The sequence below is a fragment of the Gallinula chloropus genome (genome assembly GCF_964237585.1).
Source record: "Gallinula chloropus genome assembly, chromosome: 24".
Lineage (NCBI taxonomy): Eukaryota > Metazoa > Chordata > Aves > Gruiformes > Rallidae > Gallinula > Gallinula chloropus.
This window is the reverse complement of record NC_140109.1, coordinates 352,971-460,862: the sequence shown is the minus strand read 5'-3', so window position 1 is coordinate 460,862 and position 107,892 is coordinate 352,971. Positions and strand designations below refer to the sequence as shown.

General features: G+C 44.4%; 3 protein-coding genes across 3 annotated transcripts; 2 read left to right on the top strand and 1 right to left on the bottom strand.

Moving 5' to 3' along the window:
• Positions 1–29,500: 29,500 nt before the first annotated feature.
• BTG4 (BTG anti-proliferation factor 4) lies at positions 29,501–31,036 on the bottom strand (the record flags this gene model as incomplete). Its single annotated transcript, XM_084274864.1, has 4 exons — positions 29,501–29,674; positions 29,823–30,018; positions 30,187–30,324; positions 30,864–31,036. 4 exons carry the CDS (start codon positions 31,034–31,036, stop codon positions 29,501–29,503), a joined length of 681 nt encoding a protein of 226 aa, XP_084130990.1.
• Positions 31,037–45,857: 14,821 nt separating this feature from the next.
• On the top strand, positions 45,858–51,616 carry LAYN (layilin; the record flags this gene model as incomplete). Its single annotated transcript, XM_084275071.1, has 7 exons — positions 45,858–45,924; positions 48,343–48,640; positions 49,117–49,274; positions 49,640–49,678; positions 50,029–50,112; positions 50,799–50,901; positions 51,259–51,616. 7 exons carry the CDS (start codon positions 45,858–45,860, stop codon positions 51,614–51,616), a joined length of 1,107 nt encoding a protein of 368 aa, XP_084131197.1.
• A 5,526-nt stretch (positions 51,617–57,142) lies between these two features.
• On the top strand, positions 57,143–94,029 carry SIK2 (salt inducible kinase 2; the record flags this gene model as incomplete). The annotated part of the gene is made up of 15 exons (XM_084274877.1): positions 57,143–57,292; positions 66,296–66,412; positions 67,314–67,377; positions 75,715–75,876; positions 81,886–82,010; positions 83,967–84,090; positions 85,291–85,511; positions 86,377–86,529; positions 88,816–88,980; positions 89,625–89,847; positions 90,555–90,839; positions 91,001–91,164; positions 92,181–92,297; positions 92,935–93,026; positions 93,447–94,029. 15 exons carry the CDS (start codon positions 57,143–57,145, stop codon positions 94,027–94,029), a joined length of 2,745 nt encoding a protein of 914 aa, XP_084131003.1.
• Between the last annotated feature and the right edge of the window lie 13,863 nt (positions 94,030–107,892).

Genomic DNA, 107,892 nt, shown 5'->3' with positions numbered 1-107,892 from the left:
TATGTGGAGAATAGAAAAAAAAAAACAGGTATAACTGTGGAGCAAGTTGGTCAAATGTTTGCAGAAGATCATACAGCACCTGTGGCTGTGTGGACACAGCCTTCCCTTTGTTTAGAAACTTCAACTTTACAGAGAAGTAAGACCAAAGCTCTGCTTGTCTGGCTTAGTAACCTTGGGTCTTACAAAGATAGTTACCCACTTCCTCAGATGCCATGTAATTAAAGTAATGAAATTCTCAAAGCCCAATGGGGAGGAAGAAAATGAGCTAACAGTAACACAGAATTTGTAACATGAATCCAGTGTAGCACAGAGTGAACACACCAGTGAGCAGGAAAAGTAGCACTCCTACCAAAAACACATACATTAGTTAAAAACCTGTATGTGCATCAGGGATACAAGCCCCATACCAGAGAAGAACAGCAAAAGAGCTATTTGAGAAGGTATGAGAACCCCCAATTTATGTGTTAAATAATATGGTGCTTTTCAAAGCTATTTGTCTAATTGCTTGCTCATCTTTGCAGTTAAATAGCAAAACTGGGGTTCGTTTTCCTTGGCCTCCCCCTCTTTTTTCCTGTCCTTTTGCTGGACTGCAAAGTTCAGTAATGCCTAAAAGGTCACCATGTCAGACAGGCCTTTGAGAATTACTCAAGCACTAATTCTTGGTGTCAATTACAATCACAAGACATTTTATGGAGATATTCAGCTCCAGTACCTCCCATCGTGTATCAGTTCTGTGGAAAACGGAAGTCATCTCTGCTCAGAACAGCCAGCAGTCACCAACCCAGGACTCAACAGGGAAAACGCTAAGGCAAGCCATTTCCTTATTCTAAACCAATTGCCACTGGTTTCAGACATAGCAGCCAGGTACCTGGCTATAAAATGCTTCCTATACAAAGGAAAGCTACTAACTTCCCCTCGTATTCTCTGTCTATGAAACACAGTGCCTCAGGGAACCCCTGAGCCTGTTACCACAATGCTATGCATGTTGCGTTCCCAGAGGCAGGAATCTATCAGGCCCAGGGCTAGGAGGCTTGACCAACCTAATCTTCCCTGGGGTAAAAACAAACCCCAAGCCCAACCAACCAAAAAGAAAACACCAACAAAAATCCAGCACCAGAACTTCCAGGCTCACGCCAGAATCCAGAGCCTCGTAGCAGCTGGCTGAAATATAGGTGCACTGCTGGAGGCAAAGCTGAACAACCATGGAACTACTCACTGCTTTCTCTAAACTGAGACATTAATTAGCAGCTGCACAGCTCCAGTTGAACAGAGTGACTAGATTAGGCAGTTATTCCTCTGTGGTTTTGTCCCTGTGCTCACAGATACTGACTGGTGGCAAGGCACTAGATTATGGGGTAAAATATGTGGATTGAAAGTTTCCTGGGAAAGAAGAGGACTGAAAGTACATTTCTGTGTGAGTGTGCCATGGGTGATGGCTTGTAGATGGCTCTGGCTTTCTGTTACTAAAAAAAAAAAGAAAAAGAACAAAACCCTCCAAAAATAGGAAGAAGAAACAGCTGCACTTACTTTTGCAATTACCAGATTTTACTAGGTGTACTCTGAGCCTAGACACCAGAGCAAAGCGCTGCAGGGGACAAGAGAATAGTTCCTGCATTCCAACCTGTTTTCAGCAGGACCTATGCACGGAATTTCTCCACTAGGGCAGTTCCAGGCATGCTCAAAGACAGATCCCTGCGCTTGGGAATGTAAACTCAAACAAGGAGGTGAGTTTGGGCACCTCCGCAGCATTAGGCAGCCACTGAGTGGGAATGTTTTGGATTGCAACTTAAAGCACAGGCAAGTCACATCTAAGTAAATCTTCCTTTAGGAGTCAAACCGTTGTAATGGATGCTCTATCGCACACTCCCTTCAGCTGAGGGAAGGGGGGGAAGGGGTCTCCAGCCCTTACTGCGTACTAAAAACTGCACATTAACTAACCCTTCCCTGCAAAACCAGAGATTTACCAAAGGGCTGCCGATTTGTGGCAACCGGCATATTGTCAGTCAAGATGCAACCCCAGCTCTCGCACCGAGATGAGCATTTCCTCTCTCCAACGCTCCTCTCCCGCTTCCCATTGCCTCCCAGGCTGACTAGCCAGGGGAACGACTGCCACTGAGTACAGCTAGAAACGAACCATTGTGTCCCTAGAAAGCCCACCCAGCTCCAGCTCTCCGAGCCAGCAGGCGGGTAAAAGGTCCTTAAGAAACTGAACACACGTTCACTCACACCGCAGGAGGCACAAGCAGAGGATGGCAAGAGAAATCGTCATCCAGACACGCTCTGGGGCATTTCCAGTACGTGCCGCGCAAGGGAACAGAAGGGTCGGTTGGGTACGTGACTCCTCCTCGGTAGGGGACGCGCGGGGGCTGGGGGACCTGTGTCTTATCACAAGGGCAGAAGCTTCACAAGCACCTCAAGCGCCTGTCAGCGCAAGAGGGGACAAACGACCCCGTCTTCCTACATCTCCTGGCACTGGCGAGAACTGTTTCTTTAAGGGCCCTCGCGCAGCCGAAGGGGCTGGAGGCACCGCAGCTGCTGCCCGTGCGGGCAGAGCGGGGCAGCGGCTGCCGCCGCCGGGCACCCGGAGCGCGGGGCCGCCCCCTGCCGGGCACCCGGAGCGCGGGGCCCGGCCCGGCTCTGCCCGCGGCGCACCCAGCAGCGGGACACCCGCTGCACGCCCGGTTCTCCGCAGGGCCACGGGCAACCGCAGCCTCTGTAGGCAACGCCGGCAAGACACCGGGTGCTTCACGGCTGCGCAGCCTATCCCAGACACAAAACCCAGCGTGGCTGCGCTAACCAGCGATGCCGGTAGTGAACGGGGGTTCAGAGTCTCGGAAGAACCCCGGGCGACCGAGGGACGCTGAAAACCTCGGATTGCCAAGTACAGGTGCAAATAAGCACTTGAATTCTTCAGCCAGGGCAGCGTACAGCTCCCATTACGTGACCCGTGAGGGACTGCAGTAGGCTCAAACAGCTCCCATGAATATTTTACTGATTCATTGCGTGTCTTCACTTTCCCTGACCATTAAATATTCAGTGGCTGAAAGGACAGCTCCGCTTACATCCCTCTGTTACTCACATTTGCCAGTGCAAGAGACCTGCAAGAAACAAATGGCCCTCTCCCTCTTCATTCTCTCTATTTTTGCAAGCTTACCTTGTGACAGCGGGGACCTACAGCTTCAAAACAAAGGCTGTCCGAGTGGAATTTACTGCAGGAGAAGAGAAGATAATCAGCCAATTTGTCCAGCAGGTATTTGTAGATAATTTACCAGACTATCATCATCTTCAGAAAGCTTCTCCGTCACATGCTGCTCAATGAAAAGGCAGTCAGACATCCATTTTGCTGAATGCTACAGGAGCTCTTTAGATAATCAATTGAGCTTGCTGAAATTCAGATTGTAAGAGGCAGACAAGCTTAAACAAGAAGTACAGAGTATTTAGATGGGGCCCTGGGAAACCTTGTGTAGCTCTAGGCCTGGAGGTTGGTGGCCCTGCCTGTGACAGGGGGTTGGAGCTCTGTGATCCTTGGGGTCCCTTCCAACCCTGACCAGTCTATGATTTGATTTTATTGTAATAGTTTCACATACAGGAAGACTTCCTTTCTGTACTGCATAGCAAGCCCATATTGAAACTGGGGGATGGTTTTCATTGAGGCAGGATTCCTTTAAATTATTTAGGTGTTATGACATCAATAAGCTACTAACTCGTCTATCTATGTAATACAGCTGCATTATATGAGAAAAGTTTACAAGAATTGTTATTGTTGTTGTTCAAAGGCTTTTTCTGCCCTGAAGGAAGCATCACACCAGTTCCATGTCCCCCAGGAACTTTTCGTTCAGAAGGAGCAGCACCAGTATCACACAGCTGCTTGGCATGCCCAGTGGATTTCTTTAATCCCACGCCTGGCCAAAAGGCGTGCCTTCCCTGTGGCTCAGAGGCAGTGCAGCCTGCAGAAGGGCAAGAGACATGCATCTGCCTTGGGAAAGGTCAGGTGTTTCAGGTACAGAGGCAGTGCTGTGAAACCTTTTGGTCTGAACACACATCAGTACTACTTCATGCTTTGTTCTTCATTCTCTTTACCTCACCTGCACTGCCCTACTCAGTCTCTCATTCCCAATTACATCTCATTCCCAATTACATAGACCCACAGGGAGGGGGACAGGGGCAACAGAGACCCTTCAGGGCTACATCAATCCTCCTCTCTTCACTAGAGGATAAAGGGTACGTGCATGGACTTGAGTTTCATCAGACATGGGTCAGAGAAGGTGCAATGCTCAATACATCAAGGTACAGAACAGTGTATGCACGAGACAGCACGTTGCTAAACAAATATGTTGTTTTTTTCTTTCCTCCAGCCCCATGATGCTCACTGCACGTGCCCTCCAGGTTCTTGGAGGTCCTTAGGGGATGGAAAACACTGTGTCAGACATGCATATGATATCTGTCGAGATTCAGCCTCCCGAAATCAGGAAGGACAGTGTTTGACCAAGAAAGGATGGGTTCATTATTGCTCAGAGAAGGTATTTCAGTTTTTGCATTAGTTAAATCCAAAGGCAATGCAGAAACTCCTTTACAGCCAAGTGTCAAGCTCTTACTTCAGAAGGCACAGCAACCAAGTCTCAATAGCATTTTCATAGGAGGTTTTACCTCTTCTTCAGCCTCAACCAGGAAGCCCAGATTTCCCTCATCATTTGAGGAACACATGGACATCACTTGTACTGCTATTTTAATGACTTCATTTTCCTCCTGCAGGTCTGTACTGCCCCCAGAGATTATCAAGGTTATGACAAGGTTCTTGGCCTCTGCATTTGTCAAACTGACAGTCTGGAGAGCGTGTGTAACTCTCAGTGCAGGAGACAACAAAGAGATGCCCTGCAGATCACTTGTACAGAGAAAAGCGCCCAGCTTATTATCACTTACAGGAACAGGAGCAAGGTAAAAGCTGCTGTTATTTCCACAATCTGCCTATTTTTGCAAGGCTTTCTTGCCTGTTAGTAATCTTTTAACCAAAAAAGATTCCCTTATTACTTTTTGCTTAGAAAGTTGTAGAAAGCAACAACTAACACCCCCTGCACTATTCTAGGATAGGAACAGCACAGTTTTGTATTTGGTCTATACTGCAACTACATGAAAAAATAGTGTAAAATTCCTGAATTCTTTTTCTATTAGATTTCTGTTCTTTTAGAAGAATTAAGAACAGTTCTACTGAGACCATATTCCTCATTAAAGGGTGCCTGCACTTCAGAACAAAGTCAATCTACTCATCCAACATACGTCGTGAAAATGAGTGGTAAGGGAAAGAACAGCAAGAACTATAGTGCATATCTGGGTACTGAATGCCTTCTATACATAATAAGCATTTCTGTGACATTTATAATAGAAGCAGTATGAAACCTTGATGTTTATATCCTGATAACATGCAGCAATACAAATTCATCACTCCATGCAAAACTCATCCCACAAAATCCCAGGCCATTCATCTGAAATCTGTATATATTAAATATTACAAAAAAAGGACAGATATTCAGAGATTTCCTCCCATTCTCTTTGCCTGCCAGAGGACTCCCTTTTTCAGGGCCTTTACCTATGCAAATTTTCTCATGGGCTTCAGATTTTAATGTGCTTTTACCAAGTAGAATCAGAAGCAGCCAAACATTTTCCCCCAGGATTCCAGAACCAAGAGACAGGACAAAAGGACTGTTTATAAGCCATGTGGAAAACGAGTAAGAGCAATAGATAGAATCATTTGCCTGTGGTACTTTTGCACAGTTTCATTGACTTCAGCCACTTTAAACCAGTTGTTATTTTAATAACAGGTCCTACAACACCAAACAAAGTCTAAAGGCTTTGAGTAAGCCCCAAGAATTTTGAATCACTGCATTAGTACAAGAGGAATGTACCAAGAAGTACACCCTTTGGCTTTAGATTTCTGAAGTCTTACCTGGGGTCTTTGGCAATCTGATACCCTTATCAACTAGAAGGGAAAGCTAAGTCCAACACATCAAAACCCAGAAGTGACCAATGCTTTTTATACCACTTCAGGGCAAGGATTTTTAGGGGTGTATAATCCTGACCCACAGCAATTTCACAACTTCATTCTGCTAAATGAGGCTTCACCACATCACAAAAATAGCCTTTCTCCAGTAACAGCTCCAGGTAAGTTCTCCTGTAAAGCTCCAAAGCATGTAATTTATTTAGCTTCTTTAAGATCTAATTGTGCAGTATCTTGCCATCCTTAAATCCCCAGAGAAGCTGTTCATTCACAATAACATAGCAAAGTCAAACAAAAAGCTTTACCTTCTCTGCACCACAAGCCAGAACCTCTGCAACCACACCTCAAGCCCACTGGTCAGCACACTGCTTCCCTCCTGCCCCTCACCTTTATCCCAGGCAACGAGGAACAACTGTGTGGGCAACTGCCAAGTGTTTCCACCTGTGGATACACAGGACCCATGCAGCCCCATACCACTGCTACAACAGGCTGTAGGTGTGCAGGACAGAGCACAGGAGCAACTCCCAGAGCTGAGCTTCTCTCATCTCCTCCCACATTTCTCTGTTGGCTTAGTAGTCCTCATGCACTGTTTAGCTCCTTTTCTCAGTTCTATTCTATGCCACCCTCCCAGATCACTTCCTTATTATTCCTTCCACTTGCATTTCTCTAGGAGAGCAGGACCCTTCTCTGTCTGCAGAGATATTCCCCAAATCTATAGGCAAGCCAAATCTGACTAAACAGATTTGGACAGATCACTTGTAGAGGCTGCTGATTTAGCAGCAGGTGCTGCTGCTTTACCAGATCCACTTCAGCAGAGCTGCTACAAAAAGAGATAATGTGGTGCACAATTATCCAATTTCAGGAAAAAAACCCAACCCAGTGGCTTAGTTGCATTCTGTCTGGACAATAAACTTTATTCTGGAAACCAAGTTAGCATCTATAAAGCCTAGTCATAAAAATGAAAAGGAAATGCTATGTTCTGTAGGCATAAAATGATCAGTAATGATGCTAACCTCACAAGGCCTGTGCTTTTACAGAGGAGTTTGGCCAGGAAGAACACAGGTCTTCATGGGTACAGAACCTGAGACTTTCAAACTCCACATCAAAAATCATATTTACTGGCATCTTAAATCCTACCACATGCATTAATGTTAATGTTACCATCGTGTTCATTGTCTCCAAGGAGCATTATCCAGTTTATGATATGTAAGTACAAATGCTGAACATAGAATTTAGTCGATGCACTAAAGCAATAGAGAATAAGGCTGAAGTTTTAACTTTTTTCAACATGGAATTAAGAGAAAACATGACTAGGAAGAGTACTACACTGAAAAATGGGTAGTGACGAGACCTGACTTTTGTACTTTTGCTCCTAGAAACAACCTGTTCAACACAAATGCTGAATTTGACTGGGGAGATCTTCGAAGCCTCAGAGAGGAAGTAAGACAGGCCTCCCAAAAATTCCTCCTCTTCCCTTTCTGGTTCCAGTTCCCTGGTACCTACGTGCTACAGCTGAGTAGCAACCGTCACAAAAAAATGGTTGGTATCAAGGAATCCCCAGTGTCCCTCTGAGCAAAGCATTCCATGTGAATTTTTGAAAACACAGGCAATTTTAAAAACAATGGCACCTTTTCAGTTCTGTGCAACAGGCTGGACAGGCAAGTGCAGCACTGAGTGTATGATCTGCATGTGTGCAGAGTACGGACACCAGTGCAACACGGGGCTACTGGTACAAAGCTTTCACTGAAACCAGCATGTTTTTAAACCAGATGCAATGACAGGTGACTGTCCCTTTTCTTTAAGTACGTTAGGGTCATGCCTCTTGGAGGACAGTGTTATGAAGAGGGTCCCTTCTTCCCCACAACACCCAGATATGCAGTGCAGGTGGGCATTGCAAGAAAACGAGACCTCCTACTGAAACCTGACTGGGCAGCAATCACTGGAATAATCACAGGACTGCTCATCTTGCTTGTTACCTCTGTGGTATTGACAGTAAGTAATAGTTACACAGACTGGTCTTTAGAGGATAGTACAAGATTTAGTGTGACGAAGCAGCAAGCTATCTGTTTCTTTAAGTTGAAAGTCAGAATAAATTATAATTTCACCTTATGTTTTATATATGGGGCAAAATTAACCCCTATGAATTGATCCAACACCACCAAAGCCCCAGAATTTACCTGTTATGTAGGCCACTTAGAGGCAACTCAAGGTATAAGTAAATTTCATTGCTGTTTTCTAATTCATTAAATCAAACCATAATAAAATCCTTCACAACTCACAGCTCTTCAGAAAGGAATGAGAACATCAATGAGATTATTTTTTCTTTAGTATCTGACCAATAAACTATGTTTTCTTTAACATCTGCCTCACAATAAAAAGACACAGATAAATCCTGGAAAGCCACTATAAGAAACTATTGGTAATGAATAACTTTTTCCAGTGGTCATTCATGGGGCACCCAGCTTTGCACCCTTTATTCATAGAAAAGGTCCAGTGGTCACAGCGTACCTGCGATCAAATATTCTGTTTCACACTTTAAACCCAAGATAGCCCTGCAGTCCATTAATCCCCCAGACAGCCATTCCTTTATGTTCCTAGTGTGTTCTGAAATCTGCAGCCAGACTACTGAGGTGATGATAGAAAATGTCATTTATTCACCCAGCAGATCCAAACAACAGATAACTGAACTTTCTTCCCCTTGTCAGCCTCATCTGATGGGATTACTAATTCTTGTTTAGAACAGATTAATGGTGTATTAAGAAAGTAGAATCTCAGGATCCTTTCCTAACAAGTGATGACACATCCTGCTTGCTGAGTGACTAACGTGTGAATGACATTAACAGAACGTGTCAGAATAAGAAAAGGAATTTACTTAATGTTGTTGTGTTTTGCAGCTTCTTTGTCAGGCACATGGGTGGTCACAGAAAGACACTACCTGCCCTGCATTTCGAAGGCAGCAGCTGAAGTATAATCTGGATAGCTATTCTTCCAGTGTGTCAACTGTCTTTTCCATTAAAAAATGTCACCCCTCCCTGCAGAACAAAGGTAGTATGGATGGTGACTCTTGCAGCACTGATGGAACAGGTCAGATAACAAAAAGGCTAAAGAACTGTTGGTCTACAGCCTGAATCCTGTGTTGTGCAGTGTGCAGTAGCTGCTAAATTCAGTGATTTACACACATTATTTGCTAAAAAACCAGTCTTAAATGAAAACAAAACATTCTAATAATTTAATATCCATGTTTCAGCCTGCCCCCTGAAAAGAGGTGATGTTTGGGAGCCTGAAGAACAGCTAGACCTCGAGGCATTTAATACGGATGTTTTCTTTGAACTTTTGCTGAGACAGTCACTATCTGTCACAACCAAACTGGGTCATTTCAAAGAGGAGGTAAATCATATTTTGGGGCTACTCAAACTTATGCAGAAAGAGCCTAAAACAAGTAATTTTGATACCATTGTTTCATTAGACTGTTAGGTACATGGGTTATTTCAACTTTCTTCTTTTGAGAAGATGAAACACAAATATGTACCCATATTCTTAAGCATGTTGTTTATTCCATGCAATATATTGGGAGGAGTAGTGACCTTAGGGATGAGCAGTTTGGTTTTCTTATGGTTTAAGCACTGAGCTGATACTCTTTTTGGAAAGTGACTTTCTTCCAGCTTCCAGTTTTCATATGTAAAATGAAAATACTACAGATTTCCTAGTCAAACGCTTGGAGGCTGCAGATTAAGGGCAGTAGAGGGAGCTGGCATGACAGCGTGCAGGTAACAGATGAGTAGTGTGGAGAAATCTTCGTACCCTAATCTGAGACAAGTTAGCACGGGTGTGTTTTGTACTGAAAACTCAGACACCAGTAGGTTTCAATTTCATAGTGAGACATCTATTTTGAAGAGAGACTTTGCCACCTCCAAATCATCTCTTATAGTCCAAATGGAATCCTTTACCTTCTTTTCCTCAGGTAAAAGCGATGTATCACGAGCTCACGAGTGAAATATCATCGCTGAAGAACCTTTGGATAACAACACTGAGTATCCCAGAAGAGGTGGAGGCTTCTGAGAGCACAATGACAGAGGATTACTTAAAAGCAAAACAGCAGGTAGGTCTCAGCTCTGCCACATTTACACACAGAACAACCAATCAACTCCTCGGTGCTCTCTTTTCATAATTTTAGGCCTGGTCATGTAAAACCTCTCTGTTAGCACTGCAGACATGGCATATTTCATAACCTGCAAAGCAATTAACATTTTCATGCCTGTGAACAAAGGTTACACATTAAAGCATTTAAAGTTGCTGCTCCTGCTTCGTGGTAACAGAGACATTTCTCTGAGAGGTTATTCCTTTTGCTTTCTTTTCTTTTCTTGGTCTGACACAGCCATGCATTCCATCTCTTCTTTTGGGAGCTCTTGTCTTTCTGCTGTGGTAGCAAAGGTTTCAGCTTTGTTGAAAACAGCATAAATTCATCTGCTTAACCATTGTGTGCAACTTCTTTTTCCACAATGGAACTGGACATATTGATGTTGTTGCAGAAGTTCTAAGAATGAAACGATTTCATGTCTTGAAACCAGAAATGTACTCATTGTCTCACTTGGAAATATGTGTAGGCTACACAGTAAGAACTTGTAAAAGCTAATTCCTTAAGGATTTATCACACCATTGTTAAAAGGGTACCCTAATTATTAGCTTACTTAGATCAGAATACATGTTGATCACTTAAATGCTAGATAATTGTAATTCAGCATACTAGAGCTGTCAGCATATGTATACTCAAATGCAAAGGAACACATCAAAATTATTTTAACTCTCTAGTCTTTGTTGTTTTAATAAATGGCAGAAAATTGCAATGGCTGTTTACATTTGCATTTAAAAAAGAAGAAAAAAAGATGTTTGGATTTTATATCCCACCTAGGCAGAAGAAGAGATGCAGCAGAGGAAGCAGTTGGCTGCTGAATATGAGGAAATTGTGAACAAACAGATGCACTTGCTCCAGCATGAACTGAAGTGTCAGGAAGTGCACTGGGTCACGTTCAATTCTGCCTTGCAAGAGGTGCTGAGATGGGCAGAGATACTGGCAAGCAGGGTGGCTTGTAAAGGAAACCAAACAGTGCTGTCTGAGCCAGCCCATGCAAGGTAATAAACATCCAGCAAAATTCTGCTGCAGCTTTCATTTTGCTGGCAAAATGAAAATGTTGGTGGCAAGCAATTGGGATGGCTTGTGCTTGGCAGGACATGTATCTGGAAGCTGAAAATCCAGAAGATCAAACAATGCAGGTTATAATTTCCACTTTCGTGCAAAGCAAGCCTAGAAAAATCTCAGAGACAAGCTGTGAAGAGACTCCCATCATAATCTCAGGGACAACAATATTTTGAGAATCCTTTATTGTGCTATCAACTGACCTGGCTCTGGGATGTCACACCAGATCTGGTCAGTGTGCCATCCACACTGATGGGTCTTCTCACTGTCAGAATCAGAATGGTGTAATTCTGAGTACACCAGAGAAACAGGAAAGTGGTCTTTTTCACTGCATTAGCCAAAGCAAATACTCATCAAGCTCTCTTATTGCCACAGCTTGGATACTGTTTGCATGTCCACCCAAAGTCTTCTCTTAGTGCTCCCTTTAAATCATTTAACTGACCTTCAGACATCGGGTAACCACCTGTATCCCTTGAATTCCAGGCTGTTAGCCCAGATAGAGGCTGCAAGCAGCAAGATGTCAAGCATAATAACAAAGGAGAGTCACCGCCTCAAAGCGTGGGGAGTGCTGGGCGAAGGAACGGGAGCTGATCTTCTTAACAAAGCTGAGACAAGGATACTTACCAAGCAGGAGCTCGTGGGTAACTACAACCTCTAGAAAGTAGTTTGAAAGTTATATTAGCATGTAAGGAAGCATAGGCAGGCTGGCCACAAAACTTAAATCCCAAAAATAGCTGGGTCAGGAGAGAGCCAATAGCAAAGTTGAAAGAAACTGCTATTTTTAAAACTATGTCCTCAGTGAGTTTCCACCAGCAGCTTGTGAAAAGCAAAGTCAGCAGTAGAAAGCTTCCACATTGTTTCTTAGGAAGACTGTCAGATTTGTATTCATCAAGATCTTTCACTGAATACTTGCTAATTATCTCCTAGCAACAGAGATGGAAATGAACTATTCCGTAGGCAAGTCTCAGTAAGTTCAATGACATTGCTCCTGTGTACTTGTCTGCTTTCTGTTATTGTTGTATGTGGCTTTGGTATGTAAAAGGTGCCCTGACACCAAGACACATCTTTCATTCTAAAAGGAACAGTAGTAAAAAACAACAAAAAACCCATCAATGAAACCAACCTCGGATGTTTAAAGTGATGTTGCAGTCTGAGGCCATGGCAGCTGAAATCCTGACAGGACAACCATGAAACAGCAGTCTCCTCTCTGTTATGAAACTCAGGCAGACATGGTAGAGAGATAATCAAATTGTCATGTACTATAGAATTTTCCCCACAGGCTTCTGTAACAGGCAGTAGAAAGATCAGGTTCTTTACTCTCACTCCCTCTCTGCCCCTGCATACGATTTCAGATAAAGTAGCACACCACACCACCACTTCTGCAAGGCCTACCAGCGGTTGCTTCTCTCTTTTAGACCCAAATGTCACTGCCCAAGCACCTGATGTTGTCTGTGTGGATCCTGTCACTGGATTGCTAACTCCCTACCCACACTGCACCATGCTGCTGACCAGTCAGTGCCCTGGGCCAGTACCTAGCAATCACTTCCTGCATCCCGAGACTGGAAAGGTTCTTCCTGTCGCTGGTAACGTTGGTTATGATCCCCTGAGATCTAGGCTGGTCTGTGTTGTTGATTCTGTTTCAGGTAAGTGCCACAATGCAATTATCAACTGATGCAGCTGCCTATTTGTGGAGTACAGTTCTAGCAGAAGTACTGTTAAAACCAAACAAAACCCCCAACGTGCTACATTTGCATGTACTTTTCCCATAACAAAGCCTAAAGCAATCTGGGAAAGCCTCTCATTAGCACAGCACTAGAAGATAGTGTGGTCCAGCTAGATATAAGCCGGAGTGAGAATAAGATGTATTAGATGTTACAAAGCTTGCATACAAAAAGGTGTTGAGGTTTTTGTTGTTTCTGACAGGTTTCAGGCCCTCTGTTCATGGAGTTATAAAGACCATTCCATGCTAAGAAACTCGCTCCTTTGGGGGAATGGCCAAAGCAGAAATGGCTTACCTTTATTCATTTTATAATGGACCTAAGGACAACAAATCATTACTGTCATCATTGTGTGAAACCTACAGAGCTCTACTGCTCCCTTGCCATTAGCATTAGTTCACATAACCATGTTAAATTTCTTCTGCTTCTCCACATAGGTAAGCGTCATAAGCCTGAAGTGCCAATATTTCCCTACATTCCTTACCCAGTCTGTCCCAGCACTGGCCTACCTGTGAAGACAAAGCTTCCAGTCCTGTGTCCTGGAAAAATGTTTGGGATGGGAGGACTTATGCTAGATCCAGAGACAGAAATAGAAGTCCCAGTGCTTGGGGTTACGATCCATCCTCACACTGGGCAAAAGCTGACTGTTGGTGGGACATACCTTAACCCCCTTACTGGCATGTTGTCACCTCTGGAGATTGGGGGTCCTATGACTGAGCCAGAGGAAGGCAAGATTGTTCCAATACTTGGAGTCGGTTTGGATAGTACCACTGGTAGGTGAATGCTCTTAATGATTTCTTAAGTGTGGTCAAGCCAACTGTAGAACAGTTGTGCAACTTCAGTTTTACAGAGATTAATCCTTCTCTTTTCTGTAGTTTCATTTTACAGTTTATCACTTTAAAGGTCCATAAAACTATCTAGTGAAACTATGATACACATCTGCAGTTATCATTCATTAACTATGATGCAAAGTACTGGAGTTAATTTGACTCTTAAATATGGCCCAATTGCTCTATTTTAATATATATGAAGTATCATGAAATGCATTCCTGATTTAGAAGCTGGAGTGGGGAGTGTGTGTGTATGTTTCCAGATACTTAAAAAGCATTTTCACATACCTATATCCTTTGTGCCTCACATCACAAGATACATTAAGACCCCAAAAAGGAGTGGAGACCTTAATCTTCCTCTAAAGTAGAAAACAGGAGACCTATTTGAGAACATTTTGTGAGCCAATTTCTTTTATATTCTTTATAGATATCTTTTCTACTCTTTACATATTGATATTCTTTTAGAGCTTCAACCTTACCCCTCCATCTGTCCATTACACCTATTTCTGCTTCCACTGAAGTAAATGGTCATTATGCCTTTTTCTGAATGGGAAGGGCTGGACCATCGTGACTAGTTACCAGGTGATGTTCTGAGTCTCCTTTCCTGTTCCTTGACGCAGGAGAAGTTATACCTCTAGGTGGGCTGGTGTGTCCTTCCAGAAACCTAATGCTTCTTGGAGATTCCTTCACCGATCCTCTGAGCGGGAAAAGCAGCCGGGTACAGGGAGTTCACCTCCAGCAAGACAAGGTGCTGCCCCACGGCGGAGGTTACCGGGCGGTGCTGGAGGCTGACCTGCTGGTCTCGCAAACCGGCGTGGTCAGTGCTCTGAGGCAGTTCAAGGCATCGATCTTGGAAGATACCTGTCTGGTAGCAGACAGATTAGCAGCACTGAAGGCTTCAGTAGGAGACATGAAGAAGGCTTTCACCAGTACAATTTATCACAGTATTCACAGCTTGCAAAGCCTGGAGCAAAAACAGCAAATAGCCTCAAGTCTCAAGAGTAGCGGCGGCAAACTGGGTAGGTGGAAACCCACCAGCCTGTTCTAAGGGCCAAACAGGTATCCATTACACTGAAGGCTACAGCAATGCATCCACTTTTATCACAGGATTTGGCCAAGCCATCTGCACTTTAAACTTCTAGGAAGTTTTTGTCAAAATAGCCCCTCTAGCAAATACCATGACGAACTCAGCCAGGCATTATTGGGAAGCTGTAGCAGAAATAATGGCACTGTAAGCCTCTGAAAGTGAAAGTGGAGCTTTAAATCACAGAAGTGTTTAATGGCTTATGGTTTTTATCTTTTTTTTTTAATAAACTAGGTATGATCAAATATCCTGGCACGGAGATGTTGATCCCTGCAGTGTTTGGAATGAAAATCCCAGATCCTGGTGGGTCCAGTTTGATGGTGCCTATTCTGGGAATAGAGTGTGACTGGAATACCAGGCAGCCTTCCCCACTTGCAGGAACCATGGAAGACAGGAACGGAAAAGGTAGAGCAGGAAATGGAACTGGATGATGCAGGGACATGTTATTTTCAGAGAGAGGAAATCACCCTACCACAACAGATCTGTTTCTACCTCAGCACTGAATGGTGTGTGCATTCAAAACAAGCAACAACAGGATAACAGTGAGAGAGATGGGACTGAAACCAAAGCACACTGTGCCTTTCAGCCCTTCAAAAATCTACTGCACTCTTCAGAACCATTCTGATGGTCTCAGTGATGGGGCCGTAAATAGATGCTATCTGAAGGTGAACGTCTGCAGTGCCTTTGTCTGACACTTGGTACACAGAGCTCAGGGAGATTCAGTTTGTTTTTCATTAGGCAATTTGAAAACATTGTCAGTTCCTTTTGAACTTTAATAAAAGCTGCTCACCAGGGCTGCAGTTGGAATTTGTTTCCTAATTCTAAGTATTTTACTTAGTTTTTCTTTATCCACAGGCCTTGTCCCCATCACTATTGGTGCCAGAGCCATAAATCCAATTACAGGTGAAACTGGGCCAGTTATAGGTGCTCAAACTGACCCCTGGACACACAATGTAATTCCTACTGTTCAGTCTCTTGGAGCTTTACCAAGAGGAGCTACAGATCCAGACCTGGTAATTGCAGCTCCATCAAACTACCTTTACTCACAAGTTGGACATCTCTGGGAAATTCCTTGCTGATCCATATCAATGAAGTTTATCATTTTTCTTCAGCTTCCTGCAAATCTGAGCTATTATGTCTGTCATTCCTTTACAGCTGGACTTTGTAGAAAGGGAAATTAATTCAAGGCATATATACTGGCACTGCAGAAGAAAAAAGGAAGAAGGGCTTCTTAACAAGCTGAACTCTCTATTTCTTCATGTCCTTGATACTGTGAAGGAGGGAAAGGCACAGGAGGTATGGTGCATTCTTTTTGCAGGTGGCTTCAGGGAAGTTCTTTTAAAAAATCCTTAAGAAAGTCTAGTTCCCAAATATAAAATCCAAATATTGCAGCATTAGCCTAATGTCCTTCTCCTCTTCCATTTCTTACAGATAAAATACAAGGAAAAAGTGAAAGACATTGAGGAAATGTGCCATTTTCTTAAAGGGTCCTCTCTCCAGGAAGCTAAGAGACGAACCTCCAATTATTACAGTAGCCAGCTGGCCACCAAACTATCCATGCTATTCAAAGGTACAATAGGGTAGCTACGAAGAAGAGAGGGAAGCAGGGTTGCACATCATTTTATGTGATGCTTGCTCCCTCTGACAGGTTAGCTTGAGCCTTACAAACTATTCATATCCTCCTGAAGCAAGACAATACAGAGGTAGGATCTAAAACCTGGGCTGTTCTAAGAGACAAAGAATGTAGATGGGGTGAACAACGCTGAGAAGGCATTTTATTTCAGATTTGCTCTGTGAATTTCCAGTGGGTTATCAGATGCTAATATTTGCTGTTTATAGCTGACAGAGATGAAAAAGAACAGGAAATACATGTCCTGTTGGAGATCAGAAAGGCACTGGAGAAGCTGGTGGAGTTAATTGGAAAGGTGCAACTAGAAGAAGAACGAATATACATGCAGCAGATAGAGCAAGAAAAGCAAAGGAGCCACATCTCAAGTACTGAGACAGTAAAATGTCTGAAGCTGAGAAAGGTGAGGTCACTGCTGGGTTGGGCTGAACATCCCCTGGTCTCAGTCCACAGAACACTCTAGTCTACCTTTGAGAGGCACTATAAAATATAATCTCTGAAGCCAGTATGCTTCAGAGGTTTAATAGTTCCAGGAAACAAAGGGTTTCTCCTTCCCCACCTGGCCTTCTCTCAATCCCAGAGGGGAAAAAACCCACAAAAAACCAAAACAAAACAACCCCACGAACAAACCAACCACCACCCCACAAACTGGAAAGACAAAAATCATCAATGACAAGAAACAGAAATGGTGAAAACCCCCAGTCATCCTAGATAGTCACCACTCAGGTATTTAATGGCAGACTTCTGGGAGCAGCAATGTCTCATTGAACTGAAGCTGGATGTTATTCAAGAAAGAAATCAAATGGAATTGTAGAACAGTGGTGGCTGAACTAGGAGTGGAACAGGACTTTGGAGCTAAAAAAGTTACTTGCCAGATGATGTGTAAAAATGCAAATGAAAGCCTGGATTTGCAATTCCCTTGAAGCAGGCTTATATTTTGCACCCTTTCTCCCAGGTCACAGTTGCCCTGGCCTCTGAGTCTCAGGAACATATACTGCAACAGCAAGAGAGCGTGGAGACTGCCTACATCAAGCTGGAGTATTTGAGGGAACTGTCAGATATCCTGTCGCAGCAGGCAAAGGTACCGACCTGACCTCCAGGCAAATACAAAGCAATTGTGTTGCTTTCTGACAAAAGAAGGAGCAGTTGCCATGTTCTATCTGCCCAAGAACACTGCTGCCAGAAAGCAGAGCCCTGGAAAATAGCAAGACAGACACCTGAGAACTGCAAGGGTTGATTTATCAAGTGCATATGAAAGACTCTGACACTTGGAAATTCAATCAAATTTCACTTCAAGGGCAATTTTTCAATGGCAGTGTTAGAAAAAAGTTAGAATAGAACAGTTTGCTTGGAAGGAACCAACAATGATTAGCCCAACTGCCAAGTTGTTAGCTTGTCTATTTGCAGAGAGATTTTAAACAGCTGAACACTTGAAGTTCTGCACTTCCTAGGGAAGAAGTGAGATGCTAGATATTCCACAACACCTGTGAACGTTTTTTCTTGATGCAAAATGTTTTTCAAGAGTGATTGAGTACAGAGGATCATAAGTTCCTCTCTCTTAAAGGGACCTTTCAAATCCCACAACCTACATTGTCTCAAGAACTATAGACCCAAATCTTTTAGACAGGAGAATTGGTGAATCTTTCCATTAAATCAGTGGTCTCAGCATCTGATCCTAACTCTTTGCACACTCTATTTTGAACCACTTACAGTAAAAAGATTAAAATTAATGCAATTCCCTAATCCTCTTCCCCTTTCTTCAGAGTCCTTCCCCTAAAGTTCCCTGAGAGGTCTCCTCCTGTTCTGCTCTTCCATTCCCATGAGACACACATTTTTGACTAAATTTCATCTTCCCAGTCCAAATGTGATAGAATTATCAGAGCCCAGTGTTGAGCAGACATGTGTGGCACTTGCAAATGGATTCCAGAGAAACTGAGGACATTAAATACAAGTATTGCCACTCAAATCAAATCTTACAACTTCTAGTTTCACTTAAAAGATGTGGAAGAATCTGAGTTGCAAGCTGTGGGATCATAACCATTTATCAGTGATATTTTGACAGGCATGAAACAGCCTCTGTCTGCTCTGTTCTCTCTCAGGAGCTTTTTTCTGGTTCACAACCCTGTTTTGAAAACTACCAGACAACCAGATTTTATGGCATTAGTGGGGTCTCCCATAGAACATGCAAGGTCATCCAACAAAACCTGATCCCACTGCTCAAGTCTATGGTTCAGATGCTGGAGGAAAATAGCAAAAGAAGTAGTGTATCATCTGAGACATCAGGTAAGGGAGAAGATAAAGGTACTGTCAGTTACCTTATTTTATTCTGGTCTTGAAAAATATGTTGAGGGATCCTTTCCACCTTGAAAATCTACAAAGAGATCTGATGGATGAAAATTAGACTTTGGTTCCATTTTGTAAGGATTAAAGAATTCCTGTACTTACTGAGTAAACCCATTATCGTTTGTATAGATTTGCCACGGGGTGGGAACAGCCCTGAAGTCATTTGGCTCTAGGTTTCTCTTGCCAGGCCTCACAAAAATTCATGTATATATTTTGCCAAACAATTAATGTCATTCTCCATATTTAATGTGTTCTATAAATAAAATATGCAGCTTTATTAGACGAATTTATTCTAAATTGATAGGCAGTTTGAATTCAAAGTGAAGACTATGAGAAAGGAATGGGACAGAATTTGGTATCTTGCAATTTTTGTGCATCAGAGTCAAGCTGGAATAGCTGGAAAGCTTAAGTAGGATGCTTTAATAATTGGAAATAAAAAAATACATTGTGTTTATGCACCTGAATAAATTCTGTGTTTTCAGTCCTGCAACCCCTGCAGAAAGGAAAAACTAATCTCAGCTTGATGACAGAAAAAGCAGGAAACCTCAGAACCAATAGCAGTGCTTTTGCTTGGCCTGCTGAGACTGAATTGCCTCGTGATCAGGCTTTTCGTTACACAGAGTCTGCCTGCCATATACGAGCATATAGGGGTAAAAAATGCAATCTGTTCAACTGCTGAAGAAATCTCAGTATGCAAAACGTTCAGTTATTATGAAGCATGCTTCTCTAAAATCCTAGAAACAAAAAGCACAGTGCAATTTCCAAGGATGATCCTTTAATGATGTCCCAGCAAGAAAATACACGTCCTTCTTCATTCAGAACAGACACAGTGCCTGCTGGGGCAGCTATCTGTATGGTTTGAGCTCAAATCACTAATGTTTGAAGTATCTTTTCATACAGGATATCTTCATTGCTATCAGACCTAATGATGATATTGATAAAACACACTTTTTTTTTGTTAAAATTATAAACCTGTTCTGGTAAAATATTCATTTGTGAAAACATAACTAGAACAGACTGGGAAATTACTTTTTGAAAGATCATTTGGTTTGCTTCCAGCCAGGAATGCTGCTACTTAGACTATTGAATACTGGAGTGTGAAGGGCAAAAAAAAATCATAGTAAGCAGTGTGTAATAGGGTTTGACTGTACCCATGATAAAATGATCCAGATGTAAACATATTCCCTCATGTTTCTTTTACAGGCTACTCATCAAGGAGCACTTTAAAAGCATCTGGTGCTCATTCAGAGGCACTGAGGCCTGAAGCAAGCCAGGAAACTGCTTCAGCTTCTGTAGTATCACCTGTTCTACTCACTCCATATTCAGAAAGGATCAGCCACATACAACAAGACATTCAGATGAGGTAAGAAATCCTCGTTCTGCTTTGTTTAATTGTGTCTACATTTTTAGTTACAAAAATATACTCTTTGCAAGTTTGGAAGGTTTACATTCCAGGCTTTGCATATGGCTCAACAGAAGTACCTGTTACAGTCTAGAACCTGTTCCCCAGGAAACACGTGTGTGAACGTGACACGTGCCTCACAGTAATGGCCACAGAAAGAACAGTGATCTGTTTTCAGTCCTGTCTCATCTGGTTGTAGGTTTTTCTTTGAGAAGCATGCTTGTGAACTGGCACATCTGGAACTGTCTTTATTGATGGAAGAAATAAACACTATCTTTTCCTTCTATGAATCATCCGAGGCTAAGGAAAAGGAACACCGTGAAGGAAAGAGGGTAAGGTTGGCAGTGTGTCAGCTCAGGGTTCTCAGCTGACACTTCCTCTTTTAATTACTTTCAGTTTTCCCACACCACATCAGAAAACGAAATTGAAGCAAAAAGGAGTTTATTAAAGAAAAAGAATAATCTTCTGACTATTGCAAAGCAAAACAGAAGCCAAGTTAGTTTTCCTTCCTCCACGTTCAAGGCACACAAAGCAGTGGCCCTATTTTCAGTAACACCTGGGTACTTAACCCCACAGTAATTCAGGCTAAGTTACTTAAATGAACATGGATGTGTAGCTTCTGGCTGTATGTTTTAGATCTCAGTGTCACTATGACTCAGTTCTCCTTCCTTCAGTGCTCCTGATCATGAAGTTACAGTTCGGATGCCTGTAGTTTCAGGGCATGAAGACCAGTAATGGAACAGAAGCAACTGGCACAAAGGATTCACTTGTGAAAGAACTGTCAGAACACCACCACCAAGCTGCAAAAGCCCTCCATCAGAAACAACTGGAAGAAATCAAGCATTCTGGCCTCAACCCAGATTTAATGGTGCCCAAACAGACCCGACATTCTCTGGAAGAAATGCTGTGTCAGTTGTCTATTTGTCTTCATGGCTTAAAAATCCCAGATTCTAACTTCACCAAGCAACAAGTGAGTTCAAGGCATTTTCTTTATGCTACTTCTGTTATTGTTGCTTCACTGCTTGGCAAGAATGAAGCTAATCTTCACTGGGTGATACATAGACACTAGCTTTAGGCACTTCACAGGTGGCTGTGCTATCAGGGCAGCTACAGGCATAATGTTCCAGGCCACCCTGTACTAGACTATCTATTTTACTGCTTCAATACAGCTCGTGAACCACTTTTTTATCAAAGAAAAACAGCTCTAAGCTTTAAATCATCATTACACAAGAAAAAATAAGTTGGTGACATTACTGGTTTGAAGCTCAAAAACAAAAAGATTACTTACAGCATTTACTGCCCACGTTTCTTTGCTCATGTGCCTCAATGTAGTTTTCCTTTTTTCTTCAAAACCTGTCTTTCTGATTTTGGAGCTTTAATGGGGCTCACTCTGTCCTTCAGTGCAGGAAGAATTTAAAACTATCGGGTTTTTTCCTCCAGTGTGTCCTGGGCTTTGCTAGCAGAGTAGTGCTAAGAGACAGCCATTGATACTTTGAAAGTAAAAGAGCTCTCTCTTCTAGTAATAGTTTTTCCTCAAAATAGCTCCCTCACATTCCTTCACTTTTTAGAAGGACCCGTTGCTGTTCCTGCAATCTGAGCACCCACAAGGGCAGGGCCTTTTAGCTCTTACTAGTCCACATACCCACAGACCTCATGCTACTGTCTGACAAGAAAAGACTGTTAGAGAAAGCTTAAAAGCTGTTTAGGCAACTCATAGAAAGCCCTTCTATTGTGGGTAAATTCCACCCTTGAGATAACCTTGTCAATACAGGCAGAAAGTGATTCTACATTCAGATTGTATAAATCTGTTCTGGGAGCAGATAGATGCCTGCCCACTTCTTGTTAAGGTAATGTCATTTTAATAAAACTTTAATCAATTTCACCATTTCACCTAACTTTGCAAGAGCACAGAGAACTTGGAAAATAAAGCACTCACAAATTTCATGAAAACAGGTAGAGGAGTAATAGGGACTTGGCAAAGTCCTCTGAGGAAAACCTGCAGCGTGACTCCATGCCATGCTAGGTAGGAAAAGCTTCACTTGGAGCCTCTGTAACCTAGTCCAAATAGGAATATCAGACTTCACTAGTAGTCCTGGTGGCCACAGTGTTATTTGTTGGTGTAGAAAATCCCTATCCTTTATTCTCATTTACTAACTAGAAACAGCGTTCTTGGGAAGCTGAGCGCTCGCCAGATTATCAAACCCAAATACTACAAGTTTCAGCCATGAAGATAGTAAAGCTGGAAGCTCTGAGGCAAGCATGTCTATACAGAGTCCTGGATCTCTACAGCAACCTTCAGGTAGAGGCATTTCATGCTTTTCATGCCTCATCCCTCCCTGCACGAGGTTTATAGATGCCCAGCCTGCCTAACAACCCACAGGATGCACAGGGCACATGCAAAGTGCTGTTACAGTAACCTCCAAGTTCCTCCTAGATACAAGTCAAATCAGCAGAACCCCACTATTAAGCCCCCTGCTAATTATGCCCACTACATACCCAATGCTGTAAAAACAAGTTAATCTGTATAAAGAAATTCATTTGTTTATATCACTATGTTTCCCTACTTCAGATTCTGACTTGCCCAGAAAGTGTGACAAGGATCCTGAAGAGTTTGGACTACAAAAGTAATGGTGAAGAAATAGCTCAAGAGGTTGCTCAGGCTAGAGAGAAACAGCAAGTAGCAAGAGCAGTGGCTTTTCTCCAGAAGCATCATCAGGAAGGGGATTTGCTTAAAGGTTTAACAGAAGAGTCAGAAGCTGAGCTGAGAAAGATGCAGGCACAGTTTAGACTGGAGCTTCAAACAAAGACAGAAGAAAAGGTAAGTCAGCTAACACATTGGTATTGTCATTTGCTAACAGCTATACCAGAGGGATGAAACTTTAATAACAATCCCTAGCTGTATTACTTTAGGTTCAGCAGTGCTTTGACTTGTGCTGTCAAGGGAAACTTTCAAAAGTCCCTTTTTAAATTCATAGATCCTGTCTATCTGTAGCTCATTCCCCCCCCAGATTCGTAGTTCCAAACCTGCAGTGAGAACAGGAACAGCTCCACACTTTCCCAGGTCTGCAAGTAATCTGTAAGACCATACTATTTTCTTCCCAGATGCAAGCCAAAGAAGTGCAAGTGATCCAGGAGAGCAAAGGAGAGCAGCTAGGTGATGTTGTGGCATATTTCATCCTGTCCCAGAGACACCTGCGGCAGACAGTCACCACGCTACGTGACTGCTACAAGCTCAAGAGGATTGCATTGAGGGCCCAAAAGGAGGGCACAAGCCTGGAACATCTTGTTGAAGTAAAATGCTCTTGCTGGTTCAGTTGTGGGGTTACAAAGCTTTAAAGTTTGACTTCTCAGGAATTGTGTCTGTTGATAGTGATGGAGAGAGAACTCCAGATTACAGTATGCTATAGTGCATACTTTTATGCCAAAAAGACTTGATATCTTCTGCTTAGATCAGACTTTTTAAGACTAGTTGACAATGATTTACTTAGAGGGCCTTTGAGAATCTTAACTTCTTTTGATAGGTGTATTTTTATTATTTATTCACAAACAATAAAGGATATATATGACCACAAAACACCATTACCTAGCTTGTGTTACAGTTGATGGCATTTTCAAGAGCTCTGACTATTAAAGATGTCCTCGGTGTACAGTAGAAAGTAAAATAATCAAATTCACACATTTCATGTTATATTTCACATGACCATTTTATCTTTCAGGAGTTATCAATAGATGATGACACCAGGGACATTTCACATCTCCTGAAGGACAACACAGAGTATGTGTTTTTAGTGCTGGAATTTATACAGTCTGCAAGATTATTACAACTGAGAGGGGCACAGTTTAAGGACATAGTCAGAAGCCTAAAAAGCTGCACCCAGGAGAAGGTAAAACTAAACCTATCAATCTTATTCAGAAAATGCACAATAATTTCTATTGCTATTGTTCTTGTGCAGAGGACGTTGTTCTCCAAGTGTCACCCTTTCCAGAAAAATACCAGGATCTTGTGGTTTGTTGGTGTTTGTTTTATTTTATATATTTTTTTATGATCTGTAGTTTGTGGATGAAGCCAATATCATAGCCCATGAACTGAAAAAAATCAGAGATCAGAAAATGAGAAAGCTGGAGGAACAGCTGAAACTCTTCCTGGAAAACACAAGAACAAGGAGTATTTCAAGCAATTTTGATCCACTGCAGGTTAGAAGACACCAAATCTCAAAAATTTTCCAATTGAACAGGCTGCATCACATGCACAGGACATCAGATTAATGATATATAACGCTAATGAGATCATGACTGCAGCTATATTTATGAATCTCATAGTACAGGACATAATCCACACAAATAGGTTAAGAAAATGACTGAATGTAGAGATTAGAAATATGATGCTGTAAGTAGCTGGAAGGGGACAGGAGAAGCACAGCTGTCCCCCACATGAGAGTACAAGGGAAGAAAGAGAACTTAATTTTTCTTTTTCACAGAAAAAAACCACCACCTTGAAAACAGAAGAAACAGCAAAAAGAAAAGAGGTCTGGAAGACTTTCCAAGAGAAGCATCTGGAGCTCAGAGAGTCTCACATATGGCAAATAGCAGATCAAAGAGCAAAGCTGCAGAATGATCTGCTCTGGGAGGGACAGCAGAGCACGATGGAGCCTGTGGAGTTTGGTTCCACACCATACAGTGAGCAGCATGACAGGGTACTGTGTGACCACCTCCTTTCACACAATTGACCTCCTGGGTTTTTTGTTTTGGTGTTTCGTTTGCTATTTTCTTATTTTCCAGACTTACTGAACGATTGGGAAGCCTGGTACTCCAGGAATGTCTTACCTAGTACAGAGCACAAGTTATAGAGTGAGAAAGCAAACAGCAGAAAGCACACTAGGCAGCTAGTGTCTGCACTAAAAGTGTGACCCATCAGGTAATTGCACTCCATAAGGTCACTGCCTGCTGCAGGTCTCTGTTTGCTGCTTAATATTTTTTCTGGCAACTGCCTAATGCAAGGCAGCAGAAGTTCCTGAAGTTCAGACCCTGGAGTTGATGTGAGGGGTAAAAAGGTTATGTAGGACCAAATATGAAGTTTCCATTGTGCTTTTTAAAGGTACTTACTCTTACATCTACTTACTTCTCATGTAGAACTCAACTACAGAATGCAATGAAACAAAAGCTTTCTTAGGAAAGGATTTTCATCTGGATTTGCACAAGTTGAGAACAAGACCAGAAGAAAGGAAAAAAGGAAGAGATATGCAAGAAAATAACACTCTTCTATCATCCATCACTAAATCTTGCTGGTTTCCAGGGATACATCATAAGGCAGATGACCAGCTCCAATTGTTCTTGACCAAGAGTAAGTCAGATCTGCGATAGGAAACAAGTGATTTATGAGTCTTTAATACTGATGCGTTGCCTAGGGGGCATTAATGCTTTGGAAATGGAATGAACAGGGAAGAGGTGGGGTGGAACTCAGAGTACAAGATGAAGAATGATGAATTTCTGAAATCACTTGCATTCTCCCAATTAACCATCAGCAGGAAAAGACCTAGAAACTGAGCTAACAAGCAGGAAACAAGATGAAAACATTTCTTCATGCAGCAAAACTGGAACTGAAGAGAGCAAATGCCATGTGCATTAGGCAGTTCAGTTGGCCTTGCTCTTATCACCCTGTAAGCAATTCCCAGAGTTTCCTGAATAGCAAATGGTGCAAGAGTCAAGCAATTATCAGATCAGATAAAGATTTCCCTATGTAGCCTCTTAGAGAGACTCTGCATTTTTAAACATCTTCAAGTTTAGCCAAAAAGTTCAACTCCTGCTCCTAACAGTTCATTAAGCTGATGTCTTCAGCCCAAATACTGCAGAAAAAAGGCCAAGTTAGCTTAGGAAACAAGAGGAACAGATACAAACCTCTCTGGAATTACTTGCAGTCAGTAACTAACATACACTGTCCTTACAGATATCAAGGTGCTGAAGCAGGCAGAACACCTGACAGTATTCAGAATCATCCTACTGAATCCACAGTTCACAACAACTTCTCTGTATGGTAAAAACCTCAAGTCACTTTATTAACTACGGCCCCACAGAGCTGCACAAGATGTTCTCACAAGAGGCTTCTTTTCCTGCCAACTACCTCCTTTCTGTCTGCTTAACCAGAAAATACATGAGCCACTTCTGACATCTGCATAAGTAACTTGCTTACAGCTGTGAATCAGCAATGATGTAGTCCTTGTAATAAACCAAACACTGGGCTTAGAGCACTTCTGTTGTACTCCTTATCTGGGGGAAAAAAAAATCCTATCAATTCTGGTGAGACACAGAATTTGACACAAACATCACTACTTACAGTGCTAAAGGCAGATAGAAGCCAAATAAATATGGAAGTGACAACTTCAGGAAAAATTGCAAGTACTCCAAACAGCTCGAATAAGAACTCCAGGAATGAGAAGTGTTTGGACTAAGTTTGGTTTAAAACAAAAAAATCCAATTGAACATGCCATTCTTCTTGTTTAAAGACTTCCACATACTGAGATACATGAAAGAGGAAAACTAGTGAATTGGATAATATAAAGAATTTGAGAGAAAGCTATTTGCCTCTGCTGTTGGTTGGTTTTATTGTGAAAATATTTTGCTAGACAGATGTCTGTTACTCTTCCCTTTGGAGGAAACACTCTACCAGGGAAGAAAAGACTCAGTACACAGAGTCACCCCTAACTTAGCCCATCAGCTGAGGCACACATAAATAACACCACCTTTCTAGACTTTAACTGGAAATTTCACTGGAGCAGAGTTTTGGGCATTGCCTAAGGGTATTAAGCACTTCAACTGAAAAGAGCTCTTAATGCATGAAAAACGATATGAGAAACGCAGCATTATACACTTATATTGCAGTGTTACTTCTTTGACCAACAAAATGAAAATAGATTCATCTCCATGAAACACTGCTGTTCTTGCAGAAACAGCAACTACTTCTTGCAGTACAGAGGCTGCCTTGATGACTCAAGAACAGTAGTTGACCCTGCAACCCTTCCTACAAGAGAGTTTGTCATATATCAATACAGCATCTCCATCCTACCGTTTCTCAAGATTTCCCATTTATGGAAGTTTAAAGCACTGATATTTATTAATCAGTGCTTCCAGAAGATGAGTTATAAAAAAAGCTTCTTCAGCCAACAGGCTGCAAAGCATCCACCAGCTTTAATTGAGAATGGTGAGTGTGCAAACATCAGAAATTTCATTCCAACCACAGTTTCTCTGTGCAACCAAACCAGGGCCTCACCACCCTTGCAGCAGAGAATTTCTTCCTAGTATCCAACCCAAATCTACCATCCTTTAGTTCAAAATTATTACCCCTTAGTCATATCACTGCAACAGCAAAGGACTGTTCTGAAGTAAAACCTCTGCCCCACAGAGTCCATGGTTATTTCCTAGAGTTAATGGCATCTTTCTTGAACACTTTGCTTACCTGATCCCTGCATAATATTCTGATAAAACATTTCCTTAGCAATGGAGCAAGGAATCTCTCCTTTTCTCTGCACATTTCTAAGCACACTAAGGCTTTAGTCCAGATAGTCTCCAGGGTCTTTCATAACAGTATCAAATAAATAATAACAGAAATTATGGTGACAGCCAGAGCTCCAGGGCTGGCATACACTTTAATTTACTTAATTAGAAAACTGGCAGGATGAACTACTATGATTTGCTAGTGTTTGTGTTTGGTTTTTTTTTTAAACAGCCTCCATTTTCATGGGGTATTTGTTGGCTCTGTGTTCTCACTGCAAATCAAACCTGACATTTAAATTAATTTATCCCATTAATCCCCCTTACTTTGCAGATCTACTGTACATACACACTTTTTTTACAGAAGCATTTTCAGGCTCCAGAAATTAACCTGTGTGCTGCTGCCAGCATACCTCCTAGGAACACCATGGACAATGCTTTCTGAAATTGCCATACCAAGCTCACCTCTACCAGCCTATAGGATATTTGCACATCCATTAAGTTCTGGATCTAGGAAGCAGAATGCAAAAGTGCTTTATGCTTCATTCAAATCATTAAAACATCATCAAAAGCAGTACCATGAAAAGCGTATTTGAAACCCCTACAGAGAGGTAAGCTAGGCTACAGTTTATCAAGCACCTATGGCTTGACACAGCCAGAGTAAGCTTTCCACACCCACTATGTCTTAGCTAAAAGTCTACATTAGTTTTAATTCTTCCTCTTTGGGTTCACTCATCCTGGCAGGCCTCCGACCTGAAACTGGCTTTTGTAGGATAAATAATGCTTCCTCTTCAGGGCTACTAGTCAGCAGGTTTTCTCCCCAGTGGGACTGCAGCAAGTAGAAAGAGCTGCAGTGACAAATATTTACATGAGTTGTTAAGTTTGGACAAACTAGTTTCTGTAGCATTTTGGCCAGACTAACCAGCAAGACACAAGCTATTGACATGAACTCTGCAACACTTATGACCTATCAGTTTAATTAGCAGGCAGTTACTGAGTAGGTGGCAAGCCAATAGAAAGACACTACAAGTGAACAGAACAAGGTTGTGTTGATTCTGATTGAAGCCACAATTTTCACTCAGTACTTGAAGCAATATTCCAGAGCACAGTTTTGAAACCCAATAGCTTTCTAGCAAGTTCTTTTCCAGGGAAGAGGAAGTCTTCATCTATATGGATTAGCTACAAAACAGCTTGACTCCAGTTGCCCAGGGCAAGGAGAAATAGTGCAAAGGGCAGAGATATATTAATTTATAGCTGTGGAAAGCTACAATACTGTTTATTTACCAAACTCTCGTGCCCACAAGACCTGTAGTCAACAGGCCAACTACACTTTAGAGGCAAAAGCCCAGCTAGAGCCACAAGCCAGTCTTTCACAGCTGCATGAAGCTTCACTCCAGGGGGAGCATAGAAGTGACTCTGCTTGTGATGTTTAGATGTTTTGCTCGATACAGCTGCCCTCAATACCTTTGCCAGAAGGAAGGAGACCTTAAAAACAATTTGGAAGATGTTTTTATTTTCCTTAACTTACTCGTGTTTCTCAGCAAAAAGCTTTAACTCCCTTCAGGCCCCTGACAGCAGCTCAGACAGCTTTAAAAAGCGTAAGTAAATTTATTGATATACGCATTTCCTTTTTAACTTACAAGTAGAATCTCACATTTTTCAAGCTTATGCTAACATTAATAAAACATTTAAAAAGATAAAACAGATTACACAGTAAGAGATAGGGATTAGACAGTACGTGCTTTCTATTTTTGTGAAACTCCAGTGCCAGCATTCATCCCATAACTCAGTGTTTCAACAGCCTACGACAGGTGCAGCCACAGATCTACCGTTTGGTATTGATCCAGTGGTATCTATCAACACGTGGTCCCATTAAAGCAGCTGTTGACCTGTAGAGTTTGTAACCCCTGTGCTGGGCATAGTATGAGCCATCAGTCATATAGGTCTTCCTATGAAGATACTGAGACCAGGACTGTATGGGTGCCTTGCAGTAGTCAAGCTAAACAGCAAGAAAGGAGATTAAAGTGTTTGAGAGTGTGAACATGAGACTGGCCCTCAGCTGATAACTTTATTACAGTCCCATGATGGAGCCCAGGGTGCAGGTAGCAGTTCTTACTGAAAGCCACGAACCATTACCACATGCTTACCTGATAGACACTGTTAGGATTGCTGACGGTAGGGATAGCTTTTGGCTCCTTGTGAAAGCTCTCCTCATCTGAGGAAATGCCAGAATGATAGTCTAGTGCTGCTCTGTCAACAGCATAGCTGATCTGCTGAGGGAGCTCCAGGTTCTCCTCACCTTCAAAGTGCGCAATCGTGAAGGGCCTGTTCTTCTCACCATATCTGAAAGGTATTTGTACAACACAGCTCTGCACTAACAATATGGACATATGTTAGTACTCAGCTGACACTAGTAAGTGCACCCTCAGACACTAAGTCTCCAGTAACAGGCTTGGAGTTCATCAAGTTTGTACAGGGCATTGCTATATTAGTCACAGCTTATCCACTCACCTGCAACACACCTCAAATGGATCAACCCATAGTGTCATCTCTTTTGGCAAACCAAGCTTACTGAAGTCCACATTGCTCTCCATACAAGCTTGCTCCAGCAGTGGATCTCTTGTCTGATGTCTGTTTATCCTTATACACCTAATTAAGAATAAAGTGCAGCTGAATTTCAGATTTCACTGAACTCTGCAAGTTCTGCTCAAGCAAGAATACGCTGAAGTCCACTATTTTCTCAAGACATTTGGCCTGTTGATGCAATCTCCCACTAACCCAAACTACCAAATTCACCTAAAAGGAGGTTTTCTAACCAAACAAGCCTTTCTTTAGTTTGAACACATAACAGAAACTCACTTCATCAGTAATTTAAGATAATTAAGAGTAGGTACATTTCTACAAGTCAGTTCAAGACCATTTGAATTCTGTGTTCAAGAAGTTAGAGAGTTACTCAAGACACCATGTGCATAGTGTCTTAATTTGTCCACACCAGCTCTCTAGTTACACCTGCACTTCCAAAATACACGCATCTTTACCAGCTAATAACACCTCTTCCCTCGAGCTTAATGGGTAGCTACAGGGCATTTCCAGTCCAAGGACTCCGGGCACTGGAAGGCTACTCACTCATCTTGAGTGTCACACAAAGGCTCTACTCCCCCTCCCCTTCTACTAAAGGGTCCTCTTACCTGAAGGCTTGTCCTCTGGATGGATTGTCCAAGTACCAGTGATCCTTATACTTTTCAAACAGAATTGTTGTCAGCTTAGCTGCAAACATCTCCATTTTATGCTTGCTCAGCTTGTCCTCTCTTTTCACTAGCCTTGTGATAAAGAAGACGGTGGCAGCAATTTCATCTTTCATTTTAAGTTGAAGCACAGAAGGGGCTTTAGCTGTTGGAGAGTCATCAGTAGAGATGAGACACTACACTAGAAAGATTTAATAACATTAAGGTACTATCAAGTTCCAAGGATAGATAGTGAAAAGCCTGTATATGCCATGACAGATAAAGCCTAAATAAGCCTAATGGCCAAATAATTGATAAACTTACTTCTGGGTAGTGAAAGCCATTTAATGCATTATTAGAAGACACACTAAGCAAGTTAACAGAGCATTAAAAGAGAGTTTAGAAGACAGTACCCATTATGTACCACTTCCATATTACAGTCAACAGCCAGCAGCTCTTGCTACTACATGGTTCTTTTATATACAATGAAAACCACAAACATTACCGTCCCAGCCCAGAATTATCCAAAACCTGTTTCATAAGCAGCTTCAGAAAGTCACCAAAGAAATACAGCTTATGCTCTAAACCTATGTCACTTATACTGGCTTAGGAGAAACAAAGCCCAAACCCTCCCTCACAATTCCTGTGGCCCAGCTTCTTTGGGGTTTATATAGAACAGGAATCCACGTGGCTCTGGGGAAGGTAATAATATTCAGGTGTGCACTATCATGCTAACTACCATGCAAGGTTGAAAGCTATTTCCAATCTGTTTGAGTCCTTTCCAATATCAGCTGTGTTTTCTAAGGGTATTTCATTGGCATGGTACTGTATTCTGTTGCATCCATTGGTCTATCTCATAAATATCTCTGAAATATTTAAGGGAAATATTTACCATGAAAAAAAATACTAGGCTTATTAATTAATTATTAAAATGGCACTTGGCTGCCTCTAGGAGACCTTACACAACAGTAAGTTTCCTTACAAAGCCCTCGCATTTGGCATCGCATGACTCTGTATTTATCACAGGGTTAATTTTCCTAATGAGCTAAAGAAATGCTTACATTATTAGTAGAGATTATCTTTTTTGAGACATTTCATGGAGAGCATGAATGGTTCTGTTAAAGAGTTCAGACACAATCAGTTGCTCAAACATGAGTGCTTCGTTGTTTGAAACCAGGCACTAATTAGCAGGGACACAGCTAATGTGCTGGGGCACATGTGAACAGATTGTGAGACGAGGCAGGGAATAAGAAAAATAGGGCTGCAGGCACACCTTTACAGAAGACAGAAATGTACCCTAAATCACGAATTATCACCTAATTCTGGATATCTTTTCTGCACTGCTCACAGAGTTAGTTCCTTGCTCTTTACAGGTTCTTTCTACATCACACACACACAAAAAAAAACTTAGAAAGGAATTTAGTACAAACTCTGGTGTTAAAGAATAAGTAATAAATTACACCAAAAAAAAGTGTCTTCAATTGATTTTTCTCACATATCAAAATACTTGCTTAACTAATGGGCACCTTTCAATAAGTACTCAAATAAATGAGAAATCAAAGTCTGAGGTAGGTAGATAGATAGATAAATAGACAGACAGACAGACAGACAGATAGATAGATAGATAGATAGATAGATAGATAGATAGATAGATAGATAGATAATAAATCTTCAGAAAAAGCATTCACCAGTGTCAGGAGCTTTAATATAGTGCTCTAGTGTTTGGAACACAAGAGTGTTCTTATGTGCTCTGCACTTTGTTAATCGTGATGACACATGAGGATTTTTCTCCATACACGAGCCATGAGTCATTCCTTCCCTTTCACATCCAGTGCAAGAGAGCAATGAAGCCTGTTCCATGCTATTTGGAGAATGAACTAGGACAACAGGAAACCACCACCATCCACTGCTGGTAAAAATTTCCACACAAAGCTTTTTAGGAGTGGGATAGCCTCTTTCTATGCAGCCTGTGAAGATCTTCACTCGCTGCTGCCTGTCTGCATCCGGCATGCCAAAATCAGCTCTGTGCAACAAACGAGCATTCTTGAACAGGAGAATTGGACTTCCATGCCTAAGGCCTGAATTTTATCCTAGAGATTAAACTTACTTTAAAATTGGCAGGCAGTTGATGGGTCAGTTTCCAATCTGAATGCATTCCTTCAAATACTGAGGGCTGTGTTTACAGACACATCAGTTTTAATTTGCTTTTAAACATCTGTTGCATGGTAACATGTCAAGAGCGGGAAAAAAAAGCTCTCAAGTGACTTCTGATCACATAGGTTTTGCTGAAACACATAGGGCTGCATAAAAAGTGAGTGTAATAAAAAATGAGGCTTTGTTTCTCATTTTAAGAGTGAATCCATCAACGAGGGGGGTTAGACTAACAGATACAGCTAGATGCCAGATCTCCTATAAGTAGGTCTCAATTCCTGACTCGTTGTATACCTCTGAATAGTACTGGAACAATCTTCAATCCTGAGAGGCAATGTCCCATGAATTTTTAACCCTGTGGGATTTACTAATAACTCTGCCAGAGAAGCACACCAGCATTCTCATCAAGCCCCCCCCCCCCATATAATTTCCCCAAGAGAGGACACTTCATCAACTATCTGAAATGTCTTTCTCCAACCTGTCCAGGCAGGCCCTGAGAGTCAAGAAATTCTGTGACAAAAGAATGAAGTGACTAGATTCTACAAAGGACAACCAAAGGGAAGTCTGAATCCCTGCAACACCTCCTTTTGTGGAGCTGTTTGTTCTCACAGCTAACATACAAACTGCAAGTCAGAAGTAAACAAACGCCTTGCCTGAGAAACTAGATTGCAGCAGTGCAATCAGCCATGCAAGAAGGTGCTATTCCTTGGATGTTAGGTGATAAAACTCAGGCCAAATGGCACACATTTATAATGACAGACATGAAAATTTAAGCAAAGTTCCTGGCAATTCATCCAGTTGGCTCTAATTATTAAGGCTGTCATCAATACAGAAGTTAAGTTTCTGAGAACTTTTTAACTTATTTTTAATATCAGTCAGGAGTTCAAAAGTTGATGGCACAGAAAGCAGAATAGCAGAGAGTATTCCTGGCTTCCCATTTTAGTGACAAGAACTGGCTCTTTTAAATTGATTGATCAAACTCAAATCCTTCATAATGCTGTCAGTTTTCCATGGCTTGAAGAAAATGTAGCCCTCAGTACTCTGTGTGGGTAACAATCAGCTAAGAAACAGAATTTCAGCAGGCTATCCCAATGTGAGATCCATTAAGTAGCAGTCAATAGATTGCATTCCCATCCATTCCCTGTTGCATCCAAACAGAAGCTGTAAGCAGGCCAGCAGATTTGGCAAAACACATGATGGTTAGCCAAGTGTTCTGATTGACATGATGCATGAGATAAATGAGTAAACATTTGTGCCTTTTGTTAAATGGTGCCATTGGTTATTAATCCTTATTTGGAAGAGAAAAAAACCAATCCACTAAAAAGCACTGCTTTACAGTGCCTGGATATTCATGGGGCTGATCCAGAGCTGACTGGAATCAGTGGAAATCTGTCCGTAGACTTCAGTGGGATTCAGATCAGGCCCCTAACTCAGCACAAGCATTCTTAACCCGATTAAATCATGGGTCTCCTGGGTCACCAGGCAAGCCTGGACATGAAGTACAAAGGGAAGGAGTCAGACACAGTTTCTCTAGTAACTGCAGGCCAAACCAAGAGCAAACACTGCTTCCCTAAAAACACTATGGGCAAGAATCAGCCCTGCAGAACTTTTTTCAGTTTTCTTGCTTTAAAGGATTGAGTACATTGAATTTACAAAGCAAAGTGCAGCTTGCTAGTGGCAATCTTCCTTCTACAAGCCATTTGATTTTGGGGGATGATGGAAGACAGACGATTTCTCCAGGTAAGCAGCTGAAGTTCATAACTATTGACATAAAAATCAGGTCGTAACTATTGATATAAAAACCCAGCACCAATTCAATGGACTATGCCCTTATGTCAGAGGGCATAAGAAACCTTGTATCTGGATGTTAAACACTTATCTCTTTATTTAAATCCTGTGGTCTCTGTTCAAACTGAAAAAAGAACTCTGTTCTTTGACTGACAGAAGATAGCAACTGATTCCAAAGACACAAGCTAAAACTTTAATACGGTGACTACTCACATATTTTTCCCTTTCTGCTTATATAAATAGGCACTTTCTGGGTCTGATGAAAGGGCTTAAGAATAGGTTTTTCAGAAATTAACCACATTTCAATTAAGGTTTTCATCTTTACTTGATTACTTAGTTACTCGTTAGGTGTTATGTAAAAGCCCAAGTGATCGGTACTTAAAGATAATTCTTCTGGTTAACTATTTTACCATGAGTACTGTATTTTACTATGCAAAGCACACATGACCATGCTAACTACACTAATAAGGAGGAGCCTCCTGTCCAAGGAAAACTCTCACTGGTACAAAAGGTCTTTGAAACAGGGTCACCCATATTGTGCAGGTAAGCAGGCAAACTGTGATGGTATGATGGTGTCACACAGGGCAGATGCAGGAGATATGCATGTGTCTATGTATATATACACCTGATAAGGTGTAGATATATATATGGTATTCCACAACTGCAAATGATGTCCTGGCTCACAACTTGTTCTATAACAGTTGACTTCAGGACCTGCTTCTACCTTTATTCTGTGAACTGTCATCTTCCAGAAGAGAAAAACTGCAGTTCCTGGGGCTACATCACCATGTTTAGCACCCTCTAATTCTTCTAATTTAATCCTTATTAGAGTACAGGAATTGAGAAAAGCTAAAATTCACTTGAAGAGAAACCTAAGTGTTTGAGCTCCACATAGTGCTAGAAATCAATTGAAGATCATCAATCTTCAGTGACAAAGCAATAAAATATAGGTTAAAAGAATGGTGCTGCTCTGGCATGTTCTAAAATTAGAAAAGGCTGCAAAGCTCTCTGGGCTTATTTTATGCAGTCTAAGAGCTACTGCTGTAGCCTTGTAAATTTTTCTGCTAATGTAATCAAGTGTTGATTACTTTTGTCATTTTTTTCTCCCTCCCTATTTGCATGCCATGATTTTCAGAAATGAGGAGATCTGAGCCATCCAGCTGGACACATTTTTCATGGGCCTTACAGATGCATGCAGTTCTTGAAGAGGGTGGGATGCCCAGACATTTTTAATGGACAAGCCCTTCAAAAGCATCTCAGGTCAATTAGATAACCCAGATACATACAGAAAGTCTCATTCTTATGGTGCTTGTGGATAACATCACTAGCTAAGAATCACACCTTGTCACTGTTGCTAACATAGCAAGGAAGAGCACATTGGTTTTGTCTTTCAGTTCCTTCTCCACAAAAAGGGGCAATGCAGAACACAAAAGGTCTTTTTCCTGCTCTGCCTCTGTGCTTGCATGTAACAAAGCACAGCCTAAAGTGGGGACAGTCAGCACTGTACCAATCCATATGGAGTTATCTATCCACCTTCTACTCCTCCAAACACAAGAGGCAGCAGGGTGAGGTTGTGTTGGTGCTAATTGTGAAAAATTAAATAGCAAAGGCTTACTTAAGGAAAGGAGAACAGAAATGGAAGGGAGTGAGAGGCCAGCACTGAGCAGCCTAGTACCAGAACCATTCATTCTTTTGAGCTGCCAGACTGCCTCTTTTGGGGCCTCTTCTTCTGGCAGCAAGAGTCTCGGTGTGAATAAAATCAGGCTGAAGCCACAGCATCCAGGTATCAGCCCAGAGGCACCTTCTTGAACTGCCACATGTAACCCTAAAGCCTGGGTCACCTTCAGTGCCTATGGCCCAGCCTGTAGCCATCTGCCCACAGGAGCAGGGCGGAAACCCTGTGTGTGCTCCCCATTGGCCTTGCCCATAGAAACCTCTTCCGCAACAAAACCTCCACGGCAGGAGCCATGGTTCAAAGCAACGGCCCAGTCTCCATGCGCCAGCCCCAGCGGAGTGGCCATGACAACGGCCTGTACACAAAGGTTACAGGCGTGGGGCTGACCCACAGCCCAGGCTGGGGACACTCCGACCCAGGAGTCCCGGCGGAGGAGATGGGGTGCCCAGGGGCTACCTAAGGAACCATTCCCAGAGGCATGTCTGCGCTGCAGGGTGCTCAGATCGCTGTGCCAGCCGTGGGAAAGGGAAGGAAATGAAGAGGGAAGAAGTTAGCTGGTCTTCCCTTTCCCTGAAATCTTTTAAAGCATTTTATGGTACATAAATCCTTTGCAGGATGAACACAAGGTAAGCTGCTTGCGGGTAAGTCCTGAATCACTTCATGCATTTTAACAATAAGGCATTTATGGGTGAAAGCCAGCAAAAGGTGGTTTATTTTCAGACATTGTCTTGTTCATGATTTAGGAATAGCCTGATAAATCTATATAAAAGAGTTTTATCACGTTATTAATTACATACACATGTCTTAGACATGAGGAACACTTGATTATAACTACTTGCACATACTCAGTTTTGTTCTGCAGAGCAGATTTGGCAGTTTCTTCAGCTACCAAAAATTAGTGTTAAAGATTTGAGCAGCCTGGTACCTGACTACCAGCATAATCCGTGTTTCTGTGTTTTTCTGGGGAAAAGAAAAGCTTTCTGAAGTTCAAGGAAGTAGTGAAATTCTACCTCTACTGTTCTTACTGTTACTGTTACTGTTACTGTTACTGTTACTGTTACTGTTACTGTTACTGTTACTGTTGCTGTTACTTAGTTGCATGCAATTTCTTCTGAAAACCTTCAAATGGAAATTGCATGAAACCCTCAGTGTAAGACATTAACTCAAATCGCCCAAGTAGACAACAAGGATAAGTTGTATTATTGTGACATAAGCACTGACAGCTGACATGCTGTACATCAGGTAGAATGTTATTCATGTTGAATGTTTGGGTTTGGACCAGTTTTGCAGTTATATTTGCACTTCCAGCTCTGAACACAAGTACGATGAGTCTGCGTTCATGCAGCAGGGACTGCACGCCACAGCTTATCTCCTGCCCCATTTCCATTGTGGTGCAGTATAATGATTTAAATTTTAGTGTTTCATTGCTTCGTCTTTGCTCTCCTGAAATGATCTTTGTGATGCATCCACTGCAGTTTTTAATTATTAAGAGCAATTCATTTGTGATATAAAGGATGTTACTATAACTATTGGAAGCGCTTTCCTTTTTTTCTAGGTTTCAATGCCATGACTCCATCACAAGAGTAGTGCTTGGTTTGTAGGCAGTGTAGTTAGCTGATTGTATCCATTGCTTTGCAATCACTAACTTCACTGCCATCAAAACAAGGCACAGGATTCCCTGCTACAACCTCAGTACAGAAAACTGCACTGCAGAACTTCCTCATGGCATCCTTATTCATACTGCAAAATTACTGTGAATGTTTATTGATTTACAGCTTTATTTCCAGAATTTTAGCTGTCCAACAGAAGCGTGTGCTTACCTTGGCAATGTCAAATGAAGTCTTAGATTTCTTGAAGTTGGTGCTAAAATACTTAGGAACTTTCCTGGACCAAGAATGCTGTCTTGTGTTTAAATTGTTTAACCACATGAAGACTTATTGTGTACTTAATTGTTTATGCACCGAGACTGGACTCAGACTATTTTGTCTGCACCCTTCAGTTCATGTCAAGTGTTGGGAAAATAATTTTCCTTTAGCTTTCATGTCTTATTTAACAAGTGAAGGGTGTTTTGAGCAATGATTAGATATCAAAGTCACCATATGCGATAAATGTATTTTACTCAGACCACTTGCTTAACATTTAAGACTTTTAATAATTGAGAAAATACTTAAGAATGCTAGAACCTACCCTAAGAGATTTTTCTATCAAAGTCTAAGTCTTCATCAAAGTAGGAGTCGAAAGGTTACCACCTCTTTCATCAGCCTAGTTACTAGGCAGTGTTGTTAGCTGATTGCCTAAAGCAACAATCACTAGCCACACAGCCAGGTAAAAAGGCTTGGAAGATATCTCAGTAGAAACCAGGCACATGGGAATTTTGACAAGACAGAATAACCCCTCTGCAGAAACACCCAGTAGGCAAGATGGTGAAATAAGAGAGTGAGATGTTCTGGGCTCCTTTCACCCATGCAAAAGGCATCGGTGCGTTTGTCAAGCCAACTGAACCGTACCTTGCTCTGTGATACACTTTGCAGCTGTGTGGCACACAGAACACTAAAAGCTGTGAGAATAAGTGGCAAGTTTCTTCCCAAGGCCTGCAGACATCAGCTCCCTTTCTGATTATGTGTGTGTCAGCCTGATGCATGTCAAATGCCACTGGTTTCACACTTAGCTCCATTTACTCTTGGCAACACGAGGCCACCTGCCCAGGAAGGGATCCCACCCTGTGAGGAATTCCTGCCTGCAGCCCTACACCACCTGGGGGGCTGCACAGCTATCTGCAGGGTCCTGCACCTTCCCCGGGTCCTCATGCTCCTCCTACAGCCCCTCTCCAGAGCCTCACACCTCTCCTGGTGCTCTCACACCTTTCCTGAGGCCTCACATATCCTCCTGATACCCAGCGCTTTCCCAAGGGCCTCACACCTTCCACCTAAACCCTGCACCAGACACCCCTCTTCCACACCTCTCCAGGCTCTTATGCCCTCCCTGCACCACCACCCCAAACCCTCCCAGGCACGCTGAATGTGTCTTTGCTTTCCAGAGAGAAACACTGCTCTCCATGGCCCACAACTTTCTAGAAGTAAGTATGAAGTACGGGTCGCTCCCAGCTTGCTAAACCTTTGTTGCCTAGGTTTCTCAGAGTAATTAATTCTCAGGAATAAACAATGACCTATGCTGATAAACGCTGAATGACAGAAGAGCTACAGCCCTGAGTGTGTGTCACTTGGGTATTTCGGCTGATACCTACTTTCTTGGGATGCAGACACCGGGATCTCTAACTTTCTGAGTGGCCCCAAAGTACATTACAGCTCAGCTGCCATTTGTGAAGGATGGTGCTAGTAGGAGCTCACTTGACTCCCATTTGTCTTATTTAGAAAAACAGTGAGAGAGAGACTCTTGGAAGCTCAAAGCATGGAGAAAATCAAACTAAAAGCTAACTTCCTCTGGTGAGAACCACTGATCCCAACTCATTTTTCATTAATATTTCCATTCACCACATGTCATTTGGTGGAATACTGGAACTTCAGGAATGATGTGATGAACAGGAGTGAAAATTGCCTGGATCCATCCCACTGTATGGTTTGCATGATGGATCTGATTTCTTAGGGTTAGTTTAAACTTCTTCCCAGCTAAGTCACGCTGGCTTGGGGCAGGGCTGATAGTAGTGGGCTGTGCACTTAATTTCTTCATAGTGAGCACATGTCTGTTTTGATTTAGTATCTAAGAGCAGCCAACTGAGAGTGCCCATATGCAAAAGTAGATGATTTTTTGGGGAAAAAAACACCAGTGCTGCATGCACTTCCAAACAGAAAATCCTGGTGTGAAGCACAGCTCAAAGCATGAGTTTATTTCTTAGTTGTCTTAGTTATTAATAGATCTTCTCTATTAGCCTGTGCCCAGCAGCAGCGAGTGCCAAGAGTTCATTGAATGAGAGATGCGGGAAATTTGGTAGTGGGCAGTTATTAAATCTGCTTGCATAGAAATACTTCTGCCTCAGCCTGTCACTTGAGGACAGGTTTAGGTGGTATTTTTAGAGACATATAATTCAAGAACTGCTAGGCTAAGCCATTTCAAATTTTCTAGAAACTACTCAGCTGCAGAATAAACTGTAGCTGTTAGCAAACCACATCAGAACTGAATTTATAGATGATGCTCCTTCCAAAGGAAGGCATAACCAGGATATAGCAGCATCTTTCAGACTGAATCCTTCTGGACTGCCCAGAGACTTCCGACTTAATGGAGTTTTACAAGAGCTAACATCAATCCAGCATGCAGCCACCCACTCAGCACTTCAGCCGTGTGTAACTGGTGCACAGGATCGATGCAATGTGCATGCTATGAGGGGGGTGTGTATAGAGATATATTCACATTTGTGCAGTGACTCGAGCATTACACTGGCCATGAAAAGAAGCAAAATAAGTGACGTGTGATCAGTGAGGTTCACATCCTGCATAGCAGTGGGATTGGACCAAGTAGCTTGGAATTCCTCCTGCTACTTTGTGAAGCAAAGGGAGATGCAGACAGCAGTTGTGTTTGCTGCTGAGATACTAACTTCTGCTGGAGCCCTCGTTCATCTAACTGCTGAATTAGTGTTCCACATGTATGCCATGAATACAGTTCACACAGATAATGGAAATTAAAACTAGCATTAAATACTATATTAAAATGTTCAGCCAGACTCTGTAGTTATTTTTTTTTCTCTCATTTTAGTAAAACCTTCCATATTTTTTACTGAAAACCCTGCAGCCTATGTTCGGGAAGCAGGCCAGATGGGAGCAATATGCATGAGGTGCAGGGAAGTGCTGAGCTCTGCAATCCTTTCCTGCAAGTCAGCAATCCTCCTTTTCTAATTAATAATTCCAAAATGCATCTCATCCATTATTATCAATTAGCCTTCTTTCTGAGCTCTGGCTGAAGCTAGCAACAATTCCCTGAATCCTCCATTAATTTCTTTACAAATTCAGTAACAATAGTTGATGGCAAGGTTTTTGCAGCTTTGGGCATGGGACAGCCATAAAGATGACTGATTAATTTCCATGAGTCAATTATTTTATACAACTACAGGACATGCTATAAGCCTCACTTAAGTCTAAGAAAATTAAAATTAATGCACTGAATGAAATAAGAATACTGTTCACATTATTATCAGTCACGGGTGCCATTTACTGTTTGAATCCAAATTTCAGGAGAGCAAAACCTGGGAGCTCTGTTGTGTGGATCTGAACCACACTGGTGGAGGCTGACAGGGAACAGGGCAAGTGTGGGATCTTGTAAACTAGGGACATGGGACTGAGGAGGGAAACTGAGTCACAGCAGAAGCAGCAACTATAGTGCTGTCAGAATGACAGGGAGGACTGTGGCAGCACTTAGCTGAAGGCCCTTTATTCTATACAGAGATACCCAATGAAAGGACCTCAGTTATTTAAATTGAGCCAGTTTTAATACAACTATGGGCATCTAAATTTCTCTGTTTAGTATGCCAAAGGAATCTTTACTGCCTGTCCATTGTTAGTTGCTTATTATTTTTCATTGTTGTCTCTAGTTTTTTTCTCACTGAATCACTGAAACTCTAAACAGAGTTATTGAACTGGCTGCAGGCTTCACATGCTCCGCTCCCCAAGAAGGTCTCATAAACTAAATTTGAGCAATAAAAAAGGAAGAGGTCCATTTAGACTTTTTTTTGTTGTTGTTATCAGTAATGAACTCTAGATTTACTGATTTAATGGTTTTGCTTGGCCTGGCCGGATGTTTATCAGAAGAAGAAAAATCAAGAATAAGACGTCTGTATTGTATTAAGGCACTTCTTTCCTTCAGTTGTAATTTGAAAGATACAAAGCAGAGATAGATGAGTTTTTACCCCATAGAAGGTTAAACATCTGTCCTCCTGAAGAACTACATATCCTAATTTCATTACACAACAGTAGAGAGTAGAACTGAAATTTTAAAGCTGATAAGTGTAGTAATTTGAGAAGTAACTTGGAAAACAAGATTTCAAAGGATACTTTCAGGAATGACGTATTCATTTTAGACATAAAAGGCTCCTTTTTCCTTCCTCCTTACTCAACCTTTTAAGTCCTTCTTCTCAAAGTTTATTAAAATGCTGAACCAAGTATATCTCCTGTGTCCAATTTCTATGCGTTGAAGCTGGCTCTGAAAAAAAGCATGAGTCTCCTTCCTTCTGACAGCATAACTCGGACGAGTTTTATACACTGGACCACTCAGGTACCATATTAGCACATTAAAAAATGCCAAACTCTTTCCTATTGCTGCTGTAGTCTTTTGTTTCAGTTTTTATATAAACTGTACTTTTATATAAACTCTATTTTTCAGTCTTCCAGGACAAACAGTAAGTTTAGAATGAACTACTGATCATTAACGACTTTATTCAAGAGAGACGATTTCTCATCCACATAACCCAAAGATCAAAACTAATCCAGTAAGACCATACTTAAATTTTAGTTTGGGTATTTTCTTCCTTTGTCTAAACACTCAGGACCTATTTTGGTGGAAAAGATGTTCTGGTACTACTGATATTAGCAGTAGTAATATTATCATTATTGTTAATCATGCTTATACTGTATTAATAGCTGTTATTATAATATTGTTCTGTACTTTACTTCTTTGTGTTTTATCTATGTCCCTAGATCCTAAAAATTATTCTGCCTGGATGTACTTCATCATTCTTGTGGACTCCTATTCAGATTGTCTCTGTCCTCATACACACATCTCTAAGATACACAGGGTAAAACAAGCCTTTGTAAATACCTGGCATCACCTGAAGCAGACTTCCCTTAAGTTTAGGTCAGTGACATAGGTGTGACATAGCTAAACCAGGCAGTGAAGGAGTCCTTGATTTGTAACAAACACGAGGCCTGAGGCTGCTGACCATCTGGCTATGTCAGGCTGTTTCCTTTCTGGCGTTGGACAGTGACCTCCTGAGTGATGGGAATGCTGTTATTCTCCAGTGACAACATGTGTCTTTTAAAATAAACACATCCCTGCAGCTGTCAGGTAAGGATTATGCGAGCAGAAACACAAGTTGAAGGTCATCCACCCTCACTGTTAATCTGGGATTGAAAAGAATTGGCAAACTGCCCCACCAGACCTACAACAGCCTGTTCTGGCTACATGTGGCATTGCACTTGCTTCCCCTTCATGCTCTTTGCCAAAGGGGTTCTATTTTTCTCAGATTTAACTGGCCCTGTGCATGTAAATCATTGCTCAATTCAGGACAGACAGGATTTTCTTTTTAAGTAGTGGCTGGCTGATTCTTTACACGTTTGCTGCTAATACCACTCCATGCTGTGAATTTGGGGCGGTTGCTTTTGCCCTTAAAGTACATCAGCACTGCCCTGTCTACTCCAAAATATTCATCTCCTTCCTCAAGCATAGCTGTGTCGCTCAGATGGGAGCTATGAGGACCGAAAGGTGCATTTGGACCATGGGTGAAGCTTCAGTGTGAAGAATTAGAGAGAACAGCTACCTTTACAGAGTAGGTGCTCTCCACTCCTAAAACCACATCATCTTTGAAAATGCTGACGAGGTGCCTCACAGCCCTTGATTCAGCAATTTCTTCCTTTTAATGAATACCATTTAAATTATTTAAGTAAGGCCATTTTTCTCATACTGGCACTACTTTAAGCAAGATGGTGTCATTGAATACCTGCAACCTAAATGCTGAGCAATGAATCTGCAGCTTCCAACCATACAATTTGAAAGCAAATATATCAGGTAAATACTGGGCATCAGATGGAATTAATTTCTAATGTGACTGCTCCTTCAGAAGCTCTAAAAGGAAAATAGAAGTATGTGGAACAGATACAGAAGGCTGAAGGTGTGATGTCTCCAGAGGTGAGCAGCTGCAGAGTAGGTATAAGGGAACCACCTACAGACTTCTTCCTTCCATCATCAGATACTTACAGAAGGAAAGTTGAAGCTGCCCTGAAGCTGTGCCAAGGACAACTGGTGGAGCTCTGTACCTGAAATGACAGTCAATTGTATGGGGGGGGGTGTTAAGAATCATGTTTTATGTAGCAGGTTATGGCCTGTGAAGAAAACTATGGTCCAGTTCATCAAACTATTACTGTTTTATTTTAAACATTTTCATCTGAAAAGTACACATCACTGTATTTACTGAAGCAAACCCAGAGAGAAAGGATATTGATTAGTGCTCGATTAATTTAGATAATTGTAATGGTATGTTAGCACTCATTACTAGGAAATATGACCATACCAATTTTACTAATGTCTCATAAAATATTTATAGTCTGTATTGACCAAGATGATCCCTGATTCCAGTGACAACTGATTAATGGCAGAGAAAATATTTCATCTTTTGGGAAGAGCTACATCTGTCAAAATATTTTCTATGGACAGAATAGACACTCTTAATGACTCTTTTTTTTTCCTTCAGTAGGTCCTCTATTTTATTGTTGCTCATCTGTTCCCTGATTTCAGCAGACTCAAGAGTTTCATATGCATATAACAGATAACATACTGTGAGACAAGGCCAGGGATGGGGGGAAGGCTCAGTTTATTGCCTCCTCCTTGTGCAGGAAATTAAAACACTTCATTTATGGGTTTTTGGGAGTCATGAAAGCAAAAGAGCAGGAAAAGTGCAAAACTGTCAGTGAAGCAGGAGGTTGGAACTCTGTGATCCTCGGGGTCCCTTCCAACCCAGACCAGTCTGGGATTCTCTGATTTTGGTGCTCTTGCCCCTTCCTGCACCCTGCAAAATGCCCTGAGAGGCTGAGCCTTTGAAGTCTTATCTGGACACCTGGTGTTCCTGAAAACAGGGGCACCCCAGCTTCCTGGCCACCTGGAAGCAGGCTTAGCATCTGTTGCAGCTTGAAACAAAGTTCCCGTGTTCTGTTTTCTGTCTTGAAGCAGTTTCTTAACTGCACATCGGCTTGGGGAGTGCCAGCCTCTCGTTTCAGGGGCCGCAGCTGTAGGTTCTACTGTTCATACGCTGTGATGGACGGAGACGCTGCTGGGGCAGTGAGGTTATAAAGCTGGAGGAAACACGTGGGAGTGATGAGACCTCTGAAATGAGGTACTGGGGGCAGCTGAGACAGCGGCAGCAGGAGAGTTGTGTGCTCGATGTGTGCCCGAGGCGAGAGAGGCAGCTGCCCCCGTGAGAAGCGCGAGCAGTGAGGGAGGCGGGTCCCTTCTGCGGGCTTTGAGCCCCGCGGAGGGGCTGAGCCGGGCCCGGCCCGTTGGCTCGGAGCCTGGGGAAGGAGGAGGCGGTGGCGGCTCCTCCCCGCTCCCTCTCTTCTGGCGCGGCAGCGGGGCTTCGGGCCACTCGCGTGGGGCCGGGCGCGCAGCACATGCCGACGGAGCCCGAGACGATGCTGGCGGCCGCGGCTCTGTGCGCCGCCGCGCTGGGGTGGGCTGCGGGCGCCCGGCTGCTCAGCGGTAAGGCGGCGCGGGGTGCGGACCCTTGGGGGTCTCGGCGCTGGGGTCCCGCGGGGTGTCCCCCAGGCTCGCAGCCCCGCCGGGACTCGCCCCGGGGCGCGGAGCGAGCGGCCGCTCCCTCCTTTGCGCTGGGAGGGCTCCGGGTGGCATCGCGGCGTCGGCAGGGATGAGCGCGCGGTACCCTGCGCGGTAACTTCTCCCTCGCGGGCGGGCGCCAGCCCAGCCCTGCCCCGCGGAGCCCCCGCGCTGGGCGGGAGCACCCTGCGCGCCCGGGCGCGAAGGGAACACAGCGATAGTCCGGTTTCGTTTCCCTTCTTCCAGTATAAACAGCTCCTGCTCTTCCTGCCGCGTCTCTGCCTCGGTTCTGGGAATTTTAAGCGCTGCCCTGGCGAACAGAGCTGCTCTTGTCACCCCACTCTCAGTGGCAGTTCCCAGCCTGAGCTCCCAGCCAGCACTGGGCTGTCCGAGCCCTCCTTTGGGAAGCCTCTTTGGATTATCGGTCTGTCCCTCCGGGTTTTGTGCAGAGGATTGGTACCTATCGAGGTGCCTTTCGCAGAGGCAGATGTATGGCAGCTCAGGGTCGGGCCGGCGGCTCTGGGTGTGATACCCAAGCTCTTGTAGGGCACATAAATGGGATGTTTCTGTTCGACTTGGCGGGTCGGTGTGTTCAGCAGAAAGTCTGAAGCCTGTGAAATGTTCATGTTGTGATGTCTGTAAACATGCTTTTGATTCTGCCGTGCTCTTGTCTGCAGTGGGACTCCTGTGCGAGCGAGTGTGAGGGCTCAGCTGCCAGCTGTGGGGCTGGAGATGTACTTCTTTGCATTGATTTTTGTACTCTTCAGTGTAATTGACTGATCCCCAGTCTCTCACATTACCAAAGCTCACTGGAGCCAGCAGGCTTCGAGGCAGATCCCATGTAGGCAGTGAGGAGGTAAAGGGAAGATAAGAGGAACCCGTTCAGCATTGGTTAAAGCAACATATTCGATTGTCCCCTGTTACCTAAACTGTATTTGGAAACATACCTGGCAATGAAGTCTGTCTAGCAATCTACTACAGTAATTTTTTCCTTAGCTGAAAGCAATGGCAAGTTTGGCTGATGAGACAGAGGTTTTTCTGCCAGTAAATTGGAGGGTGGGGGAAGTGTCTGTGTGTCAGAAAAGAACATGAATGCAGTTTGTGATGCTGTTTCTAAAGATTTGCTGCAGGTTTTTTTAATAACCACATGCTGTGTGTGTTTTTCTTACCACTTTCACACTGGCAGTTGACATGACACTCAGAAGAGGTAAGGTTTTTTGCCTTTTTAAACCAAATTGCATGAGAGTTAAGTTACCAAGAGAAACACAGGTTATGCCTATATATATTTAAATACTGCTTTTGCAGTACAGGCAGGTCTAATTTCTGTGTGAAATGTTAGCAGACTCTGATTCTGAGTGCTTAACTGTTCAAAAATTCCAGTCTGAAAGGTGTTTGAATTCCCACTCTTAAAATGGCCATGCAGGACCATGTAAGAATAAAGAAAAGCCACCACATGTGCCATGGAGGCATTTATAATGACCTGTCTGCACATCCCATTTGTTCTGAGTACATTACAAAGGTTGCTAAATGTTATTCTTCTGTACAGACACATAGGTTAGCAGCTTGTGTCTGTGGTGGGCTTGAGAAGAAATATTTACTGAGTAAAACAAAACTGTTTGTTTCTGCAGTCTAAATATTGGGACTGTTCTGCTGAGAAACATCCAAGAGTGTATTTTTAGATTGTGTATCTCTTCACTTCGATCTTGCTTTTCCTTCTAATCGGAGTAAGCCATGCTGCTTCATGGATGAGAGTCCTTGGCTTAGGACAGCCTGAAAACAGGCATTGTTTATTTCTTGGTCAGTCAGTAACATTGTGGTGCAGAGAAATACTTGCAGTTGGGCTGTGTGAACATGATACACTGCAGTATATACTCCATGAAATGCTTACATCTACCCCAGAAGATAAATTATTGTTCTCTCTGCTTGTGTAAGGTGATCTCTAATTCTAGCCATTTAAACTCCTTAATAATAATAATAACAACTTTAAAAAGCTACTTAAACCCTTGTAAAGACACCCTCCTTTTAAAAGGCTGCACGTGTCAGCTTGCTCTCTGGCACAGCATCGCTTCTTTGTAATGAGCTGCAACAGCCTCCCAGTCACAGAAGATTCTTGAGGGAGGTGAGAGGTGCAGAACACAGAACAGCAGTGCTGTGCAGACAAACCCCAGCTGTTGCATGCAGTAGGAGTTTGGAGATGCCATTTGCCAGTCCAGTACTACAGGAGGCTTTTTACCTGTGTTGTGTTTTCAGTATAAACTGTTGTGCAGTGCAGAACTCCAGCAAATGGGAGTATTAGCATCCACTGCTGGTACTAACAGGCATGGTTTCTTTCCATTCCTGCAGGACAGACAGTTTGCCGGGGTGGAACACACAAACCATGCTACAAAATAGTGTATTTTCACGATGCCTCACGGAGGATCAGCTACGAAGAGGCACACCTTGCCTGCAGAGCTGATGGCGGCCACCTCGTCAGTATTGAAGCGGAAGCAGAGCAAAGGCTGATTGAAAGGTTTATTCAGAACCTCTTAGCTTCCGATGGAGACTTCTGGATAGGGCTCCGGAGAAAAAAGAAGGAGGTAGACAATAGCACAGAGTGTCAGCACCTCTACTCCTGGACAGATGGCAGCTCATCCAAGTTCCGGTAGGTACCCAGGAGTGATTCTGGGTATGTGAGTGAGTCTGTCCCCTGGGCAGTGACACTTTGCAGGCATTGGGCATCGAAGCCAGAGAGCAGGAATTCTTTTGATAGATGATTTTGTAGAGGTCTGAAATTGTACAGAGAAAGTGAAAGTTCTGAGCCTTTACTCAGCCTCGCAGAGGAGTTCCAGGCAGTGAGGTACTCTGCCCTTCCCAGTCTTTCTTGAACACCTTGCTCACTGAATTCTCTTGAAAAATAAGAATTCCTGAAAGAGAAGATACACTGTAAATAATTGTTTTGTTACCATTCCTACTTCTACATGGTGGAAGCAGGGGCTGAGGGTGGGCTGGGGTGGGGTGTGTTGAGCTGTCATCCTCTCTGCTTCTGCCCTCTGTGGCCCTTGTAAGCTGTGTTGCCATCTGAGCTTCTGTGGTACCGTGGGAAGTGACGTCAAGTCTTGCTTGTTTGTATTTTCTTAGCAACTGGTACGTAGATGAGCCATCCTGTGGGAGTGAAATCTGTGTTGTGATGTACCACCAGCCATCTGCCCCACCAGGTGTCGGAGGTCCTTACATGTTTCAGTGGAACGATGACAGATGCAACATGAAAAATAACTTCATTTGCAAATATTCTCTTGGTAATGAGTCATTCTCTAGCTTTAAAAAACAACCTGCTTCCAGTCTCCAAGAGGAGGTATGAGGACATTGCAGTAACAGATAGGGAAATCCTTTCTTAGCTTCATTGGAACAATCTGGTGGGAGACAGAGATGTTTAAATGTATGCAGGAGCTGGAGCAAACAATCTCAGTATCTAATATCTGTAGCTACTTGCCTTGGAACTTGTATGAATTCTCAGAGGATTTTATAAAGTGTTAGAGAACCCAAATGGGGTCTGAGAGAGAGGAAGCACTAAAGAAGGGTGCTCATGTTACTAGACTATATTCAGTACACTTGGTCTGCCTGTTCAAGTTTGAGAACATTGTGCATATCTTTTTCCTTTCAGAAAAGCCAACGAATGCTCCAGTAGAGAACTCTCAGCAAGGTAAGTTACTGATACCTGATTGAGGCTTTTTTTAATGATATGCCACCTTTGGGTAGGAATGCTCTCTGCTACATTCATGGTCATGGACGCTCACAGACTGAAAACTTACGGAGCAAGAAGCTTCCCTGAGGCTTAAGCACTTTCCTGGTGCTATCCTACAATCCATTCTGCAGGAACACGCTCCATGAACAACTGCAAGAGTAGCTGGGACTGCTGGTCACACTGCAGAAATGGAAACAGCAGAGTACCAGTGCACCTTACACATCTCTGCAGCTGGAAGTCTCTTCCCTTTTTATGATTCTTAAACTCTTTCAAATAACTACAATATTCTTTAATCTGCTTCTTTCCAGATGTTGCAACAGAGCTCTTCAACCCAGTATTCCCAGAAGAACACCATACAAAAGATGCTAATGTAACGGTTGTAGAAGCCAAAGGTATGTTGTGGACTCAGCAGCTGGTCCTCAGATGTGGCTGCAAACAGTTAACATCTCAGTTTGAAGTGTTTGACCCTAAATGTAGAAGGCTGAATTTAGACAACTGCTTCTGGAATTAAAAAAAGCTTCCCTCAAATCTTTGCCAGTACAACAAACTGCTTGCTGTGGCTGCCAGAATGTTCTAAACCTGAGGCTGTGCAAAGAATTTTGGGTCTGAAGAAAATATTCTATGGCTTCTGAATGTCTGTGTTGTTAATGTATTGTTTGTAAATATATGAAAATTTTGCATTTCTTCTTAAGACACTGACTTCCCTCCACAAATTCAGAGATCATAAAGGACATTTTGCGCTCTGAAGTATTTTGGCTGGGTGTTCCTAAGCTTTTAAAAGACATTATGTCTCATTGACTTGCACTACCATTCCCTTCTTGCAGTGGGACAGTGAGGCTTGTTGGTTCCTCATGTTGAAGATTTGAGCTGCTTCTACTTTAACCTGCTTAACTAGGTGATCAGTCTGTTAGGCTTGCTGCCTCTGACAAGTGGATACTGATAGTTAATGCACAAGACCAGAAGCCCGTTGAGCTGTGATGCTGCTGCCTTTTGCAGCTGTTAGGTTTTCTATGAAGTTCTGTGCATGTCAAATGCAACTGGAAATGAATAAAAGCTGCAATCTCACTTTTACTCCTAGAACCTCTTCAGAGACTTACCTACATCCTTATTCCCAGCATTCCTGTGCTGCTTCTCCTGATCATTGTGACAGCCAGCTTCTGGTTCTGGCTTTTTGCTAAAAGGTAAGTGACTTTTTTTGCAACAAGAAATGAACCTGAGATACCTTCTCTTCCTTGCTTTCCCTGTATGCACAGTAGCTATGCTGGGGATGCTGGCTGTGGTTTTGGGAGTGTCAGTGTCATGTTTTGCTGCCTTAGCATTTCAGCTGGCAGCAAGGGACAGGTGATGCTTCAGTGTGTAGCCTGCTGCCACACATCTGGAATGGCAGGTCATGACAAATGTCATCCTGAGTCCAAGTTCTTGAGTGTCAGCTTTCCTCAGGGGTCAGCATTAAATGACTGTATGAGGTGTGATCTTGTTTTCTATTTGCCTCTGTAATGAAGTGTTTTATGACTTGTCCTCTTTGCTCCATCCCTAAGGAGACGGGAGCAAATAGATGGGAGCCCAAAGGAGGAGGATGCGTGGCTGTCTAACCCCAGGAGGAACAGTCCAAATCTGGATATTTACAAAGTAATCAAGAAGCAATCAGAAGTAGATCTGGCTGGAACTAGGCCTGAGACTAAGAACTCTTCCTTCCGCACGCAGGAAGATAAAGTGTTTGACGGTCTCTCCAGGGATTATGATGATGCAGCGATGAACACATCAACCAGTGGCTTTGTGACGCTGGCCAGTACTGAAAGCGGCTTTGTCACCAATGATATTTATGAGATTTGTGGAGATCATGTGGGGAGGAGCAAGGAATCCACCTGGGTGGAGAATGAGATTTATGGATATTAAGGAAATAGACAAAAAAAGCCCTGGAATATGGATGACTAGAACAGCAATGCAAGTTAACTTGCACTCCCTATGCACTTGCTTTAATAATAGTGTATGTGATGCTTATCCTGGTTCTGCCTTGTCCCTATATTCTCTTTTTTTGAAAGAATATGGGGTTTTAAAGATCCAAACTGCAAAGGATGTATGCATTTTGCTTTGCATCAAGCCCCCTTTGCCCCAGGAACGGCTCGTTAATACTCTTGATTCTTTTTTTGTACTCCAAAGACATGTCTTTGAAACTGAAGAACAATGGAAAATCCCTTTTTATTTAACTGACCTACTCTTCAGAGGTGTGAAAAAGTCAAACACTATGGTCACACTTGGATTCTCACGGGTGTCCCCCCAAGAAAGCTGCCATGCTCACAGCTTGGTGGTTTCCTCACCTCCTGCCTATAGCATGACAGACCCTTCACAAGGGGGGTGGTGTGGTTTCTCCTTCTTTCCCTAGACCTTACTGCTCAGGCTGTGTATGTGAGTCACAGCACGTTAGGCTGTCTTTAAAGAATCCCAGGCAGTGTTGGTGGTGGGAGGCTAGCTGTCTTCCCTCGCTTATCCTCTGCCAAAGGGGTTGCAAAGGAAGGAGCGAGGGACTTCAATGCTGGAAGAAGGGGATGGCATATTCCAGAGCATTCTAATTGGTCTCAGGAAGGACAGCATCCTGGTTAGCTGTCCAGAGATGTGGTAATTTGGCCTAAATAACATACTAAGGTCCAGTTCCTTTCTCATAGAAGGAATAGCCAGTTGCAATTTCATTCTAGATCTTTTTCCCCTTGGACCTGTGACGTGCTGAAATCCATGAAGACTGACAGCCTGCTGTTAATCTCGACAGAGATGGAGTTTAGGAAAAGGTAGGTGAAAGTAAAGAATCAGATTAAAATCAGCATTTTTCAGGTAAACTAAATTATTATGCTGATCAGTTGTAATAAATTCTCTGCTGTCTATTCACAGGCACTTCAGATAAGTGAGATTCATATTGACTTGAATATGCTCAGGGTAAAATACCACATGCTGCTGAATATGAGCTTGCTTTAGCTGGGGTCTGGACCTGATGATCTCTTGAGGTCCCTTCTAACCCCTGCAATTCTGTGACTCTGATTCCATTGTAAAAGTTTACAGTTACAGTGGAGGTACTTGTAATTGCCAAGGCTTTTGGAAAGAAAGAGGGAGGGAATCATTTATCAAACACACATGTGGTCTGGGTCCATAAAGGACTACGGTATCTGATGTGGAGATCTGCAAAGCTGAAAATACATCAACAAATACAGGATTGCCCTGCACTGAAATGAACAGGCACAAGCTATTCCTGTGCTCCCTGGCTGCTTCAGGCTGTAGGTAGGCTTCAGGTGGTCAGTGCAGCACCAGTGTGTGCTTTCTGCTTTCTAAAGTTGTTTGTCCTTACCTGAACACGTTGATGCTAAACGTGTCCCTCTGGACTCCATCCAGAGTCTGGAGCACAAGTTCTGCAGCATCTCCTAGATCCTGAAGGCAAAGTTGGTGGCCACAAAGGACTGATAGCAGCAGGATGGCCTCTGGATTCTTTTCAATACAGAGCTACTCGGAGTTTATGTGAATTGAGTCCAGCTGTTCATACTGAAGTCATGAACATGCTTAGAGGTTTCCATTCAGAGCTCTACAGTTTCTTGCCAGGGTTCTCTGCGTGTTCATAGCTGTGTATGTGTAGAAAGCACTGTGAAGTTAGGCTATTAAAATTTATCTGCCCTATCTGATTTGGTATCCCAGCCGTCTGATACATTGGTTTATATATTCTCAAAGCAAATATGTTCATCTTTGAGTAAACCAGCCCATTCTGCTTTGTCTGCACTTACTCTGTTTTCAATTATTCCAGCATTGGAATAAAAAGTGAAGCTTTACTTGATGTAGCCCATTGGGGTGTTCTACATAGGGAACCAAATACGCTGAACATTGTGAAGCACTGAAGAAAAGAAGGCACTTAGGACATCACCGTGTACCTGGGACTGTGTTTGTTTTAGCTTTATGCTCTGTCTCAGTTTGATTGTCAACTATGGAGTGTGTCAGTCCCATATGATATAACAGCATCTCACAGGCTTTCTGGGATGTCCAGAGTCTAAAAATGAGTGACTCCAAAGTGACTCTAAGACTATAATAATGAAGCCTTGTAATTGTACTTTCATTGCCCAGCAGATCTATTCAGCAACTTTGAAACATGTCTAGACTAAGTCATTATTTCTTTGATTAAAGATATGGTTTGGTTGAGCAGTTCTTGTACCTGGCCCTGTGTATAGCAAGTGATCTTTTTTTACTTCTCCTGTTGGATCACTTTTGACTTTTACACAAGCTAAATAAAAATAGTAAATGCCTGTTTATCTGTGTGTCTGTGTATAAAAGCATCTGTGCAGAGCAGTTGAATATTTTCATTGCAGGCATTTCCATTGTTTAGGATACCCTGTGTACACTGTGATGGACAGATGTGGTAGTGAAGTACCAGTCTCCTGATGGATGAGTTTTGCCTGAAGGCAGAAAGGTGTAATCAGAGCTAAAAGAAAGGTGCAGGTTGCGGTGATCCTGACACTTCAGTGCTTACTGCAGCCAGAACTCTTCAGAATACACTACTGAAATCTCAAAGAATTCTATCTGCTTTGTCTGGCTTTACTCCAGGTTTTGGATCCATCTGGGTTTTGGTTTTGTGGGGTTTTCTTCCTTCCTTGATCAAAGAAATGGAGAGATAATAGCCAAACAAACGAAGGATGCCAGGTAGGAACATCGATATTGCTGAGGTGAGTATTTCCCCTTTCTGGAGAAGAGCATGTTGCTGCCAAACAAGTCTTGTCTATGAAGTGTCTGAAACGAATCTAGCTCCTGGCAGGCTTCTCTGAAAGTTTGCTCTTCTCCATCGCATGGAAATAAATAGGAAAAAGAAACAAACCCCATCTGCATAAGGCACCAGGAAACCGAGGTGTGCCAGAGGCTTCGGCAGGAGCCCTTCTGCCTGGGACTGAAACAGCAGCATCCAGCGACGTGGCCGTGTGTGCGCTCTGCCAATGTAAACATGCAAGGAGGCATTTCTGGAGCTGGGTGCTGTTGCAAACATGGAAATACTCGGGTCAGTTGCCACAGCTGCTTCTTTCACTTCCTGAATGCCGGGTGCGAGATGGACGTGCACCGTGGCTCCATCCTGCGGTATCAGTGTCTGTCGGTATCACCCTGGTCCATTACCAGACAGAGGTGCAGGATGGAGCCCTGAAAGAAGTAATCCATTTATTTATTTAAATTCCTCTGTTTTGAAAGATTGCTGGAGATGTTCAGGGTTTCTGATGCAGTAATTATCATTCTTGTATCAAGCAAGCAGCTGCCTGTCTATCTGCTGTTACTCCTGCATCCTTGGTCTCTCAGTGGGTTTTTTGTGGGGTCTGTTTTTATGGTTTGGGTTGTTTGAGGTTTTATGGGCAAGCTCTAAGCATCTTTTAGGCACTGAAAAGCAGAAAATGAGAGGGAAAAGGCTCAAGCCAGATGTTGGGGTTAGGTGTGAAGCATTGAAAGCTGCATTTTGGAGCTGAAAGCCGTAGTTTGGCAACTGAGCTTACTGCCCTGGTCTCTCGAGCTGCTGGCTCACTGAACTCAGGCAGGCGGCTGCACGTGCGCAGCATCTCTGGGTGTTATTAGCGGGCGGGGTAATTACACCAGTTCTTTGACACCCTGATTGAGCTGAGGGTCACAGCTGTCGTGTTCCGTGCGGGACACTGACCACGAGAGGGCACTCGTGCTCCACAGTGTGCGGCAGCGCCGGCGGCAGCAGCATCCCGAAGCACCGCAAAGGCCATCGACGGCTGTTGGGGCACAAGGGGGGGTCTGCTGTGACCGCAGCTCCTCTCTGGCAGCCTCAGGAAGAAGCGTTCCTGTAGCCTGAGCTTGCAGGGGCAGTGGTGTGTCTTCAGTTTCTGCAGGAGTTTTCCACTGCAAACACAAAATCTGGCTCAAGAATTGATTTTGCACCAGTCTGGTGAGACTTTACATGGATGAAAACGAGCAGGAAGCAAGTAAATATTACTAGAAATTGTATATATTCATTCATATTGCCATTTGATATTAATATTAGGCAATATTTTGCACAAGATTGAATGTTACTTTTAGCACACCCAGCTTGCATCGGGGTAGAGTTATTTTTTGGTCAATATTTCAGGTTTCGGAAAAATATGAAACATCCTAAAGGTGAAACAGGAGTGAAATTTCACAAGGAACAGCTCAGGATGATACCATTTTCTGTTCAAGAAGGATTATGGTAAGCTTGCTCATGCACCTATCAATCATTTCAAGTGGGTGCCTGACTAACTCAAGTCATCCATTAGTCATTGTCAGAACTTTTTAAGGGGATAAATAGAGCAGCAGCAGTACAGTTGTTATGCATAGCAGTCCAAGTCAGCAGCCTCATCTCAAAATGTCATTCCTTAGAGGACTCTGCTGCACTGCATTTAGTGCAGTGAAGGGCAAGCAGTAACTTCTCACGCAGGCCTCCCCTTCCCTTGGCACAGCAGTCATTGCGGTTTGACGTGTAACAGATTTAACCAGCTTTCCACAAGTAGGAGGCAGCTTTTCTGTAAGAGTGTCCCCTGACTCAGCTGGGAGCCATTCCTAGTGTCCTATCACCGGATGCCAGGAAGAAGAGCTCAGCACCTCCCTCTCCACACACCCTCCTTGAGGACTCTGTATGGAGCTCAGCCTCCCTTTCTCCAAACTAGACAAACCCGAAGGCTCCAGCTGCTCCTCACAGGAGCTCGTTTCAAGCCCTGCAGCCCTTCCACCAGCTGTGTTGCCCTGCTCTGTGCCTGTTCAAGGCCTGCAGTACTGGCTGTGAGTGCTGTGTGCTGCTGGTCGGGGCTCTGGGAGGAAGATGTGCAATGAAAAGGCAGCTTCTGGTCTGGAATAACTGGGCCTGCTGGAACTGCCGCTGTCAGGGAGAGGGTATTTCTGCCAGGGAGCACAATCGAAGGTGCAGACTCTGGTCGGGGTGCCCAAGCTGTAACGCGGGGCGGTGCAGTCAGAGCTGCGGGGACAGCTGGGGCTGCCTCTCCTGTCACCCCTGTGCGCGCGGGTGCGAGAGGCCACAGGCCCGAGGGCCTGGCGGGGCGGGACCGTCGCCCGGCCGCAGCGCAGAGGTGGAGCGGCGGGGACTCTGCCGGGGAGGGGATCCCCGCGGCGGCGCGGGGGGGCCCGAAGCGGGGCCTGGAGCGCTCCCAGGAGCCAGGCGGGCTCACCGCCGTGCCGCCCGGCAGAGCCGAGGGGAAGGGGAAGGAGGGGAAGGGGAAGAAGGGGCAGGGGGGAAGCCCGCGCGGCCGCCGCGCCGCGGTGGCTGCGGTTGCCATGGCGAAGCTCCGCCCCCGCTGACGCGCGCTGTGACGCGCGGTTGGTGGAGGAGGGCGGAGGGGCGGGGCGGCGCGGCTCCAGGGCGCCGCAGACAGACTCGAGCCGCCGCCGCTCGCGTCGGAGCCGCCGCCGCCCCCCGCGCCCAGCATGGTAATGGCCGAGCCCCGGCGGCCCCCCCCGCTGCTGCCTCGCGGACTCGGGCCCGTCCGCGTCGGGTTCTACGACATCGAGGGCACGCTGGGCAAAGGCAACTTCGCTGTGGTCAAGCTGGCGCGGCACCGCATCACGCGCAGCGAGGTGAGGCGAGGCGCCCAGACGGGGGCCGCCGTTGCCCCCGGACCCGGCCTAGGCCGGCCGGGCCTCTCCCGCGGCCCTCGGGCCTCGCCCGGCCGGGCGCTCGGCGGCAGCGCTCGGCTGCCCGCGGGCGCCGCAGCCCTGGGCTTTGGAGGCGCGCTCAGGGCCGGGGGCGGCGGCCGCAGGCGCTGGGGGTGCTGCTGGGGGCGCTTTTTGTGCAGCCGGCCCCGGGGGCTCCGCTCGGCGCGGCGGGGCCGCGTTCCGGGGCGCGGGGGGGCGGCGCGCGGCCGGCCCGGGGCTGTGGGGCTGTGCGCGGGGTCGGGGTTTGCTGGGGGGCGGCTCGGGGGGCTGGCGGGGCGCGCAGCAGCGCCCTTGCAGGCTGCCGGCTTCTTTTGTCCCTTCCAGCGCCGGGGCCTCCTCCTGGGGAGGGGGGAAGGTATTTTTATTTGCTTGAGGTGCTCTGCTGCGGACAGGCTTTGGAGCAGGAGCCCTTGGCCCCCGTTCTTGTTTGTTTTCTTGTGCTCATCTTCCTGGCGAGGGCAGGGATAATGCCTCCTGGCCTGGCTGCCGCGGGTGTCCCTGTGGGTTGGGGATTACAGGGTCCGGTGAGGATGCTCGGCTTGGGACGGTGCAGGGGGAGGGCAGCTGTTGGATTAGTTTGTGAGCATAGCCATCGCAGAGTGGGAACTTTCTGTTCGTAGGGGAAGGCTCGAGCCTTGTGTCCTGCCTGCTTTCATATCCTGAGTGTTTTAAGGCTTCCTGACCTGGCCCGTGCTAGGAAATGAGCCGGCCCTCTACCCCTGTAATCTGTTCTGGGGAAGGAATTTCTGGATGTGTCCCGTGTTCTGCACTGTATCATCCTGCCTGGTACCCAGATTCAACCATTTCTAGTCTCTTTGTTTAACTGTCCCTTACCCCCTCCCCCGGTGTTACCCGGTGGTTACGCTGATAGCATCTTATTCTTTATCTAAAACAAAACCAGGCTGTAAGTACCTGTGGATAAAGCTTAGTCATTTTCATTTTTTAAAGCAGGTGTCTGATGAGGGTAATGGCTTAGAAAGATCAGCTTCCTCTGACATCTTCTTGGGTAGTTTTAGCTGCTACACCTAGAGGTGAGCTTTAACTATGGCTCTGGTGAGGTTGCCTTCATTGTTTAATGAAAAAGACCTTACTGTGCCTCTCTGTACCAGACAAGTCGATGTTGTCTGTAGTAAAAGGTAAAAAGCCTGAGAAGCCCCACAGTTATTCGGTTACTGTGCTCTTGTGTGGTAAAACTATACCTTACAGGAATGAAAAATGTTCTTAGTTTGGACTTTTCAGTTAAGGAAAACCTGCAGTGACACTGTTCTGGCCATGCAGTGATGGATGAGCTTTGCATCATGACTGTAAAGACATTTTTCTACTTGTCTTATTTCTCAAGTTTCATGATAAACTGTTAATTCTTTTAAATTCCTTCCTTGCTGTTAATGAAGACTCAAGCAAAGACCTTGCGATGTCAGTGTTCTGTTCCCAGGTGTGATGCTATATGCCTAACTTTGATGTACTTCACTTGAAAATAATAACTTGTCATTTACTACCTAGTTCTCGTTTTTTGGCAAACTTCGTGATGAGGATGAAATCTTTAGTCTTTATTTTCTTGTCATTTTAGAAAGTAATTGTTTTAATATTCTTCAAAATAACAGAGGTTACAGAAAAACTAGGGCTTAACAGTTCCCCAGCTCTGCTATGATTTTCCAGCTGTGGGTCCTACGAAATTACTGAATTACAGTGTGGTGTAATACAGTCTTCATTGTTTTTTTTAACCAGCTTTCCTTTCCTGAGATGGTTTGTGTCCAGCCTGAAGCCTTTTTCTCTTCTGTGTGACTTTACAGCAGACTTGCCAGTGTTGGAGACTTGTGTCAAGACCTTCAATCTTTCAGTACAGCTACACTGATGTTCTCCAGTAAGAGATGCAAGAACGTTTATCTAGAACTTAATTGCTGAGTTAGATGCTAAAAGTATTTACTCGGTCTTTGAGGAAGGGGAACCTTATTAAGGTCACTTTTAGTGATGTCAGGGGAAATCAATTCTAGCCAAATACTGCTTTGAGTGAGCACTTCAGGTTTGGACCCCCTCACTTGATTTCATGTTAGTTCATTGTGCACATAAAGTCCTGTTTATTAATGGTTCTGGATGAAAGGCTGTTCATATTTCAAGTTCTGAACTGTTGCTAAGTCTTCTTGATTTGCTAATTTCTTGCATTCCTCTGTGCCTTTATTAAACTTCCAGTGGAAGAATATTCAGCTTATTAGGAGAGGCTGTACCTGTGTGCCATCAGGTCTCTACTGCAGGAAGATGTGCGCTGCGTTGCTGTTGAGACTTGCTCAGAAAGTCCTTGGAAAAAGGATTATTTATTTGTCTTTCTTTTGAATCTCTGTATTTGAGCACTTTAAATTCATAACCTGTTTGCTGGGCTTTTTTAGCATTAATACTTTGAAATTGTATTTTATATGGCTTTGGCCTATGAAAATATCTGCCTGGTTTTTTTACATAACGCTGACTAGCCAATAACTGTTAAGTTAAAACAGGTGGGACCTTAATACCTTGAAAGGTCAGCAGAGTGGATTATATACAGAGCCATTCCTTTTTAGGGAAAACCTATGTATCAGAGTATAAAATGGTAGCTTCAACTGCAAGTGGTAAATATAGTTGCCATAAGTTATTAGCAAAGTTCAGGTGAAGATAAAATCAAGTCAGACATGAAGAAGGAGGTATACCATCTACTACGTTGTCTCACGTGTGTGCAACAAATTCAGAAAGTCTTAACTGGAATCCTGTATTAATGCAACAGCCAGTTGTGTGGCTAGGTAGAAGGAAGTGTGAAAGCCAAGAAAAATGGGGAGGGAGTGTCCACACAGGGTCCCCCAGAGTGGGTGACCTGGTTGAACGTCACCTTTGCTTGATGTTTGTGTGTTTGTTGCCATTTCATTAATGACACGTGCTTTCCTGCCATGCTCACTTATCCTGTTGCTGGGAAATGTGTGGTCTCAGAGTAACTTTTGTTAATGAGGCATGCACAAATAAGCAGAATTTTCCCTCTGAAGGGGAGGCTTGAGTGAAGAGAGCAGAAGTAATGGGAAGCATGACGTTAAAGAAGGTGGATATCTGCTTCTAGGGGGATCTGACGTGTGAGATAATAAACAGGAATGAAAAGCTCTTGGAACAGATGAAGGTACAACTTGGGGAAGAAGAAAAAAAGCAGTGCACTTCAAGGATGAAGGAAAGTCTCTAAATAGGCCATGTGTGAAAGACTCATGTTCCCCACCCACCCCCAAAACTCTATAACTAGTATCCCCTAAGGATTAGTCATCTGCTCAGAAGACGACTAGCCATTGCTCTTCAGCTGAAAATGAAAGCCTGCTGACTAGTATGTTCTTACTGTTGGCAGTTATGCTTTTAGCTGTCTGGTATGTTAGAGGTGGTTTGCACTTTTCTCTGAAAAATACCACCTCCTGACACAAGATGTGATGCTGGGTGAGATGTGAGTGCCTGATGGAGCGTGCTTAGGTATGTGTAAAACCGATTCAAGCAGAGGCTGCGGCTCCCTGTGCGGACAGCACGCAGGCTGGGTTAGTGGAGCCACTCAGTGAGGGGGAAAAAGGTGCTATAGCAAAACCAAAAAACCCCCAAACAACCCAAAGAGTCGGGGTGCTGATGTAATTATCGCCTGTAGGTCAGGGTGAGGGCAGTGTGCTGTACCTGTAGAGGTTAATACTCTTACAGATACCACCACAACACTTTGCTGTTGCAGTTTGGAGTTGCTCTAGGTTGCAGGAGGGTGTGTTAATTTCTAATGTTAGGCTGGCTTGGTTCAGTAAGTAATTCTTACTTCCTGTACCTTGCATGAAAACTTAGTTTGCACTGACATACCTCTTCTTGTATGTTTGTTGTTAGGGCACGTTGCGGGGGGTTGTGTATTGGTTGTGTCTTGTTCTTTCAAGATTATTTAGAGATTTGAGTGAATTCTGTTAGAACAGTGAAAACTGAAAGCTGGAGTAGCTGAAAGGTAGAAGAACTTTCCATCTTTTTTTGCCAAGTATTTCACCTTTCCTGCTTCATAGTTTCAGTTCCCAGCTGTCAGATGAGGTTTGAGCAAACTCCAGTTCTCTAGGCCTTTAGTGAATGAGGGAAGGAAATAGGTGCCATTCCTAATATTTTTTTAAATTAAAAGAAATAGTGAAAGTTGCAAAGATTTTGGGATAGAATTCCTATAGCAGCAGCAAATGGTGATAGGAGAAGATAAGGGAAAGAACAGGATTCCCTCTTTCACTTGAAGTGTGAACTAATACTATATATTTAAGTCTGGTTAGAATTTGTTAGTTGTCTTATTTTCTTAGAAGTGATAACTGTTAAAAAAGCCAAGACTAGAGTTGCAGGACTTGTGTAATTGTTCTTAATTCAGCCCATGCTGAATTAAACAGTTTGTTTGTGCTGTGGCAGTGATATGCCATACTGGAGAAATGAGAACTAACTTCTGCATACAGTCAGTCTCTGCACTGTCTTCAAAAGCTTAAAGCGATGTTCCAGCATCTCTGCTAGCAGTTGTGAGCAAGCTGCATGTTCAGGAACAAACCACACTTAAGATAGGAGGCTGTTCCCTATCTTGAAGCAGCTTCTCCACCTCCCAAGAATTACTTCCCTTTTTCCTGTCCTCATGACGCAGCTGAGATCATGGACAAAAGTGAGCTGCTGCTGTTGAATGTGCTGTTCCTTCTCACATCCTTATGAAGAAGTTGCTGGGATTTAAGTATTTCCAAGTGTTTTTTTCTCTAAATCTTTGATGGCCCTGGCAAAACGCATGAGAACTGGAGATTTAAGAACAGTGGGAGATACCTAATCTGCATTTGACTGCAGAAGCAGTGATGCCAGCTGCTGCTGTGCTGCTTTCCCTATACAGACCTGCTGCTGTGTGCACAGATATAATAAACACACTGAGTTGTACAAGGATGGCAAATAGAGTTTTTTCCTTCTAGTATGTGTGCACTTTGTGTTCAAAAACTGCTCAATAGCACGTAATAACTCCATGTCGTAAGACAAAACACAGTTTGATGCAGTGTGGTGGGGGTTTAAGCTAAAAACCTATTTAAGCTGGAACTGTAGCTTGTTCTTTGTTAGCTCTCCACTACTTCAGAGTATCTTATTTGAGGTGCAAGCTATGCTCAGAATTATTTCAGATATGAGACACCAAACTAATGTGGCTACACAATACACATAGGAATGCATTAGTGATGGCTGTCAATTGAAAGATCTGGCTAAAGAAGGCTTGTTTGTCTTTTGTTGAGCAGATTATGGATGTAGGAGCATGAAATGCATCTCTTACCATGATGACAGAGGTTGCAAGTAGCCTGCTGAGGCAGTGGCTCATTCTATAGTGCTCCAGAACAATTTGCTTTCCAGCGTTTCCAAAGTCATATAGAACATATCTCTTCAAACTCCATGGATGCCTGCAGAAGTTTTGTATTAACTGACTCAATTACAGCTCTTTATTATCTGGCAATATCTTAATAAAAACGTTTTTGCAGGAGTATGCACCCAAGTCCTTGATGCATTGCTGCATCTTAATGCTCTGTGTGTAAAAACAACAGATCTTCTCAGACTCAAAAGCTATTGATGCAGAATAATCAGTGGTACATGTTAGTGTGGTCATTTTGGGAGCAGGTTGGTGATTGTGTAGACAATATGGGATGTTGTGTGCCACTGTGGAGTCTTCACCCTCTGTGAGTTGTCCTAAATCTAGAATGACTTGCTTGTAAAGGAGAGGTAAGGAAATGTTTCAAAACTATAGAAGTAAGATTTTTCTGGAGGTATTCTGCCCCAAGAAATGTGTGACCTGAAGACTTGTTTTCTTGCTTCCACGCTTTGAGGAGAAGGACTCTGTTTCAGTCTTAGGGTGTGCAGTAAGGTGGTAGGATAGGAAACTTCTGGGAAAGGAAGAACATAGGAAACATTTTAACATCAAGCACTGTTCTTGGCAAGAAGGCGTAGCGAAGGCTATAGCATGATTTATAGCAGTGCTTCCCAGATTTGTAGACCCATTCCTTTTTTATTAGTCTTTTTTTTTTTTTTTTTTTAAAGGCTTCTTTGCTCTGATGAGATTTTATTGGTGGTTGCTCAGGAAGTAAGATCTCTTCAAGGATTTTAACCATGTAAAGATGAAAAATGTCTTCTGCACGCTTTTTATAAGGTTCTGTTTTGGTGACTGAAGTGATTATATAGTTGTATAGCCTTACTAACCTTGGAAAACAAAACTATGGCACTAATTATGAAAGAAGTGATGGAAGTATTTAACCATCAAAACTGAAGATGGATAAATCCTTTATGTTTTTCCTAGGAAAATGGATATTTCTGTTTTCTGAAAGAATATTAAAAGGGGTTTTTTTTTATTGGAAATCTTTGCAAGTATTAGAAGCTGAGAACTGTGGTGTTCAGAGTAATGGCTGATACCTCTGGAAAAAGATGGCCCTGTGCTTTTAGATAGGTTTGGAAGTAGGAACAGGCTGTGTTTGGAAATATTTTTCCTTGGGTAAAAGGAATACTCAAAAATCAAAAGCAGATTGTGGAAGTGGCAAATTATACTGAGGTGAAAAATCAACAGTTACTGTACTTGAGAGGATGGATTTTTCCCTAGGGTAAGTTGATGGGAGTCAAGATTCAATGGGAGAAGTAGCACAGGCAAGCCATACAGTTGCAGAATTCTCCCTTCCACACTGAGAGTGTGAGCGAAGTACAGAAGGAAGTATAAATATTTGTGCTAATCAAAGTGATGGTGTGATGGATTGATAAAGAGAGGCTAGGCATGAGCCCTGCAGAGCAGGCTGCTGTTGTGGTTTTTGTTTTCTCTTTCCAAATTGCCCAGACCACTTTTACTTATGCTTTGCTTCAGTTTCACTTGCTCTTCTGTTCTAGACCTAGCATATTTTCTTTGAAGACCTGTATAGTTTTACTTTTATTAGCTTTATGTGCAAGAAGAAGAAATGGGAGAAAGTTAGTATGGTTTTTTGCTTGCTTTTGAAGACAGCTAAAATATTACAGCAGGATTTTTTGTATCAATAGCAGGGTAGTGTAATACCCAGAGAATTGTCCTTAAAATCCCCATCCCAACAGAAATTCCCTACAATTGTTGCACTGCTCAGCCATGTGTCAGTACTCTGTATTGATGGAGGCAAGCGCTTAGACTTTCCTGAACACCTACAAGTTTGGAGATACATTGTTCCTTGACTGAAAGATAAATTACTCTCCTGTGATAGGAATGCAAGATTGTCCAGATTAATCTTTCCATTTCCAGATTAATCTTTTCATTGGTTTGTAAATAAGAAATAGTGGGCTCCATTCCTCTTATATCTGGCGGTCGCTCAAATAACACCTGTAAACTGGAGTAGAGGTGGAGAATGAAGGAGGGACCTGCTTGTGTCTCTGATTACAGGAAGTGGAGGAACGTGACACATGGGTTGTTTTTAATACAATATTTTCTGATGTATCTTTAGGAACTGGGCCTGGCTTTAGTGATACGCTTTGGTCACGTTGATGCTTTGTCATTTTCTAGTGAGGTGATGTCCTCTTAGGCTAACAACTGGTGCCTGCAACAAACAAAAAGGAAACAAAAGCTGAAGTTGCTTTATTAGGTGTGATCTTAAATTAAGGCCAGGGAGACTGAAGGTATGGTCTGTGTGTGGTGTTTTTCTTAAGCTGGATGAATGATTGCTTGTGTCCTCTGCTGCCACATGGCATCGAATCAGACCAAATAAGGAAGCAGCTCGCTGTTCGGCCTGTGAGTGAGTGAAAGGGGACCTACCAGAGAGTGAGGAAGGGCTGTAGTCAGAGGGAGAGCAAATCTGTCAGGGTCAGGTGGGAAGGATGTGTTTGGATAGTCCAGTCCCATGGATGTGACTGTTCTCTTGCTTGTCCCTTGTTCCCTGCCTGTGTGAAGCCAGGCCTGTATTATTTAGTTCTACACGCACGTCCTGATTTGAACTTTGTATAATGTCATAGTTGAAATGAATGGGAATAAGATGAGGGGGTGGCAGAGCAGAAGCAGGTGATCAGTGTTTTATTTGTGTAGTTCAGAGATCCCAGGCTGGTCTGGGTTGGAAGGGACCCCAGTGATCCCAGAGCTCCAACCCCCCTGCCACAGGCAGGGCCACCAACCTCCAGGCCTGGAGCTACGCAAGGCCCAACCTGGCCTTGAACACCCCCAGGGATGGGGCACCTACCCCCTCTCTGGGCAGCCTGTTCCAGCCCCTCACCACTCTCTCTGTAAAGAACTTCCCCCTAATATCTGATTTAAACCTTCTTTCCTTCAGCTTCACTCCAGCCCCTTGTCCTGCCAGTCTCTGCCCTTTAACAAGCCCATTCCCCTCCTGTTCCTGGGGTCCCTTCAGGGACGGGAAGGCTGCAGTGAGGTCCCCCCACAGCCTTCTCTTCTCCAGGCTGAACCAGCCCAGCTCCCTCAGCCTCTCTTCGAGATGGTGTCTTCATAGTAAATTCCAAAGGGAAGTTTCCTAATTTTTAGGACCTGCCATCATGAACATCACTGTTCCTGTACACATCTTGGTGTGCAACATAGTGTAATGAGAAAGAGGGCAGAGTAGATGTGTTATGGAGAGTTCTGTAACTACAGGTAGAAAGAAGGTTTTTTCTTTATATCAGTAGGTAGGAACAGTGGAGCAGTATTACAAGAGCATTCTGCACCTGGGCTCATTGGGGCAGTTGCCTCCATCATTTGCTCTCTCTTCTGTTTCTTGTAAAACTTTTCCTTCGTGCTGATATCAGTGATAATCCTGCAGCCATCTGATGGGACTACTGACACATTCAATGTTGTACTGCTGTATTTTTGTGTAGGAGGTATATTTCTGAGCCAGAGGAAAGCCCCCAGTTATCTGTGGTTGTGTTATTCCCTTTATAATAAGGATAAACCAACTAGGAAAGTGTTGGGGAGTTTTAATCTCACTTTTGGCTGTTTGTTTGCAGGTGGCAATAAAAATCATTGACAAATCTCAGCTGGATGCTGTAAACTTGGAGAAGATCTACAGAGAAGTGCAGATAATGAAAATGCTTGATCACCCACACATTATAAAACTCTATCAGGTATGGATAGTGGTATCTTTCTTTTTTTCCCTTCTCTCCATCTCTTTTGCTCCTGTATGAAGAGTTTGCTTGACACCAGTGACTTGTAGCAGATGACCAGTCCATGAGAAACTCAGCTTTTCCAGAATTGGTGTTTAAGTGCTTTATCTTGAAAGATGGGTAACTAAGTTCTTCAGTTTTGTTGGAATCTTGCATGTCGCTTCTGTTGCATTTACAGAGAAAACTATGTTTATCCTAATATGAATTATGTATGTTGTGGAATTGAATGCATCCCTTCCCAATGTGAAGGATGAATAATTATGGTGCAAGAATGAACTGTTTTACTGTGGTTATTAAAATAGCCCCAAAACATGTTTGGTGTTGAATTTTTTGTGTTGTACTAAAGGGAAGTCCTAAATGACTCTCTTTCTTTGAAGTAGAGGACTTTTCACTTTCAGTTTGTCTGATGCTCTTCTGGGTGGTTCTATTGATGTGTGTTTTTTCTGTTTGTAACCAAGATCAGTATTAACCCCAGTCCTCTTGCCTGAGTGCCAGCCATCAGCATGTTAGAGTTGAGCAAGAGAATTACTTGAGGCTTATTCCTTAAAGGAAAGTCTTTAAAACAGCTGCTGAGGATGCTATCAATTTGTTTGTCACTTGTGTCTGAGAATCCTGTCCACCACCACCTTTGAACACTGGCTTTATGAAGTATTTAAAGCTTATCCTTGCACTTAGCTTCCAAGTGCTACCCTTGAAATGGAGGGAACTTGATAAAATATTGAAGATTGGTAACTGTATGTGCAAGGCAAGGGCTTCCATGTGTTTACTGGAAGGGAACAAGGAAAGTAAGTATCTATTTGGGTGTTTGTTTGCTTTTTGTTCTTCCTGCAAACAATCTCGTGTGCAATTTCTCTGCCAACAGGTGATGGAGACTAAAAGCATGTTGTACCTTGTGACAGAATTTGCCAAAAATGGAGAAATTTTTGGTAAGCAAGAGAATATTTGTGTTGAACGTTTTAATATTAACTTCTGAAGCTTGTCAATTGTGTTATCTTGCCCAAAGATCCCTTTGACTGTAGAGTGTCACTTTATTTTTCAAGTTTTTCTTCGATAACTCTCACTGTTTCTCATCTGAGAGCTAAGAACTTTAAGATATTACAGTGTACACTAGCATAAGAAAGCTGAAAAATTCCTGATGTTCCTTAACAGAAGACAGCTTATTGAACAAACCAGTGCAGGATAAACTTGTATCAGTTGACAGAATTGCCAGGTTTTCAGCATTGAGTTGAGATGAAAAGCTTAAGTGTTCAGTGGCCCAAAAATATTACAGGTAGATCAAAGAATTGGTTTCTCTTGCAGTTATGGGCTCATTTGTCGGACATAACTTCAGGGTGACTTGATGTAACACTCATAACACAAACAACCTAAAATGCTTTTTGACCTGTGTGGTCAAATTCATATTAGTTCTTGTTCTTTGGCTCAAACTCATCATTAAATCTGGATTTGAGTGTGAAATATGTGTGAAATAGTATTCTTCTTTTCAGTTGTAGTACTGGACGATGCGACTTGTCTCGCAATGCTCAGTTTGGATTTGCAAAAGAAATCTCATTCTGTTCCTTAAATCAGTGCAGTACTATCATGGTATGTAAATACTCCATGCTCCCTCAAAGTGCAGAACAGTAGAGAATCCTTCAGTCTTTTGAAGGACCAGAGGAATGGAGGAAGATGACTAAGTTAAATTTCCTGCTGATGATTATGTAAAAGGATGTGTGTGAAGTGGCTGTGCATCAGCCTTTTACTCTTCCCAAGGGCTATGGAGTGAATAGTAAAAGTGATCCCGTGCTCCTGAGGCGTATGTTCTAGTACTGAAGGTGATTCCTACACACTTTCCCTTCTTGATTTTGCTAGTGGGCATGTAAAGAGTCTTGTAAGTCAGGCTTATGGCATCTGCTGTGGCATTATCTCTAGGGTGGTTTGTCTTTTGTGATTATACTGAGTATACATGTCCCATGTTATTGTTTGAGATTTATTCTAAGCCATTGAGGCTGGAGTGGCAGTGAAGCCCTCTCAAGACAGGGCCATTCTGAGTTTTTTCCCAGAACTAGTTATATATAGCAGTGCTCCTTTTTAGGGCACCAAGAAGAAATGTGACACAAAGTATTTAAACACATTTCATTTTGACTCAGGTTAGCGCCTTTAGGTTTAAAACACATTAGTGAACAAGGTCAAAAAGCTTACTTTCAGCTCCTCCTTGTGACAAAATTTGGGTGAGCCTGTGTTCATCTGACCACAGATGAGCTTGCCGTTCACAAACTTGCTTGAAATTGTTGAATGCCTGCAGGATATCAAGGCAATGTGCTAATAGGCTGGGGTGATACAATACCAACGATGCTATTCATGTTTCTTTGTACAGTGTGTTAGTAGAGGTCTGGTTTGGGTTCTGGTAACCTCTGAATGTCTTGTACCTCTCTCAGGAAATGGTTGGGTTGGGTTGCTTTCTGTTGTGTGTTGTTTTTCTCTGAAGGAACAGCATGATTTGCTTTACACAGACTGCCATCTGGGAACAATAAGAAAGGGGATTCTGTTTTCTTGCCTGGTAAGCTGCTGTTCTCAAACCAGTGCTAATCTTGAAGCCTTGCCATGAGTTGCAGGCTGGCCTATAACTTTTTACCCTTCCTCCTTCTCAAGCCTTTCTGCTCATCTTGTTCCTTGTCTGGGGAGCTAGAACATTGGAGGCTGTTTATCTTGCAGGGACCATGAAATCACAGATTCTCCTGGGTTGGAAAGGGACTCATCAGGATTGAGTCCAACTCCTGGCTCGACACAGGACCAGCCAAGTCTCAGAGCATGTGACTGGGGGCATCATCCAGATGCTTTTTGAACTTAGTCAAGCTCAGTGCTGTGACCGCTTCCCAGGGGAGACTGTGCCAGTGCCTGACCCCCCTCTCAGTACAGAACCTCTTCCTAATATGCAACCTAAACCTCTCCTGTCACAGCTTCATGGTTCAGTTCAGGATCCTTAGGGAAATAAGGGGGCAGACAGCAAGCCCCTTTTGTACTCTGAGCCTTTCCCTGTTTGTAGACCCTTTGATGTGAACACAGTTTAGAGATGTCTGTTTAGGAATTGGACCGAAGTCTTCGTTGCTTAAAAGCTCATTTATTGTCTTATGCTTGATACCCAGGCATTTAGAGTTTCAACATGCATTTTAGTGGCAGTAACAAAAGGAAATATGCTGAGAGAGTTTCTCTGAAACTCTCAGTCAACATCCCCAGGCAGAATGAACTCAGAGGGCAATGGAATAGAGTTCAGCATGCAGAGGACCCTGGTGATTGGAGTGCAGAAGAGGTGGAGCCTGCCTGATCTTTATTTTGTTCCACTGGGCAACAGGAGGATGAATATAATGAAACAGAACTCAAATGTTCAAAGTACCTCCTTGTTGTCTGGCTTATCTCTTTTACACCTTAAAGTCCTTATCACAGGACTGCTTGTGTCATAAGCAGGGTATCACGTCCTGTGCAACTTGGATGTAACTGGAAAGAAGAAAAACAGGGCAGTGTTTTTAAAAAAAGCAAAAGATTGAAACTACGTGAGCTTTTCCTCCTTTCTGCCCTGATCCTCCTTTGGGTCTGTTGAATTTACTGTGTTGAGTCTAACAATGTGTGAAATAACATTAGTTTGCAAACAGCATGAGCTGGGATGCTCCTCTGGAGCTCTGTACAAAAGAGTCTTCAAAGCTTCTAACACTTAACCATGCATGATCCTGCTTTTCAGGGGGATTTTACTTTTTCCTCCTGCAAAGCAAGATGGTTAAAAAACCCCTGGGGAATCTGCTACTTAGTTAAATCAGTATCATGGTACCCTTTGTTTCTGCCTAACATTTGATTGTGCTTGAAAGGGTGCTTAAACCAACAAAACAACCAAAAAACCCAAAAACTTGCTCTAGGTTTTGTGATAAGAGCAGTTTGTGTTTGTACTCAAAAGCTAGTGAGGTGGGAGAAGGGTAATGAGAAAGACAAACAGGTCTGTGGGGGCTGAACTTCCTCTGAGTTCCCTCTGAGGGCTGGTTCAGAGCTTTAACTTGCTCTCCAGAGGAGCTGAGAGAATTATTACCATCCCTAGGTTGAAGTCAGACTTTGTGGTGGTTGTTCTGAGTAACTTTGCTATTCAGTGATGTAAAAAAATGTGTGCAAGTTTATAAAGACCTTTATTTATCTTCTTGCATAAGGTACTTTTAAAGAACATAACATACTTTTCAAGATGTTTGTTGGTATTTGGAAACTTCTAAATGTTTTCTTGATACCATGTCAGACTTGAAAGTTCACTGTGCATAGCTTGGTATTAAACCTCATGGAGTGCTCTGCTAAACCATCATTTCATAGTCCTGAGTGGTAGTTCATGGGCAGGAATGTTTTTAAACTCTGTGCTAACGTTCTTTGCTGACTTCATAGCTTTGGTGGAGACTTTTTACACTCAATAGCAGTTTGGAATTTGCCTTTTGCCAACTAGTGTTTTTGCAGTAAATAATGTTTAGCCTGGACACTTCAAGTGCTGTTACATTTTAGATTTTTTTAAAGTCTTTAGGCTTAATAAAACATTTGAATTAAAAAGGCTTCCATTGTGCTTAATACCTTACAGATCTATGAAGTTTTTAACTAGAGGTTTCTGCTCTGGCATTGGAAGTATCTTCACAGCTAGGACCTTGTAACCTTTGGCATCTCAGACCTGAAGTGTCTAAAACAACTGAGATGTAGGTTATCTGTTAATTTAACCACAATGAACCTGCTTTGAAGGGCTAATTCTCTAGCTTCTCATCAGTGATTGTGTGCCTGTATTACAAGAATCCAGACTGGAGAGTGAAGGTGACTGTTAAGCTGAAAGCAAGTCACTTTCCAGCAAGGGAAAAGAGAGTATCCAAGCTTAAAGTTATGGTTGTTTGTGTCCTCGCTCACTGTCAGACATACAAGTGTGCTTTAAAAGAAATAAACATGATGAAACTACCAGCTTGTGAGATTTATGTCTAGCTTAACAATTGTAACTAAAGGAGTGTGCTGCTTTTTGGCTGAAGCTCTTCTGATCTTCAGCTTTCTCATGTGATACTCAGCGGGGTTGTAGCATGAAACAAGTGAGCAAATGGTAATGGTACAGCTTCTCCTGCAGACACATGATGGGCTGGCTGTACCTGTGTATCTACTCACTTTTCTACTTCATGCAAAACATGTGCAGGACAAAGACTAAGGAACAGGCAAATTTTGAGCTGCCTGGAAAGAACAGCTGAAGTGCACTTGCACGCTCACTCCTGTACTCTGACATCTGTAGTTGACTTTCCTGATTTGTTTAGCTATTCCTTACAACCTTCAGTCTTTGCAGTAGCACAGTAGGTTGTGAGGATCTTGCTGCCTTTGAGAGAACCTACGGGGAAAAATAAATGAGATCTTGTTAGGTTATGTTACTGTGCTAATACTCCTACCATTACACAGGCACATCTCTGCTCTGCTGTGAAGCACCACAAGATTATTCTGAGATTTTCAAAACTCTTCCCAGTGGAAACAAAATGTTTATTTCTTAATCTTGCCAGATGCCAGCCAGGGCATCTACCACCCCATTAAAAAATGACTGTCAGTCCACAAAAGTAATGCACAGAAATGCAAAATAAGCTCCTTCGGACAGTCCTGTTTATCCTCTGCCTTTCTTGTCCCAAAGGGCACTGTGGGGTGTAAGCTTGGTTTTTGCAAGAGGCTCTTGTGTGTTCACAGTGTGTACCCAGTTGATTGGGGAAAATAGATCTGGCTGTCTGGTGGGTCTCATCTTACACACACACAAAATCAAACATACCTGAGAAACAGATCTTGAAGTAAATCTGACTTTTGGAATAAGAAATCACAGAATTGGCAGAGAGCCTGGCAAATATTTAGAATAGAGAAAAACATTTCTTTATACAAAACAGCAGCTAGATATGAACACACACCTATACTCCATGTACAGTAACTGGTGTGCTGTGGTTGTGCAAATGAAAATGTGCTACTACAGTTTTCTGAGTGTTTATCTTGGAAACACGTAATAACTGATGGTTAAACTCTGCAAAGTGACCTAAATTCTGTTCTGGATGTGTTTGTTTTGTTCTTAAACCAAACTTTACCGAGAACAAGATTTCCTTCATTTCCTTCCTTTCCAAAAACAACTAGTCCTTTGAGGTATTGCGGAATCCTGGCTCAGCTGATAATGAAGACAGTCTTTAAATTTTCTAGAGCATTTCAGCATAACTACTAAGCCTTAATGAGATGTGCTTGATAGCATAAACCTCTGTGCTTACAATTTCTCAGCATCTTGTGCCTGTTAAGTGAAGAATAAACTTCAGGTAGCTCCAGAAATGCTTCCACATGAAGGAGACGTTCAGGCATCTCTCTGATTTCTTAGAGTATTGGTGTTTATGTCTGTAACTGCACGAACCTGGTTTTACCCAGGTGTTTGTCCTGGACACACTCATAGGTGTTTTGAGCAGAAATGCAGAAGACTGGATGGGAATGAGCTTGAGCAGTTATCTGCTCTGTCCTAGCCTTGGCATGGGATCAGCTGCAGCATTCTTGGAGATGTCCATGGAGAGAGAGGTTCAGTAACCTTCCCAGCCAGGAAGGGCTGTATTTTAAATTAAAACCTTTCACCACAAAACCCAGTGGTTCCAGTAGAAACCAAAAAGTCATGGTTCTTAGCTCCGAGACGCACACAGACACACATGTATTCAGGGTCCAGATGATACCTATTCTGACAGATTCTCCCACAGTATTCTCCTGGAAAAGTTGGTGGCCCATGGCTTGGGCAGGTACACTCTTTGCTGGGCTGGAAACTGGCAGGATGGCCAGTCCCAGAGAGTGGTGGCAAATGGAGTTAAATCCAGCTGGGGGCTGGTCGCAAGTGGTGTTCCCCAGGGGTTGGCACTGAGGCCTGTCCTCTTTGATAGCTTTATTCATGATTTGGATGAGGGAATTGAGTGCACCACCAGTGAGTTTGGAGATGACACCAAGTTGGGGGTGGGGAAGTGTCAATCTGCCAGAGGGACCTGGGCAGGCTGGATGGGCAGAGGCCAGTGGGATGAAGTTCAACATGACAAAGCACCGGGTCCTGCACTTTGGTCATAACAACCCCAGGCAGTGCTACGGGCTTGGGCCCTGAACGTGAGCCAGCAGTGTGGCCAAGGAGGCTGGTGGCATCCTGGATTGTGTCAGGAACAGCACAGTCAGCAGCACCAGGGAGGTGATCGTCCCCCTGTGCTCAGTTCTACTGAGGCTGCACCTTGAATACTGTGTTCAGTTTTGGGCCCCTTAATACAAGAAAGACATCGAGGCCCTGGAGCTTCTCCAGAGAAGGGTGATGAAGCTGGGGAAGGGTCTGACGGGGAGCAGTTGAGGGAACTGGGGCAGTTTAGTCTGGAGGAGGCTCAGGGGAGAGGAGCAGATTGTGGTGAGTTGGAGGTCAGCCTCTTCTTGACTAGCAATAGGATAAGGGATTGGATGCAAGTTGCACCAGGGGACGTTCAGGTTAGAAATTAGGAGACATTTCTTCTCAGAAAGAGTGGCTGGGCATTGGAACAGGTTGCCCAGGGGGCTGGTGGAGTCACTGTTCCTTGGGGTGTTCAAGGAAAGGTTGGATGAGGTACTTAGGGACGTGGTTTAGTGAGTAATATAGGTGGTAGGGAGATGGTTGGACTAGATGATCTTGGAGATCTTTTCCAACCTCGATGATTCTCTGTCTCTAGCAAGATTCAGCTGTCTTACAGTGGTTTCTGTGACCCAGGGGCTGGCACGCTGCCTGTATCCCAGCCTCTCCTATTTGCAAGCTAGTTAATACACAAGCAGTATCCTTGCATGTACCATCCCCTGTTTAGATAGGCTGTGGTGTGCTCTGCATCACCAGAACAGCAAGTGGGGTATTTCAGAATAAATCACCTATTCTGTGCACACCACTGGACTGGGTGGAATACTGAAGGCAGGCTAAGGTGGTATGGAATCTTTAAGTCCTGGCAAACTAGAGCCACAAAAGCAAATGACAGATTGCATTCATTAACTTAACTTGCTGCATTGCTAACAAATGATGGATTAACACCTTGAAAGGCTGGGTTGCATTCAGTGTCACTTAGTTTGTTCCTTTGATGTGTGATTTCACCTTGCTGTCATATGATTTGTCAGTCCCTTTACCCCTGAATGATATTTAGCTTGTAAATATTATGATTTCCCCTTACTGCCAGGCTTTTGTTTGTTCTCAGGCTTTGCCAGGTAAACCAGCTGGAAGTGTGTTAAGATTGAGGTAGGTTAGAAGCTCTAAGGGAAGTTACAGGTAGGCCTGAAGGTGATTCTCACCTCTGCTCTGCTCTGGTGAGACCCTATCTGCGAGCACCCTTCCTCCAAAGGCTGCCTGAGAGCCTTATTCAGACTGGAGAAAGCTCAGGGGAGGCCTCAGAGCAGCCAGCCAGCCCCTTAAAGGAGCCTGCAGGAAAGCTGGAGAAGGACTGGTATGAAGGGCAGGGAGGGACAGGATAAGGGGTTGGAGTTGGCTCCATGCGCAGCCTTGCCTGTGTTCATGGGTACAGCATCTATAGGCGCTTGCTGCGCTTGCACCATTAACTGCTTTCTTTGTAGCATGCTGAAGGCAATTCTGAAACCACCCCAGCAGCTGATTCTTTGATTTTATGCCTTGTAAGAGAGATTGGAATTGGCTCTAGAAGCTGGTTTTGTCAAGATACATACAACTGCTGCTTCGCTTATCTTTGTTCCTGAAGATAAACTCTTTGCTTTCAGAGCTGTCGTGTTTCAGGGCTGGTTTTAGTTTTTACAGCATAATTAAAGATGAAAACAAAGTGTTCTCTTTGCTTCTGATGCAGTGAAGACAAACGAGAGGTCAGGATGGGGACTTTATGGGTAATTGATTTATTTCTAAAGAAAAAAATCCCTTTCAGCTTCCACACAGCCTATGTTGAAGCTTCACGGGAGAAGTGTGGCATGAACAGGGTAAGAGGCTAAAGCTTAAAAAGTACCTGGTGAAGCCAGTAATTCCAAGTATTTCCCATTACACAGGAGTCCTGTGTTATAAAAATATTTATCAGAATAGTCAGGTAACTGTGAAAGAAGCAACAGAGAGTAGAGTTGATACAGCAGCTTTTTCTCGGTCCCTTTATTCTTGTGGAGGGGAGGGTGAGAGAATCGTGGGCTGGAAACTGGGATTGACTGCAATACTTTTTCTGTTTCTTAGTGCTAATTATTTGAGAGAAATCCTTTTGTTCCAGGGTTGTTGCTTGCTGTCTAATCCACTCAAACCTGCTTTGTTTTAACAGATTACCTTGCAAGCCATGGCCGTCTAAGCGAGTCTGAGGCCAGGCGCAAGTTCTGGCAGATCCTCTCAGCAGTGGAGTATTGCCATGGGAGAAAGATCGTTCACCGGGACCTGAAGGCTGAAAATCTTTTGCTTGACAACAACATGAACATCAAAATAGCAGGTACTCAGAATGGAGATGGTATTCAGTACCACCATATCATTATGAAGGCTGTTGCAGTAGTTGGTTTGCTGCTGCCTGAGATACTCTTAAGATACAAACCTACCAGTGGTAATAGTACATGTAATATTTTTGCATTATGGATATCAGAGAACATGAGGCTAAAATAATTCCTAGATTAGCTCTATTATACTTTCAGGAAAAAAGAAATAATTTATAGTTATACTCATTTTCTGTGGGTGCCTGTAATGCTACCAGATGTTGAGGTTAAAACAGAGTTAATCAAATAACTTCTTTCAGTGCTAGAAAAATTCAAAATGGAAGCTTATTGATTTTTTCTTTTGCATGCATGATTTCATTTTAATAATAAATTTAGGCACAGCAGATGTTGCTAGCAATGTTGGTTGTCAACTCATTATAATTCCACAAGTCCTTCTGTACTGACTTCAGCCCAGCAACCATTGAAATGGGAAAGCTAGATAACATCGATTTGGAGGACTATTGATCTTTGGTCATCAATAATATGGGAGCTGGAGAGGAAGCTGGTTTGTATTAGGAGTAAGCTTTCTAGTTCTGAGGAGGAAGTGTGAATAGCCAGCCAATTGGGCTGAGAAGCATGAAGTGATAAAACATTTCTGAGTTGTGTATCACTGCTGGGTTATTTTACCCTTGAATTTCCTCTTTGGGACTTCTGAATAGATGAACTGAAAATGTATCTTGATCTCTGATGCTTTCTGTAAGGATAAAATTGCTGAAAAGTGTTGTATGTGTCAGCATATGTATGTGTCATCTTTTCTAGTCTTAGCTGCTCTTGTGCTGTACCTCAGTTACAGAAAGTTATTTACAGGTGGCCTGTATGTAAATGATCACATTAGCTGGTGGGGACTGATATGATTTGACTCTGTCATGTGGCTTCATCAACATGTATCACATTGATAGCAGACCCTGTGTCCAGCTTTGGTGGTAAAGTAGCTGGAGGAAAGTTATATCTGTTGGAAACTTCATAGTGGTTTGTGCTGAGTCATTTATTTTATTTTTCTCTGGAAAGGAAACAGACTGTGAATTCCACTGAATGGTTGACCTGTGATTTTGGATTTATCTGGTACCCTGCAGTTGCCTGAAAGCAGTCTCTTCCAGTGTTTCATATTCTTCACGGTTCATTTATCAAACTGGAAGAACAAAGGGCAGCCAGGATTGCAACTCTGATAGCTACAATTACTCTCTAATTTGAATTAATCTACCAATTGAAAAACAACACAGTAACTGACTAATTATTTTAATAGAAAGCTCTGCAGTGTCAGTGTTTGCATTGGGCCCCAGCGCTATGCAATCCCTTGCTGATTACTCAAATTAGCTACATAGGTAGTCATAGCCATTCCAGGCTCTTCCTAACTTCCAGTGGATCTACTGATTCATTCTGATGTTTGTAAGATTTTTAGTGAAGCTTTTACTCCTTAAGAATACAACGTTTTTATTCATATACTGCATGTGCATAAAGTTACCTCTGTATTTCACATACATGGGGAATAAACTAAAATTAGAAGACAAGTGTTCCTGAAACTGTCAGCTGATGAGACTGATGCCTCGTGGTTAGACAAGGAGGCTGGACTGAAAGGTAATAGTTCTGTGTTAGTATCACTCTAAAAGGAAAAGATGGATAGAACAAGGACAAGAAACAAGGTCTTGACATGAAAGCTTTGATACACTGTTGTTTTATAGAGGATACGAGGTAGTAAAAGCCTCAAACTTATATTCTGCCATAAGTAACATAATGGGGAAGGTATTAATCAGGTAAAACATCCACTGAGAAGGTTACGACTGTAGAATGCTATAACCAGGCAGCCTCCATCAGGTTTGACATCAGATTTGGTTTTAGCATGAGCAAGGAAAAGCTGCTTTGTTCTTTTCAGTGTATTGCCTGTAGACATCTGGATTGTTCATGTACACTTTATGTTCTGCTGTTACTTGAAGGCATTGCAGGAACTGGATTTCAGTTACTGATCAGACTCATCATTACACTAGGCTCTCATCAAATAAAACCTGCTTGTGGTCTGTACAACGACGCATCTGTGTGTCAGCAAGAATCAAATACAGCTTTTTAATTGAGGATAGAGTAGTGAGCTTCTCTCTGTACGCTTCCAGCCCCACAAAACTGCCAGGTTAAGATGCCTTTTAGATGTCTGGAGAAAGCATGCCATCCTGGTGGCAAAGCTGCTGTGTTTGAACCAGATCAGGTAGGAGAGACTGTTATTTTGAAGGAGGCTGTAGCGCTGGTTTGTCTCGCTGGTGGACAGTAAAATATGCATTGACGTCAGAACTGGCTGATCAGCATTCAGCTCGTGAAGTGGGTCAGGTTTGTCTCTACCAGGCTCTACCTCTCTGTTATCAGCACCTCTCCCTATTATCTGCTTTGCTCACATCACTGTTACAACAAAAGATCCACGTGGCTCTATGAAGTCAGGCAGATTGAATTCTCTTGGCAGGTTTAGAAGAATGGATTAATTACAGCTTTGAAGCCACCATCCCTCCTAAAGGATTTGTAGAGGTACAAATTAGGGACTACCTCGTATGGCTAGATGCACAGCAGAAGCTGGAGGGGCTCTGGCAGGGAGCTTCCATTTCTCAAACTGGGGCTGAAATCTTTGTTTCCATTTTTAACAGGAAAACAGATGATGTATGTTGAAAAAAATTATACCTTCTAAATTCAAAATGATTCTAAAGGGGGTAATGAGATTGAGAAACAAAATCCCACAAATGTTGAGTGCCAATATTTGCAGATTGCACAAACACAGTTTATTCAACTGAGCACAATGCTCCAAATGATGGTAGCTTTTTTAACGTGCAGATTCAGGCAAATGTTAAGAAGATAAAGATCACTCTGTTATATAATCTCAGTCTTCTGGTAACGAGTCCAATTTCAGTCCTTTTAGAATTCTCTGGCTGGCATATGTTTTGTTGAGGCCTGGCACATTTTTCCCTTAAACATCAGTAATGCTTTTAAAATCCCTCTCTGGAATGAGCAATGTTCTTGGGTTTTAAAAGCTACCTCTGGTCTAGAGTGGTCATGGTAGATGAGCAGTTGTGCAGTAGAAACAAGGTGGAGGGAGGAATAATAGAATCATGGAATGGTGTGGGTTGGAAGGGATCTAGTCCAACCCTTCCCTCGTTCAGCTTCACTCCATCCCCCTTGTCCTGCCAGTCTCTGCCCTTTAACAAGCTGATTCCCCTCAGCGAGGTCCCCCTGCAGCCTTCTCTTCTCCAGGCTGAACCAGCCCAGCTCCCTCAGCCTCTCAAGAAAAGAGACAGTGAGACTAGTGATTTTTTTGTGTGTTAAATTGCATCCTGGCCATTCTAACACTCCAAAAATTGGGGCATCTAAACTGACAGTGCAGTAATTAAAAATTGATGGAGCCAAATGGACTGAGCATCCGGTATCCTGAGTTGTGAACTTTTTCTTTGAAATGTTTTTCAAGGATGCAATTAATTCTTAAGTTGTAAGAAATGGTTTAACATCATTTAAAGGTAGAAGGGCAGAAATGGAAACAAAAAGAGGTGACCATAAAAATTTGTGTCCCCTAACGAATTACCTACACAGGTAATTATTTTGTCCAACAATAGACTATAATAATATATATATATAATAATTAGCAGGCTCTTAGTGTGCTTTTGTATTGTGCATGCAGAAAGTCATAACTGAAGGATATTAGTGTTCCCTGCCTGTGAAAAATGGAAGAAATGTGGTTTACAGCTGCAGATCAAAGGCAGAACGAAGGAATTATTTTCCAGGTTCGTAAGACACACGCTCTTAGAGAAGGCACATGGACTCAAGGGGAATTTCATACTGGGTCAGGTTCATCTAGCAGGGACAGGGAGAATGACACCAGTTAATCTAAATCCAGTCTGGATAGGCAAAGAGCTTCACTTTCTTAGGAAGTGAAATCTTGTGTATTTTACAGCGGGTCACACTGTGCTTACAAATACCTGTACTTGTCTATATGTGTATGTGCTTGTGAATCAGAGGAAGATTTGCAAGGGTAGCACCTGAGTAGGAGGTGCAGTTCAGAGGTAAAGATTGGTATTTATCTGCAGTACTACAGGATGTTGAAAATCTGACAAATTCAAGGTATGTGAGGGGAGATCTCAGATTTAATGACACCTACACAAATGGCAAAATGCTTCTAAGGAGAGATTGCTTCATGTCAAGGTTGCCAAACCAGTTATATGTGAAGAAAAGAATAAAAAAGCTCACAACAAAAGCCTGTCTCTGGTAAGAAACAGGCAGGAGACATAGAGCAACCGGGGGACTTTTGGTAGAAGAGTTTGCTGTTTCCCTCTCTCTCACCACAGCTGAAGTTGCAGTAGTTTCAGAACTGAACGAGGAAGGACAGCATGAACGTTACACACCGTGTTTCCTGTGCAAACTGGGAATCTGAGCTGCCCGTGGGTGCTTGCATCTCCGGAGTGGGGTGTCCTGCCAGGATGCCGTTGTGTAACTGTTCATGCCGCCGTCGGCAGCTCGGTGTGCTTGCCGAGCATGACGCTGGGACAGAGCTCTCTGGAGCTCTGACCTTCAAATAGGCTTTCCAGCATCGTAGCCTTCTTACTGATAGGCAGTGGGGTTGCTCTTGATTATGGACGTGTCCCAAAAGTTCATTGCTCTGAGACTGGCTATCTGATTTTCTGGCTTTGAGCTGATACAGTGACCTTGGGCTGATGTGGGGGATTTAACCTCTTGAGGGTTACACCTGTACCAGCTATTCACAGCACCAGATATTTACAGTAGTGTAAGATGAGTTCTTGTAACAATGTAATTATCTGGAATACAGTATTAGTTTAGAGACATTAGGTTAAAAGGGTAGAATGAAGCTTAAATAACAGTTAATTATCAGTCAGGACAGAGATACGTCAGTTTCTAAGGAGCTGGAGTGGTTGTAGATGTGATTTAATCAATCGCTGTTTCCAGCAAACTCAGGCACCCATATTCTCTTAAGGAAAGTGGGTAAGGGAAGAGCATCTGATATCATCTCCCTGGAGTTGTGTGAAGCATTTTACACTGTCCCACACAACATCTTTGTCTCTTAAGTTGGACAGATACTGATTTGACAGATGGATGAAGAATTGGCTGGGTAGTTGCACTCCAAGACCTGCAGACAACGGCTGGATGTCCAAGTGGAGACTAGTGATGAGTGGAGTTCATTATTGGGACTGGTGCTTTTTAACAAAAAAGTAGAAAAAAAAGCAAAGCAAACCCAAACCAACCTGGGAGAGCAGCAACAGGAGAAGCTAAAGAGCACTGCTTCAGACTACCTGTTAATGACTTTACGCTATAGTGGCTTTTCACTACTGGGATATTAAAAATGGTGACTAATACTGAAGTCCCATGGGGTCCATGTCTGGTCCTGTATTAAACCATTAAAAATATATATATTCAAAGAACTTCTCAGCTGTGGAATGGTCAAATTCAGCTGTAGATTGAAAGGGCTGTAGACAATCCCAGTAGCAGAGTTTTCTTCCTAGCCGAAGGTGTTATGCTTTCCCATGCTTGTTGCTTTTGACACAGTTCCTTCCTCCCATCTCCAGAGTTGATGCTTGTTTTGTCATAAATTACTGTGTATTCAAGGCTAGAGAGCACCTAAAGAAAACTTGGGAAATCTCAAATACCTCTTGGCAAGTAATTAAGCTCATATCTATGCATGACTGGCAGTTTGTTGAATTTAACTGATAGCTGTTTATCAACTTAGATTTAGAAAACTGGTATAATTGTATTTAAAACTGCTACAGGTTGTGAAGTTTTGCAATGTTTTAATAATTACAGTTGTCATGAAAATAGCAGTATAGGACATTCAGCAGCCCAAAAAATATTTTCAGTGGGAGTACCGATAAAAGGATTTGTGGTAGAGCCTCTCATGAATGAAAGTGAGCTTTTGGTTCCAGTCCATGCATATAACTATTCTTTGTCATGCAACTGGAGTTTGGAGTGATTATTTCCTTGCCCTCTTAATTTCTCAACAGATTTTGGATTTGGAAATTTCTATAAGAATGGTGAGCCTCTGACGACGTGGTGTGGAAGCCCACCCTATGCAGCCCCTGAAGTCTTTGAAGGACAGCAGTACGAGGGACCCCAGCTGGATATCTGGGTATCATTATTCTTTTTAACTGGATTCAACTTTTAGGAACTTGGAACAAAGGAATTATCTTTGGTTTTCCTTTAGCTGTACGCAAGCAGTTCCTCATTAGCTTTTCCCTTGAGCGTTATAAAATGCCTCTCAATACTGAATGGAAGTTACCTATCCAGGTGGCTATTAAATGTACACTGTGGGTTTTTATTAACCCCTAAAGGACAAACTGTAGCTCCTCCTAAAAAGCTCTCCTGACTGTGTGAACTCTTTCTTTTTTCTGAGCATTTAGTGTCTTCAGTGTTACTTGGGAATTAAACTTGTAAGGCTGTAAGTTCTTGATGAGGTTAAAGGGATTCTGAGACACTAACACAGGAGAGATGATGACTGCTTTGCTCTCTGAGCTGAAAACTAGCATGTTTATGCCACAAACATTGCTGGAGGCAGCTGCAAGGGTTTGAACCAGTGTGTCTCCAGGTGCCCTGCGCTCTTATGGAGGAGGGTAGAGAGCGAACCCCACGTTCTTATGCAACAGAAGAGGGACTGAAATGAACTGAAAAAGTTTGTGCATTGTCAGGGACTGCTTTTCATTGTTAATTTGGTTTTATTTGAGGTTTCTCATTTGTTTGCTCTTCAATGTTACTATCCTGGTACTCACCATGACAGATTCAACCAGAGCTGGTACAACTCGGCACTCTCTGCTCTGGCATCAGGTTTGGGGTGATAATACTGCACACAGTGTAAATACAGGCACTGGCATTTTGGTCAAAGCCCGTTACACAAACACAGCAGTTCATGCAGAGCTGCCTTCCAGCTTCTAAACTAATTTAATCTAATTTCTTCAACAGATAAAGCCTGTGATTTTTAGATACATGGGTTTGTATGCATGTATTTCTCTATATACCTACACACATATATTTAGCTTGTTAAGACTTTTCTTTTTAAAAAATCTACAGCCTTTCTGACCCTTTAGTAGCTGGTAACTAAATGTACAGCAGACCTCAGCAAACAGAATCTGCCTGCCCACAGAGAGGAGTGCACATGTGTTTATATTTAAGATTAAATCATCAGCATCTTCTCAGGTGGGTTAAGGAATTGGTCTGCTGAAAGTGCCAGGCTTGCAGAAAGGAATGCAACAATCCACCGTTCAGCTTTTAGCAAGTTAAGGAAGGAAGTGACTTTTAAAAATATGTGTTTCTTCTAAAAAATCTCTCTGTACTTCAAGTTTTAAGGTGAATGTTGAATGCCTGCTTTTTCCCTTTGAGAAATCCAGTGCTGTGCCTGCCTGTGCCAGCTGATTGGCATGAAGGTCCAGTGTGGTTATTTCATCCACTGTTATTTTTTTCCATGTACTGCAGGACTCTTTCCACTTGCAGTGCCAATTAACTTGCCTGCTTTCAGAAATGAGCCTGGCAGCTGGAGCAGAGCTCTTGCCCAGATCGTCTCCTGCTCACATGAATTAATGGCTCACGCTCAGCACTGCACACAGCAGTGCAGAGGTGTTAGTCGGTGTCCGACAAGCTGGCTGTTGGTGTCTGCCTCTTCCCAGGCTTTTGCAAATCAGTGAATGTAAAAGGCTCAAGGTTTTTTGTTTTTTATTTTGAATGGCTGCTGTTTGAGGTTTGTTTGTTTGAACAACCATAAGAAGTATATCTAATTCTCACCTGAAGTTGGGGCTCGCTTTCCAGGTATCATTCAGTCATCTGCGTGGAGCTTCCTGCTAGCAGCCAGAGTCTCTAGCCCATTACACTTCTGCTTACCTGCTTATCAGCACAAGGTACTGCCAGCCTAGCCATTCTGGGTTAGCTGAGTGTTCTTAATGTTTAGGGATCTTCAGAAATCAAACTCCTTTTCTGTATAAATGTCCTGTTTCTGCACAGCATCCTCCTAACTCTTTTTGATGTCAGGGTTTGGCTAGCCAACCTTAGAGACCTTCCTTGGAGCCTGAGAGCTGACATGACACTGTCTTTCTTGCAGAGCATGGGAGTAGTTCTGTACGTTCTGGTCTGCGGGGCGTTACCTTTCGATGGACCAACTCTCCCCATACTGAGGCAACGAGTGCTTGAAGGACGGTTCAGGATCCCGTATTTTATGTCAGAAGGTAAGAGTGTGTCAGCTTATGCTCTTCCTGGTGGCATGTACTCCTGCACACCCCCTCTGAAAACAGCCACTGTGGCATAGCTGTTGTGCACTTGGTTGCTTTTAGCAACACCATCATGGCACCACAGCAACCCCTCAGCTTCTGAGGCAGGTTTGGAGGCTCACACTGAGTTCTATTGTGTTCCTCTGACTTCCTGACACAGGTATGTGACCTAGATCCAGGTACCTTCCTGAGAGGTGCAGTCATCACTGTAACTGTAGGGTAGCCAGGCTATTTTCACAGGCTGTTTGCTGCTCCCTGGCTGATCATGGTGATGCAGGGGGTGGGGAAGGGTGTGCCTTTTAGCAAAACTGAAAACGAGAGAGAAACGGGGATGAACAGCCAGAATTCTCTGTTGTTTCTCATAACTAGCTAAATGGAGTGACTCACAGTAATGTACTGCAGTCATATCAGGCTCAACTTAGAAATTCATGGCAGACTGATAAGCTCCCTTAAAGGAACTTAAACATTGACTGCACATTCATCTCTTGTGACCCATCTACCAAAACCCACCCAAGAAAAAGTCATGGTTTTAAAGCTGTCCAGTATGTAGTGGTGAGAAGGTGGAAATGGCTTGGTATGTTCATAACTGTTTTGGCACCTAGAGCTACTGATTTTCCCTTTGGTCCTGGAATTAAACAGGCAAGCCTGGAGACTCACTGGCTACTGTTCACAGAGATGTTACTTTTACCTTCCTTTCTGTGTCCACTAGCATGAAAATAAGTTTAAAAAAATATCCAAATTAACTCTATTCTTGCAAATCCCTTGTTTTCTGAGCCTGTACAACCTATTCCTAACTGCTGGAGAATGTTACTTACTCCCACTTTGCTTCACAGGGATTGTGTGAAGCTTTACCAGTCTATGTTAGCACAGGCAGCTTCAAAGAGATTAAATGCTGCTGTTACCTTCACATGGAGCTGTGTAGCAGGAATGGCACTGACAGCCCTGCCGTGCATTTAAAGAAGTTGGGGGTTTGTCCTCCTTAATTTGACATATAATCTTGACTTTTGAGAGGTTGTTTTAGCCTTCAGGACTGTATCTAGCACAGAAGTTGGGTAGTAGCCAGGCGGTTCCCTCTTGTCATGCTCTGTACTGGGAGGTCTGGGGTGAATGTGTGCAGGTACCACTCCACAGGTTGGTAATCTTTCTCTTTCCCAACAGAGTGTGAACATCTGATAAGAAGAATGCTGGTCCTGGACCCATCCAAACGACTAACTGTTGCTCAGATTAAAGAGCATAAGTGGATGCTTATCGAAGTTCCTGCACAGAAGCCTGTTCTTTATCCACCAGGAGAGGAGAACGAGCCTTCTATAGGAGAGTATAACGAGCAGGTCTTACGGCTAATGCACAGCCTTGGAATAGACCAACAGAAAACCATTGAGGTAAAACACATTCACACAGATGTTGGTCCCTGGGGAAAAGGTCTCCTGTTCAGCTTTTATGACTAGGAGTTACTACCCAAGTTGCTTGCAACACTCTATTTCAACAGTTGTGGGGTGGGGGGCAGGAACCACCACAAAAAACCCCAGTGGGTTTGTTTTGATCAGGATTGATCAGGAAGAGGACAGATGTCCCTCCAGAGAGTTTCCTAAAGATCATCTGTAGCAGAGGCAAGGTGTCTGTGTTACACAGACTGCAGGCACAGTGTTGTGTGGTAGGCCCTCAGACAACTGCTTACAATTGGTCGTTTTTAGAGATTTCTTTCTTGGCTAAGAGGATTTTTAAGCACAGAACTACAACAAAGGAGCCATATCAGGCTCTGCACTGTTAGATTTCCTGGGTAGGGCTGGATATATCATTACTGAATGCCAAGAAAGGGGGGGAAGTCATAATTGAAAGTAAATTCATTTTGAATTTAGTGAAGAGTGGAAAAAGAAATTCAGAAGGAGCATAAAAGCAATAAGCAGTTGAATGTCTCTGTCCAATCCCAAATCGTGCTTCTTAGCAAACATAACTGCCAAAACTCCCTCTGGAGTTAAGTCATTTCCTTTAGGGTGGTTGAGAACTTCAAACTGCCAACCTCAATGACAGTTTAAGTACTTTCTGCTAGAAGAGGCTGGTTTCTCTACTGTGCAGAGGCTCAGTTCCCCACTGCTTCTAGTGATTGGAACAGCCAACATCCTCAGCCTCAGAGAAGGTGTTTTTTTAACCCTAGATGGCAATTCTTTCTTCTTCCTGGTCTTCTAGAAGGTAAAAGATGTTGTGCATATTTAGCTGCACACACACATTCGTGCTTCTCTCTTTCAGTCTCTGCAGAACAAGAGTTACAACCACTTTGCTGCTATCTATTACTTGTTAGTGGAAAGGCTCAAGTCACACCGGAGTAGCTTTCCTGTTGAACAGAGGCTGGATGCTCGTCAGCGCAGGCCAAGCACCATTGCTGAGCAGACAGTAGCCAAGGTAAGGTCTCATAATGCTTTTTGTACATAGATTCACTTAGAATCCATTGATGTTTTCTGATTTCTATAGTATGCAGACTTGCAGCATCATTTTGGAATCATTTTTTCTGTACAATGGATGGCAAATCCATTACCTGGCAGGCCTCCTACAGCTGTTTCTGCTCTGTCCCCCTCCCCCCCCAAAAAAGAAGGTTTTTAAGTGAGAAAGTGAACTTGGCTACATTCTGAAGCCCAAATGCAAACAGTGGTTTAGCTTTAGTGGCTATCAGTGTGGTTCAACCGTAGGACTTAGTTTATTTCCCAGTTTGTGCTTCTCATTGGAACACTTCCATTTTTGAGATGTTCAGACCTCTTGCTGGGGAGGCATGGGTTAATGGTAGAGAAATACCATTTCTGGAGACTGTGCAACACTTGGAGTATCTGTAATGTGATTGACCAACAAGCTCTTGAATTTATGGAGAGCTGTGCTTAGCACGGGGGCTAAAAACACACAGGCTGTACTTAGTGTTATAAACAGTCACCCTAAAGGGACCTGTTGGAAATTACCTGCTCCCCTGCTGTTCTCTAGATACACTGTGTGTCTCCTATGAAGTGAAGCATGGCAGAGAATAATAGAGGTGCCCAAAAGAAAATACTAGGATCAGCCTCTAAGGTTAAGATGGAAACTCATTGTGATGTCTTAAGTACTCACTAAGTGTAATTGTGGGGAGGGCTTAATGGCTCAAAAGTCAGAGATTTGTTCTGAAATAATGTCATTTCTTTAAGATTTGCAGTACTTTTCCTCCTGTGACCCAGCAAGAGTCCAATTTCATGGGATATTTAGCAGTACAGCTGCAGAACCTGTATGCATAGAGCTGTTGTGATGACTAATTGATTTAAGTCTTAAGGATGTCACATGTATTTTATCAAGAGCAATTCTGGGTGCTCTGTGCATCCGGTGCCAGCCCTTCCATTGCAGAAGTCTGGCCACTTAGAGAGGATACTAATTACACTGACTGATTAGGCCCAGGCTCTAAGGCTGGTCAGTCTGTTTCTTCCCTAGTAATTTCCTTGAGAAGGAAGAGTCATGTGCAGCCTTTTTCCAATAACTCTCAGGTTTGGTTTGGGGTTTGTTTTTTTTTTACATGTTGCTTTGTTAAGATACACAGAGCCCTTGTACAGCATTGGATTTCTATTAAAACATAACTGGAAGCATGAAAGATTTGGCCTGAGGTGACTCAGGTTCACCATGGTTTCAAGTAAATATTCCCTCAAGTTCACAGCCTTCTAAGTACTGTATTGCTGCAGAACAACTGCCCAGCCTCTCCTTCCAGGAGAAACCCTTTCTTGCTTGAGGCAGCAAGATGCTGTTTAATTTTGGTTTCTGTTAAAATGGAAGCCAAATCACTTTGCTTTGAAAATACAGGTCCAGGAGAATGTAGGTTTGGAAATACAGGTCTAGGAATAATATGGCTAACAAAGAATTAAACCCAGCTATTCTCTTAGATAGCAGTTCTCATGATAGAGACACACTCTATTCAAAACATTATTAATTAATAAGATGTATTAAAAGCACACTTAAACAAGTAGGAAGAAAAAACATCCTAGAATGTAATTCCTTATGGGCCTAAATTCCTGTAAATTACAGCCCTATCACCAGTTTCTCTTCAGGACTGCAAGCACTCTTACAGGTACCCTGAGTAACAATATGTTTTCACACATGGTGGCACCACAGGCTCCTGTATAAGGCTCCTTGTTTCCTTTTGGACAGGCAAGTTGTGTGGATATTGCACTTCAGGAAGAGTGAAAAACCACCGTTTTCCTAATTGTGCCATGCTTGCCTTCCCTGAGGCACACCTCTCCCTTCAACAGTGCTCCCTGTTAAAACCTCACTCCAGATCCAGCCTGCTCCATGCTTTCCCATGCTTCTCCCTGCAGGAATCAGTGCATGGCAGAAGAGGCACTGCAGATAGCCCTGTGCTAGTTGCCCCTGTCACATTAAGGACTTCTGTACTCAATTTGAAAAGGAACTCTAGCATGTCAGAAATTAGAGGGTACCAGATGGTGCCAAACATTGTCTTTACTATTAAAGCTCTCAGCTTCAATAAGTAACAAGCTTAATGACACTTGGGGTTTGGTGTGTGTTTTGGGGGTGTGTGTGCTTTGCTTTTTGGTTTTTTTAAATCCTGAAGATCGAGAATGTGATTCTTCTGCTTTGGAAATGGGCTGGGTATTGTTTGGTTTTGATTTGTATGTTGTTTTCTAGTTGAAATTGTTCTGATTTTGGAGTTCTTCAAATCTTTTCCAGACCCAAGCTGTGGTACCTGCAGTTAACTTGCATTCACAAAACACAAGGCTGTTGCAGTCTCCAGGTCTCCCCTCAGCTTCAGGAGCAGAAGCCTTTTCATTCCCTCCAACCAGCTGCCAGGGAGAGACAGCATTTATGGAGGAAGAAAGAGTTGAGACACCAAAGGTACAGCTTAAATTCACCCTACTGCTTTGTCAGAAACCAGTAAGGCTAAGAGAGATTGTTGCCTTTGAACTTACTGCCCAGTAAGAGCCTAGCTGGTGGTAGTAGCCACAGCTCTTCAACAGTGCATTGAAGATCAGTCCCTTCTGATGGGATAGAGTTCATCATCCAAACCATGACATGGGGCCAGAGCATTTGCTAATCCAAACTAATGTCCTTTTATTGACATCAGTTACCCCCCGCCGTGCCTTGGAAGTAGCTGAGCTGGAGAGCCCTGCCACTTCTGTCTGCTTTCAGTAGCCTTTTCCTCACAGACCCAGTGTTCCCAGCTTGCTCCCAAGCACTTACTGCAAAGAGCCAGTGCCCTACATGGTGTTGGTTCTCTTTTCCCTTTCCAGCAGTTCACTGGAATCACTCTGGTGCTTTTGCTGCCAGATCAGTAGAAGGCATTTGAATGGGAACGTCACAGATGGAAAGTAAGGTGTGTGAGAAGTTAGGCTTAAAGAGATACAACCCCTTAAATTACAACAGAGGCATCAGGTCCAGAATTTTTCTTGTGTGAGCATCATCGGTTACCAGCGCTCAAAGGAGTTCTAGCTATTATGGGATGTTGCTTTAAGTGTTGTCCATCTTCTCCTGCTGTTCAGGTAAATGGCTGCCTGCTGGACCCTGTACCTCCCGTGGTGGTTAGGAAAGGATGCCAGTCGCTCCCTACCAGCATGATGGAGACGTCGATTGATGAGGGGATCGAGACGGGAGAGGCGGATGACCCCGCGCAGGCGTTTGCGGCTCTGCAAGCAGCCCGCTGCGGGAAGCGGCGGCACACCCTAGCAGAGGTTACCAACCAGCTGGTGATGATGCCAGGCACAGGTACAGAAGTCAGCACAGATCACAGCTCCTTTCCCACTCTTAGCACTCGATTCAATAAGCCCAGGATGAAAACCTCTAGGTTACAGGAGCAACAAAGCACCAGTTTTGTTACTTTGCATTTGCTGTGAAGGCCACAGTGGGAAAACTCCCATCACAGACCAGCCCAGAGCCTGCTGTGCAGGCACTATAAACCCAAATACACATCTGCTATAGTCATGTATGACATCAAGAGCAGCTAGTAAAGCTTGGCAGTTTGGCTTGTTGTTCTTCACATAACAGTGTCCCCAAATCATTAATCCCCTAAATACGTGCTGGAAAAGGACCACAGTGGGGTCAGACAGCTCTGGGTTCTCAGGAATTCTAAAACCAGCAAGCTGAGCAAGCCTTTCTGCTCAGGCTACAGTCTTGTCAGGATTATCTACACAGAAGGGGGGGGGGGAACCCAACCCTACCAAATACTGAGTGTTCTCCTGGCCAGTGAACATCATCTGCATAGCATCTTCCCACTGAATAGCATAAATGCCAGTAGCAGCCCCCCTTGCAGGTACTGCATGTGTTAAATTAGGTTAGGAAAATCGATTTTTGTGTTTTGTTTCCTCAAAGACAGTCGCTGTTGGCTGAAGTAGCTGGAGCCTGCAGCACTTCCTTGGCTTTGCTGAAGTACTGCTGCACATTCCTTTTATTCTGGCTTTTGGGTTTTGTCACAGGGAAAGTCTACTCATTGGACGAAAACTCCTCTCTGGGCAGTATTGATTCAGAGTATGGCATGGGATCAATTCAGAGAGAGATTAAATTCCTGGAAGACACCCCCTCCTTGAAAGAAATGGTGCTAACGAGCCAACAAGCACCCAGAATGACATCACCTTTCATAGGTCTGAGACCTGCCAACCCAGCCATGCAAGTGCTCGCCTCCCAGAAGCGAGAGACCCACAACCGCTCTCCCGTCAGCTTCCGAGAGGGGCGCAGGGCGTCCGACACATCCCTCACACAAGGTGAGTGTAGCAGCAGCCCCACACACAGCCTTGTGCTTCCTACACAGAAGCACCAAGCCACCCTGGTGATCTGATCCTTGCTCAGCTGCTCACACTTGCTGTGCTCACCAGATCTGAATCAACTGATTTTCTGACAAGGGTTTTACTCCACTCTTCTCCAGGAATTGTAGCATTTAGACAGCACCTCCAGAACCTAGCACGAACCAAAGGAATCCTGGAACTGAACAAAGTTCAGCTGCTCTATGAACAGATGGGATCTGAAGAAGAACCTTCTCTAACATCAACTGCCACCCAGTTTCAGGACCTCATTAATAGTCCTCCACAGGTACTTAAACAAGATATCGTTCATGTGTTAATGCATTGGGACAGATAAGGGGAGGATAAAGTGTTCTGGAGATCAAGTTCCATCTTGTCCATCTTCTGCAGAACAGAGGATGAGTATTTGCAGGTGGATGGGCATTTGCAGGTTAGCCTTTGCCATCCTCATGGTGTCAGTGAGATGGCCTTGTTAGCTTCCCAAATCCAGCATTTTTATTGCTTTTCATCTGAAGGATGTTTCAGATATAACAAAGCCCAGTAATATGTCTCCCTGTTGGAGCTGGTGTGGTATAACGGTAAGAATGCAGAGTGGTAAGTTAGCCTAGTGAAATGCTCAGTAGCTTTTGCCAGCTGCCTTGTTACCTGTGTCAAACAGAACAGGTTGCAGCAAGCAGGAATAAGAAGTCTCTGTTAAACCCCAGAAATAAAATGGGTAAGGAGTAACACAGGCACTGTAAGCACCTGTTGTTCTAGCTGAAGCCTGCTATTCCAGCAGCCAGGAAGGAGCAGCTGGAGCTTTAAATTGCTGGAAAAGTTCAGTTCTGACATCCACAAAGTTGTGATGTTTTCACAAGATCCCTCACCCCACATAAACACACCGCAGTGCTGATGGTGTCCTCATGACAACAGCTCACCACCCTCCCATGTCAGCCTGCTCCCTGCACATCCTCCCCACAGCTACCGAAAGCTTCTCATCTTCTGAAGCTGTGGAATGAGAGATGCACAGAAGCACATCTAGAGTTTGAATGATTCTCTAACCCTGGACCTTTCCTATTTAAGAGGGCAAGTCAGACAGCATGTTCTATAGAATACCGTGTTCGTTAGAGTAATTAGCCCTGGCCATTCTGCAGCACAGATAGGTCAGAGTTTTGCAATTCAGGCTCCTCACCACGCAGCGAAAGCAGTGAGTGAGACCAGCCCATCTGGCAACTGTAAAACCTCTGTCAGGGGACACCTTGAGAGAAAGGATTGAGGCAGAGAAGCCTTTCCTGGGGATGAAACTTGTTCCTCTTCTCTCTGCAGGAGGAAGCATCTCCGCAGCAGCAGGAAGCTGCATCTGCTTTCCCTAACGGTGCACATCCCCCCTTATCATCCAGGCGGCAGAGCTTAGAAACACAGTACTTACAGCACAGGCTCCAGGTACCACCCCTCCCCTCCACTGACTCAAACCTGCTGCTGTTATTAAGCAACAGACCAGCCTTTTAGCTCTTCTTACTCAGGAAAATCAGTCAAAGGCTAAATTAGCAGAGAGCTACTGAATTCAAAGTGATGCTGTAGTTTCCTTTTGTCAGATACTGACCCTAATTATGCAAGAAGTAAACGATATTACTGCTGTTTTCCTACTCACTTCCTGTATAGCTTTATTAAAGGAATTTAAAGTAAGTGCTAGTGAATACCTGTTATCTGCATTGCAATCCATTAAGTTTGTACATCAGCATCTGAGGAGCCACTTCTGACCCACCTGGGCTTACTGTCCTGCTCCCCCCTTCCTGTTCTTCCCTTTTAACAGTAAGTTTTAGTTTATAAAAACCTTTTTCCAGCTTGCAGCGTTTCTTTAACTTGGGAAGAAGTCTTTGTGTGTATTTTTATGGTACAGTTCATCGTGCAAAGGCTTTCTTTGTCTTAAGGGTTAGAAAGCAGTAAGTTTTAGATGGTAGCTCCACTGACAGCTTCTGAAAATGGAGCTGGGTGGTTACACTGTCGTAAGAATAAACAATCTTCTCTCACCTGCTTTCTGGACAGCTGCATTAAGTCAAATGCACTGTTTCTCTTGCAGAAACCCACACTACTATCAAAGACTCAAAATACTTGCCAGCTCTACTGCAAAGAATTACCCAGGAGTCTGGAACAGCAGTTACAGGAGCACAGGTAAGAACCTTTCCATGCAGATAAGCTGCTCATTCTAACTCTCAAGTAGTAGTAGAAGAACTGGAACAATCTTTGTCCATTTAGAAATGCTTTTAAAAGAGGAATAAAAGTCCTGCCACATGTCTACAGACTTCTCTGCTAGGAGCCCTTTATAATCCAGTACTACTAGGGTGCTACCTGTGTGCTTCACGTAGCACTAACAGCTGTATAGAGCCATAGGAGGAAGCTGCCCTGTGCCCACTTGCTGCAAGGTGGAGTTCTGGTGTGTTGTAAAACTCAACAAACAAGATTGCCAGAGAGTTTTCCAGTTCCATACTGGATTCCCTGCTGGGACCGTTGAAGTGACTCATGTGCTGGATTCATGCTAGCACCTTAACACTTCAAAAGGCAAAAATAATTGCTGTTTATGTCCTGATTCAGGCTGCACCAGAAGAGACTCTTCCTCCAGAAGCAGTCCCAGCTGCAGGCCTATTTTAACCAGATGCAGATAGCTGAGAGCTCATACCCAAGGTCAAGTCAACTGCCACTTTCATGCCAGGAGGAGCAGCAGCAGCAGCAGCAACCAACCCAGTTCAGCTTGCAGCAGCCTCTGAGCCCTGTGATGGAGCCTTCCTCAGAACAAATGCAATACGACCCCTTCCTCAGTCAATACCAGAAGGTCCAGCTGGATCCACTGCCACCCTCCCCGCTCACCAGCTCGTCACGGCTGCCATCGCCAGTCCGGGTGCAGCAGCCACCACAGTCCCTACAATATTCATATCAGACTTGTGAATTGCCTGTTGTCACCTCTTCTGAGCCAGACTACCCAGACCAGTGCCAGTATTCCATGGACCCAGCACAACAGAGCAGTGTAGCATTGCCTGACAGCCAGAGCAGCTCAGCATCTCCCGAGTCCCAGTCAAACTACGACGCATTAACCCTCTCAGAATTGCCTGGACTCTTTGATTGTGAAATGATGGAGACTGTAGATCCCCAGCACAGTGGCTATGTCCTGGTGAATTAATATCACAGGGTGGCTAATACGAGAGTGGAAGACAGGACAAGTGGAGAAGCATGTGAATTTTTGGTTTATGTTCCTACCCCAAAGTTCATGGCAATTTTTCAACCCCTGAATTAACAGGGGAACTAAGAATCCACCTGACTGGGAAAAAAAGAGCAGGAGGTGGCAAAAAGTGTCTCGCTGGTGGCAGGGGATAGAGAACAGATAGTGCAGTCTCATCCCATAAAGAACTAGTTTGCATAGAAGGAGGCAAAAAAACCAACAAACCCAGAATTTTTAGAGGAAGGAAATCTAACCCCTTCTAAAAGACAGGGGGAGTTTGTCAGCGTTCATCCAACAGTCACTTGGAGGAATGAGAGTGAGTGCACATTGTATTGTACTTCTTGGCAATAAAAGCAATAGTTTTCATTGAAATTCAGGGTAGATTTGGGTCTCTGCTGATGGCAACTGTAATATTCCTAAAACAGTAGCATGAGGTGGAGTTAAAGGCAAGTTGCCCTTGGGCACCCAATCACTGGTTAAGCTACTAAGCTGGAACTACTCTGGGGTAAGTCTGCAGGAGCACCAGGCATCTCAGGCAGCCTCTGCTTCCTCCTGCTAGTAAACAGTATTTCCCAAGCCTGCCAAGGAACTCTTAATTGTCTGCTAAGGGTTGCTGCTGGATCTCTGCTAAGTGACATCCTGCCTTCCTCAAAAGACACCTGAGACTGACACAGTGGTTTGTAGAGGCCTCTGGGTGGGATCAGAACACTGCAGGAGAAAGGAATAGCTAACAGAGATAGAAGGTTCCAAAGTACCAGGGTGGGCAGGGGGAGCAACAACACCCAACCAAGAGCTGTAGCCAATGGCATTGAAAATATAAAACAAAACAGAAAACCCCAACCAAACAAAAGAACAACTACCTGGATGGCTTTTGGAATCCACCCTTTTTGCAGGCAGGCCTTTGTGTGGAGGGCTCTGTCTTGGAGGAGTTCCAGTCACTGGAAAGGATCCATCTGTCCTTCTGTTGCATTTTTAAAAACAAGCAAACAAAACTGTGTTTTGAATTTGCAGTATGTGTTGCTGGTGGTTTGAGCTGTGTATATTTGGACAGTTATTTAGGGTTTTAGAACTTTAAAGGATAAAAACAATGAGTTTCAAGATAAAAAATCAACCCCCTGTGAAGTGGTAGTGCTGTGCCTTTCAGTTCTTCATCAGCCTATATGCTTTTTTTCTGAAGAAAGTAGACAGTGCCCCATTTATATCCTTGCTACAGCCAAAGTCCCTCCAGAGCACACACGTTCCACCATGTGGAACCTAACGTTTCACTTCCTTAGTGTTTTGACTGCTTATGTATATAGAACATTGAAAGTATTACAGCAATATTTAGCATCACAAACTGTTGATGTATTAACCATTTCAAGAATTATTCAGCTCAACAAGCAGTTGTGTCTCCAGAACTTCCCAGTCATGAAGTACAAGTCATAGGAGTACTTGTCAGGGAATCTGCAGAGAGTTTAGACCTTTGCTTTAGGTTTTGTCTCTAGCCTTCAAGGATTGTGAAACACTACAGGGTGGTGGACAAATGAGGTTCACAGCTACAGGGTTCAGCCCTTTTCTGAGCAAACATTAAGCACAATTGCAGATTCATTAAAGCACAAAGAATGGCAGAGGAACTGTGCTGATCACATGTAGAAAACACCGCTGTTTGCTGGAAAGCTTGGTGAGCTGAGGTCTCTGATACTGCAGATAGTGAAGGTGCAGTCACCAAACCCAGAGTCTGGGTATTATCCAGGGCACATGGTCACTTAAAGGTGGAACAGGGTGAGCAGTGTGGAAGCAGGAGGATGGGACAAAGAAAAGGAAGTACTTCTTATATGTTAGTTCTGTATTTGTCAAGTCACAGGTCCAGCCAAGCTAGGAAAGGAAGTTCTCAAAGCTGCTCTTCTTTCCTTCACTGGGAAGGTGGACAATCAGCCAGCATTCACAGCAATAAGACCACATGTACATGTGGAACAGTAGGACTTGAGTCATTGTGTGTTAGGCTGTGTGAAGGAGGGAAGGGTTTCACAACTGACAGAGGGCACCTTGTTTCTTGTATGCTACAGTTGGAGAGGCAACTCCTGTTGCTCTGTAGCCTGCTCTGGCATCAGCCCAGCTGTGTGGCTGGGCTCAGTCCATAAGCTCAGCTTCTACCTCTGGTATCACAGCGCTTCTCAAGGCAGCAGCAGGAGAGTTTGAAGGACAGGGACTGTGTCCATACACTACTTGAGTCATGAGAGAGAAAGAGAGCTAGGAAGCTGTGCTTTAAACAGCTGATGTAGAAAGGGATTGTATTTTTCCTTCAGTAGGAAACTCACCTGACAGGTAAATAGCTGTCACACTCAGAACCCTGACCCCTGAGGTGACTAACACAGGGAAGGGAAGCAGCTTGGCAAGTACCACAGCAGAGCAGACCAGGTATTTCCCTACTGGGAAAAAAAAAAAAAGGCAGCAGAGTCCTGGCCTTTTCCTTCCTCCTTCCCTACCCCACAGCATCACAAACACTTTCTGAAGTTTTAATATCTGACCAAGCACTCAAGGAACTAAAGTGAAAACACAACACCTACGGAGACAGGTTCAAGTTCTGCTCCTGAAGCTGGGTTACTGCTATAACCACTTCCTTCCTCACCCAACTCCAGGGTACTGTACATTTCAGAACTCAGAGATGGAAATAGTACTGTTCTTGAGTCTTGCAATTCATTTGTCAGGATGTGCCAACTAGTCTCAGCTCGTTTGAGCTTTGCAGTGCTGGTAAAGGGGGAAGCTGCAGTGTTTTTTCATGTAGTTTACTGACACTTCCCCTCAACCAAAAGTATATTTAACTTTACATGTAATTTCCTTTAAGCCAATTAGAATTAAAGGCTTCTAGTGCCTTCTAATACGGCAGAGTATCCATTGGGTACCACTTCATCCTCCTTTGAAGTGGCTTTTCTGTTCAGATCTGTTATGTCTAACATTAGAGAACTGCATACACTACTGTTAGAGTAATTATTAGCTTTATTATCTTGTATTTCAGATTCCTTTGAAGAGACTTTGGTGTGATGTATATGGGGTAAAAATTTCATATGGAGAAAAGTGCAATATGTGTGTGTGGTACGTTCTTTAATGTATTTTTTTAATGAGTTAGAGGGTTTAGTCTCTGCTTTGGGATAAATGCACTAGTTTTGTGAGCTCCAGTTTGGCAAGTTCCTCTGTAGTATTTACATGCAGCTGATACGCTGGACTCTGTAAAGCAATTACAGTGTATTAATATGAAATAAAGAACACCTGCGTTTCATTTTTAAATGCCCAGTGAGCTGAGGCAGCCCCTGATGCTCTTGTGTTCCCAGCAGCCTCTCTGTGTATTCTGCTGAGGCATCAAACTACAACTGAGGAGAGAACGAGCATCACCTGGGTTGTCTAGACTGAAGTTTGCTTCCTACCATTCTGATCATCTTGGGGTAGATCCCACTGACCTCTGAAGGCAAAGAGGAATGGACAAAGCATTCTCATCACTTCAACAAGAAGAGATGTGTTTCTGTACCTCCTGCTGTGCCACAGGACATCAAACACCTCAGGGCTGCGCCTCCAACACAGGCACAGTGGGTGGTGTTTCTCCTTGACTCGGACAGAGGAAGGTTCTTCTCAGACCTGCTATCAGTGTGGACATCTTTCCAGATAATCCAGTCTACACTATCCGACAGGCAATGCAAAGGCAGTTTAATGCTGGTCATACAGTGCTAAGCTTGAAGACAGCTGTGTGAAGAGCAGGGGAGGACCGTGTCCCGTGGCTGCTGTCCCCCAGAGCCCAACTCTCCTGACTCCTGCAGCTCCCAGTGCAGTCTCAGTGGAGCCCCACGCTGTCCTGCACGTCCCACATCACCAGAGATGGACTGATCGTGGGATGACTCAAGCTGCAGAGAGACAGGACTGTCCCTCCTTCCCCACAGCACCACAACCAGGCCACACACAGGGCAGGCAAACAGGCAGTAAACACGGTTTCACGTATGGACACGGGTGTCTCACAGGCAAAACCAAACCAGAGGAGGCCACACCTAACCTTATAAGCTGCCTGGAAGACACGACCCTCCCCTTGAAAAGCAAGGGCTGAGCCCTCCTTAGGGAGTCAGGAGAAAGCCCTCCCCTCGCTGGTGTGAATCCTGGCCTGCAGCCTAGGGCAGAGCCTTTGAACCCTGGCAGAGCTGCCCAGCACAGCGTGTCTCTGCCGGGCCTGAGGCCAGCAGAGCTTCCCCTGCCAGTGCTGGCTGGCTGACAGCGCTGGTTCGGTCCCTGGCAGGTGGATGGGCAGCAGGGCTGTCACAGGAACACACACACACGAGGCAGCAGCCAACTACCAGTGCAGTTTACACCTGGGGCGAAAGGGGAACATCCACACACCTCTCCTGCCTGTTCGGCCTTTACATGGCTGCGTACACAGCACAGCAACGTGCTCACAAGCACATGGGTGCAGGAGGGCAAGCAATTCCAGTCAGGCTGGTTTCCAAGTAAAATCACCTTCCCCTGCTATAGGAACACACACTGGGGTGTGGTATAGTGCCCCAGCGTTACTCTCTGCAGCTGCCCCTCAACAATACAGCCTGTAAGTGGGATCTTCCCCCTCCCAGCAGCCAAAGACTGTGGGAGCAGGCAACAGGAGCCTGTGTCACCTCCCCCAGCCTCATGAAGCCACAGGGATGAGAGTGTCCAGAGATGATGAGTTCAGTGTGCAGCTTGTTTCCAAACCTGTCAGCAAACCCAGGCAGAGGGCTCTGCTCTGCTGCAATTACACTCAGCTCACATCCAAGCAGCTTTTTTCTAGCTCCAGTGCTGGGGCCATACTTTGTAATTAGAGCTGAGGCTGAAGCACACAACAGCCCCAGTACCACGATGCCCAAAACACTCTGTGCAAACCCAGCCTGCTGCTGAAAAGGAAACAGAACTATGCTGTGAGACACACTGATTTCCCTTTGTTCCTCAGCAAGTACTGATATCAATAAAAGGCTATTCAGGGGAACAAGACATACTCCAGATCTTTCCAGTTTATTCAGTCCTCTCCCTACATTTTCCAGGGCTTTCCAACCAGGAGTCAATACAACATCCCTAATGGGAAAGCTCCTTTTCCCCCTAGTGCTGTCACTCAGCGTTAGGAAAGAGTTTAAATATGGTGGTTTGAGAAGAGATCTCTTTGCTCAAAAAGGTACCTAAATGCAGTCATTTTCCTCCAGGAAAATGCCATAATATGGTTTTATGTAACAGTCCCTGCTGAACTGATTTATCAGCAAATAAAGGCTACAGTGTTTTGATGAGAATGCATGTGGTGCTGGTTTACAGAACAGGAGCAAAATGAGTTGCAGGCAGAAAGCTAATAGGAGGTTTGTTCCCAAAATACTCACAAATGGACATTTACTCAGCTGAGAATTATACCCCGAGTTCTGGAAAGGTTAGGCACACTGAGGAGTTCATTAAGCTCTTTGCAGCTTGTCTCCTGCAGACTGCTACAGCGGGGAGAAGCTGAGAGCCTGCAGCTGCTGACGTCAATAGGGTAAATAACACCATGGACTGAAATCACCTGGGTATGCATTGCCCTTTCCACAGAGCCTGCTGAGCACCCTGTTCTGCAGAGCAGCCTGGGAACACCAGGTGTCTGCTTGCATGGAATAATCCTGCAGCAGATCAAGTAAATATGCTCCAGGAACACCATCCCCCAAGCAAAACAATCGATCCCTTGGGCTGCTCTCTCTGAGGACACAGGATGCAGCACCACTGCTCAGCCTGTGTGTGAAGAGCACCTGCCAGAAGAGGCAGCCTTGCCCTGTTTGCAAGGTACAGCTTACACCTTAGTCACCTGGAGAGGCCACTTCACTGCTGCTCTGGGGAATCAGGAGCTTACACTGTCCACAGAGGCAGCAGAGCTGCTTCCTAAGGCCCTGCAAGACCCGTGGGTTGTGCCTTCAGCGGGGCAGCCCACGGGTCAGGTCTGCACCAGGGATTCACAGCAGCCAGAGGGAACCACACAGCAAGTGCTGTCAGGGTCTCAGACAACAGCACCCAGAAAGCAGTGGGTACACTAACAGCAAATACTGCAGGCAAGTGTCCCTTTAAATACCTATAAAGGCATTTTATACCCTTATACCCCCTCCCTCCACTCAGGAAGGGAGTGCCAGGGCTGGAAAGTGGGTGCACAGCCTCTCCCAACCCCCAGCCCAGGCCCCTGGCTGCTTGGCCATGCTGCTTCTCCAGCAAGGTAGGTTTGCTGCCTTCAGGACAGGTAGGAGAGGAGCCGAAGCCAGAGGTCTGTCAGAGCACTCACACCCCAGCTCCCAGCCCTGCAGACTGTAAGCTCTGGGGTAAAGAGGGGAACAACAGCCAGAACCACCAGGCAGACAAACGGGTGTCAACCTCCTTCCCTGAACACATCTGCTGTTAGCAAAAGCAGGACAGGAATAACCACACAGCAAATCAGTGGTCAGTGAGTCCTGTTAGTGCTGCTCACATCACTGCAGCTGCATTAACACTGTGAGGGAGACACGTGAATTATTCCTGCTAATCAGGGTGCTGACAGCCAGCTCTGGGGGCACAGCTCGGGCAGGGGCTGCAGCTCCCTGCTTCCACCCAGCTCCTTGCCATGGCTGGAGGCCAGCTGCTCCCCTTCTCTGGAGCCGTTGCCATGACAACACATCTGTCTGGGCCATCCTGCCTGTCAAAAGCTGAAGGCATTGAGCACAGAAAGCCAGGGAAGGTCCTGAAGTGCTTTAACCCTTTTCAGGCACCCGGGAACCCACCCCTCTGGGTCCAGTAAGATTAATAAAACCCCAAAAACCCAAACCAGCCACACAAACCCAACCCCCAGAAGAACAAACAACTACAGCATGTATACACTAAATCCCTCAAAAAACCCCACGCCCTTAACCTTTACCTTTCCAGTTTAACCCAGGCCCTTCACCTCCAGCAACAAAGACTCCTGTGGCCCCCAAACACTTCACTTTGTTTTAGTAAGGTTTATTTAAAGTAATCACATATTTGAAGAGAGGCCAGAGCTCAGATTCATCTCTGCCAGTCTAAGAAGTTTAGATGTTCCCAGTCCCCTGGAATGATTTAGCCCGAGTATCAATGGTAAAACTGGTGCATTTAATACTCCCTGGAGTAAGCTGGACATGGAGAGCAAACACCCTGTAGTGCCATTTACGTTATTTCAGCAGGAGCAGTTACAATGACAACAGGAATTTGGGGGAAGGCTTTCTGAAGTCACAGAAACTACTTCCAAGAGCCTGTAGAAAGAGTCTGCTCGCTGAGCAAGAATTTCTTGAGCTCCAAGAAGCCCTGACAACTCCCCTCTGCCCTCCTCAGCTGACATTATTTGACCAAGATAAACAAACACAGCAACAGCCAAAAAAAAACCCCCAAAAAGGGTTGATACATAGCCCACACATGTATCACCCTTGACTCAGAACTGGAGCCCAAGTAAAAAGTCCAAAGTGCAAGAAATACCCATGCATTTTTCCTTTATTTTGACCACGTTGCCTGGAGCCCTGGCATGACACAGCCAGATTTTTCTCTTTCCCTGGGGCATCCATCCCACAATACCAGCCTTTAAAAGGGCTGATTTTTATATCAACAGCTCTTAGAAGCCACAATGGGAATTATTTTCTTCTTTTTCATCCAAAAGAATTAATTGTAAACTGCCTAAAAATAAGCCTGGAAAAAAACCCCAAGAGGGGAAAGCAATATCAGCCCCTGGCAGCCCCACTGCAGCACTCCCTGTGCTGCGTGGCCTCTGCTGCTCCTAGCTGGGTCACTAGGGGATGGGGGGACCTATTTTGCAGGCCAAGAGACCTCCTGAGCACCTTGGAGATGCTCAGTTAGAAGGCAAAGGGAAGCAGCTACACATTTCACCTGGTAACCAAAAAGACCTGTGCTCAGCATCCACCTTTCCACAGAAACAAGGGCACACTGTTCTCCCTGGACACAGGGCAGGGGCTATCGGCATCTGGCTGCAGGATTCCAAGAAGCAGCTCCTAGGAAGGGCTAGAAGCCACTCAGGGCAGGGACTCTGCAGCCTGTGCAGTGCCCACCAGAGACGTTACAGACAGGACACAGAAACACAGCACCAGCATCACTGGCTGTGGCAATAGGGGGTCCCTGGTGCTGCAGAGCCCCTTTGTGCCACACATCCCACAGCCACAGAATAACCAAGGTACAAGGAGGTCCTGCTGCCCTGCAACACAGCAGCCCTGCCAAGCAGTGACCTGCTTCAACCAGCACAGCTCCTTCCTGCACTCCTGGAGCCCCCGGCCACGCTGCAGCTGCCCTGCCCACCCCCCTCCAGCCAGCCAGAGCACCGATTCCTCCCAACACACCTCCCCTCCAGTCTTACCTCCAGCCAGCTCACAGGAACCACACACCCAACCCACATCCTGCTCGTACCAGGAAGAGCTTTGGCAGCCCCACTGGTGCCCCTCAGGTGGAGGGAATCAGGGCTGACCAGCAGCAGCCAGGCTGGCCCAGGTGCTCAGAGGCAGGGGATGAGGCTGAGGGTGCTGGGGGGGGTAGGGGTGCCACACCTGGGAGTGCTCAACAAGAGCTGCTCTTGTTTCTGTAGTCACAGAAACCCAACCACCATTGACATTTCTCTCAACAATAAGAAATTAAGCATCACCTGGGGCTCCCTTAGAGACACATCCAAGGGGGGATGCACTGGAGCAGACAGAAAGCCTGCAGGAGCTCTGGGTCTGGCCCGTTGCTAACAGGGCACCACAGAAACTGTGTTCAGCCTGGTCCTTCCTGCTATGAGATTCCCCAGGGATGAGCTTATTGGTTTCTTATAAACTCAGGCATTTCCTGCCTTTACTAACTAGATTTTTTATGGGTGTGTCCTGCCCATCACTCCACCTTTACTGTCTCATTTCACTTGAAGACACCGTGTTACATTTAGGACCAGCTCTGACATGCTCCCCAGAGAGCACAGAACCCAATTCCATGGGTACATCCCAGATGCTACAAGCAAAGAGGCTCTGAGACAACCTTCTGTCCCCACACTGCCCTGTTCTGGAGTCAGCACGGAGTCGCAGGGGTTGGAAGGGGCCTCCAGAGTCACCCTTCAGCAAGACTCACCCTGCCTTTCTCCTTGGGAAGTCACCTACATAGAGAAAGAAACCCCCATGAAAGCCAGGCTCTGCCCAGCAAGCTAACCAGGCTCCAGCCACCCGAGACCAGTGGTGGTCTGGGCAGGGGGTTATTCCCTAGACACTGCTGTAATTAAACAGAGGAGCTGCTCCCTCCCCAGGAACATCAGTCAAGTCCTGGAGAATTACATGGCAACCCTTGTAATCTATAATTAAATATTAATACATACTATAATAGAGTTTTTAATTATAGCATCTAGACATACTTAAATCCACTATTATTCATATCTGCTCATAACTGTTCATTAATCACACACCAAGTCAGCCTAAAATCACCTGAAAAGATCCCTCTTAAACCCTGTAAATTACCCCTGGTGAAGGGGATGTAACCAGCCAGGAGCCTGCCCTCAGGAGAAACACACCCCAGCACCTCTGCAGGCATTACCCAACACCCCACCCCTGCAAGAGCTGGAGGATCCATTTCCCTCCAACCAAACCTGCCCCAGGTGCCAGGGAAGCTGGAGGGAAGGGCACTGGGAGCTGATACTGGAGCTTGTGAAGTTGCTCCCTGTGGTACAGACTCTCTGGAATAAGGGGGTCACAGCAGCAGTTGTGCAAGAGGAGACCTCTGTACTCCACAGCTGCTGGGGCTTGTGTCACTTTGCCCTGCAGCTGCTGCAAATGGTCCTCATCGTGTTCTGAAATTCAGTCTAATTGGAGCTGTAATACCCCATGGGTTTAGGAAAACCTCCACCCAGGGAGGGGGTTGAATCACCACCCCTGGGTGTGTTTAACAGGGGGGAGATGAGGGGCTCAGGGATCTGGCTTAGCACAGGACAGGGACGGTTGGACTCGATGATCTCAAAGCTCTTTTCCAACCTGGGGATGCTGTGAAATGTATTCCCACTTGTGCTCCTGCAAGACAAACCCACAACAACCTGTCTTTGGGGCTGAGTGAGCTTTAATCTCCTCCCTCCCTTCCCTGCAGGGGTAGAAATAATACCTGAAAAGGTTCCAGGACTTTCCACAGCTCCTGGGAGTCCCTTCAAGGCTTCCTGGGATTTATTCTCCCCACTCTCTTTTGACTCAAGCTTCAAGCTTCTTGTTAGTGAACAAGAAAGGCACTGGAAGGTAAAGCAGCAACTGCCATTCCTCTCTTTAAAACAATACAGGAAATTGCAGTAATAAGGAAATTAGGTGTCCCAGTAATTGAAAATAAAGAGAGAGGTCTGCCTGACCAGGGGCTCACGGTGACAAAGCACAGGGGCTGGCTGCAGCCCCAGGATGAGCAATGCAGCACAAAAAGGCAGAGAGGAAACTGGGGAGGTGGGAATTGCCAAAACCAGCCCTGGGATGCCTGTGTCCTCATAGCAGGGGATGCAGATAAACACCACTGGAAGTGAACAGGAGTTTCCTCATGGATTTTAGTGGAAGCAATGTTTCACTTTGGAACTCAATAAATGATCCTGTGGCTTCCTTTTCCCAAGCTCCAGCCTTTCTTGAAGCAGATGGGCTGAAACACTCCACACTCAGAACAGAAAATGCAAACATGACCTGGCAACCCCTGGAAAGCTCCCACAACCTTGTCTTTGCTCAACACCCACATGTCAGCGCTGCACAAACCAGAGCTGCCAGTGTGGGAGACTTCGGGGCGATATTCCAGCAAGACAGCAGAAACAAACACCAAACAAGAGAGCAACAACGTTGCAACAGCTTGTCTGGGAGAGCAAATATTGACCGGCTGACCGAAGAAGCCATGGCTTCCCCAAGCCCGGCTACTCCCTGCCTGCCCCGGTTCGTACAGAGTGAGACGGGGGCAGCCTGAGCAGCGCGGGGGCTTTTCTGTGCCGCAGAGCATCACCCGAGGCGGGCGGCAGGGAGAGGAGCCTGCAGGAAGCGGGACCCGCTTCCCTGAGCGCTGAGCGAAGCGCGTCAGCTCTGCCAGGGGAGACCAAGCGCCCCGGGGCTGCGGGTGCGCGCACCGGCCCGCGGAGACACAGGAAGCGGCCGCGCAGGCGGGAGCGCCGGGGGATCTGGCATGAGGAGATGACTGTCCTCTGGCTGGGGGATGTGAGAGTCTTGAAGGAGGCGGCAGCCCCTGCCAGGCCGGGGGGCTCGGGCGCTGTGCGGGAGCCGCAGCCCCACCGGCTCCGGGCAGCTCCTCGGGAAGGACAAGGCAGCGCTGCCACCCTTGTCTCGTTAGGCTCTGCCCAGTGTCAGGCCGGGCAGAGACCCGCAGCCGGTGCCCCTGCTCGGGAGCTGCTCCGCGGACACGGCGGGACCAGGGCGGCCGCGCTGCGCCGCTGCTCATCGCTCCTCATCTCCCCTCCGCTCTGCCGGCACTTCCCAGCCCGCTGACACCGGGCAGACGCCTCCTTAGCAGCTGGAACTTGGGAGGCTGGAGGAGCGAGGAGGAGGAGCTCAGGTGGGAGGAAGCAGAGGGCCAGGCAGATCCTGGAGAAGCAGAGATCCCCTTGTCTTGCCACCTTCCCCAGTGAACAGCCAGAGAGAAAATAATGGGTATTTATAAGCAAACCTGTCTCTAAGGCAGCAGTTTCCAAAGTCTAATAATAGGGTCTGGACTTGTTTATTGCATGATTCAGACAGTGTTGCATAAAGCTGTTGGGAAGCTCCTGCCTGTCCCCAGAGCGAGTTCCCAAGAAATTGAGAGTTAGAGGGGAAACTGAGTCCAGCTGCAGTGTGTTCGAGCCAACAGGGTACCAGCAGGTTCTGTGTCTGCAGAGGTGCAGTCAGAGCCTGCAGAGCTGCTGCAGCGAACAGGGCTGGGCAGAGGAAGTATAAAACCCTTCTCCTGGGGGCAGCAAACCACCCACTCCCTGTCTTGAAACAGTAAAGTCAGAATCACTGAACCACAGAGCTGTAGGGGTGGGAAGGGGCCTCCAGAGCCCATGGTAGCTACCTGTCCCCAAGCTACCTGTCCCCAAGCTACCTGTCCCCCAAGCTACCTGGTCCCAAAATCAAGATGAAACCCCAAGCCTGACAACTGCTTCCCCTGTGCCACGAGCACTGGGCTGGTCTCAAACCAGACCTGGCAGCACGGGCAGCTGCTTATGGATTCACCACAGAACCACATCCAGTGTCCCTGTTGTGGTTTCTCACTGAATCAGATGTGATGTGTTAATAGAGCAGCTTCCCCAGCCAAGTAGGAGGGCAGGATTGAAAACAGGAAAGGTCAAAACAGTCTCTTCTTTGTATGAGGGAGAAAACAAGAGCTGGGCTTTGCAGCACAGGGCAGCACCTGGACAGCATGTCCTGAAATGGGGAGTGTAATTGGCAGCCACCAGCTCTCCACCCTGCTCTTCACCAGGCAGTCTTTCCAACCAGCCCATTGCAGAGGAATATTCCTAGAGAATGCCTCTCTGTTCACTCCAGGCAGGAGAAGAGCTGCAACAATGTCATACAGACTATCAGAAACCGAAGGGGGCCAGAGCAGCCTTCTCTGTGCTGGGTGGAACACCAGAAGAGAAGCTTGCCCTTTGCTAGAAAACAGTTGTTTGAAGCTTCTTCTACCAATCCTGGTCACATACACAGTAATCCACCTCCCAAGACACGTTACAAGGCAAGTCGGTGTCAGCACTGCCCAAGAGCCCAGGCTCTGGCTCTCCAGCCAAGCACCCACTCAGATGTGCTTCTCTGGAGGAGACCAGGGAGTCTCCACCTCCTCACCCAGCCCAGACCCTGCCCCTTCACCCGTGCCATAATAAACCCTCCCACCCAGCCCTGGCTGCAGCTCTCCACTCCTGCAGAGCAGGTACCCTCCCTGGGCAGGGAGGCAGCAGAGGACCGATCCAGAGCCCTGCCAGGCTGTGATGCTGCCTCACCCTGCACATCCAGCCTGACCTTGGTACCTCCTTCTCCTGGACCCCCAGAGAGCCCTTCCCCAAAGCGAGAGCAGACACAAAGGGGGGTTTCCTGCACAACCCCGACCTGCTACCCCACAGGTTTAGCCACAGCCCCCCTCTCTGCCTGGGGCAGCTCCAGGCCTGGAATCCAGCTGAGGCAAAGCTTTCGTGGTTTGACCCTTTACCCACAAGCTGGGAAGCCACAGGCCTGTGTTCACAGACGAGCTGTCCCAGGCCTGTGTCCTCACAGGCTCACACACTGGCTTTGATGGGGGTCAAAGCAAAAAGAAAACCGAAGGTCAGAAGCCCCTCAAGCTTGCTCATAAACCCAGCAAAGCAAACACAAATGCCTTTAAACCTGCTTCCCTTGGGATGCAGCTCCACCTTTTGGCACAAACGTCTTTGCATCCACATCTGCATTCAAAAAGCAAGATGCTGCATCCAGCTACCCCTGAGCCAGGCAGGTGTCTCTTCCTCGGGCTCCAGTGCACATACTCCTTGGATTGTTCCTGCTCACTCAGGCAGTTCTGCTTCCTTACCAGTAATCCCATCAGCAGCCACTTCATCTTCCCACTCCCAGTGCTCTCAGCTGGAATCCACAGGTTGCCTTGACTCTAGGTTCTGGCTGCCTGGTAGTACTGCCCATGGCAACAACTACACATCACTTGGGGCTAAAGGAAGAGAGACCCTGGCTCATTTACTTGCTGTCAGGAAGGCTCCTTCTGGGCCAGAGACACTAGATGAAATGCAGCTTGTAGACAGACTCCATGTGTGACCTTAAATTAGTTGTTGGGCCAAGATCTTTGCAGCACTGAGATTCCCAACTCCTCTCTGAAATCAGCATCAAAATGGGACCTACTCTTGTCATCAGTGAGAGTAAC